Here is a 142,060-nt window from a genome sequence, read left to right on the forward strand (position 1 = left end):
CAGTGCACAGCGACACCTCTGACACGCAATTTGTCTTTCAAGAGGGGGAAACCACTGTCTGCATTGTAAAACTCTTTAAAAGATTATCCAGGATGACATACCTTTGTGTTTTCTCTCTGATCTGAGGTAGCAGACTCGACAGGAATGCTCCTCAGTGTCACAATCAGGCTGCAATCATCAAGCTGCCCACTTCCAGAGAGGCAAAAATTTACCGTGTTGACATATTCTTACTGGCAGTGTAGCTGTTTCATCTCACACAGAAGGAACATACTGTCGTGTTAGGTTTTGACAGGTCTCCAGAAAAGAAAAATGCACTTAGCTGGCAACTTCTATGCAGAGACACTGTGATACCTAACCTACTTAAACAAAGAACAACAGAAACATTTTCATTATTATTGGCAATACAATCAGCATGATGTGGAGTTTTATTATTGAATTTTCTTTTTACTAGGTTGTTAGAGAAGCTTTAAGATAAAAATATTGTTTTACTAGCATGTAATCTCTACCAAGAAATTAAGGCCATCAATTCCAAGCTCTAACGCCTAACGTTTTCTCACGGTCCTTAGTTCCTTCCTCTATTCCAGTAGCTGACTGAAAGAAGTTTGGCATTGTTGCTAACTCTATAGAAGACACTGCCATTTGAAATCTGAAGTCTGTTTGCTGTATATGACCCCTTTTTTACCTGAGAGAGGTTAAATAAATTCAACCTCTTTTGTCTTCATGCTGGCATCTGATCAGGATTGCTGCACTGTTAAAAAACAGTGATCATTTATTCTTAACACAAGCATATTCTCTCTTGGAAAAGAAATGCATTCTAGTTCTGCATGGGTTTTATTGTCACCAAACTAAACAGCATGCTGCTATAATTGGGGGATAAACACTGTGTCCTGCTACATGCCCTTTTCTCACTTTACTGTTTTTCATTATGTTTTTCTCTGGCTCCTGAGCCAATTGTTTGTCCTGAGTTATCTTTACTGTGATCTCTAATGCATTACTTACTTTCTCTAATGCTTTACTTACTGCCTGTGCTCTGCTTTTGTTTACTGAACAAGTCTAACCCTTGGGAGTTGTAGCTGAAAGAACATATTGGTTATAAAGAATAATAACAATAATACATGGACCACATTAAAAACAGTGAACAATATTATTAATTAATTATCTAAAGCAATTCTGGATAGTAACTGGGCATAATTATCATTCACATTACAGTAGAGAAGCAAGAACAGCACTGGGGATAGAGGGATCTGCCCCTGCATATCTAAAAACTTGGTAGTGGTGCCAGGACAGGCACATTTCAACCCCAGCTCCTGCCATGACTTGGACACTTCTGTGCCACAGGGAAGTAAGTGCTTCCCTACCTCTCAGCACAGATCTTCAGTCCTGTCCCTTTTTACGTAAACTGGGTTTAATTTGCTCAACCCAGGTGTAATATATCAGCATGTTCTTGTGTGGGTGCTGGCTTTGGACCCACTTCAGAGCCCATTCTGCCTGCAGACACTGACCAAGAGTGGTAAAGTCAGCCTAGGCATCCCAGAGCAGCACTGCGCCAGGACTACATGGGCAGAAATCAGAGCAGGGTGCAGAGTGGTGTTTGTGTATACACATTTCAGCCTTCCTTTAAAAACTAAATGCAGGAGAAAGAGAGATATGGACAAAAGATAGTTTGAGAAATACTACCTTAATCAAGCTCAAATATAATTCCCTACTGAACTGCACTTCACACCCTAGGACCCTTGTATATGCTTTCAAAAAATAGTCTGTAGCAAATTTAAATTGCAAATGAAGCTACTCTAATCTTAGCTACTTTAAATACCTTACTACATGGATCCTTCAGGGTGACATATGACTAGATCTAAATTTCTTTCAAGTCAGTCTCATGACAACCATTTGTGAGATAATACAATATTTTTATGCAACTCTGAGGTAGGCTTTGGCTGTTCGATACACACTACAAACACCTTTGTTCTAGCTCCTTGATACCCTGTCCAAAAGAAAGCTCAGCTACCCCTTCATTCTTACTCCAGGGTCTGTGCAAACCTCTGTCTGCCAACAAAAAAAAACCCTCCAATCCCCACCATTGCTGAGCATAGAGCAACTACATCATTCCCCTGGACAATTACAGCATTTCTAGCGTCTAAACCTTCCTGGCAGAGCACTTAGAGATTTTTAACAGAGGGGGAAATACTGTCTAAAACTAAAATCTATTGCATGCTATTTATTGGTTAATCACCAAACTGTAAAGTTCTTGGGGCAATTGCTCAGTAAAACTCTATTAAACTCAATTGAAACAATTTAGGAAAAGAGATAATGCTCTGTGCTCTAATAGCTTTTTATTTGAGTGTTTACTATTGCTAAATTTTGTGTGGACATGTAATTTCAAGGGACATATTTCAAGCCCACAAATCTCATGCCAACATTGCTAGGAAGAAATGTCCTCTATCATTCCATATCTCAGCGGCTGCAGTGGGATTAAATTGAGTTCTAAATTGAACCATTACTATTCTCATTATTGTAAATAATACAGTTCTTCAGAACTAAACCCATGCAGAGAAAAGCCAAAACTTGATTGTTTTTAGTTTTGCTAGATGACATCATAAAAAACTCCTATAGCAATGTGAACATCTAGAAATTCAGAGTGAAGACATTTTTTCTTTGAATGGCCTGACAAAAAACCTGATATTCATATTCTTAAAGCAGAATTAATGACCTATGCACAAAACCCAGTATTGTTTCCATACATTAGAAATAGATCTGAACTGATGAGTACCTTTAAATAAAATATCTGCAGCTATGCTGTCACAAGGGACATTTCTAAGAGAACATGAGACTGCTGCCTTAGGATGATTGTCATAAGAATAAATTACTTTTATACCATTTCCTACTCCTTCTACACATTTTCTTGGAAGAATGAATATATCTTACACTGCATTCTGTACTTGCTGTAGTCTGTCACAGGAATGAATTATCACCAAATTTTAATGCTTCAATACTGTGCATTTTTATTCTCATTATATTCTCCCTTTTTTCTCAATCTTGTGAGAAAAATTATAATAATAAAGAGAAAATAGCAGAACATTTATCCATTTATCCATTCCCTTGACACCCTTAAGATTGTAACCAGAACAGAAAATTATATGAAAATGATTTGTTCTTACACTAAATATAGACACAAGGAAAGAAATAAGTTTAAAATTAATCAGCTCCCTGGAGAATATGAATCCTTGGTCCATCCTCAGTGCTCTAAAATGTACTCCTACATGGAGCATTGTCATCAATTAAAGCTATAGACAGTATTAAACATTATCATCTGCCACTGTGATGTGGACCACTGTGAAGTAAGACTGCAATTGGACATGATACCCCAGTTTGGGACAATGAGGCACAGAGTAAAGAAAGACAGAGCACTAGATCTCTAAAATGTTTTATAAAAGCATAGATATTAGGAAATCTGAACTCTTCAAGTCCTTGTCTCTAAACCAGAGAGACATATTTCTGCTAAATATGAAGTATTTGTTATATTTAATGGTTTTTGATAATTTCTTCTTTTAAGACAGAATGAGATACAGGTGCATAAATTGACATTTTATCGGTACACAGTATTGCCATACCAAGGAAGCAAAAAACACCGAAGAGCTGCTTATGAGAGTACTATTTTATAAATATTATGTCTCTTTAAATATGTATCTGTATATATATTTATGTATGTATATACCTATTATTATATTTATATACACACATATATATACAAAGCAATGATATTCTGAGTAAAAAGAGCTGAACAAGTTTTTTACAGGTAAGCTTAGGAGGATCTTGCAGCTAAGTTTAAATTGCATGTTTTCCTGATATGAAGAGTTCACCTAATACTCCCAGTGCCAGCTCTGTCCTGTAAGGCACTCTACCATCATGTAGTGAATGGCAATTCCTGTCCCAAAGAGATTATAAACTCTAGGAGTGAGAAATGGGAAAATAAACTGAGGCACAAAGACTTGTCAAGGGCATGGAAAAAGAATATGATCCGGGTTTACTGACTGTCATGCCAGTATCCTTTCTCTTTTTAGGAGGCATAACATCTATTCACAAACCTGAAAAGCAAGATAATCTAATGATCAGAGCTCATATACAGATTTTTTATTTGTTATTGGTGGAAAACACCCAAATGCACTTGATATTTTAATCACATTTAGAAAACACTTCTTGTATGTCACAAAGTTAACCTAAAAAAGTCTAAACATTTTACAAACTATACATAACTGCATTTATCTGCGAATTTAAGTTCAGATTAGAAGCAGTGTAAATTGAGGGGCTGTGAATCACATAACGTGACAGAGAAGCTCAGATCCCTGGGCCATGATGAGAGAGATGCTACAGCCTGTTTCCCTGTCCTGGTAAATCTGCACATCTGTCCTGCCCCCATACTCTGCTGGCAATATGACACCTTGTTTCCAGGGACTTTTAGTTACTAATAAAGTATATTCATTCTCTTGCCTGCAGATCTTATATTGGATTCTAAGAACATGAAAATATGTTCTCATAAATGAGACAACTAGTACATAATAGTTATTGTGCTAATAAACTCATATTGATGAGTTCACACTAAAACAAATGCATTCCCTGATTTTAAGTCAACGCAATGCAACATAAACATGCTAACTTATTTCATTTTGGTCACATAAAACACCATTCTGGAAGAATCAAAATGGACCATTGGTTTGAATCTTTGTATGCACTAGGATTTATTACATACCATACTTGGCACCCTCAACACCTCCAGTGATTCTTTTTGCCTAAAAAAGGAGTTTCTCTTATTCAATTTAGTTTAAAAAGAGAAGTACCTTCCTGGCACTAAATTATATCATTTAATCCAGAATCTGAGTTTAGAAAGATCATAATAAATTCACTCATTTTTAGTCTAAAATTTACTTTTGTGGATATACACACAAAAGTAAAAAGATGACTTAATGATAGGGGGCCTGAATTAATAACTGAATGTTAAACCTGTTATTCTTCTGATTATCTTCAATCTCTTTAGTTAACAATAAGTATTTGTCTAAAAGTGCAGCTGGTGTTTAATGTAAACTTGTGTAAGAAAGGAAAGAACATCAGATAAGGGGAACTGGTGGTCAAAGTCTGCACTTGCAACACCATACATCTGGTTAAGACCCAGCTGAGACTGGAACTGTGGTTTGAGCCAAAGCCAGGGGACTAGTGACCGTGTGTGCAAGACATGAAGGAGGTGAAAAGTTCAAGAGTGAGGAAGAGTCGTCTACTTCATCTCGAGACCCCTGGCCACGACCACCAGGAGGCACTGCGCAGGCGTGAAGGAAGCTTTTGCTCATTATAACATGAAGCGGGAAAAGGCTATGAATATGTATAGGTGTGTTGTGTAACCTATTGCATATGTAACACTTTAGAGAATAAATGTAAAGGGAAAATGACGCTGGGGTGCACATGCCTTTGGAGGAACTATCCCCCCTGCACCTCAGCTGAACAAAGCATACCTACTTTACAACTTTAACGAGTTGTGGAGGGAATCTGCGCATCAGTAACTCCTCCTTAAGTCTTAGATAATGACAGGGATTTGAAAGAAGTGTCAAGAACAACAAGATTTAAGATCAACATAGATAAAAACAAATTTGTACTTGTAAATTGACAAGAATAACTTGCACAAGTTTATCTAATAGTCAATAACAAGGGATAGCAATGTAAGCATCTTAAATCATAGAATCATAGAATAGTTATGGTTGGAAAGGACCTTAAGATCATCAAGTTCCAACCCCCCTGCCATGGGCAGGGACACCTCACAGTAAACCATGTCACCCAAGGCTCTGTCCAACCTGGCCTTGAAGGCTCTGTCCAACCTGGACTTGAACAACACCAGGGATGAAGCATTCACAGCTTCCTTGGGAAACCCATTCCAGTGCCTCACCACCCTAACAGGAAAGAATTTCCTCCTTAGATCCAATCTAAACTTCCCCTGTTTAAGTTTTAACCCATTACCCCTTGTCCTGTCACTACAGTCCCTAATACCTAGCAACATGAATTATTAGTAGTTATTGGATAAAGAGAAATATTAAGACATAAGAATTTAATTTCTTTCTCAATTCCTGAGGTCAGTAGCTCGAGAGAGGGCGCCGGAGCGGGGGGGAGATCAGCGTCCAGGAGCCTCAACTCAGAGCTTCGAGAGCCACCGAGGGAGCCTCAAGTCCTCGACAGGACCTGCCCAGGAGCCGGCAGCTCAGCTGACGCCAGCAGCTGACTCACACGGGGCGGAGCCAGGAGCAGCGGCACCAGCCCCGAGTGGGTAAAAACCTGCCCCAGGGAGCGCGGCGAGGAGGACAGTTTGTGCGGGCAGGCGGGCGGGATGGTGAGCACTCGTCCTGTGAGCAGGGACCGGTCCGGGAGCTCTGCTCTGGCTGCCCCGGCGGTGGCAGCGTAGGCACCCAGACAGAGCCGGTGAGAGGGGAGGCTGCGGTGCAGAGCTCGGGGTGCAGAGAGGAGAGTGCCTGCACTGGTCTGGTGAGGGGAGGGTGCGCAATGGGCAGGGCTGCACTCGGTGCTCCCTGGTGGAGGTGCTCCTGCAGCAGGGGCTGAGCTGCGGGATGCTGTCAACAGACTGCGAGATGTCAGGGAAGCTGAGAGGAAGCAGGAATGCTTGCTCCTGGCCCAAACTGTGCAGGGGCCTCGAGCTTCACCTCTGCCTCATGAAGGAAAGAAGGAGGGCGTTAAGCGAGGAAGCTGGGAATTAGTGACAAAAAAAAAAAAAAAAAACAAACACCAAAAAATGGAGGAAAAGGACAATTAAAAGCAAGGATCTCTACTGGTGCTGCCAGGAAAAAATGGTGGGTGGTAGTAGTAGGGGACTCTACACTGGGAGGGACAGAAGCACTTGTCTGCCGGCCAGATCCCGTCTCAAGGGAGGTGTGTTGCCTACCAGGGGCACGGATCAGGGATGTGGCAGAGAGGCTGCCTGCTCTAGTAAGTCCCATGGACTATTACCCACTCCTGGTGATACATGTGGGTGCTAGGGATATAGATAGCAGTAGCCTGGGGAACATAAAGAAGGACTACAGAGCCCTGTGAGAGGTGATTAGGGGCTCTGGAGCTCAGGTGGTCTTTTCATCAATTCTCCAGGGTACAGGGGAAGACCTAAAAAAAGCTAGGAGGATTAGCCAGGTTAATAAATGGTTAGAAGGGTGGTGCCATAGTCAGGGGTTTGGGTGTCTTAAACACGGGACCCAAGTTTGTAGGCCAGGTCTGGTGGGGGCTGATGGAGCTGGTCTGATAAAGAAGGGAAAGAGCAGTTTTGGTAGGAGGCTTGCCAGACTGGTCAAGGAGGCTTTAAACTAGATGTGTTGGGGGAGGGGGGCATCATTCCATCCCAACACACCCAGTCAGTTACCAGAACCTATAATAAATGCTTGGAGCAATGTAGAGATATCCCAGCCACTCCAGCCAATGAGCCGGCTTCAGCTGGAGCTCAGCTCAGATGCCTCTGTACAAATGCCTATAGAATGGGGAACAAACAAGAGGAATTAGAGATGTGTACACGTTTAAGGGGGTATGATGTAACAGGCATCGCAGAAACATGGTGGGATGGCTCCTATGACTGGAGTGTTGGAATGGAAGGTTACAGGCTCTTTAGGAAGGACAGGCCCGGCAGGCAGGGAGGGGGGCTTGCCCTTTATGTTAGGGATAGGCTGGAGAGTATGGAACTCTGTCTGGGGACAGGTGAGCAGTCCACAGAGAGTTTGTGGGTCAGGGTTAAAGGGAATATAGCTATGGGAGACATTACTGTGGGGATCTGTTACAGACCGCCTGGTCAAGAGGAACCTGCGGATGAAGCACTTTATAGACAGATAGGAAAAGCCTCACGCTCGCAGGCCCTTGTTCTCATGGGTGACTTCAACCACCCTGACATCTGTTGGAAGGACGGTACGGCCCGGCACAAGCAATCCAGGAGGTTCCTTGATTGTATGGAAGACAACTTCCTTCTGCAAGTAATAGAGGAGCCAACAAGGAGAGGTGCCGTGCTTGACCTCGTGCTCACCAACAGGGAAGGGCTCGTTGGAAATGTGATGCCTCAGGGCCGCCTTGGTTGCATTGTCCATCATATTTGAAAGATCATGGCAGTCAGATGAAGTTCCCTACGACTGGAAAAAGGGAAATATAACCCCCATTTTCAAGAAGGGGAAAATAGATGACCCAGGGAATTACAGACCAGTCTCACTTCTGTGCCTGGCAAAATCTTGGAGCAGATTCTCCTGGAAGGCATGCTAAGGCACATGAAAATCAACAAGGTGCTTGGTGACAGCCAGCATGGCTTCACTAAGGGGAAATCCTGCCTGACCAATTTGGTGGCCTTCTATGATGGGGCTACAGAACTGATGGACGGGGTAGAGAAGTTGACATCATCTACCTGGACTTGGTTAAAGAGTTTGACGCTGTCCCACACAACATCCTTGTCTGTAAATTGGAGAGACATCAATTTGATAGGTGGACCACTCGGTGGATAAAGAACTAGCTGGATGGCTGTACACAAATTGTTGTGGTCAATGGCTCAATGTCCAGCTGGAGACCAGTGACGAGTGGTGTCCCTCAGGGATCTGTGTTGGGACCAGTCTTGTTTAACATCTTTGTCGGTGACATGGACAGTGGGATTGAGTGCGCCCTCAGCAAGTTTGCCGAAGACACCAAGCTGTGTGGTTCGGTTGATATGCTGGAGGGACGGAATGCCATCCAGAGGGATCTTGACATGCTTGTGAGGTGGGCTGATGCCAGCCTCATGAAGTTTAACCATGCCAAGTGCAAGGTCCTGCACCTGGGTCAGAGCAATCCCAGGCACAGCTACAGGTTGGGCAGAGAAGAGGTTCAGAGCAGCCCTGCAGAGAAGGACTTGGGGGTGTTGGTTGATGAGAAAATGAACATGAGCCGGCTTCAGTGTGCGCTTTCAGCCCAGAAAGCCAACCATATCCTGGGCTGCATCAAAATGAGCGTGACCAGCAGGTCGAATGAGGTGATCCTGCCCCTCTACTCTGCTCTCGTGAGACCTCACCTGGAGTATTGTGTGCAGTTCTGGTGTCCTCAGCATAAAAAGGACATGGAACTGTTGGAACAAGTCCAGAGGAGGGCCACGAGGATGATCAGGGACTGGAGCACCTCCTGTATGAAGACAGGCCGAGAAAGTTGAGAGTGTTCAGCCTGGAGAAGAGAAGGCTGCGTGCAGACCTCATAGCAGCCTTCCAGTATCTGAAGGGGGCCTATAAGGATGCTGGGGAGGGACTCTGCATTAGGGACGGTAGTGACAGGACAAGGGGTAACGGGTTAAAACGGGGAAGTTTAGATTGGATATAAGGAGGAAATTCTTTCCTGTTAGGGTGATGAGGCACTGGAATGGGTTGCCCAGGGATGTTTTGAATGCTCCATCCCTGGCGTTGTTCAAGGCCAGGTTGGACAGAGCCTTGGGTGGCACTGTTTAGTGTGAGGTGTCCCTGCCCATGGCAGGGGGTTTGGAACTAGATGATCTTAAGGTTCTTTCCAACCCAAACTAGTCTATGATTCTATGATTCTAATTTGATACTGAGCAATCAGATACTGTTTAATTTTAGCAACCACGAAGAACCAGTTTTAAGTCAGCTATGCAAATCTCCTACAGGAGACTCTCCAGATGTAAGATAATAGCCTTTACAAGAAGTAGCTAAATAAGCACAGGAACTAATTTTGGGGTCAGTAACTAACTAATATCAAGAAAAAAATTTGCCAAGAAAGTGTAGAAAGCCTCAGGGAAACCATCTGTAGGAAATAGAGTGAAATTTTGCCAGCCTTGAATAGGTGGGCAGTACACTCAGTTAAGACATGATGTGTATTCCCTATGAATATGAATTTCCCTTTGTTAGGACTTTGCAAAATGCTTAAGCATGTATCTTTTCTGCACCCTTTAGAGACCCTCTGTGGCTACCACTATGTAGCCTGCGACAGAACTGGTCAGAGTCTCTTGAAAACACCTTCCTCTGGTGATTTTTGCTGTGCAACCAAGAAAAAGTATCTTACTATGGATTATTACACAGTGTCCTAATGCAGAGGGATTTTTGCTATGATTCCTTACTACCTCCCTTCCTGGCTATGGTGGAAAACTGCTGGTGTCTCCCTGCCTTCAGTTCTCCTCCAGGCTAAACCACTCACTAAGTCTATGTTCTTCATAACCTGATGCCTAGAAAATTGACAGCAGTAAGTCACCATTTTTCCCACAATCACTTGACCTCCAGTTTTTGTGCCCTTGGCTGTTATGTTTTGTTCTGGGGGTCAGTTTGTCTGGACACCTGCTGTTGGGCACTGTTTCTGCAAGCAGGATATATAAGGTTAAAAGCAAAAAAGCAGTTATATTATAATGACTATTAGACATTAGTATGCTCACCAGCCCAAAAGGGTTTTTTGCAAGCTGGGAGGGTTCATCTTCTGCAGCTGTCTGGAAGGGATCGTAAGTGTTGCTGAGCTGCCATTCCAGACCAGCTCCATTGACACTGGTAACAGCGATGATTTAACTCAATGTCCCTATGATTACTGGACTAACCCTTCACCAATCTCCTTGGACTTTTCCTGTAAAGTTTTACACCTTTCCATGCTGCACTTTCCTTCAACTGCTTCAACTGTCTCAGCAACGCTGCTTCTATCTATGAGTTTACATTTCTGACCTTTCTGCAGAATTTCTCACAGGTCTTTCTCAGCAGCATGAGCAAAGGATACACAATGGAGATGTCTGAGAACTAAGACCTGCTGCCCAGGACCCCTGGGTTCATCTGGGCACACAGATTGTATAGTCCCTGTTATTCACTGCCAACTTCTGCATCCCCGTTCCCACATTCCTAGGAAAATACTCTCTCCATTTCATCCAGAGCTGACATAATAACCTCATGCAGACTGGAACAAAGTGCAGCTCCCTGCCCATTACTAGGTCCAGCTGAGGGTCAACCATCTGAGACATCAAAGTCCTAACTGACTGGGAATTTTTAGAAAAGGAAAAACTGCTTTTTTCCAAGAACAAAGTGAGATCTACTGCTAGTTCTCTGGCTAGGATTGCGTCTTTTAAGGCCTGGATTCTTAGCAAGGGAGCTTTGATGTGATATTCAAAGCTTTTTTTTTTTTTTTTCTCACAGCCCATTGTACTAAGGGACCAAAGCGCAGCCATAGAGCTAACAGGATACAGGAAACATGGCAAGCTTTTAGCAGTATGATACTTCACAGCTGGCATTCAGTACAGGCGTTTGCTCAATCAGCTGTGGCAGAACACATCACTGGCCAGATGCTGCCTTCTTCTGGAGGCCAGGTAGGATGTGGGTGGTTGGTTTTCTCTGTGTCCTACCAGAGACTTATAAAGTCCATGGGTCTTCACATTCATGAGCAGCTATGCACTCTCTTTAGTAGTCATGGGAGCTGCATTTTTTCATGCCTGATCAGGTAAGGAGAGTCTACAAATACATCAGTGACTTTAGCATTATTTCAGGTACACATGATGGAGACGGAATGTTTGTAGTAAAGCTGCATTTGCCAGGCTTGGGTAGTGTGCTAAAAAAGCAGTTTGAAACGAAGCATTTAAGCACTTCACTCATAACCATATTGAGAGGGAGAGAGGGAGGGCGCAATCACTGACCTCTCCAGTTACTTTTTGCTCACAAAGCACATAGTCAGCATGAGCCTTTTCATTACCAGCTGTGACAAAATCAGGACACAGAATTTGGCATCACCAATACCTACAGGTTACAGTATCAAGGAATAGGGCTCATATTTTTATCAAATTTATCAAATATATTTATCAAATATTTTCTCTAAGGCATTTGCACCTCCAAGAACCTGGCAAATGTCCTTAGAAATATCAAAACTTGTTGCACGAGTGTTAAACATCTTGGGAAGATGTTGGGTTGGAGTTTGGCACCCAAGGCTTTTCATCAGAAAATATAACATTTTTATTATGAGGTCTGTATAAAGGACATTTTCCTGTGAAGGAAAGTACAAAACCTGTTTAACTGCTAAACAAAAGCAACACTTAATTTACATTCTGCGTTTGGGATTGAAAGAATTGAATAATACAGAATGCAACAAAGTTTCATAGTAACCTGAGGCTACCTTTGGTCCTGCTTCAACAGATAAGGAGAATCACAAAGATTTCTTGTAAGAACCATCAGTGGTTTTTTTCTAACCCTCTGTACTGGTAGGCTAAAAGTTCAACTACAGGAAGATACACAGTGGATATGACAGTGGTATTAATGAAAAGCTCAAGAACTTACACAAGTTACCTAAAAGTCATCAGTCCTGAAGTAAAATGAAAATAAATATACAATTAAATACTCCATAAACATATCCAGAGGGAGTACAGAAGACCTGTTACCAGAAAATGATCAAAATAATGGGCCAGTGTTAATGCCATGATATCTTACTAGTTTAGATTTCTAGAATTTTTATACTGATTGGCAAAAGTGAGGTATTTCTACTACATTACCCTGAGACAGCTACAGCTCCAGTTAACTGAGACTTTTTTCCTGCCAAATTTGCTTTTGCCAGATACGTTATATCTGAGAGCAGTACCTGTCAATAGGCTTATAGTTTTGAGGACATGAGTTTAAGCAATTTTAAACTATATATGTGACTTCCTATATGACAGTGAGTCTATGTTAACTCCCAATCTAGAATGAAAAACATTAAATTAATAAGCCAGTAGTGAGGTAGTTGGCCTGTCTGTTTTGGGTGATATAGAAGATGAGGGATGCCAGCTCATGAAACATGTTTTCTGGGCTTTTCTTGGGTTGGTGATGACATGCTGGTTTTAGATGTCCTTTCCTGTACTTCTTAGGAAGCAAATATAATTCCTGTTTCTCCTCCATGAGTTATTAGGGCTTATTCAGTGTCTCTTGACTTCTGAACTGGGTATCCTGAGAATCTGTACATAGATGCATAGAGATCCTGAAGATGTGCTGATACAGGTGTCATCACATGCTATTTTTCTGTTGTTCCTTCTGGTGCTTATGCATTTCCATTTACTCCCCACTCATATCAGCCTTCATGGCTCTTTATAATTCTTTGCACAGGTAAAGTAATCACAAAATGACATCAATGACTCATGTACTGACAGCTCCTGACACTTCACTAAACAAAAACAAAACACCTGCACAGTTAGAAAACAGTGTCAGCCACCAAAGAACCGCAGGAAGAGAAAGATACAAATTTGGTTTTAAAAAAAGCCCATCAGTATTCCAGGAGCTGCCACCACTTCCTGAAAACAACACCGTTCATCTCTGTAATGAGAAACTACAGTCACAATGACTGTTTCTTGGGAGGTTGCCCCAGGACTTATACAACAGTCATTCTCAGCAGACAAATATGAAAGATGGACAAAGGTGCTTAGGAGATCTGGGAGGAGGACGGACTGGGAAACGAGCCAGAGTCCAAGCACAGCAGGGATCAAGCACAGCAAATTGGCCATTGCACTAACAGTTATCTGGACCTGCTGCCCTCAAAACCTGCCATGCTAAGGGACCAGTGAGTCATTCATCCAGTAACATCAAAAATTAAATAAATATGATTAGCACAGTATTTATTTTGGTGTTTCTTAATGTATTTGTAATGGCACAACGTATTACTGCTATCTTTATTATTAATTTGCAGCAGGAAAAGGAAAAAATGACACTGGCCGATAGCGCTTTCAAACACTGAGCTCCCCCTTTAGAAAGTGTGCATGCAGTGCAGCAGAGCCCTTGGAGGTCAATACTGCTGAATGGAGCCAAACACAGACGGAGCCTGACCCCTGGCAGCAGCCCCAGCACTGCACAGCCACAAGTGGAGGATGCTGCATGTTTCTTAGACAGTGCCTAGCTCTCTGACATTCTTGGTCATGCCAGGAAGTTGATTACCATATATCTAAGCCCTCTGCCATTAGTGCCAGGCCAAGTTAGAGCATAATTCCACCCTGAAATAGCACAGTCCTGAGCCTCTCTTTGCCATGCACTGTGCAGGGCAAGAGGAGGTCAGAGATTCTCTGCTCTACAAGATCCTCAGAAGCCACATAAGACCTGATTGCACAAGAAAAAGGTTTGGGATCAAGGAAAACAGCTGACATCTCCAGGGATACCTGCTTACTTCTGCCTGGAACACCAAACTGTATGTCTTACTGTATCTAAGGATGCTTTGACTTCCTAAGAAACAGAGCAGGTTGGACGCTCATGTCTTATCTCAGAAACACAAGTTCAAGTCCCTACCTTAGATCAGGCCTGAGTAAAGATCTGAAGCTGAACTCTTTGTGTACAAGTTGCTGCTCCATGCAGCACACTATTCTGTACGCGCAGTGGCATTTACACACCTCGCTTCTTGGATGTGGTGAAGGCTACATCCAGCTGAAGCACATCTCAAGCACAGCCAAAGTCTGGGGCAACACTGACATAGTGGAGACCCTGCCAGCTGCACTGAGGATCCTATTTCTGGGGCTGTCAGTTAACATCTGTCTTGAATGATTAATGGACAGCTTGTTAACCACGGAGCAGTGTCAGCTCACAGATGGTTCTGTACATGCCTCGTGGCAAGACTATAGACACTTCTGGGTTAAGAGACAGCCAGGTAGAACTGATGAGAGAGGTATTACATGGAAATATATAGGACCTAAATGTTCTTGATGAATATGACCTATATTTGCCAAAGTTATGGCTGCAGTGCTTTTAAGGTTGAGATTTTTAACTGTCTAGTGCCTCTCCATCAACAAGTTGCTATTGTTATTGATAAAATCATCAATACTTTAGTTCAGATTCAGTCACTCATAATCAGATGTCATAACTGACACACTGAAAACACCAGAGTTCAGTTCAGTAATTCACAGAAAGAGTAAACATAAAGAGATAAGACAGGAGCATCCAAGATGCTCTGTTTCTTAGATGATCACAGGGAGGATTAAAGAACATTAATTCTTTCATTACTCATCTCATCATAAGGTCAACTGCATCTAAAGGCTACGGAGTATGCTTTTGTGTAATACTGAAATCATCAGGGAAGTATGATTGCTGCATCTTATCAGCTTGGAAATGTCAACTGGAGGAAGTGAACCAAGCAAGTCAGTAAGGTTTATTCTACTTTCAGAATTATCCTGAATTTAGAATAGATACTTAGAAAACTGTTAGAAAGAAAAACAGTAATAAATGCATTCCAATTCCAGGAATAAGTTAGGGTTCCAATATCAGCTAAGTGGGGGAAAAGACTTTTTATTGAACTTCTTCAACACATTAACTCCAGATGCAGGCCAAAGCATTGATCTCTCTATTAGTCATTCACTAGTGTTTGTAATGCTAACAGGTAGTAACACACTTTTCCTACCTCAAACTGACATCAAGGGCTTATCATTTGTCCTTCATGTAGACAGCAGGACAACTGACACTCTGCAGAGACATTACAAATAAAGCTAAACACCATAGGATTATTAAATACTGCAGATAACTTTCCTCATATTCCTAAAACCAGTTTTTGCACACTGTAACTTTCAACAAATGCATTACCATCACAATGACTTGCTGTTGAGGTTTTTAGTCTAAGCACATAGAAAAAAACAATCCTGTACAAAACGAAAGACTACAGTATGAAGAACTTTCAGTTAACAGTTGCTGACTTTTCACTATAGAAAACCTTTAGAGCAGTGAAACCAGGAATGAGGATTTCTCAGTGGCTGCTAAGGGGTTATGCAGCCTTTTATCTGTGTACTGATTCAAATCTCACCTGGACCAGCATTCATCTTTCAGCCATACTCAGCTGACAATTACCCTGTTAAAGTTAAGTGACTGCCATAGCCTTGAGGGTGGAAAAAAATGTTAACTCTCAGTCTTCTTTTGTGTAGTCCAATATAATCCCAGTTCTGTGGGATTTTCCAAGACAGCCTCAGTACATGATGCAAGGCACCTGGTCCAGTGGTAATGGGAGTTACAGAACTAATCAGAAATTGTTGCTTTACAGCAACAAATTTAGATGGCCTCCACCTGGCTTCACATCTTAACACTCATCAAAACCAGTCTTCTGCTTTCCTTCTCATAGTATGAAGTATAAAACTGCTATCTGTGGCTTGCAGTGTAATCTTCTACCCACACTTTCCAGCAGGCACCTAAACATCAACAGACCCTGACATAGCTTTCTCTCTAAATCAAAACCCAACCTTTTCACTCTACACCTACTGTTAAAATACCGGTCCATGTTCCTGTCATCTCCCTCTTTGACCCATATAACCTTCTCTTTTATGGCCCCACCATCACTTGCATAAATCTTTTCTGATGCATTGAAAATAAATAAAAAGGCATGAAATAGAAGGTCAATGTTTGTAAGGAAAGCAATGTCTAAACCAATCTGCATAGAGCTATTGTGTTCTGAAATAACACAGACTAATGGATATATGCTTTCTAATTGCCTGCAATCATGGATAAATAAGAGGCTACATTACTACAGGCTGGTGAAGAGAAACTGTGACTTATTATCTCTATTTGGGCTGCAAGTCATAAAAGAGTCAGAATAAATTTTGAATCCGTCAGTGCTTGACACTTCCAGAAGATGATGGATACTGGCAAAAGGAGTCCCCAGAGACTATGAATACAAGCAATTAGCACCACCTATTAAATATTTTCAAGATATTCTGCAATGGGAACAGATAGACAATGTGTTTATAATTTAGTCAAAAGCATTAGAATGCAGATGGTCAGACAAAATTGGTTTCAAACTCAGTAATCTGTTACCCCTTTTTAGGAGTTTATTCTCCACATCCGCAAAAGCATTACACATTAAAATCTAATTTCAAACGGTCTTTAATGTAGATGCCTTTTCTACATGTTTGTGTGTTTTCCAAAGTTTGTCTGAACAGACATTGCTGTTTTGTGTGCAGAGGTGTGCAACAGTACATAACATTGAGGCATAAAACCTGGCCTCTATACACTAAAAATCCAACCTTAATACTTGGAAAAGCCTTATCAAAAAGTGGGATGCCAGGTACAGGAACTTACTGCTTTCTTCATTTGCTGGGATACACTTTTAGGGCTTTACCTGGCAAGGCTCTGAAGGTGCTGCTCCTAACACAATTAAGCACAAACTGATTTAAACAGCTGACTTGGCTCATTGACTCTCACAGTACCACCTATATGCATACAGCATAGCACAGGATTAAGAGTTTCACAGAATGTCAGCCAAAATGTGTAGACTGTCACACTGCTCAGACTAAGAGAGAAGAGAAACAGGAGTACGTGTGTTTATATATTTATGTACATATGTTTTCATACGTATCACAGAATCTTAGAATCCTAGGATGGTTTGGACTGGAAAGGACCCTAAGGATCATCCAGTTCCAACCCCCTGTCATGGGCACCTTCCACTGGACAAGGTTGCTGAAAGCCCCATCCAACCTGGCCTTGAACACTTCCAGGGATGGGGCAGCCACAGTGTCTCTTGGCAACCTGTGCCAGTGCATCAGCACCCTCACAGTAAAGAGTTTCTTTCTAATATCTAATTTAAATCTCCCCTCTTTCAGCTTTAAGCCATTCCCACTCGTCCTTTCACTATATGCCTTTATAAAACCAACATAAACATATATTATACATATAATGCATAATATCAATATGATGTAATATAATTACAGTTAATTATGATTACTAATCATATAATTGTAAATACAATTAATACAGAATATATTGGAGAAACAATATAAACACAGTTGAGTATGCATGTTTTGCATGTTTTACATGTTTATATTATCATAAGCACTGGGTATTTCACCAAAGTGACAAAGTTTGAGCTTTGTCCTGATGATACTGATGAGTTCCTAGCCACAGATTAAACAACTGCAACCATATTTACAGACATCTCCCTAATGGATAAAATGGGTAATTTTCCCTACTCCTGTTCTGGAGAAAGGACCGTGATTACACAAAACAGCAAACAGCCCTCAAAGTGAAGCAACCCCTATCCCATTTGAATTTGAGTGTTGTTAAAATGTTTTGTGATATAAGATGCCACCAGTAAATTTTGAAAATAGGGACGTAAGTATCTATCTCTACAGCTTTCATCACGATCATCTTTGTATCTTGGCTAGAACATAAGGCTAGTCAGCATGGAAAAGGCTGAAATTTGTCATTGCAAAAGACATCTCCTAAGGCATTCATGGGTTTTCTGGTTTTGGCAGGAAATTCCACACATCTTGACAGAGATGGCACATTTTCACAAAAGGTTTTTCCTTTCCTGTTTCCACAGAAACCTCCGGAAGTTACCACCATGTACAGTGGGAACAGAAGTGGCAAGAAAAAGGTAGCACAGGATCCTTTCCTAATATGCTGTTGATCTTCTGCAAGCATTTCAGGAACTAGTTTCATCTTTCCATCTTTCATCTTGATTATTCCAGCTGTAAAATAGGGATGACCATCCCCCGCTGTCCTTTCTAACATGCCATGAAATCCATGCACGAAAGCTAATATTTAAACATCACCTAAAATCCACTAAAATCTATGAAAAAAAAAACAAACAAACCAACTTTGGTGGGTGAGTTTGGATTGAGTGCTCTAATTTGGCTATTATTATTTATATTACTACTAGACATACACATAAAATATATACAGATTCCATGTTTCATGTGTCTTAGATTTTTATCACCTTAGTCACTGAAGCCATTAAGGTGAGATATGTCAGTTTTAATTACATGTATTTACAACTATATTTCTCAGCTTACACATCATGAGTGATATTTCTCACTGAATGAATTTTCAGACTGGTAAGAGAAGCTAAATGCATTTTCCTTTAGAAGTTTGTGTAATCTGTGAAACACAAAGGCATTAAGCAGTTACATTTTCCTGAATCACGGTGTCTTTTGTAACAACAGCTGTGTATTCAGTGCAACAGTGAAACTCAAACTGTTTTGCTCATGAAAATGGAGCCAAATAACCAAATGCTGGAATAAGTTGCAGGCTATTGAAAGCGGACAGTTGGCTCATTAAATGTGCCCCCCATGAATGATGTCCCTTCCCTTTATACTGGCATTGAAATAATCCAGATTTACTTTGTATTCTACAAAGTATTTTTAGGGCCTTCTATGATCAAAATAAGATAAGATATAGGAAATACATTCCACAAAGATAATACAATTTGTTAGCAAGTGCAAACCTTCAGCATTTACCAAACAAATGCACTTAGTTTTAGAATAAATGACTTTCAGTGTAATTACTTATAGGATTTCATGTGGGTTTACCACCACCACTGAACTGCTGCATGTGCATCAGAAAATTTATGAAATTTTGGCAATATTGAGAGGAATGACTGTCTCTATTTTTCAGATACAGGTGGGATCACAGCCTCCCTGAAGGCAAAGGGAAAATTCTAGTACATATCAATGAGAAAATACTTTAGATAGGGAATTCAAGCTCAGAAACAGTAAAGACATCCAAGATGAACTGACACATTATAATTAGTTCTCAATACAGTTGTATGCAACTATGACTCTTCTTTTTCCTTTAAAGAGTTTAATTATCTTCTCTGGTTGTCTTCAGCATGTCTCACCCTCAGTTTCACTCCATGTAGCTCAGTTCTTTTTACATTTTCCTGTTTTCCTTCTCCAGGCTTTGGCATTTTTTAATTCTGTGCATTAATTTAACTGCTTCTTGCCTTGCACATACTTCCATAAAAATCTTTAGTTATATAAACCTCTGTTTTGTGGCAGGACTGTTTACGCATAACAACCAAGCAGCCTGGTCTCTGACCAGGCTATTGACACTAGACCATGACAAAAGGGTTTTAAAAGATTTGAGTCAGTCAAAAAAGTTCCTTCAGAGCAAGTTCTGAGCTGATAAGCAAAAATACTGAGCTGCCTTTTGAAGGGCCCATTGCAAGTACTACATGAAAGAGTGATTTAATTACTGCCCCAAAACCACAAAGCATTTAATGAGTGTGATAACTTTAACAGCTCTTGAGGGATGTATAAATTACTCCAAAACCCCTCTGCTCCTCAGATCAGTGTAGAATCTGGAGAGCATAGCAGCAGTGTAGGGACATACTGTGTTCCAACAGCATCCTGGACAGCATTAGGAAAAGCATCACCAGCAGGTTGAGGGAAGTGATCCTTCCCTCTACTCAGCACTGGTGAGTTACATCATACAATCATAGAATGAAAGTGACCCTAAAGATCATCTAGTTCCAAACCCACTGCCATGGGCAGGGACACCTTCCACTAGACTAGGTTGCTCAAAGTGCCATCCATCCACAACTTCTCTGGGCACCCTGTTCCAGTCCCTCACCACTCTCTAATACTCTTATTTAAAAAAAAGGGAGGGGGGGTAATGTTGTGCAACAGCAACAGCAGCTGAAGAAATGAGTGAGAATGTCTGAGAAAAATAATCCTGCAGACACCCAGGTCAGTGCAGATGAAGGTGGAGGAGGTGCTCCAGGCCCCAGAGCAGAGATTCCCCTGCAGCCTGTGGTGCAGCCCATGGTGAGGCAGCTGTGCCCCTGCAGCCCATGGAGGTCCATGGTGGAGCAGATCTCCACCTGCAGCACATGGAGAACCCCAGGCTGGAGCAGGGGATGTCCGGAGGAGGCTGTGACCTTGTGGGAAGCTCGCACTGGAGCAGGCTTCTTGCAGGACCTGTGGCCCTGTGGAGAGAAGAGCCCGTGTTGAACTTGTACAATAACTTACTTTCCTCAAAAAGAAACAGACTAATATACAATATTCAACATACCTGTGGAAAGAAAGACTGAAGAATAATGTGTGAACATCTCAACAGATTACATTAGTACAAAGACTGAAATTAAGACAACTGGATTACGACTTTATTTCTTCAAAGCTGAAAGGAGTTTGGATGTATCATTGCAATAGGTATCTACTTCTACAAAACCCTAGGAGTCTGCTCCTCATAATGCAGAAAAAGCATGACAGCACTCACAGTAATCATAGGGAATTCCCAGATTTGCCATTACTTATGGGGAGCGCTCACATTCTCCTGCAGAGTTCAGCAGAGAAGTCAGTCAATGGGTGTTTAACTCTGGCTGGCATCCTCTGCAGTCACTCCTGCAGTTTCACTGCTCCTGCCTCCTGCCAGCACCAACTCCAGAGCTTTTTTCTGCAGGGCTGGCAGCTGCCTCCATGTCTCTGCTCCAGCCAGTGCTGCACAGAGACATCTCTGAAGTGCTGGCAAGAGAACTCAAAGAGATTCCAGCGGGCAGGGGAGATCTCCTGCCAGGCTAAAGGAGCAAAGGACTGAGGGAAAAGGAATCACTGGGCTATTTAATCCTGTCTTTTCATGTCTGTATAAAGGACAGTGGGAAGCATGTGCTACCAAAGGAAAGAATTTTCTATCATAAAGTGGCACAATTCTTTCTGTAAGCCTTTCCATGCCCTCAGGAAGAAGTAACTTTTTCTTCTCAGAGGGATCAAAAGGAGTCTGCCAGGGGTGACAAAAGAAAGGTAGAAGTTAACCTCCTGACATGGCAATAAGATAAGCTAGTATGAAGGAAGATTATACTGCAAAGACCTTCTAGGACTGAGAAGAAAATTGTCTTGGTTCAATAAAAAAGAGGAGACGCAACACCAGAGGATTAAGAAGTGAGGGAACATGGTAAAAATTACAGACCAGAGAGAGACCCCTTCGCAGCAGCACTTTGAATAAACAAAGCTTCAGGAGTCACAGCAAGAGGCAAGAATAATTGTCAGGACATGACTTTAGATCATAACAGTCAGAAGAGAACTGTTAGGCCTAGGAGCTGCTGTGCTACATGCAGTAAGACCTCAACACCATCACGTGGGTATAAAAATAAAGACAAAAACATGAGTTATGGATGGTATTCAAAGTCATATTTGTTGATAACAGCAGCGAGAAGAAATGTCTATAGAGTCAAGAGAAAAAAACATGGAAGGAAGCCTAGCATACTCTTGGCAGCAGAAAAGGAGGACTCGGCACTAAAGATTCAAGAAACAGAAGTGAAGAATCAGGAAATGGGGGAAAGGGGGGTGTCGTGGTTTAAACCCAGTCAGGTAACTTGTTCACTCACTCCCAGTGAGTGGTGCCGAGCTGACAACAATCAAGGTCCGTGTTCGTCTCCCCCCCCCCCTCCCTGCACCGGGGCTCTCCCCTTCCCCGCTCCCGGAGGAACGGGGAGGAGGATCGAGAGAGTGCAACTCCTACGGGTTGAGACAAGAACAGTCCAGCAACAAATCACCACCGCTACTATCAGCTAAAACAATGATAAGGGAAAATAACAAGGGAAGAGAATACGATACCACCGGCCAAGAAAACGAGTTCCACCCGGAAGCTCCTGTCCTTCCGGGTAACTCCCAGTTACCCCCCACCCCGGGCATGACGTGCTGTGGTATGGAATACCTCCCCGGCTAGCCCGGGTCAGGCGCCCCGCCTCTGCTTCCTCACAGCCTCCCCTCTTCCCTGGCAGAGCATGAGCCTCACAGAGTCCTTGGTCAGGGTAAACATCACTTAGCAACAACCGACAACATCGGCTTCACCAACGCTGTTCTCAAAACTAGAAGTCAAAACACAGCACTGCACCAGTTAAACACAAAGGAAAAAACATGACTGCTACTGCTGAACCCAGGACATTATCCACCCCTTATTCCATACCATTCACGTCGTGCTCAGATCCCACATTTTCAATACACCATCGCTCTCCCACATATATACATCCATATACATACAGACCAAGAGGAAAAAAAATCATTTTCTTAGTGCATGGACCAATCCCTATAATGCTGCCGAGTCCATCCGGTCCATGATGTTCCAAGTTCATTCTCTGTTGGGATGATGGCTGGAGGGAAGTCAGGGCCAGTCGCTGGTGACCTGGAGACATCTAGTTGATGGGCTATAAAAGCATTACACAGCAGGCAACAGCATACAATTGAGTTCACTGGCTGTTTTCCCCTAAAATCAAATCCCCTTGAGGTATACATCGGACTTCCCCATCTTCCCGCATTACCCACCAAGTATATCCAGGTCCCTGAGCAAAAGCAATCCCACGAGTGGGTTTGCCTTTACCTGAAGCAGGAATAACCCAGACTGTCTTCCCCAGCAAATTCTTCATATGCACCACGGGAACTTTGTCCCCCTCTACAATATGTAAAAGTTCTGACTGGGCTGGGCCAGCCCTGTTGGCAGATCCTCTGGTGTTGACCAACCAGGTGGCCTTTGGTAAATGTGTATCCCAATGCTTGAAAGTTCCCCCACCCATCGCTCTCAGTGTAGTTTTTAACAGCCCATTGTACCGTTCGATTTTCCCAGAGGCTGGTGCATGGTAGGGGATGTGATATACCCACTCAATGCCATGCTCTTTGGCCCAAATATCTATTAAGGTTATTCCGGAAATGAGTCCCATTGTCTGACTCAATTCTCTCTGGGGTGCCGTGTCGCCACAAAATCTGTTTCTCAAGGCCCAGGATGGTGTTCCGGGCAGTGGCATGGGGCACAGCGTATGTTTCCAGCCACCCGGTGGTTGCTTCCACCATGGTAAGCACATGGCGCTTGCCTTGGCGGGTTGGTGGGAGTGTGATATAGTCAATCTGCCAGGCCTCCCCATATTTATACTTCAACCATCGTCCTCCATACCAAAGAGGCTTTAACCGCTTGGCTTGTTTAATTGCAGCACATGTTTCACACTCATGAATAACCTGGGCAATAGTGTCCATTGTTAAGTCCACCCCTCGGTCACGGGCCCATCTATATGTTGCATCTCTGCCCTGATGGCCTGAAGTGTCATGGGCCCACCGGGCCAAAAATAATTCACCTTTATGTTGCCAATCTAAGTCCATCTGAGCCACTTCAATCTTAGCCGCTTTATCCACTTGTTGGTTGTTCTGGTGTTCCTCAGTGGCCCGACTCTTGGGTACATGGGCATCTACATGACGTACCTTCACCACCAGGTTCTGCACCCGGGCAGCAATATCTTTCCACAGTGCAGCAGCCCAGATGGGTTTACCTCTGCGTTGCCAGTTGCTCTGCTTCCATTGCTTCAACCACCCCCACAGGGCATTTGCCACCATCCATGAGTCAGTATAGAGATAAAGTACTGGCCACTTTTCTCGTTCAGCAATGTCCAGGGCCAGCTGGATGGCTTTCATCTCGGCAAATTGACTCGATTCACCCTCTCCTTCAGCAGTTTCTGCAACTTGTCGTCCAGGACTCCATACAGCTGCCTTCCATCTCCGATGCTTTCCCACAATACGGCAAGAGCCATCAGTAAACAAGGCATACTGCTTTTCACTTTCTGACAGTTTATTATATGGTGGGGCCTCTTCAGCACGCACCACCTCCTCCTCTGGTGACATTCCGAAATCTTTGCCCTCTGGCCAGTCCATGATGACTTCTAGAATGCCTGGACAACTGGGATTTCCTATTCGAGTTCGTTGTGTAATTAGTGCAGCCCATTTACTCCATGTAGCATCAGTTGCATGATGTGTAGAGGAGACCCTGCCTTTGAACAACCAGCCCAGCACGGGCAGCCGGGGTGCCAGGAGGAGCTGTGCTTCAGTGCCAATCACTTCCGAAGCAGCTCGAACCCCTTCATACGCTGCCAGTATCACTTTCTCAGTTGGGGTATGGCTGGCCTCAGATCCTTTGTATCCCCGACTCCAAAAGCCGAGGGGTCGACCTCGAGTCTCCCCTGGAGCTTTCTGCCAGAGGCTCCAGGTAGGACCGTTCTCCCCAGCTGCAGTGTACAGTACATTTTTTACATCTGGCCCAGTCCGGACAGGTCCAAGGGCTACTGCATGAACTATCTCGCGTTTAATTTGCTCAAAGGCTTGTTGCTGCTCAGGGCCCCATTTAAAATCATTCTTCTTCCGGGTCACATGATAGAGAGGGCTTACAATCGAACTGTAATTTGGGATGTGCATTCTCCAGAACCCCACTGCACCCAAGAAAGCTTGCGTTTCTTTCTTATTAGTTGGTGGAGACATTGCTGTTATCTTGTTGATCACATCTGTGGGGATCTGTCTACGTCCATCTTGCCATTTTATTCCCAAAAATTGAATCTCCTGTGCAGGTCCCTTGACCTTACTCCGTTTTATGGCAAAACCGGCTTTCAGCAGGATTTGGATTATTTTCCTCCCTTTCTCAAAGACTTCTTCCGCTGTATCGCCCCACACAATAATGTCATCAATGTATTGCAGGTGTTCTGGAGCTTGCCCCTGTTCCAGTGCAGTCTGGATCAGTCCATGGCAAATGGTAGGGCTGTGTTTCCACCCCTGGGGCAGTCGGTTCCAAGTGAACTGGACACCCCTCCAAGTAAAAGCAAACTGTGGCCTGCACTCTGCTGCCAAAGGAATGGAGAAAAATGCATTGGCAATATCAATTGTGGCATACCACTTGGCTGCTTTTGACTCTAGTTCATACTGAAGTTCTAGCATGTCCGGTACGGCAGCACTCAATGGTGGTGTGACTTCATTCAGGCCACGATAGTCTACTGTTAGTCTCCATTCTCCATTAGACTTTCGCACTGGCCATATGGGGCTATTGAAGGGTGAGCGGGTCCTGCTGATCACCCCCTGACTCTCCAGTCTACGGATCAGCTGATGGATGGGAATCAGGGAGTCTCGGTTGGTGCGATATTGCCGCCGGTGCACTGTTGTGGTCGCAATTGGCACTTGTTGTTCTTCAACTTTCAGCAACCCCACAGCAGAGGGATCTTCTGAGAGACCAGGCAAGGTGGACAGCTGCTCAATTTCCTCAGTCTCCAAAGCAGCAATACCAAAAGCCCACCGGTACCCTTTTGGGTCTTTGAAGTACCCTCTCTTGAGGTAGTCTATGCCGAGGATGCATGGAGCCTCTGGACCAGTCACAATAGGGTGCTTTTGCCACTCCCTCCCAGTCAGGCTGATTTCAGCCTCCAGCACAGTCAACTCTTGGGATCCTCCTGTTACTCCAGAAATATAGATGGGTTCCACCCCTTGACAGCTTGATGGCATCAGGGTACACTGTGCACCGGTATCTACTAGAGCCTTATACTTCTGTGGGACTGATGTGCCAGGCCATCTGATCCACACAGTCCAGTAAATCCGATTGTCCCCTACCTCCACCTGGCTGGAGGCAGGGCCCCTCTAATGGTCGTCACAGCATTGGACACTTAAGTGGTGTTGAAAGGGATTATTCTTCGTTATCACAGGAGCTGGAGTAAAATCAGCTCTTCCACTCCATCTGGGAAACTGCTCACCAGAGACTGAAGCCGTAGCTCTCATGGGACGATCAGTCTTGGCCCTTGCTCCCCTCTTCAGTTCACTCACCCGTTCCTCCAAAGCTGAAGTAGGTTTTCCATCCCACTTTGTCATGTCTTCTCCGTGATCCAGCAGGTAAAACCATAGGGTACCCCGTGGCGTATACCTTCTGTATCTCCTCTCTTGAACAATAGGACGTCTTTTGTTAATAGCTGAGACGCGTGTTGGTACACGTGAGGAGCTGGATAAATCAGATACATCGTCCCTCAATTTGTCGAGGTCCTGGGACAGTTTTTTCACAGCTGAGATGATGGAAGGAGTGAGATTGTCTTCGAACTCTCGGAGTTTATGAACCATTTCATCCACTGTTAGTGGTACTATGTCATTCCAGGTCACTGTTGCCAATGAATGGGCATATGATGACGGTGCATTCCGTGTAAGTTTTTGCCACATGGGTCGTGTACATTCAACTTCATCTGGATCTATAGGTGTATCCCCGTTATTCGGCTTGATGTGATAGATCATCTCTACGATGGCCGATTCCCTCAGAGACTGGATGCCTTTGTCTATAGTAGTCCACTTGGCCGAACGACTCGTAACATCGTCCTTGTACGGAAACCTTTCTTTCACAGCTGCCAAGAGCCTCCTCCAAAGGCTGAGGGACTTTTTCTCTCTTGCAATTGCTTTGTCAATTCCCCCTTCTCTAGCAAGCGATCCCAGCTGCTTGGCTTCTGTACCTTCTAGTTCGTGACCATCGGCCCCATTGTCCCAGCATCGGAGTAACCAGGTGATGATGTGCTCCCCTGGTTGACGGGTAAAATCTTTTCGCATATTCCGCAGCTCGGTTGAGGTCCGAGGTCGAGAAGTTACCTCTTCTTCTTCTTCTTCGTCATGTGAGGATGACTCCTGATCAGATTCTGGACCGGGTGGTGAATTCATTGGTTCTTCATCTCGCTTCACCCTTTTTGCCTCCTTTTTGCTTGTTCTCTTGCGTACAGGGGCAACTGATATTGGTACGAATTGGTCCTCTGGTTTGGCTGCAGTGATTATCACTGTGGTTTGAGTAGCGACTGTACTTGTTGCTGGGGGTGGTGTAGCTACCGTGCTTGGAGCTGGGGTAACCGCGCTGTCTGTTGCAGTTGAAGTTTGAGCAGCTGCTGTACTTGCCACTGGGGTAGCTGCGCAGTTCATTGCAGCCAAAGTTTGAGTAGCGACTGTCACTTTGCCCTCAAATCCGCCGACATTCTTTTCCTTTTGAAGGTGCTGAATAGTGTTGAACAAGGCCCTGTAAGCATAAGCCAAGCCCCAGCACGTTGCCGTGATTTGTCCATCTCTGGTATGGCCAGAATGACCACACACCTCATTTAAGTGTTTTACTAATTCTTCTGGATTTTGCAGTTGTTCGGTAGTGAAATTCCAAAATACTGGAGGGGCCCACTGACCTAGATACTTGCCCATACTATCCCACACACCCTGCCACTCATGGCTGTCCAGCCTCTGGGAAAATCTCTCGGTCCTCCTACATCGTCGTTTGACCCCAGACAAGACCCAAACCTGAATCTGCTTAACTCTTGAAATCAGTAGTGGGCAAAACACACTCTGTATGCGTGTTAGCATGGTGATTCCCATCACCATCAGCAAACAAGTCAAGAGCATTAAAAGGCCATTTAAAAAATTCAAAACTCTCAAATGTAAATGGTCTGGGGGGACGACTAGGAGGGTAAAAGGATGTCTCCTTCACAGGTTGAGCACCTGAGAAGGAGAAAAAAGATGTGTAATTGCTAAGCACCTCCATCATATACCTCCCAAAGTATAAAGGTGGTGACCACACTGGGAACATAAGCCAGATCAGTTTCATGATCAATGATTCTATTGTATTACAAGTCATTACCATAAAGTACAATGGGATAAAAACCTTAGCCCAAGCACCACACTTGAAAAACACTAATACAGCCAATACCGGATGGACGTAAGATATGGTATACTGAAACTGTGAGATCAAGAGGAAAAACCTTGAGAGCCAATAAATCAGCATTGTGACGAGTGACTATCAATCCAGTCAGATCTGTTCTTATCTCAACCCCTCGTGCCCCACGTTGGGCGCCAAAAAAAGAACTGTCGTGGTTTAAACCCAGTCAGGTAACTTGTTCACTCACTCCCAGTGAGTGGTGCCGAGCTGACAACAATCAAGGTCCGTGTTCGTCTCCCCCCCCCCTCCCTGCACCGGGGCTCTCCCCTTCCCCGCTCCCGGAGGAACGGGGAGGAGGATCGAGAGAGTGCAACTCCTACGGGTTGAGACAAGAACAGTCCAGCAACAAATCACCACCGCTACTATCAGCTAAAACAATGATAAGGGAAAATAACAAGGGAAGAGAATACGATACCACCGGCCAAGAAAACGAGTTCCACCCGGAAGCTCCTGTCCTTCCGGGTAACTCCCAGTTACCCCCCACCCCGGGCATGACGTGCTGTGGTATGGAATACCTCCCCGGCTAGCCCGGGTCAGGCGCCCCGCCTCTGCTTCCTCACAGCCTCCCCTCTTCCCTGGCAGAGCATGAGCCTCACAGAGTCCTTGGTCAGGGTAAACATCACTTAGCAACAACCGACAACATCGGCTTCACCAACGCTGTTCTCAAAACTAGAAGTCAAAACACAGCACTGCACCAGTTAAACACAAAGGAAAAAACATGACTGCTACTGCTGAACCCAGGACAGGGGGCTAAGTGTTTACTGGATTTGGGAAGAGGAATGAGAGTTTCAAAAGCAGTCTATCAGTCAAAGAGACAACAATGAAACACAGGCCTTCATGTCTGTGATGATAACTAGAGACAGTAACATGAGCAACTTTAGCTGATGGAGGAAGGAATGTACCATACTGAAGGAGATGTAGGATGTAATTAGAGCAGTTTTGGATAGCAGGTTTGGAAAGGTTAGAGATGAGAGGAATGAAACAGATGACATGATAGTTACAGGAAGGGAATCCAACTGGTGTTTTCATGACAAGGAAGGTCTGTGACTACCTTCATTTGAGAAGAAACTTACGGACTTTAAGAAATAGAAAAAGAAGACAGGATGAAGTAGACACGTGATAGGAAGGGAGGGGATAATAATGAGAGAGAAAGGAAGAGAAAGGATGAAGTCAACATTTGTGTGACAGCAGAATGAGAAGTCAATGTGGAAAAGGTTAAAGACGGAAGTAATTTGTGCTGTATTTTAACTGGCTTTTCTGCAGAAGCAAATGAGGTGGTTGCAAAGGAGATTGAGACTATTTTCTCAAAGAAACAGAAGCACCCAGCGAAATCCAAATAAAGCAAGTCATGGTTTTTGTATGAGAAAGACTGGATGTAGATCAGTGAGTGAAGACATGAGGACATAGTGACAGACAGCTAAAATGTCAGATTAGGTATCAGCAGGGAAAAGTAGCTCAAGGGTGAGCATGTTGATATAGAAGTGATAATCTCTGCCCCACAGTCAATGCCTTATCAGTAATCAGAGTTAGCATTTCTCATTACAGCAGTGCAACTGAAGTCTAAAGATTGATCAGAAAGCTTCTGAAATCAGTGTGGTCATGCGCTAAACAAATGGCTCTCAAAACCAGATGAAGCAAGGAGGAGGGGAAGAAAAATACTGAATGCCTCCTTCAGGGTGTAGCCTTGCTCTGCTGATTATCTCCTAACATTTTCCTCTCCAGAAAGCGCACTTTATTTTCAGTTTCCATTCTCACGTACACCTCCTTAGCCTTGTGCTCAAAATTTACAAAGCTTCAGCTCCTCAGCTCTGGGAATTCTCTGTCTTTCCTCAGAATATTAGTTACATAATAGCTTGAGCTAAGCAATCAAAGCAGTGATAGGTCAAAAGGAAGATTTGCCTGAGGTGATGAAGGAAGTTGATGGCAGAGCTTGAAGCTGAATACACATTTCTCTGCTATTCAGACAGCACAAAACCCGACAGAGCCTCCTTCACTGTTTAGATTTTGTTGGCTTTTTTTCAAAGCAGCACTGTTTCTGAAGCCAATGCTACAAAATGCAACGGCATTGAAAGAGCTAATAAGCGAAAGAAATATCCCCAGATGGCACTGCTTCCTAGCCCTCAATGGCATTTCCATTATATTACTAATAAATTATATATCTCACAATCAATATTTTTCCACATCCCTACTGTAGTTCTCTTTTTCATTTCAACTGCCTATAAATTTGCATGTTTGTTGAGAAGAGAGAAGAGATAGTATGTGAAGACCAATCTTCCCCTTGGACTTTACGTTCGTCACCTTCAAAACACTCAAGTCCAAAGATGCCAGAGCTTGTTGGTACTGACATTTCTAGTTGTAAAAGATGAACTTGAGAATCACTGTTCAATCCCCTCACATGAGTTTTGTGGGACAACTATTGAATATATTATTTGGTAAGTGGTGGTGACAGCAAATACAGCACCAAAATTTAAAGGGATGATTTAAACATTTTTGGCATTGGAGAACAGTGTAACATTTACCTGTCAGTAGTGCAGGATGCAGTAAATCGGCCAAGCAAGGAACAAAGAAAGCCAGGGCGCCAAGGACTGCTGTCCAAGATGACAACAGTTACTAAGATGACACCTATCTCCAGCACTTCAAATTGCACCCTTCAGGGCCTGTTTGGGTTACAATTTATCTGTGATTCCTTAAGGAAAGGGATTGTATTGGAAAGGTATTGCAGCATTACTTTCCTCCATGATATGACATCTTTCTTAGGAACTTCAGGATTTTTCTCCAGTGAGTTTATCTGGCATCAGTTTCTTGAGAAAATGCCTTCAGAACTGAACATGAAGCATGAAGTACTTCAGATCTGAGAAAATTAAATAGATGTCTCAGGAACAAAAAAGGATGCTTATGAGTTATACTGATATTCATTACTACTTGTATTACACAGAGTTTAGGCACTACTGCTCATAATGAAGATGCTTTTATGCTACTTGGTATTAAAAGGGAGCAAAAAGACTGTACTATCCCTTGACATTTATTGTCTAATAAAATTGACAGCTGATGGATACAGACAGATGGGGAAAGGAAGGGCATTAATGAAAGAATAACAATCAGCACAATGGTAACATCCCCCCTCAAATTTCTGAAGTTCCTATAAGCATGAAGAATGGTTGCTGAAGGGCAATTACAGTGAAATTACATAACACAGAGGCAAGGCTATATGTATGTAGAACAATCTGGGTTTCCACTGCTTTTTAAGAAGGTCATTGGAAACTCTTTCTTTAAGAGAAATGTTTACAAAAGTTGGTTTTCTTGCACAAGTCTTGGTTAACATTGTGAGACCTTGGCTTCTCACTCAGAATTAATGCTTGATGTAATGGATTACACATTCTAGGCCAATTTTGACATCAGATTAGCACCCTTTCCTCTGGTTATTTCTGCGAGCGTTCCAAAGATACACATACTTATGAATTCATAACAGCTTACAGGTCTTATATTCAAACTTAGGCACACGTTTGCCACTTAGATAAAAACTGAGCTCTGCCACTTAGATAAAAACTGTAAATGCTGCAGCATTTACGAGGACATTTTAACCCCACTCCATGTAACAGAACAGTGTAACACAATTATTTCTGCAAGCAGCTTTGCCCAAAGTAGAAATAGGATAAAAATCGAGACAAGCTTGATTTAGGCTTTGGGGCGATCCCAGGTAATACCTGGTGACGTTTCTCTGTGCCCTAGACGCTTGTTTTACAAGGCACCAGACTGCTTTCCATCCACCCCGTAACTGCTTTCCTCAGAGCAGGAACTGGTTATAATGGCCGAGTACTCCTTATCACAGCTGCGGGACAGCCTAGATGTGAAACGAAGCAGGTACTGCCTGTAATCCAGCTAAAGGTAACGTGTGCTATTTGTTTTAGTGAAATCTCTAGGGACAACCAGCCCAAGCCGCCATGGTTTGCCTTCAGCTAAGCCGCAGTACGGGCCCGCTGCCTGCCGACACGCTCCTTAGGCTGCGGTTCACCACGACGCCGCCCGGTGCTCTACCTGCCCGTAGGCGGCACCACGCCACGAGCCCAGGCCGGCCGGGCGGGCAGCGCTCCCGAGCCCACAGCTGGGCGCCCGAACCGCACAGGAGCACTACGACTGCCGCCGGGTGCCGGCCACGGCAGTGCGGCTGAGGCGCCTCGGCGGCAGTGCGTGCCGGGAGCGGGAGGCGGCCCGGCCGGGTCACGCCCGCCCCCGGCCGCACCACCGCCCCTTCCTGTCATGGCCGCTGGCGGGCAGCGGGAGCGCGGTGAGGCGGCGGGGGCCGGCGACTCTCGCAGCTGAGGGTCCGCCCGGGCGGCGCGGAGCGGGAAGGTTCCCCCAGTGCGGAGCCGGCGGCAGGAGGTGACTGAGGGGCGCCGTGCGGGCAGGGGCTGCCCCGAGGAGCGGCCGTCTCGCAGCCAGCCCAGCGCCGCTGGGACGGGACGGGTCGGGTCTGTGCCTCCCTGCTTCGCGGCCCCTCCAGTGTAGGCCGGCCGGATGCGGGCGAGAGCCCCGCTGCTAGCCCCGATGGGGGCTGCTGGAGAAGCCGCTTGTCCCGGGTGGCCCAGGCGGCCTCGGCCACTGTGGAGCATCTCGGCGGGGGGTTCTATCGTGTGTCCCCGCCAGTGAGCCGCTTCTGCGGCAAAAGCGGCTGCGGAGCGGGTGGGTGCCGGCGGCATGCCGAAGTTAGAGGGAACAGGAAGGATAATACTTGTCCCGCAGTAAGGTGTGCTCGGAGACGCGTACCCGGGGAGGGGCTGTCAGTGAAACTCGGATCCCCGCCGGAGTGCAGTGGTGTCCCTGTGCTCACGGGGATGTCCAGCTCTGTAAGGCGTGGGTAAGTGGTGTGCAGCAGCCGCCCAGCCCTGAAGAGCGGGTAGAGAAGACCCACGTAGCACAACATGAAGTTAGCAGGCACAGTGGGCTGCAGGCAGGAGAGCAGGGTATGATTTTAACTCGTGGTAGGGCTCCAAAAGATTAGTTTCCACTAAGCTGTATAACAACATAGCAATCCCACCGTGGCTTTCTCATGATAGTAAGTCATTTACTTTTGTAATTGTGAAGATAAAACCGTAATTTCCTGAGTCCCACAAAGGTATTTGTAATACATCAGTCACATTGGTTGGCTTTCAGCAAGACGTTCCTTTTGCTTTCCTTTGTAGATAACGCTGAAATACCTGCTTCCAAGCTTTCCACCGCTTTTCTCCTTTAACTTCCCCTTGGGGTCAGCTGGCCATCAGTATGCCTTCTACCAAGAACACCTCAAAACTTTTCCTGGTCCTCATTTCACTGCTGCTGCTGCTGCCAGTAGCTGAAGCCCTGGATGCAGGAGATACCATCGCCTTCCTACTAGGCCTTGCCGTCAGTGTCATTGGATTCTGTGCCTGCCTTGGCTTGTACGCAAGGAAAAGGAATGGGCAACAGTGATTTCAAGAAGATGCTCAGATGAATTGCATTTCCAAACATGGCTTGGGGTTGAGATCTCGGGTGTGAGACTAAGCTTGGTTCTGGATGACTTTCAGAAACCATGTAGTAGATATTTTTGCAAACTTCTCTTACTGTGCAAGGCAGCAGAATCAAGACTGTACAAGTAAAAGGGATTTGTAGGATCTGTCCTTGTGACAGTAAAATGATTTTATATTGCTTGTGTTTAATTGTGATTAAGTACTTTCTTAGAGAAGGATAAGAACTTTCTGAACAGGGAAGGAAAACCACAGTGGTTCACAGTAAATGTTTATAAATGGAACATGTGTGGGAGACCATCAGAAAGTTCCTCAATTTTGGTTTCAAGGGTTAATCAGGAGGATGCAGCTGTTAATCTTCCAGCCAGAACGACAGAGCTTTGGAAGTACTCGTAACTAGATAGCTAGTGAGCAGACTGCTTTGACTTGTGTGCATATGCTCACATTCTTCATAATGACAGTTAACACCTAACAGGTCACAGGGATGAGACTTCAGAGAATATTTAAACCTTTTTTTTCACTTATTTTAGAACATGCCTCTCCTGTAGCCTGTATTCTGGTTACCAAGTAGATACACTTAAGAACAGAACCAGTATTTTTCTTTAATGTGTATTTCACAGAAAAGTACATGTAAGGCTACATAAATTGGATTAGGGATATGGGGTTTGTCTCTACTTTTTTGTACTTGGCTTTCTATTAGGCACACCAGGTTTAAGGCTTATTTCATTTGGTGTTTGTAATTTTTTCCCCAAAACAGAAGTTACCTATTTTAATGAGAATTATGTGTAATACTTCTGCATTAGGGGGCTATTAGAATTATAATGAGACAGTTGTGCACGTACTTCTTTTGGAAATGTTGTGTTAAAATCCTGGGTTTAGTTAACAGGTCCATTGTTCTTAAGTGTCTTCCTCATGACAAACTTATGCTGCTAGCTAAGTGTTAAGGCTTCTTATCTGACTGATGCATATATGTTCCACAAAAGATCAGCACCAAAACCAAAGTAAAAAATCCTGATGCAAAATGGTTGATGCAAGTTGTCTTACTCTATTCATGCTCAGTCAGATTGTATGGTGTATGGTTGAAAGACTACTCAGTAGCATATACAGGACCCATTTCTTTCTTTAAGTACCAAAGGTGAGATGGCACAGCTGAGAAATGTCTACCACAAGTCCCTCTGGCTTGTTAGGATGCTCTAGCTTCCGCTTGAGCGCAGTCTGTAGCAGCAGCAGGATAAGGAGCACAGGAAGGTGAGCTTTCCACAGTTCACAGAATTTCCTTCTGATTTTGTGGTGTGAATGCTGCCATTTTTGCTAGAAATCTTGGCTTTTATCTTTAAGAGCTGGGGAAGAAGGTTAAACGTGATGCAGTGCCACATATATTGATACTGTTCTTCTGTGTCTCTGTTCAATAGAGCACAAAGCACAATGGCTAGAGGAGTTGTCAGGCAGGGCTGTAGTGGGTGGGCAGATCATGTAATCCAAATCATAAGATTTCTGTATGTCATTTGTGACTGGTTTGACTTTGCTTTCCAACCTCTGAGGAGACGGAAGCCCTGGTGATTTCAGTCTTGCAATTTATACCCCTCTCATAGTTGATGGAGGGAGGAAGGTAAAACAAAAGCTTCTGAAATTGTGTGGGGTTAAAACTCCAGGACTCTACCCAGCAAGCCACAAGAATGTAGGTTTCTGCTCTGAAGTGACAGGGATAATAATGGTCACAAAGTTACTCTGATGAGATTTAAGTCTTGACAGATAGCTCTTCTTGAACCCTTTTTGTGACTTCCAAAAGGCAGAAAGGGACATAGTGCACAAGTACTATGTACAGGTGAAATTTACAGCCCTAAGAAGAGCTTCAGCCAGTAGTGTCACCTTTGAAAGCTGCCTAGCAGCAGTAGATGATCCTGAATCTGATTTTTCAACTGGGTGGATGCAAGCACACATAACGTGTGATCATCCATGTTCCAGCTTGGCTAAACTATTACCCTGGGAAAAACAAACAACAACCCACAAAACCACCACACCATTAACTTTATATTTTCCAAAGTTAGAGAATTTTGCCAATTTTTCAGAAGAATATTAAATACTGCTCTCTCAATAGAATAAATTTTATCACAAGCAGCTTTTCGCAGACTTTTTTATCTTTACGTTGGAAAAGATCCCTGGCAGTAGTATTGCAGAGCTGTGTAATAGTTTGGTTCCAGGAGAGCTAAGCTTTAGCAGAGTAATTAGCATCAGGCGACAGGGATATGCGGAACTGTGTTCTTTGCCCGAAGCTCTATGTTCTATTGAAAGGTGTTTGCACAGTGTAATGGTGTTGTTTCCTGGGTTCTGACAGCAGCTTTATTGTTAAAGACTCACATTTATTAATGGCTTGAGTGTAAAATCGGATACCCCTGTTTTTCTTTTGTCTTAATAAACTTTCATGTATGATTTGTCATCAGCTTGATAAAGTAATTCTTATGAAAAGGAAAATCGGGATGACAAGAAATTAAACTGCTTAAATTACTGATATTAAGTATTTTTTTCTTATATACTTTTGCCTATGTTAGGTGACTTTACGAACTAATGTGGCCTTTTAGTCCTGTTACTTGTTTATCTCATTTCAATACCAGTTAGTTCAGAGCACTTCAAGGGGGCCGGTCCCCTTACTTTGAAACTGGCAGCTTGCGTTGTGAAGAAGCCTGTTTCTCTGGTACAAGGTAAACTTGAAGTATTTATTTTTCCTTTTGAATGTGATTTTTAAACATTATTATTATGTAGTTGCCTTTACACCACAAGAGCCATTTATGGCAGTTTTCTAGCTGGAAATCCAAGGGTATAAAGGACCATTTTCTTTTTTTCTAAAGAAAAATTATGTTCTAGTGCTTTACAATTATTCAAATTATACATTTATATATTTTGGAGGCTTCAAAAGAGCTTGTTTTATCCCAGCATTTTATGAAAACAGTTCTAGCTCATGTGGGACTTGAGCTAGTACACAAAGCAGTTCACTGCACGCTAAACTAATACCATCAGTGGCTGTCTTTAGAGCAGAAAGCCAAGACAGCCTGACAATGCCTACCTCTTAACAAATACACCCTACCCTCTAATTAGTGCAAGAAAGCTTCAAGTCATGAATGAGTAGATTTTGACTGCTATGATTTCCATCTGCTTTAGTAGTGTAGCTCAAAACCAGCCATCCTACAAACATTTAACAGTCAGTGTACAGTCCCTTTGTAAATGGTCAGAAACCCTTCGCTCTTCATGGTGTACCTTCAGGCACTACACACCAGCTAGGCTTTGCTATTCTGTTGGGTACAACAGTATGTGTGACCAAAACTCTAAACACTTCACCCGGTCCCTAATGCACTTGCTTCCCTGGGTATATGAAAACTGATAAGGAACTGCTGTGAACCCTTTCTCCTGCTGCCAGTGGTGCTGCTTTAACATTATTGTGAGACTTGGCAGTTCTATGGCACCTTCTGTCTTAGAACCCTTATATGCTTACAGGTATTAATGTTTGCAACCCTACTGTATCCTTTGATGAGTGGAACAAGTAGAAGGAGAGTCACTGAGCTGCAGTGGTATCACAGGAAGTAGGTCATATCTCCAGGATGTTCACTATGATTTCTGGAGGGTGTTGTGCTTATGGTTCTTGGCCACCATGTCCCTGCCCATGAGAGCTGCCCCTGGACCAGCTCAGAGACTCCTGTGTATAGACTAGATAAAGCCTGAAGCCTTGATTCCTCTTTCCATGAAGCTGTTTACACAGGCTTTGTGAGAAGGGAGCAGGGAGCTGGGCTTACCATTTGTAATAACATAAAACATGACTAAATGGATGATTTGTAATAGGTCTGTTACCATGGTAGGTGCTTTAATTACTATATCACAGAAGTAACCTTTCCATTCAGTTTTACATCTGATGAAAGGTTTGGCAGATCTCAACTGATAGAGTGACGAGGTTGTTAAGAGTGGTGGAAAGGAGGGCTTGGATCTGTTTGTCCTTGCAGTTTACACTTGAACAAATTGTTCAACAATTTGTATTTCAACAGAAATACAGCTTGTTCACTTGATTAGAAAATTAAGACCACTAATTCAGAAACAAATGCAGAAACATGTTGGGTGAGATTGATGTAACCAATCACAGAATCAGAGAATCATAGAATACCAAGTTGGAAGGGACCTCAAGGATCACCTGGTCCAACCTTTATTGGCAAAAAATGATCTAGACCAGATAACACCCTATCCAGCTGAATTCTGAAAGTGTCCAGCATCAGGGAATCCACCACTTCCCTGGGGAGATTATTCCAATGGCTGATTGTTCTCGTGAAAATTTTTTCTCTTGTGTCCAACTGGAATATCCCTGGAAGTAACTTGTACCCATTATCCCTTGTCTTTTCCATGTGACTCCTTGTAAAAAGGGACTCTGCCTTCTTTGTAGCCACCTTTAAATACTGGAGCACAGTGATAAGGTCTCCCTGAGCCTTCTTTTCCCCAGGCTGAACAGACTCAGCTCTCTTAGCCTTTCCTCACATGGCAGGCTTCGCAGTCCTTGGATCATGTTTGTGGCCCTTCTCTGAAGATGCACAGGACCCAAAACACTTAATTCCTGCTGAAATCAGAACTTGCAAGGGACAAGTTGTTAATACGTTAGATACTGACCACACTACTAAGCTTTACATTGTTAAAGAATGTAAGCAGTTTTGAAACTATGAAGATTTTCAGTTCACATGAATACAGAGTAGCACCTAAATACTACATTTCCAATATTCAGAAAGCAAGCTTTCCAGCAAGCAAGCTGGAATTTACATACCAAGCTATGGTATGGTAAATACCATAAAAGCACATCTACTTTTAAGTAAAAGAACAATAAAATTATATAAATATTCAAAACCTTTCCAGATGTTGTACTGGTCTTGTCAGCTCCATGTTCATTCAAATGAAATTTGAATATACGTGGAAGGCTCTGTCACATTAAGGTGCAGGCACACTAGACAGCATAGCTTTTTGTTTCTGGATTATTCATCTCATTAGAGCAGAACGGAGATTTTCATGAGCCGAGACCTGTATAAGAAGTGAAGGCCTGAAGGTGGTGTGGTATCCAGCAGACCTAGGAGTTGCGACCACTAGAGGCAGGGAAGAATGAATTGTATCCCCAGACATGCTACTGTGTAAAACTAGAGCTTGCTGCTGTCTTGGGTTAAAGTTTTGTGTTCTGTTTGAGCTGTCCTGTTGGTTTTATTGGTTGTATTGGTTGTATTCCTACTCACTAGTCTTTGCTGCTGGAAGCAGCACTACTATCAGCTTTCCCAGCTGCTATTCTTTCAAGGCACTAAAATGTTTGCACACACCTTCGTACTGCTACTCTTCACTTTGCAAGTATAAGAAAAGCATGAAAATCACCTTCTCTTTTTGAATGGAGTCAAAATGCTGCAGCCTGACATAGTTCTATAAAATTTATTAGAGAAAGGTCTGTCTTTTTCTTCTGTTCTGCTCTGTTTGTGCAGCTATTTGCACACATTGTGATGATACTAATAATAAGTAATCCAACTGCACATCCCTTCTCTACCCGCTCACAAAAAAAGCAGCAGTCCTAAAACATTACCAAATTTAATCTTGGCACAATTAAAGTGAAGAAAATTGTCAATTTTATCAAAATATGTTCCCTTCCCATTGCATGAACCACCTGTGAAATAAGAATGTCATTAATTAATTCTAGAACTGTTCAAGGGCATTTTCTGCCAACTTTTTTCTGAGCTTAGATGGCTATGGAAATGACAGTCAATACCTGAACTTGTGTCTCAGACTTTAACCTAACAAACATGATTCCTGATAAGTAACATGGTAGCAGTTTTAAACTTTATTTGTATCTATGCAGATGATCTGGAGGATCAGCAGAAGCCCTGTTGACTCTTTTTTTTTTCTCAATAGTATGTCTTTATTTCTGTGTCTGCATGATTAGCAAGGAATGATTATGCCTCTTAAAGTTGGACCTTTTCAGAAAGGCTATGTGTGGTCAGCTTCCAAAAGTCTATCTATCTGAGATTTGGAGGCAGCATAGCATCTATGGTGTCTAGAGTCTGTATCTACAAAAAAAAACCCAAAAGTCCTTTTTCATCAAAAGTAATATTGCAATGGGCCTTACCTAAGTCTCTTTTCATTTTTCATAAAAATGAAAGACACTGATTGTGTATCCGGAGCACTTGCCAATAAGAAACCGGTATTCAGCAATAAACGCCACATAGTCTTGTTTTTCATTCTCTTGTATTTGCAGACAGAAAACATAAATCCCAGAAAATAAACTATTCTATGTTAAAAATACGTAGGGAGTGCTCTTCCAAAAACAGGTCAGTGTTATCTAGTAATAATTATGGCCTTGGTAAAAATCGCAGTGAAGTCAGCTAAAAAAATTTTATTGTCCTAAAATGAAATCAAGCTCTCATAAAGGGGTGGCCAAACTGTGTCCTTTGAAGCCCATGCAACTTTGCCACAACCATCTCCCACGGCAGGGTTATGGCAGCAGGCTGTCCTGATGCAAAGGGAGCTGGATAACCTCAAATCCTGTCTGGGAAGTGACAGCTGACTCTCACTGGTTACCAAATGCATGCCCAGGCCACTGTTACCCTCTTGCTCCATGGATCCATCATCTCCTGCTGTGACAGAAGTCAGACAGGTGATCAGATACTTGTTTACACATTCAGGAATAGCTCTGTGGCTTATATATCTTCAACCTTTTTCCATGCCACATTTCACATTTCAAAGTTTAGTATTTTATGTTGCACTTTTTTTTTACAAAACTTGCATATAGTCTTTTACAATATGGAATGTGTGTGGGCTGGGGTGAGTCCTTGCATTTGAGAGAAGTAAGAAAGCAGAGGTCACTCTGTCAGCTGAAAGGGCATTTGTAAATTGTCCATCCACAAAAGGGGAAAAAAGAAATCATCTCTGGGAAGAGACCAAGCCAGGAAATGTACAAGGTGACTTCCAGAGGTCCTTTCCAACCTAATTTACTGTATGATTCTATGAAAGCCTAGTTGCAAATGGGATGCATAAACAGCAGCTCAATTCACTCATATCTTTATGGCAAACAAGGATATATTTGTGGTGAACAAATCTAATCACAGTGTGAACCCATAGGGAACCTGACCGCAAAAGCTGTGAGGCTGTTCAGCCATCATGTAAGACCACAGGGAAACCAGATGTACCAGGATTTTCCCACTGCGTCTAATGAAACTCAATCCCTGAGGCATTAAAATGTTATGGAAAAAAGGGAGCAAACGTGGCATATATACAGTAATCCTCTTTTCAGGGTGGGATTTTTAGAGATGGGTTTATGGGGCTGGTACTGTACTCCAAATGGAATTCAAGTGCTTCAGTGCAAAGCCCTAAATGTGAATTATCTCAATGTTTTGAAAATATTAAGGTTTGACAGCCTGAATAAAAGACTGTGTTGCACACATAGTTCCCATTGGTATCAGTGGGAGTTTAGGACAAGATCAAACCCAAAATACGGGTTTGGATGCAATAGTTACATCGATAGGACAGAGGGGTCCCTGTCATTTGACCAGTAGTGCACTTTGCACCAGATGGTGCTCATGGGGAACTGCAGCCACATTAGGCTCCATCCCCATCTCTTTCCTTGGGAAAATATTACCTGAATTACTTACTGTGATAACTGAATGCCAAATTTTCATCTGGTTAAAAAAACAGCCTGAAATTGCTGAAATCAGTGCAGTCATCCTGATTTAAATTCATTTTGAACAGAAATAACAGGAGGCTTCACTCTGACCTTGCACCAGCCCTTATATACTTCTGTGTAATGCAGTAGAATTATTCTTGATTTCCATTTATGTGAAAATCTAAATTGGTTCTTAAAATAGATGCTGTCTTTTTTTTTCTCTCAGCCCGCTACCAGTAAATTATTTGACCTACATCTTAATAAATATTAGAAAAAAATATTCCCCCTACTTTTATTCCACAAATACACTTCAGAACTTGTATATTCAATTTAGACTCCATTGTTTCTCTTATCCCCCAAGATTTATCAACCAAGGCCAAAGGAAATCCACAAAACAGCCTACTCTCAAGGACACCATACTAATACAAAGTGCCTCTTCACGCACTTTAAATATATGCGTGCTGTACACATCTGATGTACATCAGCTTACCTTTCTACCTTGTTATTATCATTTCAGTAATGAGCAATCTACTTTGTGTCTATGTCAAACTCTTCCTCAAGAACTCCCTTCGCCAAGTCTACATGAGGTTCTCTGTACTAAATGACGGACTTTGTGAATTTTCGTTCCCTACCCAGAAGTAAAAATGAAATTCCAGTAAAAAAAAAGGATTACATGCTCTCAATTTCAGAAGGGTTAGCAAGGAAAATATTATAGCTGTATGTAAATCACTCAAAATCTGAACTTTCATAAATTTTGCGTAACTCCCAATAGACTTAATAGGAATTAAGAATTAAAACCCCTTCTAAAAGGAGTACTGACCTTCCAATAGTGAAAGTAGAGCATGTGATCACCTTATGCACACTACCAAAATAATGTGAAATTGGCTGTACACAACAGTTGTCAGACTGCTGCCTTAATATATCATAATGCCAACCATCTTAACTCAGGACAATAAAAATTGCCTGATTTAGTGCAAAATACAGGCCTTGGGAAGCAAATGTCATAGAAACAGAGTGAAGAGGCACTGACAGATATACCTTAAATACACACTCTTTCATGCAGTAGTAGCTGAGCCATTTGCTCGGTAGGAATTTTGTGTCCTCTTATAGGATGGGGCTTTTGGTTTTTCATGATCTGGTGTTGAAAACCCGCTTTCCTTTTGTCCTGTGTTTGCAAAAGCTGCATTTTGTTTTCACAAGAAATAAATGCTAAGGAAGTAAGCTTCATGACTGAAAGACTGGGTTTTTTCACTTCTGAACCAGTTGATCCCTGCCACCTGCTTACAGTAGCTATTTCTGGTCTTATTACAAAGACTGAGAAATATGCACCTTACATGGAACTGAGACATTTAGAAAGAGTTTTGTAAGTACGCACGTTTCTGTAAACTTACAACAGAAATAACAGAAGCCCATAAACTACATTGGTTCAAAAAGTTCCTTCTAGGAAGCTTGCACTGAACAGACCAGAACAAATCTTTCACCATCCCCTGGTAGAGACACTTTGGAAATCCTTTCCTGAAACTGCTATATAATCCACTTTTATTCACATTACAGCATACCTAAGCCTTTAACCATAATGCTGAGTCAAATTCTACTAGACTTGTATCTCTTTCTTCATTTTAGCACTTGTTAACGTCTCAGCATATTCTTAGTACAAGTAATTATTCATCCTCATATTCTTTCTTGTATATCTCAATTTCAGAAACCTCTAGTCATACTTTAACATGTAGGTTTTTCACATTAAAAAAAAAAGCATTTAGCATTATTTTCTGGTTTGAAAAGTATCTTAACTTTATCTGTTTATTAGGAGCTATATTTGAATATCCATATTCCAAACTTAGCAGATTTTTAAGTAAAGGGTTTAAGGACTGAAAACCTACCTCACTTTAAAATTGTTGTGGTTAAGTAGGTTCAAACTTGTATTTCGAGACTGACAAGTGAAGCAGAAGTCTGAAAGTTTCATAATTAAGACTATAACTTTAGCTCTCTCTAACATCTCAGTGTAGCTCCATTCATTATCTAACTAGGTTTGCCTAAACTGGTCAAAAGTGCATTTAAATCTAGCCTTCAGTTTCACTGATTCTATGTTCTCAATTGCCTCTGTCTGCCTCTGACAGTAGAAAATAACTTCTTGCATTCCTGCAACAAGTTTTTTCTTCTGATTTCTTCTTACTCCAGAATGGCCGTTAAGTCACCTTCCTGTTTTTACCTTCTACTTCTCTTTCAGCATCACTAAGTTTTCCCAAGATGTGATCTGTGTTTTGGTTACTAACCCACCTGGGCAAATAAATCATTCTGAGCAATTGCCAGCTCTTTTTGTCTGAAGGTCTTCCATTTGAGTTCAGGTTGTCAGCATTCCATTATGCTCCATGGTTGACCTTGTGGCAGTTCCTTTGAAATTTGAATGCACTGAAAAGGTTAGGGAAAAGAAAAAAAAAAAAAGAAAGAAAGAAAAAACCTTCTCTCTTTTCAATGTAGAGCATGCAGGTTGAAACAGATCTATCTTGAGGACTCGTGATATCAAACAGAATTCATGAGTTTTACATAAATTCCTCAAATCGCCAGCTTTGTTATGCATGCTTATTTATGAGGAGATATTATACATAATAGAGAGATACAGTATATCAACTAAATGTTCTGTTAGATTTTGAAGCATTACATTAATACCAAATTTACAATGCAGCCCAGAATTACACAACAGGTATGTTTTACTTGGCTACTGCTACTATCCTGTACTATGAGGGACTGCTGTGTTCACTCATCAAAAGAGTGCTTTTATGTCCAGGTACGTACCCGATATTATGAAAACCAGATTAATATTATTTAGATCCCTTATTTCCACATTTTATTTTAATAATGTAGAGTGAATAAGTTCACTGCGGCTTAATAATATTCTGCAGTGAGGAACTGCAAGAGCTTAAGAGATGATTTAAGTATCTAAAACATGACTTTGAACAGGATTTAGGACATAAACCCTCCAAAAAAGGGACCCAGAAACCACTCACTGAAGCAACAGCAAGACTTAGCAGTGTTCACTTTTCAGCTGACGTTTCCACTTTGGACCTGAGGTTGCAAGCTTTCCATGTGCAGAACTGCCCAAGAGTGTGCAGTGCAGAATCTCTGTGCTCCAGATGTGAGATAGAGCATAACCTAAATGTCTTGCTCCTAGCAATGTCCCTGGAAGAGTCAGGTCTGAGAGATGTGTCCAGGTTAGGTACATCAGCAGCAGTGCTGAGCCCAGAGAATGCACAAATGCTGCAGTAAGCCTACCTTTTCCATAATCACCTAGTAATTAAGTCACACAGAATAGAAAATCTGGAATTCAAGCCCAGTCTCCCACCTCCAAAAAAGAATTTCCTGGTGTGCCAGGAGGTTCAATCCCAGAAAGGATGCTCTTCTTTTTATCCTGGACACTCTATGTGTAAAAACATAAAAGCAATGGCACAGGAGAGTGGGATGTGGACAAATCATGACTGAGGTCCTGGTCCCAGCTCCATAATCTAACATCATGTAGTCAACCAAAACCCAAAGCAAAACCAGCACTAAACAATCTAGGTAGCTGGGACCAGATAACCATGTGTTTTCTCCTGCCAGCACAGTGTCTTATCTAGTACAGTGCAACATCCTATTCCTGCTCAGTTTTTTTAACCTTTTCTCTAAATACTATTACTCAAACATTGCCTAACTATATACAAATCCTAGTCAAATTAAGAAAAAGATATTGCCATTTGTTAAAATTAGGTTGACTAGTTTTGCAGGTGACATTTCAAGGAAACATTCATTCTTTCATACCACCATGAAATAGGCAGTGCAGTAGTAAATTTACATTTGTGGTTGCATCATAAAGCTGCATTCATGCAGTTCCTCCTACTGTGCCATCATAGTGCTCTTCTGTCAGTATCTGCAGAATTCGACCTGTCATGTTTCTTAACAGATGACCTATCTTTTTCCAGAGATAGACTGATCTCTGCATCCTTGCAAGTATAAATCTTGAAATTACTTCTCTTTGTTCTACATATAAATGAGAACATTTCATAGTTAATATCCAACAAACTGGCAAAATGGGACCATGACACTAGGTTCTAGGTATCAAATTAGTTACATTGAAGTTTACACAGGAATATCCAAGAGTATGTCCACTTTCTAGATCATAAGACCTGAAGCTCACCAGTAGAACATATATTCATACTAGCTGCTTGCAAAGTCAGTGTTCACTCTCCATCTCAGACTTTATAGACTTTAACCCATTGCCTCAATTTTATACAGAGTAATTATCATTCAGCAGTGTATGTTAAACAACTTATATTTTCTTTACAAAGCTTTAAATCAATCCAGAATCATTATACTGTATATGTCAGTATTATTTCATGACTGGAAAAAGGGTAATATAACCCCCATTTTCAAGAAGGGGAAAATGAATGACCCAGGGAATTACAGACCAGTCAGTCTCACCTCTGTGCCTGGCAAAATCTTGGAGCAGATTCTCCTGGAAGGCATGCTAAGGCACATGAAAATCAACAAGGTGCTTGATGACATGCTTAGTGAAGCATGGCTTCACTAAGGGAAAATCCTGCCTGACCAAGTCGGTGGCCTTCTATGATGGGGCTACAGAACTGATGGACGGGGTAGAGCAGTTGACGTCATCTACCTGGACTTGTGCAAAGCGTTCAACACTGTCCCACACGACATCCTTGTCTCTAAATTGGAGAGACATCAATTTGATGGATGGACCACTCAGTGGATATAGAACTGGCTGGATGGCCGCACGCAAAGAGTTGTGGTCAATGGCTCAAGGTCCAGCTGGAGACCAGTAACGAGTGGTGTCCCTCAGGGATCGGTGTTGGGATTGGTCTTGTTCAACATCTTTGTCGCTGACATGGACAGTGGGATTGAGCGAGCCCTCAGCAAGTTTGCCGATGACACCAAGCTGTGTGGTTTGGCTGATATGCTGGAGGGAAGGAATGCCATCCAGAGGGACCTCGACACACTTGTGAGGTGGGCTGATGCCAACCTTATGGAGTTTAACCATGCCAAGTGCAAGGTCCTACACCTGGGTCGGAGCAATCCCAGGCACAGCTACAGGTTGGGCAGAGAAGAGATGCAGAGCAGCCCTGCAGAGAAGGACTTGGGGGTGTTGGTTGATGAGAAAATGAACATGAGCCAGATTCAGTGTGCGCTCGCAGCCCAGAAAGCCAACCATATCCTGGGCTGCATCAAAAGAAGCGTGACCAGCAGGTCCAAGGAGGCGATCCTGCCCCTCTACTCTGCTCTCGTCAGACCTCACTTGGAGTATTGTGTGCAGTTCTGGTGTCCTCAACATCAAAAGGACATGGAACTGTTGGAACAAGTCCAGAGGAGGGCCACGAGGATGATCACGGGACTGGAGCACCTCCTGTATGAAGATAGGCTGAGAAAGTTGGGGCTGTTCAGCCTGGAGAAGAGAAGGCTGCGTGGAAACTTCATAGCAGCCTTCCAGTATCTGAAGGGGGCCTATACAGATGCTGAGGAGGGACTCTGCATTAGGGACGGTAGTGACAGGACAAGGGGTAACGGGTTAAAACTTAAACAGGGGAAGTTTAGATTGGATACAAGGAGGAAATTCTTTCCTGTTCGGGTGGTGAGGCACTGGAATAGGTTGCCCAGGGAGGTTGTGAATGCTCCATCCCTGGCAGTGTTCAAGTCCAGGTTGGGCGAGGCCTTGGGTGCCATGGTTTAGTGTGAGGTGTCCCTGGCCATGGCAGGGGGGTTGGAACTAGATGATCTTAAGGTCCTTTCCAACCCCAACTATTCTATGATTCTATCTCAATTTAAAATTTGAACAATAAATTAGTAGGAAGCCGAACGTCTTCATGTGAACCAGTCCTATCAGCAAAACCAAATATTTCTAACATTAACACTTACTGTTTTTCCTGAGCACAGCCTAAATGTTCTCTGAAATCTGTCAGTGACAGTTATCCTATTTTATCCTATTATTTTTAGATCCCCCTCTCAATATATTGCTAGAAATAGAAAATGCTATTGCCCAAATAATCTCTTTAATCTTACAACATACATTCCATTCATGGTTCATCTCTAACCTAACCTTAAAGGTGGCAGAAAATGGAAATAATTCTTTATCTCAGCTCTACAAAAATGTCTGAGTTAACGTATATCCCTAAACACTATGAATAGTCATGCAAATATTTCTATGAGCACTGCAGCATGGCTGTTGATCCATTTGATATTGAACTGATGAACGGTGTGTGTAGTCTGTCAACAAATCAGCATGATCTTTGGGCCTAACATAGTGCTGTGCTTGCTACTTGCCATTCTTCCCCTAGATAGAAAAAAAACGGTGATGCATCCCATGTACTGTTCAGCGGCACAGCTGAGCGCAGCCATGCCTGGTCACACAGGGTTCAAACTGGGAAGGGATTAAGACTCCAAGCCATAGCCAGCTCTCACCAGCAGCTGAATTGCCATATGCTGAAGCCTAAGGCATGGATCAGCATGGCCAGCATGAAAGAACAGCAAGGGAAAAAGGTAATCTGTTGGGACAAGCAGCCAACGCCTACATTCACAAAATTTATAGGAACCTCACCTGCCTCTGAGACCTCTCTGCTCATGTATCTGACCACTAAAATCAGCCTCCAGCTTTAAAAGACACTGAAGGGGAGGCAATGTGCGTAAATTCACTTAGTCATTATATAGCTTCATGACAGAAAGTATATGAAAAATAATGGACCATAATCACTCCCTTCATTAGGCCCCAGCCATGGCCTAATAATCTCCAGTGAGCGAACAGCACAGAAAGAGATGGGAGCAATACCTGCCAGCCTGACAGTTCCCTCTGTCAGCCAAAGCAGCATTCCACCCATATCCATACACGCTGAAAAACTGTGGAAGAGCTTGGGATAGAGTAGGTTTGCATAACTCATGTAGTCATGTGCATCTCAGACATGAGGCTGTCTAGACTTGATATCAGGTGCATAAAACTGTTGGATGCAGCTCAGCTGGAAGAAATCATCCTTCCCCTGCCTCCTAGTAATTTTCAGGTTCCTCTCTCAAGGCAAGCATTCTGTTCTGTAATGTCACTTACCCCATTCATTTTGCTACACAGTGTTCCACTGGAGTCTGTAATGGTGATCAGAAAAAAGTGTTCTTGAATGCTGTGACTGGCACTGTTAATGATGATGACACTGCAGAGCTGCTGTGTGCTTCAGCACTGGTTAGCTGATTTCAAGTCCTGTACTTCCATGTAGTAAGGCAAACCAGAAGCATTACATAGCCTCTGAGAAAGCGTTTTATTCAAAACTCAAGTGTTAAAATAGCACAGACAAAAGGACTGTCAAACATGATTATCTGAGAAGGGGTGAGTTGTGTAATCAACACAAACTAAACACTTCCTTTCTTTAAAAAAATCCATAAACTTCTGTCCATCATCAGTTTCTAAAGCTAATAGAGGACACTTCTGAAATCACAGTAACAGAGCCCCTGCTGGTGTAAATTAATGTAACTTTCTATACTAGAGATTTGAGGTGCTGACTCGCATTGGCTGGAAATCTCTTGTTTGGGGATGCTTCACTTTTACCCAAACATAGCTGATAGTGTCAGAAGGTAAGATATGAGAACAACAGTCAGCAAAGAGGCTTAGCCGTGCATCAGTCAGGAAGTCACTAGCACAGCCCTGGGGCAGTGCTCCCAATTCAGCTTCATAATGTTGAAAGACTGTCCACCTGTTTCTCACCAGATTGTTTTCATATTATTGGTTAGACGAGACTCATGCAAAAGTCATGCCTTGCACCTATGGTGACTGAGTCACGAATTTCTAACTGTGCTCAGCATTGCTGCTTTCAACCACTTTGGTTGCTGAATTGTACCACAATAATGTGTTCACATTATCATATGTCATGCACAGAAAAACAAATCAATGAATGGAAGGTATTTACAGTAGCTGAAAGACATATTTTAATGTATATGTACAATTAATTGGATTCATTAAACTGCAGATTAAATAAATGAATCACTTCTTCTGTAAGACTATTCCCGGTGTCCGCGCATGCTTCAACAAATCCCATCTACAAGATTTGCAAGTAATGGTATTGTATTTTTTGTAAGGAGAAAGAAGAAAGTCTTTTTCCTCCCATTCCACATGCAGTTACCAAAACACCAACAGATTTTCTGGCACAGAAATTGAGCAGAGAGTCTGGATATAGTGGGAACTCCAGGAAGCTTGGTCCATGTTCTCTTAATGTTCTGATAAGAGGTTCTTTCTCCTCCTCAGGAGTTCAGAGAATAACAGCAAGTGTCCTCAGGTCAGCAGCTCAGGACCCCACTACAGACCCTCTTACTGAGGCATCTCTACAGTGCTGCCCATATTAACTAAAAAAACTGTGGATAAAATAAGAATCTCAATACTTCCCACTAACAAGACTGCAAGCTCAGAATATAAGATAGAGCTTACCTAACAAAAAACCCAAACACCGCAAAACCCACAAAGCTCCAAAATGAGATAAACAAATTACTCACAGATTAAATTCTGAGTATTTTGTTATTTATATATAGAATTTATGAGGGATCCAACATGGTGATATTAGAGAAATATTCTCAAACATCCAGAAATATTCCCTCAACAAGTGTATCTATTGGGAGATTTAGATTAGATTTTAGGAAGAAGTTGGTGGTGAGACACTAGCACGGGTTGCCCAGAGAAGCTGTGGCTGCCCCTTCCCTGACAGTACTCAAAGCCAGGTTGCATGGGGCTTAGAGCAATCTGGTCTAATGGAAGGCCCATGGCAGGGGGGCTGGAACTAGATGAGCTTTAAGGTCGCTTCCAACCCAAACCATTCTGTGATCCTATGACCTTCTTGTTCAGATACTAGAAAGATGCCCCTTTTTTTTTTCCCTTTTTTAATTTCTTTTTTCCTTTTGTGGAGCTCAGCCATTGATCTGTCTCACTGTGGATGTCACTGGCTGTATGTTGTTGAAGTTACATGTTAACACTCCACCTTGGCTGTGAAAACAAGCAATATGGTAATTTTTCAGTACAGGACAACATGCATACAACAACAAAGACTGCATATGAACCTTGATTTGCCCCTCTAATTCTCTTTTATTCTCTCTTTCTCAATCATATATATGTGTGTGTGTATATATATATATAAAGCCATTTGTGGAGTCCAGCAATTGAAAAACGTACCTGATCTTTTTGCAGGCACAAGTAATTAGCAGTGCAATTTAACACTGGTAATTATTCAAAACCATAATGAAGTTCATTTGCATTTCTACCTACCTGATATGCAACTGAAGTCAAGTATTTACATGTCCACCCTATGAAAATTGTACAATAGCTGCACGTAATGCTACAACACTGGTTTAACAGTGTATCTACAAAGTCTAGATGCAAAAGAAGTGTTCAGGTTTACAAATGCTGTCCTAATGAATATCAATTGATAAAAGGTGTTTAGAAGCCTGAGGATACAGGTCTGACAGGAGCATTTTGGTGCCTCACTCTCATTAGAGTCACAAAGAGCAGAGGTCTTCCTCTGGAGGACAAAGCCTTTTTCATATGCTTAGCAGATAAGCTTATGTGTATTTGCCCATAAACCTTCACTTATTCCTATGTAAATGTGCAACATAGATCCACTTTTAAGTACAAAAAAATAGGTTTCAAAGGGTAGTCATGAAACATTTTTTTTTAAATACCTCATTAAGTTTTTTTTAATAATATTTATAAAACATCTGAGGACCTGACTAAAGAGTAATATAAAAAAAAAAATGCAATGATTAGCCATAGAACTTGTTATAGTCACGTGAATGTAATCTTGTTATAGGTGAAACGTACATCACTGGGCCAGAGACTAGCGAGATTTTCAGTGTGGGGTGAAATTTATGTCTGTGTTGAAAGTCAACCCATTGAGCCAGACACTACCAACAAGCATCTTTACTGTGTAAATACTTTACAAAGCACAGTAACCAAATATATTGCAGGTGAAATTCTCCATTGTGCAGGGGTCTCACACAGGTCTCTGCATTACATAAGTCCTACTTAAATACTATTTCAAAGTTGCACAAATCTACTGCACAGGCAAGAAATTTCTCTTGGAAGAATTCCTTGAGTCCTTTGAAAATTATGTACTTTGGTAGTATCTATCACAGTCTCTTAAGCAATACATAAATCTTGTGCTGGCCTCTGCACAGAGGTGGGTACACCTCACAGAGCATCTCTCCTGTTGTGCAGAAATGTTGCAAAATCCTACAGTGCTTCAGAGTCTGCATTATGCAGACTGGGTAGACATGGCATATGTGCAAGTTTCAAGGCAGCCAGTAAATATGTTAATCACTTAAATGATCAGGAGAACAGGGACATGAATATTTTACACTTTAACTTCTGGTCCTATGCTGAAATCCTCATTCCTCTGAAATTGGTGAGAGTTGTTATTGACCTTGGTGAAGCCAGCATCTCACCCCATCTTTTCAGCTGATAGCTACTTGTCATCACTAGCCTGTCTTCTAGACCAATCTCTGTCTCTGACTCAACTGGTGAGATTTCTCAGTTTCAGAATTTTCTCAAAAGCCTTTCCCATTCTGAAGAAAAAGCTCAAAACAATAAATCACCTACCCAACATCCTCACCTGGCTTACAACTGTGGTACAGGATTCCAAGGCACATAAAGAAATTAGGTGCCAAGTACCCAAAATGCTGTTTACACACCAACAAAGTTCCTGTGCAGTAGCATTCAACTGTTCCCCACCCCAGTGCTGGAGTTCCTGGTACCCTGGCCACATGCTTCCAAGCATCACCGTCACCTCAGGGGAATGAGCTGCCCAGATCTACAGATGATACCAAAGACCAAGAATATCAAAACAGGATTCCTCAGTAAGGTGATCCTGTTCTGGGAATGGACTTAGTAGGTCCAATTCACTGAACCCAGTCTCTAGGTTATTCTTAAACAGTACCTAAATTGAAAAAAATTACAACTGGAATACAGGATACTCAGTCACCACCAACAAAGCTGAGTACTTCACCAGTTACTTTCTAGTCCATGCTTATTACATAAATCCAACAGAAGAAAATGAAAGAGCTCTGTATCAGAACTGTCAGTAACTTTGCACTGGAGTTACCCAAATCTGGCGATGGTCCATGTCTGATCTAAACCAGAAAATCAGGGAAATAGTCTTGGCTCTCTCATTTTCTAAGAAAAGCTCTAATGGGGTATAGAAACGTTCTTGTGCCTACACTTCCCTTACACTCCATTGAGCTTTCCTTCTTGGGGAAAAGCACACTTACATACTTAAGTAAAATAGATAAATAAATAAATAAAAACAAGAGGGAAAGGTTGACTTTCTGAGTAATCACTACTTTCATCTAAAATGCTAATAAAGCATACAGGTCTTCTGGGTTTTTTAAACCACCTTAGTGTTGCCCCCCTTACACTGTAGTGTAGTGGGCAATTTATTCAGGGTTCAGGATTCTTTCTTGTGCCAAAGCCCCAAAAAATTCCGTGGGCTACCCTTGATCCTTGCCACAAAGGCTGCTGCACACTTTTTTCTGAACCTTTCATATCTCTAGCCCAGCTATTCTGAAGAACTAGCTAGCACAGATCTCTTCATTGTCCTTCCATAGTTCTCCTCCTCCTCCCCTTCCAATTGCACATTCATTTTCTGATTCATGCTACCAGGAACCACCTTTAACTGACATTTGTCTTCACCTCCCAAAGTCCTGATACCATGACTCCTGGATTTTCTTTCCCTCTGTGGGGATGTGACCTGCTCCCAGTACAACAGCTTAACATAGCATTATGTCACACTCCATCAGAAATATCTCCCTTGGTAACAAGGGTAACAAGTTTGTCTTGACTTAAAATACAGAAGATAGAGTACAATCCATCTGACATATTTTAGACTTGTGATTCAGAATAAGACGATCCACTCCCTAACGCATCTTCTTCTCACCATTGATTATGATGGCAAACTAGCTTAGTTATATGTCGCTTCAGTCTAGATGTCTACATTTTGTTGAGCAAAATTACAGCACCGGTTCTCAGATTACACATACAGTGACAAATGGGTTTATGGTGAACCAGTGGTTGAACATTGAATTCTGAAGACCACAGATTACTTGTAAGCAGTCTATGAGAGGTCTAAAAGAAAGTTCAAGTTCTTGAATGTTATACAGCAATATACCTCTGTGACATCTCTAAAAGGAAGCACAGACAGAAAAGGTTAAAAACTACTGCACTGAATATTTTTACGACAATGATGGTGTAATATTATTTACTCTTCACAAAAAAGTCATACATTAGAGTGTAAGAATAGACACTGACCATGAACATACTTTAGCCATCCTGTACCACATATTATAAATCTGCTTCCTAAACTGGCATTGTGTTTGATCTCCATAGCATTCAGAGAATTCTTTGCTGTATTAGACCATTAAAATGTCTGTTCTTGCTGGCTTAGTAGCCATTTCCTTGTCCTTCACATTTTAACACTGACTTTTAAAGTCACTGTTCTTGTCACTATGAGTACATATATTTAACAATAGAAAAGGGATAGCTGGAGAGGTCTGCTTAGCTTAGGTGACAGTGACATGAAAGCGCACCTTGAGGTAGTAACTTTAATAACAACCTAAAATGCCAGTGATCCCCAACACAGTCATCACAATTACATTTACAGAAGAAAAAAAATGAAAAAAAAAATGAAAAAAATCGTGTAGTCCCTGAGCCCTGAGTTTTCTGCTCAATAATAATTTTCACCTAAGCTAATCACATGCTTGAAACAGTGTAATTTGGGTTTTAAATAACGGTATTTTCCAGTGGCTGAAGACCTTTGGGCTTGATGGGGCGGTTACTGAAGCTAATTTTGTGGTTTGGCCACCACTTCCAACGCCTTTTAGAAAGTGCCAAAGAAAAGAACCCGAACTTTGACAACAGCCTGAAAAAATGCCTGAACTCTACTAAATGTCTGAGAGATGTGACACACATTATGAATCAACTCCATAAATCTATCCCGCAGAAGGATTTATTTTGACTGGAGCGGAAGCTCCCAGTGAAGAAGTTCCCCTGAATCCAAATCTCTCGACCCAAAATAAGCTGTTCGTCAGCTGCCTCGCAGTCAGAGCCAGTTACTTTTGGGGCAATCCTTCCCACTCCTCTCGGATAAACTTCCATGAAAATCAAGGAGGTAGGTGGCCGGAGGGACGTGCTTTTCCCAGCCGTACCCAAGCCCTTCCTGTTCGCTCCCGGTCCCACCGCGGCGGCTCGCTGCCAGGCCCGGGGCCCGCGGAGGCCGGCGGCAGGCCCCTGCGCGGAACAGGCCACGGGCCGCCCCGCGGAGCCGCCGCCCCGGCCCCCGGCCCGTATGACATCATCGGGCCGCTCGGTACCGATCCCCACCGGTGAGCGGCGGGTGCCGCTGTCACCGCGCCCGCCCTGCGCTGAGGGGGAGCGCGGGTCCTGCTACACTGGAACTCATCGCTGTCGCCATGCAGCGCACTGACAGTGCTGCGCCGGCTTTGGGCTGAGCCGGCTGCGAGGGGAACGGCGGCGGACCCCCGGGGGAAGCGCCGTGTCGTCGCGGCAAATCCGCCCTCCACGGACAGCCGTACTTTTGAGGGACACCCCCCCCTCCCCCCGGCTCAGGGGTTAGGAAGAAGGAATTCACCGGGTGGGAATCGGTAGGGAAGAAAACGAGCGACGAGCGGGAGGATCCAAGCGGTGACAGGCGAAGAAACCACCCGATCCCTCTCCAGACAGGCTGCGACGCGCACCACGGCAGGCGCTTCCGAGCCCCCCGCTTTAAGCGAAAGGGGCGGGAGGGGGAGTTCAAAGGCATAAACCAGGAGCGCAGGACATAATGCTTCCCCCTCGCTTTCCTCAAGCTGGCTTGCCCAGGCTCGCCAATAAATCCAGCTGGGCTATGCACCGCGATGGGAACGTGCTGCCGCGGAGGCTGCTCTCCCCTCACTGAGGAGGCTGCTGCTGCCGGCGGTGCCGAGGCTTCCTTCCCCTCACCGAGAAGGCTGCCGCTGCCGCCGCCGCCGCCTGCCCACCCTTGAGGACACTTCTACTGCCGCGAAGCTGCCTTGCCCCCAGCGTTACTGGGAGAGATTGTGCCGCTGCGACAGGGGAGGACGGAGCTGGAGGCGCAGTGAGCATGCGCCGCGCCAGCCGCTGACGGGGCTCTGCTAAGGTACTGGGGGGGGAAAAAAGGGAAAAAAAGAAGAAGAAAAGGAAAAGGATTGCGAGAAAGAAGAATGGCAGGCGGCGGAGGGAAATAAAACAGGCGCTAAAAGAGACCGCTCGGCCGGCGGGAAGGCGCAGCTCTGGCATGTGGGGATCTCCGGCACCAACAGGTAGGAGGAGAGGGGCCGGGGCAGTCTAGGGGTGCCGAGGGCTGCCGCAGCTGCCGGTGCGTGTGGGGAGGGCTCCCCCGGGGAGCGGGTCTGGAGAGGGGGGTGATTTCTAAAGAGGCGGCATGATGGAAGTGTGCTCAGACAATGCCTCTTCCGCTCTCCCGAGCTCCCCGCTGCGGGAGGCTCCCGCATGGCTCCGGCAGATGCGGCTCTGCCAGGCAGCGGCACCCGGGCTGCCTTGCAGCGCGGCGCAGTCCAGCCCTGCATGGCCGTGCGCGGGGGAGCGGGCGGCTTCGTGTGCGTGTGAGCGAGCGTGTGTGTCCGTGTGTCCGTGTCCAGTGTGTGTCCGTGCCGAGGTAGGGCCGGCGCGCCGCGGGGACAGCTCCACAGAGGAGGGGAAGCGGCGGGGCTGGCGGCAGGGGGGAGGGCGAGCCTGATTTCATGGCTTTAAAACGATGCCATGATCTGATCAGCCTCTGTTTACACAGCAGCAATCAGACTCTTTTGTGGACGGTAAGAATGGAAGGGTTTTGCTGGGATTCAGTGGGACTATCCTTTGTACACCCGAGGTAGCATAGGAAACACTTGGTGTGAATAACGAAGGAGCCTGATCATTGCTGCTGTGGCTCCTGTCCCTGGCTCTGGAGGGAGAGGGTAAAAAAACAACAACAAACCCCCCCTCCAGCAGCAGCAGGCAGTTCTTTATGCTATTTTATTGCATGAAATGTGTTCCGGTAGGATTCACTGGGAGGATTAGTGGGAATCACGGAGCCCTAATTAGCTAAAAAAAAAAAAATATCAATTTGTTATATGTTTATTTAAGCATTACCAAAACCAGCCTTCCAAAAGGATGGGCATTACGTCTTGGGTGTATTGCCCATTTTTGCTCAGTATTTACACTGACCGTTGCTTAATATGAATTATGTTGAGGCTTTAAAGATTTGCATTAAAGGGAGGGGGTGGGGGGGAGGGAGCCCCTAAAGCATCGGTGCTATCGACTGTCTGGTATACCTGTTTATTTGAGAGCTTAAATGATAAAATTATGGTTTATAGGAGGAAGGGAAGGGGATCGTGAATACTGTTTCTCTTACAATATGCGTGAACTAACACAGTGTGATTAATGTGCTTTGGTGACTTGGGTTAAAAACATAAATTCTGCAGGGTTTCTTTGGGTGTGATCGCTATCAACACAGTAGCTGCCTCTAAAACATTGACAAATACTGTAGCCATAAAATAAATGTAGGTAATGTCAAAATATCAGCGGTCTTTGTTTTTTGTTTTTTTTTTTTTTTTAAGATGTTAGTGATTAGCTCTTGAGCTTGCAAACTGGGAGTCTTTTGATTCATAAAATCTCTGAGGCTTTAACTGCAAAATTATATATGCTACCAAATATAAGGGGCACCGGTCAGTTCTGAAACTGTAACAAGCCAGATCTGTGAAATGCCAATAATCGATCATGCTAAACAGTAAGTATATATATGTCTATATATATATATATATATATATAAAAAGCCTCATGGTTTTTAAAAACAAACAATAGTACTCAAATTTACAACTTCATTTGGTTCTCCATAAATTAACATCTTTGTTAGCACTTTCTGACATCATTTCTTGTTAACTTAAGAACTGATAGCTCGATTTTTTTTCAGATATTTTGATGGCATGACAAATCAGAAAGAAGAGGATGTACTGTATGACTAGACACAAGATCAGTTCTGTTTGTGGATTACATTTTCAGTAAGATGTATGGATCTATTTTTTCCTTGTTCTTAAATATAGATCATGAGACTTGACTGAGGCAATATACATATCATCCATCCATCTATGGCGAACTACAGCCATGCAGCTGACAACATTTTACAAAATCTCTCTCCTTTAACAGCTTTTCTGAAACTGACTTCACTGGGTTTCATAATAGGAGTCAGTGTGGTGGGTAACCTTCTGATCTCCATTTTGCTAGTCAAAGATAAGACCTTGCATAGAGCTCCTTACTACTTCCTGTTGGATCTTTGCTGCTCAGATATACTCAGATCTGCAATTTGTTTCCCATTTGTTTTCACCTCTGTAAAAAATGGCTCTACTTGGACGTACGGGACTCTTACTTGCAAAGTGATTGCCTTTTTGGGGGTTTTGTCCTGCTTTCACACTGCTTTCATGTTATTCTGCATAAGCGTCACCAGATACTTAGCTATTGCCCACCACCGTTTTTATACAAAAAGACTGACCTTCTGGACCTGTTTGGCTGTTATCTGTATGGTGTGGACCCTCTCTGTAGCCATGGCTTTCCCCCCAGTTTTAGATGTGGGCACCTACTCGTTCATTAGGGAGGAAGACCAATGCACTTTCCAGCATCGTTCCTTCAGGGCTAATGATTCCTTGGGATTTATGCTTCTTCTTGCCCTTATCCTCCTAGCCACACAGCTTGTCTACCTCAAGCTGATATTTTTTGTTCACGATCGCAGGAAAATGAAGCCAGTCCAATTTGTTGCAGCAGTGAGCCAGAACTGGACTTTTCATGGTCCTGGAGCGAGTGGTCAAGCAGCTGCTAATTGGCTGGCTGGATTTGGAAGGGGTCCCACACCTCCAACCTTGCTGGGAATCAGGCAAAACGCGAACACCACAGGCAGGAGAAGGCTACTGGTTTTAGATGAGTTCAAAATGGAGAAGAGAATCAGCAGAATGTTCTACATCATGACATTCCTCTTTCTGACCTTGTGGGGTCCCTATTTGGTAGCCTGTTACTGGAGAGTTTTTGCAAGAGGGCCTGTAGTACCGGGGGGATTTCTAACGGCCGCTGTCTGGATGAGTTTTGCCCAAGCTGGAATCAATCCTTTTGTCTGCATTTTCTCCAACAGGGAGCTGAGGCGCTGTTTCAGCACAACCCTTCTTTACTGCAGAAAATCCAGGTTACCAAGGGAACCTTACTGTGTTATATGAGGGAGCATCTGTAAATCTTTAGCCTTGTGAAACACTACCATTCTCTGCTAAGCAATTGTGGCCTGTAGCCATGTCTTGAGGAGAAAATCAAGAATGGGATGTCAGCAGTTGTAAGGATTTGGGCAACATTCTGCAGTCTTTGCAATAGCTCACCTCTAATCCTATTTTAAACCTAAACATGTTCCTGCTGACCACTGCTGAAGGTTTGTAATTAAGAACAAAGGACTGAACTACTGCCCTGAATTCCTTTATGTGGTTAAAATCTAGATAATGAAAGTAGCAGGTGCTAAGTATCAGTGCTAAATGCTGTGTATATCACTACATAAAATAAGACCATCAAAAAAATTAGCATTGGACATCTTAATAAATTAAGTTGATATGAGGTTAATGTGTTGATAAAACTAATTTTAGACATTTGAAGACCTTTAAAACATTTCATACAATTATTGTTTTGCAAAGACTGAAAACTGGGGACTCAAGTACTGTAACTGATTAAAGATGTGCCATGCATTATTGGATTATCACACTTACAAATCTGTTTGCCTTGTGAGTAAGTTTTGGGGAGCATTCCAAAGCAGTATTTTTGGTCAGATTTAGACTTTTTTCTTTTTCTTCCCCCCCCCCCCCCCCCCCCCCAATATATTACTCTTTCTAAATACCATTTTCCCTAACAGTGAAATTACTAACATTTAACTGTATTCTGTGTTTTTTGCTGATTTGGTATAAAGTTTAGTAGACTCTTATATTTTTTAAAAAGCTAGATATCAGTCTGTTGGGCAACGTTAATGATAATATCCAGTCATAATTGAACAGTTATACAGAATAAACACATGTTGCCTTAAAGGGTTATCTAGTATCTTCCATTTTGTTTAGCATTGAAGCAAATAAGCAAGGAAAACTGAATCAATAACTCTGGTCAGTCATTTGGGAGTGCATGAAAGATCACTTAGTCCTCTTTTTTCCTTTTTACTCCAGTGGTTCCCGAAATCAGTATGCATATCACTGGGATTATATGATTTTTTTTTCTAGGTGTGCCGCCCTTTCTAGTTTGTTCTGAGAAACACAGGCAGTTGATGTATGTTTATATTTTAAGACAGCTGTCATGGGGAGACCGCAGCCTTAGTATGATATCTTGCACAATTTGTGAAGCATTTATTCTACTGAAGGCACAGTCTTGTTTATATTTTCTGCACATTTTGGTGTATTGGTTGTTTTAAATTATTTAAGTTTTAACTTGTGAAAGCATATACTATGATTTCTTAGTATTTTAGAAAAACATTAGAGTCTGTGAGTCTTTCCTTCTTTAAGATACAGATGTGTGGATTTCAATATAAAGTTGCATTTGCCAAAATTTACCTGTGTAGCTTGTTAATTTTCTTGGAATAAAATTTTACATTTTTCCAGTTATACAATTAACCTTTTTTATTTTGTCTAGTGAGGTAGCATGAAGTACTGAGAATGTAGCCATTATGAATTATTATCCTTTGCAGTCACTGTATTCCCAAACTGTAAATGCATGAATGATGGGGACCACAGGATTGATAAATGATATTATCTACAGTAGCACTATTGTGTAGTTTATCATAATTACCCATTTACCTGTTCTAATATGTCAGCTATATTTAAAGTTACAACACAGTATTTGACATTAACTTCACAGTTTAATTTTGGAAAATGTGTATATTTGAAGCGCAACATCATGAGTTGGTCAATCACAAAGAACATGGATTTTTCTTAATTTTTGGAGAGACAAGACTAGAGGTCTTAATTCAGTATTGGTATATCTTGTCCTTTGTTGTATTTTTATGACCAGCAAGTTAATATAGACATACACAAGCAGCAGTCAATAATGGAAACGCTTAAATTTGTATGATAACATTATACAACATATGCAACAATTCAGAGAGTTGTGTCTATATATGATCAGACAACTTGATCAAAGATTTGGTGAGCAATCTGTTTGACCTCACTTACACTTTTATACTGAGGTTGATTGGTTGAGAGGCATGGCTTTATATACTGTGTTGAAACAGAAAAATTGCTAAAATGAGTCCTCATCAGTACAAGAATGTTTCAGAACATAATTTGAAATGGGACCAATAAACTTCTACCAAAAGGACTTTTTTATTACACTGAAAAAGGCTTTGAAATTAAGGTAGTTAAGTAATTGTCAAAGATAGCAAGAGTGAATAAAACCTGGATCGTATGTGGAGAAAAAAATCTGAAAGTTAATCCCACTTAAGTTTATTAAAAGGTTGATTGGCAATAACTTCAGTCTAATTTCTATAAAATAGTAACCTTTACAAGGAACATTGATATTACATATTGTAATAAAGAAGTACATATAAATAAAGTTGTAAATAGTGTTATAATTGTAGAAGTAGTCGGTTTTGAAGATTAGCCAGAAAATTTTCAACTATGAAATTTCAAAAGCTGCATATCTGGGGCCTGACCTAACTCCTAATAGTCAGTTGGTGTTTTCCCATTAACTTCATTTGGAGCAGAAGCAGGCCCTAACATTTCTATAGTACTATACTTCTGAAATACTAAGAAGGCTGTAATTACTATGCAGTGGGAAAAGAAAAAATAAAAGCAATTCAAAATTATTTCCCTGGAAGTTTTGCAAACAGTAACTGATGTAAATTAAAATAATAAACAGTAAACAAGTCTGAAAGCAAATATTTTGCTAAATGTTTTTCTTTTGATATGAATATAATTCCTTCGGCTAGCTGCAAAAATGTTCAACTCTATTACTACATGGTAGAGGGGAAGTACATTTTTTAAGCAAATTTTTATAATTGTTCCAGTAAGCAAACAACTGAAGTCTTTCCTTTTATTTTCGCTGTTGTTAAAAGAACAAGAGGATGTTCAGGGAAATTAAAACGCAACATATGAAGTAATATTTTATGCAAAGTTATTACTCAGTGGAACTCACTGGCACAGGATGTCAAGTAGTTTAGACACATTCCCACAAGAATTGTATGTATACATGAATTAAAGCAGCTTGCAGGTTTTGGCATTTTGATCCCAGTCAGGGTATCAAATCTAACATATTAGGGTATAAATTCAAAGGAGCAAGAAGGTTTATTCCAATTCAGTGCACTGTTGTGTCACAGTATGAAAAGCCTTTTGCTTTCATTTTGATACAGGAGTTAAGCTGTTGCCAAAGTTAAAATACAGGGCTGGTAGGTTACTTTTTTCTTTTAGAACAGCAAAGAATGTCATACTATTTTATATCTGTATGCTCATGGGTAATGTAAAGTTAGTAGCTTTAATTTTCCTGGTGGCAAAAAAAAAAAAGAACAGATTCAGTGGAGAAAAGGCTGTCTGCCCCTGTTGCTTTCCTGCCCTCTGTTGCCCCACTGGCCTTTTGACAGCCTCTCCATCAATCCTTCTTCAAAATTAAATGTTTCATATAGTGAGTCTTATCTTTCTCCTGCTCCTTACAAAATGCCTCAGCCATCCCTCCTCCCCAGCAGATAAGCTCCTGCAGCAGCTTCCCAAGGTTTGTTAATGTCTGCGTTCCCTTCCTGAAGACAGAGAGACCACCAGTTCCTTCTGGCTGCCTTAGTAGTTCATGGAGTCATCATTCCATGACACACTGGGTGTCACTGTCTTTTGGCTTTGCTGTGAAGCTGATGCTGTTTGTGTTCTGCAGATTAAAATGAGAATGGGGAAGGGGGCAACAGGAAACAACTTCTCCTAACTCCTTCATGAAGAAACCCCTATTATTGTTGCATTGCCTAGGAGCAAATGATTTTTGTAAAGCATATTCAGTGCTAATGACCCCCTAAATGAATAAAATGTACAGCTAGTCAATTAATACAAGGGTTTTGGTACAGCTACAAATTCTAATTATAAAATAGTTTTCCATCAGTCTATAGTCTTTGGGGGCAAACGAGTCCATTGACTCTATCTCGTTTTAAGCGCATTGAGTTTGTTCCCCTGTATTGTCTTTGCTTTGCCTTTCAAGCATGTGAACATTTTACTTATATTAATAGAAGTCCAGTATTGCAGCAAGCTGTTATTACTCATGGGTTTAAAAAAATAATATAAAGGGTAACTCTGATGCTTTTTAAGGTGAATTTAGATATTTTGACAAGCAATTGTTTTTTAACAAATGTCCAAACTGTGGGTAGCTGGGCTCTTTCATGGTTGCACAGTCAACTCTTAGTTATTGAAAAGAGAAATGGAGTATCCTAACCCACATAAAGCTGTAACATAGGTAATACAAAGCGTATGCACATTAGGTAAGGACTTCCTGTGTTTGTGACATTTACCAAGGAGTAAAGTTAAGCTGAAGTAGAATGTGAGGTCAGAATGAAAAGAAAAATGGTGTGTGTTTTTCCTTTTTTTTCTTTTTTGTTTTAGCATAGCACTACTAATCTGCAACCTGGGTTACACACCCACAGACTACCAAGAGTTGACTGTACAATTCTGCATACCACAGACAACTTCCTTCTAGTTTATATTCATTGAGAGCTGCATAAATATATACTGCTAATCTGATTGACTTTTCAGGGAAAAGAGAAGGCTCAGTCTGAGGTACGGCTCTTCAGAACTAAAATTCAGTATGTTCTCTGCTTGTGTTTACTGAAGTGATTCTGAGTGTGAAGAAACCAGTGATACAAATCAGTAATGATCATAAGCATTCTCTGGCCATGACCATTAAGAACAGGAGATGACATTTTGCAATGTATATGCCAGCAACAAATCGAAGAGTTTGATATTACACACCGTGGCTTTCCTTGAGTGGTCTGAAAATAGCTCATGCTTTATATTTAGACAAAAAAAAAAAAAAAAAAAAAAAAAAGCTGCCCATTGAAGTGGATAAAGTCTTTTAAGTAGCCAGTGTGGAAAAACAAGGGTGAATTTTAAAGTTTGCTCCTTATAAAGAGTGAAGTGGTTTTCTGGTGTTCTTAGTTTGGCTGAACTGTGTAATTACGTAAGTATACAATGATCAAAGGAGTGCCACAGTAAATAAGTCAGAATTTTTTATAGTCTAAAGAGGAAATAAATAACAACAATCATCAGCCCTTTGAAATAAAATAATTGCAGATGTCCACATGTTTCATAAAATTTAGATAACAAAACAATTATTGACATTTTCAGTACTTAGTGATTTTAGGTACTTGATGCGTTTAAAGAACAATGCCTTTAGACAGTGAGTTGGCTGATGCAGCCCAGTGAGAGACTTACTCTTTGCATCACTGGTTTTGTACTATGCTTTATATTTAATAAGCACAAGAAAGGTAAAACCAGAATTCAGCTGATATAATGTTCAACGAACTCTGCATCAGCTACAACAAAACTTCTCCAAATATTTGGCAAGTTACTGTCTCCAGAGATTATTCAAAATTATCCCTGTGCTAATTCATGAAAAGTCTACTTCACCTTTATTAAAGAGCCATCCAGTTAAAGATGCATATTCTTTTTCATCCTTTCATTGGTTGGCTAAGACAAGTTCTGCTGTAATATGGAGTTAAATATCACAAATATGAAATAATTAATTTGAATTTCAGTTATTACACTACCTATATGTGACATTGTTGTAGCCACATTTTAAATAACCCCACCCAGTTTATGTATGAAGAATGTAAATGACTATGATGCAAAAAAAACCCCAAACAATCACCTGCTTCCAGTTCATTCTTTCTCTTATTTCCATTGAATGTTACAGTTTCAATTTAGGAATGTAAAGGCAAACTCTGAAATACAAGTATGTTGGATGGGAGAGAAAAAATACCAGAAATAGATCTGTTAAGGTTATCTTTGCAATAGATGTATATGGTACATGTCATATATGTATTGCATTTTACCCATGGTTATAATCTGTCAGTTTGCCTACTTTTTCCCAGTACATATATGTTGTATAGATACAGTTTTCAAGCCACCATTAACTGCAGCATTTCCTGAGCCCTTTTATTTTCATTCTGCAACCATCAAGCTCAGGCTGCTAACATCCTTATGCAAATTGAAGAAATTGCTAAAAATATAAAGTTTTGCACTATCTCAGCAGATCAGGTCCTTCACATAGTTTAAGAGGGTAGCACAGATATTCTTATGACTATTCTGGGCTGCAGGTTGGAGGATACAACAAACTTTTCACCCCTGTTTATGAGCCAGTTAAAAAACTGCTGTTATCCCATAAAAAAGCCACCTCCTATCACAGCCCATCACAGCCCTGTGACCCTCTTCATGTTGAGTTTAAGTTGGACTTTGGTTGTGCATACTCCGAGTACTAAGTGGGTGAAATTCAGCAGTGAACAGAGATAAGGAATGCCTTAGACAACATTCATAGGCTACAAACAGGTGATATGTGCTTATCTTCTCAAAACAGCAGAAGAAGCAGAGGCTCAAAGGTAAACGGGTTTTTTTGTGACCTGGTTGATATTTCATGCCTTGTTGGCCCCTCAGAAGTGACTGAGAAGATCTGTTTTATTTTTAATTTGGGGTTTTTGTGGAAAATGCATGCCATCTCAGCTACTCCATTCCATCCCATCCCACCGATTACCAGTTGAGCATTTGATTTTATGCTCAATCAAGTTTGTATACTCTTTAAAATACATATTTAATAGTAAAACATATTTGCAGCTTTGAACTGATTATGGACAGGTATATCAGTGTATGTGCTTCCTCATTTCCATAAGCATTTCCTGTGTGACAGATACACAAATCCTGCTTTTTAAGTCAAGGCACTCAACAGTTACATGTTTTCTGAATTCTGTGTGGAGGCCTTTAAACTTTGGAAAATCCTCCTGTTTGTTGATCCGGAATACTAAATGCAGTTTCTTAGGGCACACCACAGGGAACATTTTATTTCTCTGACTGCAGGACTTTTTGGACATCAGAGACTGGAAATGTGTATTTAGGTCATGTATAATAATTTATTGTAATGACTGGGCAATAGAATCAATAGTGGTGGGACTGCTAGAATAGGATATTTCAGTAACTGCAACTTTAAATTACATAGTAAGACATCTAGCACAAAGCAGAAATGCTCCTTTTGTAAGATGATTATGTACATAGAAAGTAAACACACACAAATGAGTACAGTTCTATAGGATTTTGATTAACATATTCAGTCATAGCTACAGCAAGACGGGCACAAAGCAAAAAAGAAAAAGAGAAAGTAGCGTACCATTTGATATGTAATCCATGTAACTGGCTCAGTTCCTACAATTCCTACTCAAGCAGAATTTTCCCTCTCTTGTGGAAAATTGTCTCAATAAAGACTACAAGATCTTTATAATTTACATAAGTGTTTATGTTTTTTACTTGACCAGTTCTCAGTGAGAGCATGGCATAGGAGGACGTGTAATTTCTGTCATAGTCTGTGGGCAAAAGCAATCTTTTGATTGGTTTCAAGAGGGGAAAATATATATATATATATATATATATATATATATACACACACATATAGAGAGCAACTTTTCTTAGACTCCCCAAAATAATGTAGTGTAGTTGAGACCAAACAGGGACAGCTCAAGCCCTTTGCAGGACATGAAGTATCACACTTAGAATACAGTAAGTGAGTATAAAATCTTGATGCAGTGAAGGAGAGTGACATTTGGTAATAGCTTGCTATGCTATGTACTTGTAAGTAATGTTTTTGGACTCATTTGTAAACCTTCTTATAGGCTCCTAAGTGGTGCTAAGGGCATCCATAGTAAGGTGGGGTGTAGTGCTGCAGCTGAGTCCTTATCCCCACTTCTTCACATAGGGGTGGACTGAAAGCAGTACACATTTCAGGCTGGCTGCTGCACCAAACACCTTGTGTAGCAGTAATACTCACTAAACTCAGCAGCCTCAGGATTTCCTCCAGATGGGTTATTTGGTCACAGTCAAATTTTTGAAACTTGTTTTTCTTTCAGTGTTTTCTGTGAGTAGTTTCTGTTCTTAATAGGTGGAAAGAAATGCATGTAAAGGGAATAAATGGAAAGAAATGCATGTAAAGGGAATAAATGAGTTGAGAAAATCCTTGTCAGCCCCGTCTTGGTGTTAGGAATTTCATCAGGGTGTAAATAGGTGTGGAAGCTCCTCACAATTCTTCCGCATCTCACTCTGGTACTTCAGTGTAGTTAGCATTTACACATACAAGGGGCTCAAATGGTCTGCCCCAGTCAGTATTCAGTCTCTCTTTCCAATGTTCATCTCCAGAAAGACACGCATCATTTTTTGTGGAGACTCTTCTATATAGATGACCATCCTCTAAGAGGTACATTGTCACAGAAGCTGAGATTTGTTGTTTCCTTTGGTACTGCAGAACACATTTCAGTTTTGTACCTTTTGCATTAAAATTTCATGTTAAACTTGCTTTTTAGCATACTAACTTAAATGTGGTATCACAGAAAAGCCCATTACCTCTCCCAGTCGGGAAGACCACCAGTCTAACTGGTAAACACAGTGTTGGTGGGAATATTTTGATCCTTTGGCATCAGTTAAATGCTAATGCAATAACAATTAGTGCAATATTTGATTGTATGAACCCCCTGAAGGGGTTAATTTCCTGCTTTGACATTTTTCTTATGCAAATATCCTCATCCCATTTCATGCAAGACAGGTTTGGCAAATGTGGCTGCTTTGGGTGGTATTGACATCTAAGTTATGCCATCTAAGGACAAGTGCTGGCTGCTAAATAATTTATTCATTTAAATTTCAGAGGAGACTGTGAAACCACCACAAAAAAATGAGCAATGTATGTGATCCATTAAACATTGGCTTTGGTACCTGACTGTCGTCAGACTTAGCATTCAAACCTAATACAGAATTAGAAACCAAGCTGTCAAGATAATTCCTAGTCACTGAATGTAACTATGAAATGGTATTGTTATATATATTCTACGTGACTGCTTCTTTGCAAATATTGAAAAAGTGTGTATGGTAAGACTCAGATGGAAAAGCCTTGACCATACTGAAATAAGTAATAAAATGCCTATTGCTTTCAGTGAAGGGAGGGTTTTATAAACCTGATGTTCTAAAGGCAATGGATGCATGCCATGCAGTTGATGTATATGTTGCACTTGTATGCCCAGCATATCTAAGAAATGAGTTTTTAAGGTCCACTTCTCCTTCTTAAGCTTTTTTGTTCTGATTTCTTCATGACAAGGTCTTCATACTACGCTCTTACAGCAATGAAATCTAAACTCCTGCTGTAATTTGTATTTATATATAACCACATTGCTTAATAGCCTCTTCATAGACAATTACCCCTTTGTATTAGGTTCTGTGAAAAAGCAACCGCTGTCTAAAAGCAAACAATGAAAAGATAACACAAGATGGGTGCAGACAAATGGGATTCCAGGCAAGTGGGATTCCAAGGAATTGATGAGACAGTGCTGATAAGCATAATGGGCAAGGAGATCCCAACATATTCAGGCTTTGTGAGGGGGAGAGCTGGGAGAGAGGAAAGGGAAAAGGAAAGAGAGGGAGAGAGATATATATGAAAAATGAAGTTTTAAAAGAACTGAAAAATAGCAGGGGGATGGATTGTCAGAAGGGAAGAGCAGCTTGGGAGAAAGTACAAAGGCTGTTTCTTGAAAATCTAATTGTCACTGGTAATTGTCAGTGATAGCCTGTCAACATGAGCAGATTGGAAACTCTTGATAAAGAAAGAAACATGATAGGCCAAGAGGAGAATGAAGTCACATCAAAGCTGAGGGAGAAACATAGCTACTGATACACAGCATTAGGTGGAGAGAGGTCATTAGAGGTTAGGCTGAAAGTAAGGTTCAATGAAAATTGGTGAAAGCCGAGGAGGCTGACTCCAGGTAGTGACTGCAGTCAGGGAGCTTAAAGAGAGCGGCAGAGATGGCAGAATAGCTGCCAGAATAAGTGGGATATAGGTTTGTCATTCCCTCACCCCTTTTTTTTATTTTTTTTTCCCCCACCAAATTAAGAAAGAGATTGCATAATGCCTGAATTGTATGGGAAGAGACAGAGGACAGAAGAAGGTGATGAAACCAGCAAAGTATTGGCTGAGGGTCAGGACTAGCTATTGATAAGGGTGGTGGGAGGTGAGGATAGCTGAAGGGAAGGCTGGCAGAAATACCAAATTTGGATGAATGTTCTTGGAGTAAAGTGATGAAATGTGCATCTGAGATTCCAGGAGATGGAGGACGCTGGGAAAGATGGGAAGGATGATAATAACAGGAAAGGGGAATGACATCGGTCAGGGAAGGGGAGGGACAAAGAAGTGATGAGCAGCCATCTTGCAGGAGGATGGCAAAAGCCAACAGTGAGGTCACCCAGACAGGAACGGGTCGCTGTTGTCTGTTATAGGTGCTGCTTATCAATTACACTGTGCTAACTTTTGGCAAAAGGAAGCAGTGTCAAGCGATTCCAACATTAGTGAGTTCTGGGCAACTGTGGTCTCAGTGCTCTTGTAGTGTCTCGTAGCCTGTATTACATCTGAGTTCAGTAGGAGCTTGAAGAAAGACTGGCTAGTATCTATTATTTACTGTTCTTTCCTTCTTAACATCTTAACAGGAGTCTCTGTTCTACATTCATGTTCTTGCTCTTTTTTGTAACTTTACTAAGAAAAACTACATGTTCTTTGTAAGTGACACTATGTATTTAGAGTATGTTGGTCCAGCAATTTTTATAACTTTCAGACTGAATGATAGCTTTTCGGAACAGTGAAAGTGCAGTTTCTGTGCAATTTGAGAGTACTGCAGTGTTTTATTGTCATTATCTCCCATAATGGTGGTATCTTGGTCTGGTGAAGTGACCATTAGGATGAAAGCCAGTAATGTCCAGGTTCTCATTGCAGCTTTGGCACTAACATCACTGAATGAGTGACCTTGGGTGATTCATATAGGCCAACTTTTCAGCTATCTACTAATTTTAAGCAATTCAAGGACAGTTTGGGTTCCCAGTTTAAGATACTAGTGAATGTATTTGTAAGAAAATGCAGCACCCGTAAGTATAGATTGTGTCAATGTGGCAGGTGTATAGGTGGTGAAGCCAATCAAGAATATTCTATTTAACTTGGTTAGCCAAGTCTTGGCCTTCTGTGGGAAATTTTATCTTCCACTTCTCAGACTTTTCCTTCCTGAGAAACTGAAAATATTCCGGGAAGAAAAGTTCTAATTCCTGACCACTGTTTAAGATTAGGGCCAACAGTATCTTGAGATAGTCTTCCGAAAATAAGGTAACCAGATCAATGGTCAGCTTGGAAATGTGGGTTGAAAACTTTTTTTCTGCATTGTTTGCCAGTTGAATGAAATGGCTAATAATATAACTTACTTGAAGGATGAGAGGCTTAATTATGTAATGTTTCTAGATTGCTGAAACTCATTATAAATCAGGATTTACCCCCTGTAATTGTCAGGGCGATGGTAAGATGGCCAGAGCCGCCCTAGGCAAGCAAATAATTGTTAAGAGTTTTTTCAGTTAAAGGTTGATGAGGCAGTGTGGTGGTCAGCTTCCATTGCTGACAGTTGACTTTGCTGACTGCAGCCCCAAAGTTTGCAGACAGCTGTGACAGATGGTTTTGGATGTTCAGATAACCTCATCTTGCCAAGAGATATGTTCATTAAGTTGTCAAGGAACTGAAATGTATGCATTGCCCATCCATCTGGCATATAATTTAAATACAGCTGAATTCCTGACCTCAGATATGATATAAGCATTTCTGAGTAGACATGACTGATGAATTTGCATAAACACAGGCTCTTAGAATAAAAATGCATTTAGAAAGGAAAGTAAAAAAACACTCCTGAGATCTAGACTCTCTTGACAACAGTGATAGATGGTAACATACTCAAATAAAAAAATATTTCACTGAGTACTAATATTTTTAAAATGTTTGCACAGGATTTTTAGTACAATTAATAAAGTCTCTCTGTAGCCTGAAGAAAGGTGTCAGCAGTTGAAGTGCCTGAAACTCAGATACTGAATTAATCACAATGAGTTTTCTGAGGGCTGAATAGATAATCTGCATGATTTTAAATATTAAAATCTTTTGTCAGGGTAGATGTGCCTGCAAAAATGCAAGCTGGCAGTTAACACATGATTAAGTCACAGTTGTCTGGCCAATTCCAAATCTGGGTTACCACAAAATATTATAAATAAAAACAAGTATTGATACCTGATTAAAAAAAACCCAGTACTTCTGTCAGGTAGCAATGTTGTCATCAGTTAGGTGGACTTTGGCAATGTTGCTTTTAACATCTTAGTATTTGAAACCAAATCATACTAATACAATGTTAGAACTCAACCGTGTAAAACCTGAGTGAAGGAGACACTATGGGAACAGTAGCACCATAGAGGCTATGTGTGTCCGTTCGGACAAACCTAGCCTCTCTTGGAACAGCCTAGTTCCCTTGACTGTCAGTGGACTTTTAACAAATAAATTGATGGTTTGATCGATAGGTTTAGAGAGGCATTTTCTGAATTCTGGAGGATTTAAGTCTAGGTGCCTGAATCAGAGCGTGAGGCTTGATGGTGAGCACCCTTTCAGTCTTTCCTCAGGTCTCTCTGTGAGAAAACTACCTCACTCTTAATACTGAATGTAACATAAAGGGAAGACTTTTTTTTTCACTGTGCTATAGAGCTGGTGCATGAATTTAAACTTCTACACAAGCAGGTGGCAACACTTTCTTTTCCACTCCCTTTCTCGGCATGGAGTGCATCACTATCTTCAAGTCACGAATCTAGGGATGTGTTTATCAACAGAGCTGATAGCAAAGCCTCCCTCTGCTGTATGAGGAGTTTAAAGAGTGATGTATTTCTCACAATCTCATGAGCATATTGAAAACCCGTTTCACTTACGGGCACTTCTGAACAGCTTGTCAATAGCTATTCCTGCCAGCTCTTGTGGCTATCCATGGGACGTCCATGTCACTAGTGTCGGAGTGAGTGACCCTGCCATCTAGTAGATCATCAAAATCCACATGGAATTTAGTAGTTCCAAAGGGCAGAGACCTCTGCCAGCACCCACATGAAGAATATAAATGCAAATCTGTAATGTCCAGTCTGCACAAATACTGCCCCACTCTGTCAGTTTTTTCCTTTCTCTTTTTCCAGATGCGACAGCCTTAAGACATTGTGTTCTTGGAGGGCAACAGCTGCAGAACTCAACCATATTTGTCCCTATCCAACAAAAATTCAGCAAATACTAGTTCATGTCTTGAGCTAGTTTCATTTGATACCCCCATGCTTGCTTCCAGGTGTCTCGTTGGAGGAGGGCAGAGTATGACCCAGGTGAAAATCCAGGTTTACCCTGTCAGGACTGCTTAAATCTGTAAACATTTGCATCATCTGGTCTTTAGTCTGTCTCCATTGTTCAGTGGTATGGAGGCTCAAGAGCAACTTAAAGTGCAAAAGGCTCCACGATGGTCTGTCCAACATAGGTTCTTGCTTCAGCTCACAATGACCATCCCATAGTACCTTCCTATACATATCGTCTAGTAAAGGATCCAGACTGGTACTCTGGGATACCTGTGGTGAGTTCAAGCTGTGCTGTGGGTATGCGTGTCCCATTGCTACTGCTTGAAGGGCATGTTTAAAAAAGATGGCATGCCAGCTCTTGAAAGCCTCCTCCTTCTGACTGCAGGCTTGCATCCAAACAGTTCAAGCTACGGCTGTAAGCCACACACAACTCCCAAGGTGATTTCTACATCTGGGGCGTAAGCAAGTGCTTCTGTGCTTGGGATGTGTACAGGCATGTCCTTAGTCAACTGATGGAGTAGTCAGGATACTCATACCTTTCTTGTTGTTGCTCATGCCTCTAACCCAAGCAGCACACTGAGCAGCAAGAGTTGTCTCTGAGGACCAAGGAAAGAATAAACTGTGGGCACTGCAGGGTGGGCAAAGGGAAGAATTGCAGTGGGAGGGAGGAGATGAACATTGGATTTCATTGTGAAAGAGGAGGACAGATGACAAAAATTGCAATGTCAGAGGCAGTATACCTAGGAGTAGCGTGAATGCTCAGAGAGCAGAGGCAATGTGGAGAGACTACGAGAGATAAAAGGGGTCTTGGGACAAGGAGCAAAAGAAATGCATGGGCAGGCAGGCAAGCAGGTCTGGGTGAGAAAGGATGGTGATTTGAAAGGCTGCTGAAATGTAACCATTCATCAGCAGCCATTCTGTGCATTGGGAGGTCATTTTAGACACAGCCAAAGTGGCTTGGTTTAGGGGAAAACATGAATCATGCTTAAAAAACACAATAAATGCAGCCAGAAGGTTCTCAAAGAATACTGGGGTCAGTGGCAATTGGATCCGATGATACTGTTTTTTCCAGGCCAGCTAGCAATTCTGGTGAACACTCTATTGAGGGCAGGACAAGGCAGAGGGAAGGTATGGGAGGCCATACTTGAAAGAGGTGTGTGGTTTGATGCTTCCCCTGCAGCCTGTCTCACAGTGTGCTCCTGTAAGGCCTTAACTGGAACTGAAAACTGCTGCTCTTTTGCAGAACTCCCAAGGGAGAAGGGGAACAGCATTGCCTTAGCTGTTGTGGGGATTATTTCTTTCCTCCTTTTCTCTCCTGTGACACAAGCAGGGAAATTGATATTCCAGCCCATTGATCCTGCTTGATGAATCTGGCACAGCATTATTTAAGATGACTGGAATTTTTGCTTCTAACTGTTGCCATCTGACTTAGCATTTGAAAAGCCTTGAAGATCATGTTATGTGCACAAGCACAGGTAATTTGTTTATTGCAAGGACCCCAGTCGTAAGATGTGGCTATCCAAGGCTATTGTGGAATTAAGACTTAAAGCCGTTTAAGCAAGTCTGCATGTGAGTAAATAACCCTAGGCCTCCTGCTGCCAAGAAGTATCGAGGCAGAGCCCAAAGAACCGGTGCTTTCAGCACAACACTGCCCTCTGGAGCTTTCTGAATCACTCTCCTCACAAACCGAGCAAAGAACGTCGGAGAGAAAACCAGAAAAAGGCCTTGGTCTCCAATGTGAAAATGAATAGCACAGTGCTCACAGTGCAATGAGCGCTGAAAGCATCTGTACTGCAAAAGCAATGGAAATCTAACGACATTCAACCCCACCACAAACAGCAACAAATATTTTCAGCACTGAATGGAAGGCAGAAAGTAATTGAGTATTTTAAACAGACCTGGAAAGAATAACATACAATAAGAAAAATGCTTTTTAATTTTGCTTCAAGGTGTTGGCAGCATTCTAACAAAGAAAATCAACCAGCTATTGGGAAGGAGAAAAATAATTTGCTCTCAAAAATCTATTTTAGATGCAGATCTTTCTCTGCTATGCATCCTTTCACATTTTGATAGTGTTTGTGTCAACGCAAAGATGATATGTTACCTTGTGCTGTCAAGAGCTTACCAAAATAAACCTCATCAACAAGGCATTAAATAATAATATCACCTTTCCCCTGAAGTTTTTATAGTCTCTGTGATGTACTTATGCATATTTTTATAAGAACTTAAATTATTGATTCCCTCCTTCCATCAAACCTGTCTAACCAGTGATGTGTATATAGAATGCAGTCCTGTTCTAAGCTCTGTTAAAGAACAATCCCTTAATTGAAAGCCTGGACTTGTTAGAAGTGAATTTATTGAGTTTACAAAGAGCCTAATCTTGCAAATACAACCTGTAACCAGTAACAATTCATTATTAGTGATAGTTCTGATAGCAGATCTTATTCTCAGTAAAACACATGCACAGAATTGGATTCTAGGACGTAAGAGCCACATTCCAATACCTTCGCTACCCAGTATTTTTCTGTTAAAGATGAAAAAGAGCTGATGTTAAAAAGTACCTCTGGAGATCATCTAGATCAAACACCTGCTCAAAGAAGGGTAAACTAGAGTTGTTCAGAGTGTCAGGTTTTTAGGGCTTCCAAGGGTGTAGGGTCCGCAACCTGTTTAGGTAACCTGTTCCAGTGTTTGACCACCCTCACAATAAAGAGAGGTTGGGTTTTTTCAATAGTTTTATGTGTTATTTCCTGGTTTTCAGTTTGTGGCCATTGCCTGTTATCCTGTCACTGAGCAGAGTCTGACTCTTCTTTTCTCCCCCAGTCAGGCATTTACACATATTGATAAGATCCCTCCTTAAGCAGTTCCAGCTAAGCAGTCCCAGATCTCTCAACATCTCCCCGTATACCCTTAGTTATCTTAGTGGCCCTTGGTTGGACTCCCTCCAGTGCCTCTACATCTCTTTTGTACTGGGGAGTCCAGCACTGAGCCCAGTGCTGAGTAGAAGGGAAGGTTCACTTCCCTTAACCTGCTGGCAATGCTCCTCCTAGAGCAGCCCTGAACACTGTTGGCCTTCTTTGCCACAGTGGTTTATTGCTGGCTCATGTTCAATTTGGGGTCTACCAGGATTCCAGAGGTCCTTTTCTGCAAAGTGGCTTCTAGCCAGTCAGCCTGCAGCCTGTGCAAGTGCCTGAGGCTCTTCCTCCTGAGGGGAGTTCATAGTGCAGTTCAATATTATTAGGATAGTAGCTGCCAGTGTTTGAAAAGAACAGAAATAATAACTTGGGAATAAATGACTCTGTTACTGTAGTCAAAAGAAAGGTTATTTGAATACCAGTAGACTAAGGGGAATGGATCGCAGCAAACAGAAATGGTAAGAAAATGGAAGCAGTGGTTCCCAGGCGAGAGAATGCCTGATCACAGAAACAGAACTCCTGAATGATTCACTCAGGGCTTGATGTAGTACCTATTTAAGCCCACAAGAGCTTCCCCGTGGTTTTGTGGGGCACTGAATAAAGCCAAAATGTATCATGAAGAAAGGAAGAAAAGTTGCATAACATTTTTTTTCCAGCCTGCTAATAATAATCAGACAGCAGAGCAAGCTTCTAGAAATAGTGGGATATTCTGAAGAGATGTCATAAACTGAATTTAGAGTACTACAAATGTAAAAATGTCAGGTAAGAGCATTAGTAGTCTTAGGCTCAGTGAGGTAAACAGTTGCTTAGCTACAATTAATTAATTATGTCCATAAATTTTTGCAGGACTGATACATGTATGGGAAAGGACATCCAGAGTAAACCACAACACAGAAATTCTACATTTCCTCCCTATGTTTCTTAGGGCATAAAAACTAGCTTGGCACTACAAGATTTAAATTTGTGTGTCTTAGGCAGTTAACTCCAGTGCAAGTAGTGAAGAAAAAGAAACGATTATACATTTTACCCTGTGAGACTAGTTAAGAAATACTGATGCCAACACTGCAGTGTATAATAAAGCTAATAATAATTAGCAGGTTTCATCCTTAGTACAGCTGAGTAAGTTTAATAACATGTTTTAATTTCACTTCAGTTCCAAATCGATAGCATGGGTCAGCTGATCTGCATGTGTGTTATCAAGAAGACTCAAAGCTGCTTTTCTCTTAAGAAACTATGAATTTTCCCAAAACCTTATTTTGTAAAATTTATGACACAGAAGGTGGAACTCAAATACCTTTTCCTCTTCACAGAATATAAGTTGAAATAAAGTTGGAATACAAAGTTTATGGAGCCCATGTCCTTGTTAGGTAGGAGATAGGATCTGAATTTAGGACCATGAATAAGGGCTTTTGGAAGATAACTTACAAAGCAAATTGGTCCTTACATTCCTATCCTGAAATAGAAATAGATCAGAGAGATCTGAGGCATTTGTTTTTGCTTCTGTTGTATTAGAAAGTCTAAATTTCCTATACAGCATTCAGAAGTTTACTTATTCAACTCTTTCATTAATAATTAATTTTAGAAATCTAAATGGGAGCTCTTCTCTTTCCAGGGTGAAGAGCTCTTCACCTCCCATGCTCACTGTGTACGGTGTTTTATATTTAGTGTACAGATAGATACACTGAAAAAATTTTAAACTTCTTATTTCTGAGTGTTCTCCCAGATAATATTGCCAAAGCAGAAACCTGTGATCAGAAATCACTGCAGGACTTTTTTTCTTCCTATTGTTTATACAACTATCTCCTATTATCCAGCCACATTCTGGTGGATGCCAGCTTTTTTTACTTGAGGTCTTTAGGATATTATCTGTTTTAAATACCTTCAGATACAAAATCTCTAAAGTGTTCCTTTGTAAGTTTGGATAGTTAAATTTATTTTAAGTGCAGCTTTCTTACTGATATCATTGATATCATTGTCTAATCATTAAAGGAGTGGAAGGGCTTGTCCTCAAGGATATCAGTTTAAGATCAGCTCTGTGTATGTATTTAGCTAACTCAGAGGACATGATGTGGCTCATAGTGATTAATAGCTGTTCTCCAGAAGCTGGCATCTTCACTGAGGTCTACAGTATATCTAATCGAATTGGTCCCAGTGAATTTAATCTTGAGATTCCAAACACACCAAAATTAAGCATAATTTTAACTATAGCTATTAAATTATGCTTTCATTTCACTAGGAAATATGGACATGCAACACTTTAGTGACACATGAGATGAAAGATTAATAATAATTTAGAACAATTTACAACTTTTGTCTAGAAATAGAATAGCATTATTATTAAAAAAATAAATAAATATTTATCCAGTACAGGCTAAAAGTAAGTCCTTACTTGTTATAGGTCCTCTGACATTAATGAAATCAATATACATATGAGGATGTGGACTATCATTTAGGCACACTGCCAGCAAAGTGAATGATGCTTTACCCTTGACTTCAATAATACCAAGTAGAGAACCAAATTGACTATAGGGATGACTGTAATTTAGGCACTGGAATGACTAAAGATAAACAACTGTTTCATACTTGTTGATTCAGAGGAGTGACAACATATCCTTAGAAAGCATATTTAATTAATGGGAAGAAAGTGCTTAACCAGAGGGCAAACAGGAAAGCCTACAAACTGAGCAAAGTAAGAAAGTGCTTGCTGGTAAGTGGCAATGGGCACAAAAGCGCTCTTCTGACGTCCTGTCCTGGAAGGCTTCCCTGTCCTGCCAAGATCCAGACCACAAAATCCTCTCCTGGGGAAGGCTGATTCTTTTAAAACAGGACCCTGGGGTTGATTAGAGATCAGATAGTTCAATCCCTCCTCAGTTTGAGTGAATTCAAACCTTCCATTTCATCCTTCCATGCCCCAGGATGAGACTATGGAACAATCTGTTTAAGTAGAGTAATTGTTTAAACAGCACTGTGTGACTGATGAAACTGAAAGGAAAGCAAGCATGGAGGAATTTGGTGTTACAGCCCAGTGATTATAGATCTTTGCTAAGGTGTGTGTCTGGGGTATAGCCTACCTGATAAATTCCAAAATCATTGCTGATAATTTTGGACCACTGTCTACAAACAGTTTCTTCTGGGTGACTATTTCTAGGGGTTTAGTCAAGTTGCAAACTGAGTAGCCTGGTATCAATATCAGGATAGATAAAGGAACAGCTGGAAAAACTTAGACAATAATTAGTCCAAATCATGAGATTCATGGTAGGATTCATGAATTATTAATCCCAGGGAAGAAAAGGTTTAATTGATTTATACTTGTGACTAAAATACAAATATAATTGTTCAAAGCAATACTGGAGATGTAACATACTTACACTTTGATACATCATTTGACCCAGACTTGTACAACTTTCTGTTTAAGAAACAGGATACAGAAATAACTGTTTAAAGCTACTGAGGTCTAAGTAACTGCCAGCGTGAAACTGTAGGCTCTGAATCCCCATCAAACAGAAAAAAAGTTACTGCAGCCTTCAAGGATTTGCTCTTGGCTACAGATGGTTTCCTTTTTTATCAGTGACCGGGAGGAAAAAAAAATCATTATTGAGAAAGTTTACAGGGATTGAGAGAGCAGTAAACAGTGAGGCTGACAGGTCGCTGATAGAATTTGGATTGTGTTTTTGAGCGGGCACAGGCAAACTATGCATTTCTGATCAGTTTATCGGCTCATACTTCACGATCAGGAGCTTGGTACTAATGAGCAGTCACTCTGACAGTGACTTACTGGCCTGGTAATCTGCCAGACACCAGTTTCCAGTGCACAAGTGTGGCTGAAGGGGCCAAATGAAATCCTTCGGTATTTAAACTGGAAAAGTAAAGAGGTGGTTTCATTTGAATGTTTGGTGTGGACGTGGCTGCTACCAGAACACCGTGACCAATTTCTGGCTGGGTAAGTGGTTAAAGATTTAGAGAAACCCATAGCAACAATAAAAAGAAGTTTGTGAAAAGACTATTAAGCGTGAAAGGCGTGAGGAACTGTTTTATTTGAGGCTATTGTTTCATTCCATCCAGGGAAAAAAAGAGTTGTATTTAACTGGAAGATCAGCCTGGTATAGGTCAGCAGAAGGGCTGATGAAACAGCAACCATACCAGAATTCCTCAGAGGGCTGATATGTTTACAGGAAGGATTGGAAATGTAGTGTCTTAATGCTGGGGCTCTGTTGGGATGAGTGGGTCTGCAGTAGCAAAAGACAGCCTAGATTAAAGAAAGGATCCCGTGACTTGGCCCCTCATTGCCGTCACTGCTGTCACTGCTGTGCAGTGCCAGGTGAACAAAAGAAATAGAGAAGGTCAGATTAGGTAACCATTTTAGAACGTTGGTGCTTATCTGAACTATGTATTTAACATACACTACTTTAGCCATTTCTATCAGCAGAATTATTTTCTAATCTCATTAGAACAAAGTATCTTAAACCATTTAATATTTCGCATGTCTAGTCAAGCCACCATTCCTGGGGAAACTGTATTTTTCTATATTTCAGCACTAAGTCTAGAAGTGCACCGGTTTGTAAAAATGAAGATGGGGAGAAATCTTAATTAACTTTCTCCATTAATATAACTTAATCCCTAGGGAGAACACTGTTGGACAACACACACTATTGTAACTTAAAAGGGCAAAACCACTGATTTTTAGCTTGAAAGTAGCAAAAATGCAAAAGATAACATTTGCAATGCAGTAACCCACTGCAAACAACCCTGCATTTTCCAGGGCATTTCACACACAGGCTGCCTTCCAGTCAGTGCAAGCCAGATGAAGTTTCAAGCACTAAATATTACCTGGTGAAATGATTTTGCACAGTAATTGACCTCCTGCCACATGTCACTTATACAGTGTCCTTTCCCCTAGCTGTGGCCTATAATAGAAGTTTTTGGAAGAATATTAACCTGGTTGTATGTTACTTTCTGGTTCATTAAATATAATAGCAATTCTGGCAAAGCTTTTAGTTGATGAGAAAGGTTTGGTCTCCACAAGAAACATTGTCACAATACTAGCTGCTGTATCCTTATCTAATTTACTTACAGCCAATACATTTTTGAATAGAGACGTTATATGGCGAAAGCACATATTTTACACTATACAAAACACTCGCACTTCTCAGCTTTATCTCTGCTGGCAAATGCTCCCATAATCCCCAAAATCTTTAATGTGTTCTCTTTTGCATAGAGACCTTCAGCTCTTCTTCCCCTGCCATTAGTACAAACTGTTTTGTTGTAAATGTTTGATGTTCTTTTGCTGTGAGAATACTGAGGGAGGAACAAGCTTATCACTCTCTTGGTGGCTTCACTCTTATGTGTAAGAAAGACCCTACAAACCAAAAGGGCTCAGGTGTCTGTTTTCAGTGCTTCATCCAACTTTAAAGCATCTGCTGTTGCTCTTAGACTATCCCTTTTGGGCCATTTGTCACTGTCCTAGTTTGACTGGCAGCGATAGTTAACCTTTGCTTAGCACCCTGCAGATACTTACCTTGTACTTCAATATATTTTCCCTTGCGTACTAATAAAATACCTGCATCTACAGAGGACCTTTTATCCCAAAGGATTTCAACAAGCTCTGCAAGCTATAAATTTACAGCGATACTGTAGAAGTAATGTAGCTTTTTGCTCAGTACAGAAGACAGTAGCCAAAATCTGGGAATCCTGATGTCGCAACAAGCAGCTGCTGAGAACATGTTATTAAGGCAGAGGTATGTTCATTCTAGGGAGTATTAGCCTAGGCCATAGAGCTAGGTTCAACTTCCTTCTGAGCAAAACTTTCACAGGCATCCTGTGTGGCTCAGGAAGGTACTAGTGCACAGACCCACAGAGAACATAGGCACCTGACATGGGACTTGAGTGGAAGTGAAGCGCATATCTCAGTGGTGCAGCCCTCAAAGCTGTGCCTGGCTCCTTAGGCAACAGTACATCTATCCACACCTGCATTTTCATGTTTATGATGATTTAAAAAAAATTCAGTGTTGCTAATAGTGTGCATAGCCATGTGCAATATTCAACTTCATGCTGCCCAGACTGAAAAATTTACTGTTTATCTCATGCCTTTACCCACTCAAGATTTACAGATGAACTGTCCATGTCCTTCTCAGGCCCACTGCATTAGGTAGGTTTAGGTCAAGCTTAACGCAGAGCACTAAACAGTATTACAACTGCGTCGTCAGGAGGAACACTGGTTCTGATTCCTGGTCTTGGCAGTGGCTGTCAGAGGTGGGGACAGTGTGTTGCTTTCCATACAGTCATGGCTATGTGTGAAATCAGTAAAGAGGAAGAAGAATGAGGAGTTTCCTCCATCTTTGCCTTTGGTCAGTGTAGGGGCTAGTATCACTGAGGCTGAGGAGAGCCTGAAATTTAAGTCTCCTTTCTGAGCAGGCATGCTGTTAAACTGGCTTTTCAGAAGACAGAGGCTGGTCTAAAAGGAAACCATGAAACTAACTCCACCTTTAGACGAAAATTGGTGGGTGTTAAGCGTCAGAAAAGGATTCTTGACTATCTGTGCCAAAGGGTTAGAAACCTGGATGCAGATGCTGGAAGGGAGCTGCTGAGCAGCCTAGCATATTCCTTGAGGTGAAGGGCTGAGGGAGAGGGACCTTGAGTTCCATCACAGAGGACATCCACCCTCAGCCCAGACATAGCTTTCATGTCTCACCCATAAAAACACAACAAAACACAACAAAATCATCTTTCCCTCTTCACACTAGGAGGCTGCACTGACTCAATAACAACTGAAGTATAAAAACCTGACATATTCAGGATCTGACTTGGCTCTTATGAAATACATATCTAAAATAAGGAGTAATTTTTTTAAGATTTGGCCTCAGTATCGAAAATAAGCTTAGAATCACACAAAGTTAGAAAATACAAACCTTTACAATGGATTCATATTGTAAACCAAATGCAAATTATTACTTTTCCTCATTTGCGGTTACCTCTGGCTATTTAATCCATCCTTCACTAGTTCTCCTCTGCATTATTGGTCTGGAATTTAGTCTACATAATGAGAATAATTTAGTTGATAGCACTTTAAACTCGTCTATAAACAGCTTTTGATGACTAATACGCATTTTTCTGTTCCTGCAATAAACTTGTTTTAAGCAAAAGGGGACTGTTTGGAAACAACACCTTAAATTTCCTGATAAATCAAGTACTTAATATTTAATTTCAAATCATATGGGAAACAAATCTATTTTTTTTTTCTCAGGCTAATGTCCGAAGGGAAAAAAGTAAGATAGCTGCAGAAATATAGGATTAGCATTACTTTGATATGGAATATGTCTTCTTAAGCCATAAGGAGAATAATTTTATATGTTGTTTACATTTTTCTACCTTAAAAGATGGCCACTTCAGATTAATTTAATTTGAATTCCTACATGGCTTCTGCAAATAAAGAGGATGAATAACCAAATGGAAAACCCCTTTGCTTATTCCCAGCTGTGAAAATGATTCATTATTTAAAACATTACCATTAAAAATGAACCATCTCCACAGATAACGTTAAACAGGTAATTTTTTACAGGCATCCTTATAACTTGCCCAGGGAGGTTGTGAGTGCTCCATCCCTGGCAGTGTTCAAAGCCAGGTTGGACAAAGCATTGGGTGTCATAGTTTAGTGTGAGGTGTCCCTGCCCATGGCAGGGGGGGTGGAACTAGATGATCTTAAGGTCCTTTCCAACCCTAACTATTCTATGATTCTATTCTAACTCTGGAAAACCTGAATATCCATTTACTGGCAAGCTTTTGAGAGCTGTCCTTAGTAATATACACACAAAGAGACATCACAGATGTCTTCTGTCCTACATTTTCTATGCCACTGTCATGCTAAATGACATTAGACCTTATCATACCTTTCTTTAAGATTCTTTTTTTTTTGTGTTATAACCAGTCCCAACTTGCTTCTCTAATTAAAACCGAAGGAGCTTCTGGGTTTCACCATTGCTTCTTCTATTCTGTATTAAAAGACAGCACTACTGTCACTTAATGATACTAGATTCACACTTCTGCTCAATCCTGCCCAAGCACAGGATGTGCCAGTGCCCTGTTCAGCCTTGTATAAAACAATCTATCCCACAAAGGTTGTACCGAGTGTTCTTTGTGTTACTGTCAGTGGCTCGGTCATTGGAGCAGTCTTACATGGCTGCCAGCATTTGAAGTGGGGAAAAGGTTTTCATGGAGTAACAAACACAGTCTGGGTCAGAACTTCAAGGATGAGAAGTCCTGTCCACAAAGGCAAAACCTGTGATTAGACAGGATTCCTGATGCAGGTGCTGTACCGTGGGTACATATACAGCAGGGGTAATGGTGAGATGGTGCATGTGCAACAGGCATCCAAGAGGAGCAGCAGTTCTAAACCCCACCATTCAGGTCATTTGGCTGTTTGCTTACTTCTCTGAGGTTTCTCATCATCTTGGGATCTCTTTTTTTAGCCAAAGCACACAGTGGAGAAGTGCTTTAGCTAAAATAGTTCCTGGAAGACACAAAGTGAACTTAAGACTTGAGTTAGAGCTCAACATTAATATTTTCAAGAGGTAATGACTCAGCTCAGTCTTATCACAATTCTGTTGCAAACTCAGACTTTCATCTTTGTTTCTGCTGACTCTACACAAAGGATTTCGCTCCTAAAATGTAATAATATTTTTGTGATGCAGGTCCTTACCTCATGCAGGTTAAGCTTCTGTGCCAGTGGAATTACAGGTTTGTCTATGCTGTTGTGAGTATATTAGGAAAGTGTAAGAGATATTTATTCCTCAAAAGGTACCAGGTCAATTAAAAGTCTACTAAGTGGGATTCAAGCCTAACATTAGTACTGTATATGGTGGCATGTGCTCTGTGCTGTGTGATGGGGCTGGTTTTATAACGCTTCCCTACCACAGGCAGAGAGCCTCCACCTCTGCCAGCTAACAGCTGATAATCCTTGCAACAACATTTTTTCATTTATATATGCAAGACTATCATACATAAAAGCCTACAACATTATGTTGATAATTGTAAAGAAAATCCCCCTTGCCTTGGAAGTCAGTCAGCACTCTCAGCTTTTTTGGCACTCTATCTAAAGGTTGAGATACAGGTAATATTTTTAGCTTTCAGGCAAACTGAGAGTCATACTCATTCTGTGAGCCTGTTCATGCTCTTCACCATGAAGTACAAGTGATTCATGGCTTTAGTCCACTCAGAATTCTTTACAATAATATCTACTGTACAGGAACATAATTTCTCTGTGTAATTTATTTCTCCCTCTTCAATAGTTTCGTTTGACTGGTATGATTTGACTGGCATAACCTCTGGGCTTTCTGTTTAGCAAAATACAAGTACAGATTATGCATTTTATTCATTCAGACCATTTTAAAATCAGATGTGTACTCTTCTGGAAGCGCTTTAAAAAGTTATTATTGAGGTAAATACTACATGCAACAAAAGTAATTTTTCCAGCTTTCTAGCAGGAACTGATGCAGGGGTGGATTTTTTCAGCTCATTTGCAGAGTTGCAGTGATTAGTTTGTCAGACTTCAATCAGGCAAATCATCCACATTCCTGTAACCATTCCTATTCTCGTTCATAATTTTGCCCAGTTCTCTCTTGATAAACTAAAGGGTGGTGTTAAAGTGCCCTGTTTATCAGGAAGACTAATCAAGGGACACTTTCCTAATTTAAGCAATAATTTTCCCACTTGGAGTCTACAGGTTGTATCCTTCCTTATCATTCGGTAAGAAAAGGAAATGTTATTTCTTTCTGCAAGCTTGAAAAATTTGTTTCACTGTGCAAAACAGCTGGTGCCATCACAGTAGGCAACATTCTGGACCATATCCCAGACATCTGAAAGGCTAGCTTTGGTCAGTAGCCTGCCTTCCCATAGTATTTTCTTTTACCTTTTATGAAGCTACCTCAAGACTATCCCCTTAAGCATTTTCTGCAGTGAATAAAACTGACTGCAGAATAGTCAGGGACTACAGAGTATTTATGTAACATCCCTGAATATTTTTTAATAGTCCTTTACTTCTACAGTAGCTCCTTATTAAGGCAGGAAATCATTTGATACGTTATCTGGTTATCAAACAACAGGAGATAATCCATGAAAGCATTGTTCTTGATTATTGCTACACTTCAGTGATACAGTTGTTAAGATTGCTTCAGAAGTAAAATCTCCTCTAGGGAATTCAGAGTCAACCAGCTGGCAGTCACGTCTTACAGTGACTTAAGGCATAGAGTTAGTTCTTCTTAAAGGCTAGCATTTCATACAGGTGTCTCTTCCAATTAAACATATCCATTCAAAACAAATACTTGTTTTCAACAATTATTCAATTGTTGAAAAGTAAGTGTAGTGCAGATCATATTCCTCTTCAAATTAACACGGTTCAATATTTGCAGTATTTTGTGGTCAGATTGCAGAGGCAGCTGGAGGACCTTATACCAAAAAGCCTTCAGTTAGCTTTAGTTCTCTGGTACAGTTCCTTCAGTGACATAATTTCCATTTATTTTAGCTAGTAATAACACCATATGATACTGTGTTAAATGTTGGGCTTGATCTCCTTTATTTTTACAAATGCATAAGCATAAAGCATATAAAACATAAGAAAAGGGTAAAAGGGGATGACAGTTCACAAATTAGCAAGGTTTTGTAGTTAAGGCTATCTGGTTAGCTGTTTTACTATGCAGCCTACACATCCTCAGTGCGAAGCTCATAAGTAGCATCTGCTTTTTGACACAACTTAAAGACGTTGGCCTAAGTTATGCAAAGACTCCAGCCTATGTGTGGGTACGTAGCAAAGCATGAAATAACATCTGAAAAACTGTTACTATTAAGTTGCACATTTTCTATATTGCGCTTTGTATGTTGATAGTGGAGGCTTTTTGCATCACCACCTCACCTTCACTGCGTAGGTTAGCAGAGCAGCTTCTGAGAAACCAGGCGGTGGTGCATAGCTCTTGTTCCAAGACTTCTCCTGATCATGTATGTTTTCACCAGACCAAATACCCAGAAAGCTCTGTGGAATTGCAGTGTTATCTGGTACTCAGAGGGCAAATCTTGGGTATCATTAATTTAGGCAGTCAGAGCAAAATTTCTGTGTCTCAGCTTCTATTACCCAATCCCATTTTTTGTCCCTGTGGAGAAGGAAATAGCAGCAGCTGGAGGCTGTCACCCTACTCTGCCGCTGGAGCAGGACCATTCATCTCTGCACCCACCATAGATGCTGCACTCCACTCCTCACAAGAAAACACGTTTAGTAGTCTATATTTCTCCTTGGCTTGTCTCAGGCAAAAATTATATGAGGATTTATTTTCACAAACAAAATGCTTGCTTATGTTCAAAAGGACTGAAACAATTCCTCCATGATTCTTCTTGGTAGTGCCATTGAATTTAGCCTTGCTTTGCAGTGGTGCCTGTGCAATACCAACAATACATACAACCCTGTGAACTCATTTAGGGAACGAGCTGGGATGTTTCTTTCCTTCTCTGCTACAAGGCACTAAGAATAAATCCTATTAAAAGTAATGCAAATTGCTGTCATTAAGAAAATAGTCCTGTTTGGACTACATAGAGTTCACATTTTTCTTCAGCAAAACATTACAGATTCTTGGTTTGTTCATCAAAAAGCATACAGACTATGCCACTGTTGCTAATAAATAATGCAATATCTTCTTTTTGTTTTGTACCCACCCTTAAGTTATCATTGTTTTATACAAAACAACTGTAAACCCTGGAGTCAACCCAGCAGAGTTCATAGGCCAGAGTCACCTGAAGCAGGGATCACTAGTATCCTGTGCATGTGGTCTCACACTGACCTAAACAAATTTGCACACATTCATTATACCTCACAGTACCCAACACTAATAATATGTTAATTCTAATAATATGGTTTTCTGCATATTATAGTCATTCATACTGAGATCTTCTTGGTGGGGAAATGACAGCAGATCTTATGATAAAAGAATTTCAGGATTTAAAAGAGTGATTACATGGAAGATAGCTCAGTCTGTCGAAATGAAATCTGAAACTGGCAATCTCAATTCACAGTCCTAAAAATACTGTGCTGTCCTTTGTGAAAGTAACCTAAACCATCACATTAACTCACTCTGAATATTCTAATGGAGGGTTTAGCTTGGGGATGCAATAGATAGAGCAAACAAATTGACTGCAAGTACTTCAAACATCAGTCCAAAATTCACCATTTTTACCAGAACATTCAGTTTTACTTGGAAACGAGGTTTCAGCCAATGCCTAATGCACACTGTTAAATGAAGAGCTCAATGATTACGTTAAATGACCTGCATAATTTTCCACATGTGGTTCAAGATAGCTTTGTACACATTCTTCCTTCAGGGTTCCCAGACTTCTCAGGGTTCCTGGAAATTCAACTTACATAGCATTAGCAAAAAGTTATGTGTAAAAAGAGCATATTGAATTAAACATAATATATAGTATTTCTATATATGGATGGAAATAAAACTCCTTTTTAATTGTTTATTAGTATCTTAAAATATAATTACAGCAATGTTAATAGTACTTATCGAACTTGTTTACTAATTCTTTGATTCTCTCCAGGCTGCATGTCTCTTTTTAGGAAAATGCCTGAGCTACTGGCCATAAACATTTTTAGAATAAATCAATTATTAAAATTTCTTGTCATAATAGTGCAGGAAAAACTGCAAGAGTGTTGGGACCAAAGGGAGAGAGCATAGGCAAAAGCAAGCATGGAGTCACAAAGGGGAGGTCATGCTTGACCAACATAATACCTTTCTATAATGAGTGGCTTGGTAGATGAGGGAAGAGCAGTTGATATTGTCTACCTGGACTGCACTATGGCTGCTCCATAATATTTTCACAGAGAAACTGAAGGGCTGGATGCACAGACAATTAGATGGATTTAAAACTGTCTGTCCAGCTAGGTCCAGAGGGTGGAGATTAGTGCTACAAAGTTTTATTGGAGACCAGTAGCTATCAGTGTACCACGGGGTTAACACTGTGTACAATCCTGTTCAGTATGATTTGGATAATAGGGTAGAGTGTACCATTGGCAGCCTTGCTGGTAATACAAACCTGAGGAGTGACTGATGCACCAGAGGGTTGTGTTGCATCCAGAGAAACCTTGGGAGAATGGAGAAATGGGCTGAAAGGAATCTTCTGAAGTTTATCAAAGGGAAGTGCAAAGTCCAGCACCTGAGGAGGAAAAAGTACATGCTAGGGCCAACAAGCTGGAAGGCAAAAAAGGACCTCGGATTCCTGGTGGACACCAAGCTGACTATGAGCCAGCAATATGCCATTGTGGCAAAGGTTGATCATAGGATCATAAAATCATTTAGGTTGGAAAAGACGTTTAAGGGCATCAAGTCCAACCATAAACCTAACACTGCCAAGTCTACCACTAACCCATGTCCCTAAAATGCACATTAAATATTCAATTCCTGTCTGCAAAAGGAATTTCAATTAAACAAAATTGCTGAATTAAATTGTAAGCTAGCCTCTCTTTTCTGCCCATAACTTTAATAAGTGGTATCCTGGGCTGCATTAGGAGGAGTGTTGCTAGTGGCTTGAGGGAAGTGATCTTTCCCCTCCATTAAGCACTGGTAGTGCCACCCCTGAAGTGCTGTGTCCAGTTCTTGGCTCCTCAGAATAAGAGAGACATGGGCATACTGAAGGGAATCCAGTGAAGAGCTACAAGGATGATTAAGAAACTGCAGTATCTATTTCTGCTATGATGAAAGACTGAGATCACAGAATCATAGAATGGGAGGTTCTATCCCAGTAAGAGAGAGTTTTACCTGAGTAAGGAGGGAATTTTACCCTCCTACCTATAGTTTTGGTCAGTCTGTTAACGGCCCAGGAAAGGTGAGACCCTTGAGTCCTATTAGCCTGTCAGAGAAGGTGCTCTACTGGACAGCAGTAGGTTCACAGTAACAGATTCACCCATCAAGTTAATTGTTTAGGTTTCCAGAAACTCACACAAAATAGATCTCAGCTGAAAATTTTTGTTATATAAATCTGTGACAGATAAAGTTTCAAAGATTGCCTTTGACAGTACACTAACTGGAAGAAACAGTAGAAATAACATACACAAAAGCCAGTGAAAGTTAATTACTAAGCACAAATAGAATATAGTTCTTCCCAAACTGTAGGGTTCCGTATGTGGGAGAAGACAAGTTAGCCCATTGACTGATCCCAGCAGTTCTGATGGAGTTTTCTCTAACTTCTTCCCTCCTAATTTTGCATGTTAATCCAATCTAATTCAGGTTAGTAACTCCCTGTAACCCTCCCACCATTTAATGATTGATCAGTTAATTTGCATAAAGTTACATTATTTATTTTCTTACTACACATGCTCAGGGAAGGGTTCTTTTGACCTACGGGTATGCTTTTTAGTATTATAATGAGAGTATAATAAGGATAGTTCATCTAAAGGACATCCTAATCATGTTTTGCTGACACATGAAGCCATATTTTGATGGATGTCCATGTGTTCTCAGAATGTACCAGACTTCAAGGGTAACCCTTCCAGATTGGAGGTTCATTAGTCCAGTTTTCTTAATCCACCTACACAAGGCCAAAGCCTCCTCTCATGCTATTAATTCTCATCATAAATTATAGAATCATAGAATAGTTAGGGTTGGAAAGGACCTTAACATCATCTAGTTCCAACCCCCCTGCCATGGGCAAGGATGCCTCACACTAGAATACGTCGCACAAGACTCCATTCAACCTGGCCTTGAACACCACCAGGGAAGCAGCATTTACAACTTCCTTTCAACTGGAACAGGCAACGTGTTCCAGTACCTCACCACCCTTACAGTAAAGAACTTCCTCCTTATATTCAATCTATACTTCCCCTGTTTAAGTTTTAACCCATTACCCCTTGTCCTGTCACTATAGTCCCTGATGAAGAGTCCCTCCCCAGCATCCTTATAGGCCCCCTTCAGATACTGGAAGGCTGCTATGAGGTCTCCACACAGCCTTCTCTTCTCCAGGCTGAACAGCCAAAATTTTCTCAGCCTGTCTTCATATGCTGTTTCTCAGGTCTTCTGATCTTTTAGGAGACCCTTGTACCTGTTCAGGCTTTTTCATAGTAACACAAGTTTCAATTTCTTAGCTAAATGCCTATTTAACTAAATGCGTATTTTTTGTTAATTATTGGTGTAAAATGCTCTCACTTTATAATAAAAATACAACTGCCTTGTTTGGCAGCTGCTAGGCAGTTTATCAGTGCACAGCACTTTCAAGTTCCTGCACATGCAGGGAGTATAACAGAGCTTGGCCACAGTCCGCTCGATCCTCTGTTCAGTTTCTCTTAGCATATGTCAAGGCTGCAGGGTTGCCTGGGGAACTATCGTAGGGTAGATTCTCTTCATGCCAACCACATTCTATTCTGGAAGTAGCAGCTGCATTTTACCAAAAAAAAAATCCTTAATGTTTTGGGGATCTAGCAGAAGGTTGTCTCTAATTTCCCCCCTTTTCTCATCGTTTGGGTTGGAAGGGACCTTAAAGATCATCTAATTCAGTCCCCTCTGCTGGGAGTGTTTACCCTAAGGAAGAGATGGCCTGGAGGATCTCATCAATGTATATAAATGTCTGAAGGGAGGATGTAAAGTAGACAGTGTCAGGCTGTTTTGACAGAACCAGAGTCAATGGGCACAAACTGAAACACGGGAACCGCAGGCTGAACATCACCTTATGTAGAGGTACCTGAGGCCCAGCACAGGTTGCTCAGGGAGATTGTGAAATCTCCATTTTCTTTCAAAAGCCATCTGGACATTGTCCTGTGCAACCTGGTCGGGATGGCCCTGCTTGATCCGGGAGGCTGGACAAGATGATCTCCAGAGGTCCCTTCCAATCTCAACCATTCTGTGATTCTGTGAACCAGAACTCTCATATGATGGTCAGAGAAAGTCAAGGAAACAGAGTTGTGATGACTTCTGCAAAGACTAAGTATTTTACCCAGTGACTGTGATGGTGATAGTGTTGCACTTCTTGCTGTCTAGATTGAGGCAGTCCCAGAAGTAATGCAAAGCTCTGACTCGTATGTCCAGCCTCCTAGTAAAGCCTACACTGTACAGACCTCAGCCAAAAGAGTAAGGAAATTTTTTTACTTGAAAGTCATTCATTTCAAGAACTGTGATAAACATCTGAGGATAACAGACTTGGATTCATTAGCTTTCCATGCCATGATTTGTGTTTCTTCAATGATGTCAGTTGCCAGAAATGTCAGTTTTCTTGTTTTCTTCACATTTTGTGTATTTAACAGATAGTCATATCTTAAAGATCTGATCCTAAGTGTTCCCTCCTATAGATGTAACCCTGCATCATCACTGTCATTTTTTTCTCCCCAGTGAGGCTTTTTTTCAGGCTTGAGGTCTCTTCTCATCAAGTATTGCAGATTTTTTGTTATATTTTAAGGACAGAAAGAAAAAAACGTATTTTTTTCACAGTTGGTAATAAAATCTCAGTATAGCAGATTTCAATGTAGCTTGGCAATGTGTCCTACAGATTTTAAGTGTCTGAAGCGATAACTCATCCCTAAACAATTTTTTGACATTATTCCATGTCCACACCATTAAAGTAGTAGTCATTTCCATGAAGGAATATTTCTACTTCCATTTTCCTCTTCAGTTAGTTCAGTGATATAAGAGAAAGTACGAAGTCCCAAGTTCATTCAAGATGAGAGTAATTTCATCCCCTATAGCAAGGTTCCTTTGTCATTTTATGACTTCCAAAAAAGCAACATAAGCCAAATAACAGTAATGAAGAAATATCTATAAAAATTAATAACTCATAACAAATTTATTTCCTGATATAGTACATCAGAATAATAATTTGCATATCTGATGCCAACTGCCATTTGCAAATCCCTGGGATGGTTTTCATCCAACTGTGATCATAACAAACCTTTCCATCTGTGTATTTTTCTGTGAGAAATCTTCATCAGAATTGTTCCCAAAACGCCTTATGGGCTCAAAAATCTCAACATGGTTCCATCGTTCTCATAGGAAAAGTGATATGGAATTTAAGAAGAACTTACAGTTATTCCTTAAGCTTGCTCAGCTATTTCTATGAATAGATCAGCTGTAATTTTGCTCTGAAAACACTACAGAATGCATATTAGCAATACTATTTCATTAAATCCTTCTAAGTTCTAAAAAATATTTTCTAACATGCAATCTATGTGGAACATTTGTCACTTCGTATCTACTAAATTCCATAGAACTTTATAAACAGGGATGATTATTCTAAAAAATAATAGTTCTGCATTTCCACATTTCTGTGACATTTCTATATTTTTTTCTGGAGGCTCCAAAAGTTCTCCCCAGACAGTGGCAAATTAACCACATCTATGTTCCAGAAAATATGTTAGTTTCCTTTTATATGTGGGTAAAATGAGGCCATGAAAGAAAGTCTGCCATTTACTGAGGTATTTCTTACTCCTGGCAGTAGTTGCCTGTGGTGTTGGATATACACATACTTGACAAGTGATTTATAGCAAAGTCCCAGAGAAAATTCTTGTTAGAATGAGAAAAAGATCTAGATATACTGAATCTCAATTCTGTTTTAACCTTAAAATTATCATTTGACTTTTATTGATGGAATGGGAACAGGTACAGTAAATAACAGAAAAAGTCTGTATGTAAAGGAAAGATCTTGTAGTCTCTTTTGAAACAAAATTCTCAGAGAAATTAGATTCAGGAAAATACTCCAATGTATGTCTGGACTCATCCGTGTTTATAGAAGTGATTTGCAAAAGTGAGTCTTTTGGGTTTCCCAGTTCAGTGTGCAATTCTCCTCTGTTCCAGAAACTTGCAAGTAAAGAGGTAAGCAGAACTAAGGGAATGAGAATCTTTCCAAGAAAGAGGAATGTTTGGGAAGGGAGTAAGGATTATCTGAAAAATGCGTCATTTCTTTTAAAATAAGCAATCTTTTAAAGTAGGCCATCTAATAAAAATATACATTTTCCTACTTTCAGACTGAAATAAACACATCAAAAGGAAAACATTCAAGCAAGTTTTAAACTTTAAGTGTGCCTAAGTGAGGTACTGAGTAAAAAGTCTGGCAGAATTAAAGCCCAGCATGGGTAGAGAATTGCTTTTGCAGGCACTAGGACTTTTTTGGAAGAACCCAAGGACAAGCCATGTGCTCTGAACCAGACAGGAATATTAATCTAAATGAAAGATCTGACTTAATACTTTTATTTATTATTTTCTATGAAGTCAGCCAAGTAAACATTTTCATATCAGATTTACCTTGCAAATCTGGTAAGACACATTTCTCATGTGAGGCACCTTGCCAACAGTGGAGCAGTAAGTACCGTGCCCTATATCTAAGAAGTAAAAGAGGTGCCATACCAGCTAACATCAACAGGAACCAGTATCACAGGAGAAGGACATCAAGGCATCAAAGAGTGAAGAAAGAAATAAACTTATCAGATGCTATGGCACACAAGCAACATCTAGCCACATTTGCCAGTGCACTCCATAAACACCTCCCTGATTTAATGGGAGATGTTATCATTTTTGCCACATGATAGAGGCACATCTATCTAGTCATGTGTTGATGAAGGGGCTGTGGAGAAAGGGAACGAGGGAGGCTGGGAACACATCATAGCCTGGAAAAACCGTGAAGTCAACCACCATCCCACTCCTCACTCATGCCTGCGGGTGCTTCGAAAAGAGGCTACAGGAATAGGTTGTGGGCTAGGAAAACTGTTAGGCAGGCTGGAACTCTCTGATGGGTCATATTTTGGGGAAAACTGAGCTAAGCTATCAAAGAGTTTTAAAGAAAACAATTGAGAAGTTTTGTGGTGTTGCTAAGGAGTTACACATTTTTACACTGTAAGCTCATCAGAGAATACAGACAACCTCTTAATTCTAACAAAGTGGACATCATTAAAGTCATGTGTCCAAAACAGTGCTAAAATAAAATAACAAATTAAGGGGATACTAATCGCACAGTCCACAAGGAATTTGCAGTGAAACTCAAAAGGAAGTTAAGGTAGGGACAGTGTCTTATTTCTGCACTGGGACATGGAAATTTGAGTTCTCAGCCCTTGCACTGATCTCCTGGCTGATTTTGAGACTAACTTCACCACCCCATGCTCCTATTTCCCCAGCTTCAAAGTTCTGATAAAAATAATTGTCTCACCTGTTAAGTACTTCTGAGATCTGATTTTATTGATATAAATCAAGGTGAGTGTTTAAAAAGAGGAGGTGCAAGAAGGGGTATACAATCTGTTGCCAAAATCTTTATTGGAGCAGAGCAAGTGTTTTTCTGCTCTTTTAAGAAGACATTCAAAGGGTGAACCTAAGAATTACACATCAATACGACTTAATCCAATTCAAGGTCATTCTAAATGCAAGAAATAATTAAAAAGAAAACAAAAATAACCCCACTATGGTAGTGACAACACAACTCCATCATAAGCTCCAAACACAAATAAACAGGATCTTTCCTCTTAAATATATTAGAATTTATTTTTTTTTATGCATAAAGTAAAGGAGATATTGTTGACATTTATATATTTACTACTTTTGCTGCGATTTTGGACTACTGACTCTGGGAGAAAGAGTTTGGGTTTGAAAGTTCAAGGCACTTGCAGCTGAATACTCTGGAATGCAAAAGCATGGCGATGGATTCTAGATTAGTTGGAACCATACAAGAGAAATGTCTAGGTGTTCTGTTAAAACTACGTATTTTAGAGAGCTGGGGGAAAAAAAAAGACAGCTTTCATTAAAAAAGGCATAGAAAATAATCAACAATATTTCTAATCCACATCCTTGTCTAACCTTCACAAACAGAGTGAAGGAAACAGAGATTAGGAGGATCAGAAACACAGTGACTATTGGGAAAGAGGGGGGTGACTGAAGCCCTGTCAAGGGGGTTTTATTGTATATGTAAAAACATCTTGCATGTTGCCAAGTTATAGTCCTTCACTTCACGCAGCCTGGAGGCCATAGTCATAAACTACGGTCCTGAAAGTTCGACAATGTCATTGCAGGCATTAATGTCTCAATCTCCCGTTGGACATTGTTATAGAGCTCATGAGTAAAGCAGTTAAATTTCCAATAATTTCTGTGATCAGTTCATAGTACCTTTTAACACTCAAACTTTCAGATTGCTGCAATAAGTAGGCTACAACTTTCTTTCAAGAGTTCATTTAGACTTGCATAATTACAAGCAGTGGTATGCTGATGAAATTTGGTAAGATACAGTTTTCTCTCCTAAAAGAAATGTTTTAGGAGACTTTCAAGTACATTTCTGGGAACTGTGATTTAGTTTAAAAGTTATTTTACACAGAGTGGGATGGGGGAGTGTGTTGGATGGGATGAATAATATGGAAAAAGAATCATATGACTGCACCAAAGTGCAGTGGATTTCAAACAGAAAGGTGAACCCCCATAACTTATTTTTAGAAATGTTTTAATTAAACAAAGCCTTTTCTGATGTCTAAGGTGATGCAGCAAATAAACAGTGTAAATTTGCTGTTTACTCAGCATTTATACAAGGGATTGTGCACTGTAATATAAAGCAAGGAGAGATTTGATTTGTGATTTTATAACGGTATATCACAGATTCATGGAGCTCCTATGGGCAAGGAGCTATGATGATTACAGGCTCCTAATAAATGCCTAAACTTTCTTTGATGCACAGAATTTTGTTTCCTTGATAGGAATGTTATCAGACCGAGTTTCATTAGCCATGTTTTCTTACTTGATAACTTTGCTCATTAAAAAATGAGTTAATTAAATCAGTGGAAAAAATAATGAATTAAATTATTAAAATTACATAGTGAAAAAAATTATATAAAACAAGAAAAGATGTCTGGTTGCACGAGTCTTATTTAGATGAGGTACTGTCAATATAAAAAAACCTGTCCCTTTGCAAGCTTTTAAAACCCTTTTTAATGTTGCATTAAATAAAACAAGCAAAGCAGCATGCAAACTAGTTTCTATGATATTTTTTACTCGCAGAACTTACCATAATTTTGAGACAGTCAGGTTTCCCAAATTTCAAACAGCATGTGAATATTTTCAGCCTAATCTTTGTGAGGTTCAACACTCTGCCAAAAATCACAGGTCTGTGTCATTAAGACAGCAGTTCTCAGTAAGTGAGAGAAATATTTCTATAAATACGTTAGTATGCCTTCTCTGCCCCAATCTGTAATAGTAAGGCCAGTTGCTCTCTGGGCGCCGGGTCCCCTGAGCTGTAAGACAGAGAGATTGGAAGCAGAATGAAGCCCCCATAATCCAAGAGGAAATGGTCAGTGACTTGCTGTACCACTTAGACACACACACAAGTCTATGGGGCAGGGTGGGATCCACCGAGGGGTACTGAGGGAATTGGCAGAAGTGCTCACTGAGTCACTCTCAGTGGTCCCAGTTGAGTGGAGGTTACCAAATGTGACACCCATCTATAAGAAGGGCCAGAAGGAGGATCCGACCTGTCAGCCTGACCTTGGTGCTGTGGGAGGTTATGGAGCAGATCCTCTTGAGTGCCATCATGCTGCACATACAGTACAATCTGCTGATCAGGCCCAGTCAGCATAGGTTTATGAAAGACAGGTCCTGCTTGACTAAACTGATCACCTCTATGACAAGGTGACCTGCTTAGTCAATGGGAAATGGCTCTGGATATTGTTTACCTGGACTTCAGTAAACCCTTTGACACTGTCTCCCACAGCATTCTCCTGGAGAAACTGGCTTGGATGGGTGTACTATTTGCTGGGTAAAAAACTGGCTGGATGGCCAAACACGAAGTGTGGTGGTGAATGGAGTTAAATCCACTTGGCAGTGGTCACAAGTGGCATTCCCCAGGGCTCAGTATTGGGGCTACTTCTGTTTAATATCTTTATCAGTGATCTGGACAAGGGAACCCTCAGTAAGTTTGCCTATGACACCAAACTGTCTGGGAGTGCTAATATGCTTGAGGGTAGGAAGGTTCTACAAAGGGATCTGGATGGGCTGTGGCCAGTGGTTTGAGGTTCAACAAAGCAAAGTGCCAAGCCCTGCACTTGGGCAACAACAGCCCCATGCAACACTACAGGCTTGGGGAAGAGTGGCTGGAAAGCTGCTTGGCGGAAACAGAACTGGGGGTGCTGATTGATGGAGCTGAACATGAGCCAGCTTGTGCTCAGGCAGCCAAGAAGGCCAATGGCATCCTGGCTTGTATCAGAAATAGCACAGCCAGGAGGGCCAGGGCAGTGATCATCCCCCTGTACTGGGCACTGGTGAGGCTGCACCTCGAATCCTGTGTTCAGTTCTGGGCCCCTCACTGCAAGAAAGACATTGAGGTGCTGGAGCTGGTCCAGAGAAGGGCAATGAAGCTGATGAAGAGTCTAGAGTACAAATCCTATGAGGAGCAGCTGAGGGAACTGGGGTTGTTTAGTCTGGAGAAAAGGAGGCTCAGGGGGGACCTTATCGCTCTCTACAACTACCTGAAAGGAGGATGAAGAGAGGTGGGTGTTGGTCTCTTATCCCAGGTAACAAGGGACAGGACAAGAGGAAATGGCCTCAAGTTGTGACAGGGGTGGTTTATGTTAGATACTAGGAAAAATTTCTTTACTGAAATGGTTGTCAAGCCTTGGAAGAGGCTGCCCAGGGAAGTGGTTGAGTCACCATCCCTGCAGGTATTTAAAAGATGTGTAAGTGTGGCACCTACACATGGGACATGGTTTAGTGATGGCTAGGTTAATGGCTGGACTTGATGATGTTAATGGTCTTTTCCAAATGATTTTGATTCTATTATTCTATGAAATAACAGCTTGCTTTCTCCTAATAAAAGATGAAGTACAACCAGCATTTTCTAAACTCATTTAAAATGTCTTTAAAATAAATACATGTGCTTATTTGCCTCCAATGCACTATGAAAATCATGGCCATATTCTCATACATTTTTAGAAGTAGTGGCATTCCAGGATGCCATGGCTAAAGCACACTGATGCTGTCAGAAATTATTATATCAATAGCTTAAAGATGTCAAAAAGTATCTCTCAACTGATGGGAAAGGAATTTAATGTCAGACATTTTCAAGACAGAAAATGACCACTTTTTTGTTAAGTAAGAAAATACTGAGAATTGAGGAATCTTCAATTAATTTAGAAGCTCATGGCAATATAGCAAAGAGCTGGGCTACAGACATCCCTTTGTTAAAAAGAGAGGATCTGTTAATACACACTGTGCTATGATGGAGAACACACAAGGGAGACCTTTGTTAAGGTTTATTTTACATAACAGCAATTTACCCTTGGGAGCAGCACTTACATACAAGTTGCGTCCGCATGTTAGTAGTTCTCCTTGGTGGGAGATTGATTCTCCAAGCAATGGCAGGCAGCAGCTGTGTCACTAATCTCTGTAGGCTTCCACTGGGGGACAAAAGCTATGTTTTATCCAGGTTTTGTAGGAGCCCTGCCAATAACACAAAACATCTCCCAACCTCCGTCCCTCCTAAAATGGCCAGTTCCCGGTAGAGAAGAAGATAGGAAATACAGACAATGGTTTCAGAGTCTAAGATTTGTAGTTCTTGCCAGTGCTTTTGTCCACAGCAGACATTTTTTGTCTTTCTGTAGACTATTTCAGTTTCATATTATTGTTTATCATCCTCTTTTGGGAAAAATAATGGAAGTTAATATTTTCCAAAATTCACCTCATTCTCACATCTGGTATGTTACATTTCTCTCACTAAATGTAAAGCCTCTATTATAAGGATGTTGTTATTAAATGATAACAGTGCTCCCACGAAGGTATCTACATTTATCTGAACACTCCAAAACATTATTACTGTGATTGCAACCAGTGATAAGGTATTTTAAAATGATCACTAAAAATATCACTCTCACATATGTTATTTTTAGAGTATCTATAGCAGTAGCAAAAACAGCACAGAGAACTGGGCACAACTTTCACAAACACAGTATAAGATGTGAAATCTAAGAAGAATAAATTAAGTTACTGGCATCTGTTTGTCTGGAAATAGAATCATCTTACAGTATGCTCTGTATAGAGGAGGAAAACACACACTTCTGAAAATGAGTCAACATTTTCAGGAAGAGCCTCTAGTTCTGACTGTCATATTCTGGTTGCACAGCTCGGACACGTGAAATCTAGTTTGTTCCTTGAGCCTCTCTCCACGTTCAAGTCCTCCATCCATGTGTTTTCTCTTGCTTATAAAATGGAAAGCATGGCCTTGTATACTTGGAAGTCCTAGGCAACACACTCCATCTATTTCCCTCACTGTTTAGTATTTTCCCAGTGTTGAAAGAAAGCAACTTTTTCTTAAATGGGTGGATTTTAACTGTTAACTTCTCTTAAATGTTAAGAGGAGGGGAACAACCTTTGTTTCACTCAATGAAACTCCTATTAAGTGTAACTTAAGACTTGTAAAATTGCCTGGGTGGTTGAAAGTCAAGCTAAAAAATTATTAGCATGATCTTCAGAAATTACTATTATAGTAACAAAATAAATACATGTTGGTGTTAATGGTATCATTTTTCTCAATTTTCACTAAGATTTTCAGGTGCAAAACTCCTGTATTGCAGGTTAGGATGGAGGTTTGAAAAACTCAGGAAAATCCAGTTCTCTTTTATCCTTATCCAAAGTGAATTAAATTTCTACAGATGAGTGCTTTGTCAAGATGCTAATGCCAACAATTTACCACACTCCACAAGATGTGACAGTCTGAAAAAATATGTCAAAAAGGCAAAGGCCAAGTTTTGTGATATTTTCAAGGAGCACATTTCTTTTTAGTTTAATTCATGCTCATAAAACTGTTTTGAAGATGAAAAGTTCTGTGTGCATGCATCACCGCTTTTATTAACAATATTAATTAATTTGTCTTTGGGCAGAAAAAGAAAAAATAATGCATGATATTGGTTATGCAGGAAAAGCAATAAGCATTATAGCTGTCTACTTGTTTTATTTGCTTGATAATATTTTGCCATCAAAATAAAACTTAAATTCCAATAGCAGCATATCTTCCCTCACACACGTCTTACAGGTTCCTGCCCAGGAAATCATCAGTGTGGTAAATTCTATTGGACTCAACAGGATTTAAACACAAGCTGAAATTAAAGCATACGTATGAGCATTCACCTACAAAGAGATGGATTTATGCACCTTATAATATTTTTAATATAAATTTAAGAACAACTGTTATTTAAGAGTTTATGGACAATTACATCATTTTGCTAGTTACGTTCTATTGCATTATTTTGTCTTACACCTTGTACTGCTACCTGCTGTAGAAATACCTGTGTAGGGTCATAATACCTGTGCTTGGTGGGACTCTGCAAAAGCCTGGAGATAACTTGGTAAGCTCAAGTTCAATTGTAAGTATATTGTGATGAAAGCTGTAAGTAAAATGACAATTTTGCCAAAGAAAAGATGAATTTTACTGTTTGTCTTGGCACCATATTATGTTTCTTCATTTCACTCTAAATAAAAGTCAGTCATGACTAAGGACAGCATATGAATGCTCTTCTGGAGCAAACATTAATGAAACCATGTTATTTCATAAAGATTGTCCCATTTTCAGTGTCAATAAGGCTGTGTTTTTGTCACTGATAAGGCTGTCAAGTCTTGTAGAACTGTATAATTTTGGACCAAGAGAACCATTTATAATCAACATGGTCCAACTGAAATGATTCTAAAAACTTTTGGAATGCAATGAAATAAATTATTAAAAATTCTATACATGTGGTTAAAAAAAGATCTGTAAATATGCTCCAAATCAAATTCTGTAGAATTTTGTTATTAGGTGACGAGTGGAATGATTTATTTCTTAACATGTAAAATATTGAGAAAAAAAAGCCCTGTTATTTTGATTCAGCAGAGTAGGCATTTCTCCTGTATCTCTTGTCTACATTATTGTATGTAACTGTTAACCTATCTTCTGAACAGAGTTACACCTATGAAACTTACTCTAACAATTTTCTCCAGCTTCAAGTAAGTACCTCATGGTTTTTGATGAGTCAAATTTGTTTAACTAAATCATGTTGTATGGTTTGGTTTGTTTGATTTGGTTTATTTTCCATAAGTGTTGCAGATCATTGTTGACTGGTTCCTAGGACAAAACCAGAAATACTGGAATATAAATATGAAATTTAATTTCCACTCCCCAGTGAGAAATTAACTTGCGAGATGTGGCTCAGAAGGACACCTGTGCAGAATAAGGAATGCAGAATCTTCTCAGACGTAATCTAAACTCCAAAAAAGGATGGAATGGGTTTAATTCCATCCCCCACAAGGTGAGAGAGGTGTTAATGAAGAAATATAACTCAATTTCCTCTTGAGATTGTTCCTTGAAGAGTTACATTGTTGATGATGCAAGGTAAGACAGAAAACTTCAGCCATGCTCAAACTATGGAAATGTCAGACTAGTCCCAGAGTTTGGTCTCTGGCATAATTTATTATTACATAATGCTGTTCCATTGCAGTGTAATTGGACAGATCAAAACTGCAGATTAATTCACAAATTAATTACTTGCCAAACTGCAAACAGTCAAAACTTGTTACAAGTTTGTTATTTTTATTAAATTTGCATAAAAATATATACATTCATGCAAAGTCATTAAAATTATGCAAATGACCAAAGACTATGTCTCAGAGTGCTTTAGACCTCCATTTTCCTGCACAAAAATGTCATCCATAAGATTCATTTGCAGACCATAATTCTCCCATAAGAAATGTCAGCCTTATTTTTAAACTAGGAGATGGATAGAAGGATGAATGGATGGATGCATGGATATACAGATAGATTTCTACAAATCCTTTTCCCCAAAATATCAAAGTTGCATCCTGTAAAATATCTGGCATCAGCTACAAATCTGGGGTCTGATCCTTGAATAGGCCTAATACTTTTGGAAAGCTCTCTTTTAAATGACATGGAGAGAGCACTGACACACATTTTACATCACCGAAAGCTCTCCAAACAAGAGTTTGAACATCTCTACTGGCCAAAGGACAGCTGAGAGAGGAAGGAAGCTGACTTCTGCACCTTCACCTGTTCAGTTGTTACTAACAAGGCAAGGAGACAGTTATTACTATTTGCCCTAGGAAACATTACCTATGTTCCTTCACCTCAAAATTAAGAATAAATTTCCAACTGATAAGTGACAAGCACCTTTATGTTAAGTGTTCTTCCAAAAATAATGTTAGAATGGGATCTACAATCACCATTTTTCAGTTCTAATCCAAACCAATCTATTTATTGTGAATTGCATTGTAATAAACTCGGTTTTGCAGCCCTTTCTCAGACGTTAATAAGATAAATTCTAATTGATATCTTCTTTGAGTAATCATGTTTCAGACATAACTTTTAATAATTTTTAAACACACTGGCAACATTTCTCTGATGTAAGGGAAAATACAGTGGATTGTTAAATTCATTAACCCTGGGAATGTTAGATGTGAAAGGCTTTGAAACATTTTATGCCCTTCCAAAAACCCCAGAACTTTGAACTTCAGTCTACATTTTTATGGTCACTGATACGAGTAAATGAAAACCCTTCCAGTACATTATCCATGTCTGCTACACTTTCATTATCACTAACAACTTAAGAGACCAGAGAATTACAACATTGTGAGTGAAATTCAGGCCCCACTGATCTGGCATTGATTCACTAAGATCACAGAGTCTTTGGATTTTTTTCTGCTTCAGCTTTTCTTAGTTACCTGGTTATGCTGGAAAATTCATGTTAAGTCCATGTAAGTATATTAAAAATGAGAGTTTTCTTGCAATAAAATCTGGACCAAGCTTCTGCAATGGTTCACTATATGTACTTTTACATCATAATGTACTCAAATGTCTTATATACTCTATTGCCATTGACATTGTACTTTCAAAAATTGGACACTTTCTTCTATAGCAAATATAGAAGAATTTAAAGATTTTTTTTTGTTGTGGTTCTATCAGATATTTAACTAAACACTCCAGCCATTGTACTTTAGCGGCCAAGCTACTGATACCTCAGTATGTTTTACAGCTCTGCCTAAGGAAACAGTGTCATCTCTATTTCCCAGAGACACATAATCTTCCCATTCTAGCCTGCCATATTTTTAGGCCATTCAGTCTCATTTAGTGACTCCTATACCAACCTGAACAACTCATGGTCTGAAAAGAAATCTAGAAGGTTATTCAGCTCTGTTTCAAAAGTAATAATAATGATGAACTGAAGCAGAAACAATGAGCTGTCATATGGGAAGATTATGGTGGAGCTGAAAATTGAACTTGGTTCTCCTGGGTCTCAAGCTAACTGTACTAACATCTTATCCTCTGTTCCGTTCTACCCAAGGCAGCTTCCAACAAAATAAAGAAGAAACTTCTCTGAGAGTTTAAAACGTGTTAGAGCTGATGAAATGTTCCTAACTAAATTCCACCTTGTCAAGATCAGAACTTTGCAAAAAATTTATTCAAGCTGGATGCCTGCCAAAACTCACCTAAATGCAAGGGGTCTAATTAAGGCACTGGTGAAGCGCTTTTCCCATGGATTGTTTACTAGATAATACACCAGAGGCAATCAGAAGTGTAGGTTCCTGGTGGTTAGAAAAACTGGGTCATTCACATAATTTTTACTCAGCGATCCTGGGTTTTGATACCTAACTTTTCAAATAGAGCCTTGGGCCCCTCTTCATTCACAAAATGTATATGAAGGGTAGGTTGCCAACTAGCCTTAGGCCAAGACACAGTTCTATTTCTGGAAGAGTTCCCATCTACTCTCCAATGAAGATGCAGGAGCAGTGCGCATGGCAGTGAGACATACATGTCAGATTGCCACAACTACCATGTGCCTTTGCTTGGCGATCCTGGAAGAGCACAGTGTTTGGTGGATATCTGAGAGGGCACTAGAGGCTTTTGTATGCCTTAGCCTCTGTATTTGTAGATTGTCTTGGGTTCAGCAGTAGCTGTCATGTTTCTCCTTTGTGGTAGCTGGTGCAGTGCTGTGTTTTGACTTCCAGCTTGGGAACAGTGCTGGTGATACCGATGTTTTCGGTTGTTGCTAAGTGATGTTTACCCTGACCAAGGACTTTGTGAGGCTCGCACTCTTCCAGGGAGGAGGGGAAGCTGGGAGGAAGCAGAGACAGGACACCTGACCCAAACTGACCAAAGAGGTATTCCATACCACAGCACGTCATGCCCGGGGTGGGGGGTAACTGGGAGTTAGCCGGAAGGGCTGGTAGACTGCGGGGTTGGAGGAGGTATGGGTCAGTGCTTGGTCGGGCTGGGGGAGCGAGTTATCAGTTGGCTGGGGGTGAGGTGTTGTATTCTCTTCCCTTGTTATTTTCTCTTATTGTTGGTGGTGGTGGTAACGGTGGTGATTTGTGTTGTACATTGGTTGCTGGACTGTTCTTGTCTCAACCCGTGGGAGTTGCACTCTTTCTTTCGATCCTCCTCCCCATTCCTCTGGGAGCGGGGAAAGGGAGAGCCCCAGGGGGAGTGGGGCTCGATTGCTCTCAGCCCGGCACCACTCACTGGGAGTGAGTGAACAAGCTGTCTGGCTAGGGTTTAAACCACGACATAGATGAAAAACTTGTTTGGCTTGCCCTGAAGCACACTCAGACTAAAATACAAAGTTTTCGCAGGAAATTCAAACAACTAAGTTTTTGGATTATAAAGCTATTTCTGTCTTAACCTTTATATTCTCTCAGTGTGGTGTCTCCATAATCATGATTCTTTTTTTTTTGTCTTCCTCAGGCTAAATATTTCGTGCATCCAGCTGAGAAATGTGGCTGGGCAATGGGGAGCTCTGGGGGAGGAAAACAGAAGTTTTTCTTCAAATGCCAGTTCGTTTTAACTGCCTCTGTACTTCCTCCATGGAAGCTGCATATTTGGCTGTTCACAGCTGTGCGCAGGGCTTCCCTGTCCTGTTTTCTGCCATCTGTGGTGTTTGATCTGTGTTTGTTTACAGTTCATGGTTCAGTATAGTGTAAATTTTATATAAAATAATCCAGTGGCTGTATGGCAGAGGTTTAACCTCACAGACGGTGAGGTGAAACCAGAGGAAGGGAAGAAAAGATGGAAAGAAACTGTGCTTTGCTTGAGCATAGCTGTGCGTGTTCAGTTGGAGGAAGCTTTGTGTTTGCAGGATGGGGCAGGTAGGAGGGAGTCAGCACAATCCAGGAGATACTTGGAAGGAGCAGAAACCATGTCAAGCTCACGGGTAGTGAGAAGCAGGAAGCTTCCTAGGGAAGTGCATAGAGAGGGAACCCCTGGAAGTTGCTGGGTTGGAAAGAGAGACTGTAAGTAAAGACTTGTCCTACAAAGATGCCGGGAGATTTGTTTTCAAATCCTGGTATTTGGTGTCTCCTCCAGTTAGGTTCTTGGAAAGTTAACTGGCTGTAGTTTATAGTCTGCATTATGCCAATCCTGAAAGGCTTCTGATGCGTTGGTGTGCTCACCTCAATGAAATTTTTACTTTAGAATTTTCTAAATGTAGAAAATTACACAAACTGACCAGTTCTACTCCTAGGCTTTGTTAATGGGGTTCTGTCATATTCTTTTTTCCTAATGTGGTCAGCAAGCTGTTTGTGGATTTCCAGTTGTAGCTATATGACAATATCTGTGGAAAGGGTTTTGTTGATTGCGCTTAGAAGTGCACCACAAAATTTAGGGCCTGTCTATCTTCTCTTGGTTTGTTTGCTTTTTTGAACAAATAAAACTTTACAAATCCCTACTGCCGGCCACACTGGGAATCCAGATATATAGCATTTTCTGTTTATTTTTAACTTGCTTTTGTGATGGTGCCAACCAGAGCTGCTCTATCACTGCCCTCCTCAGCTGGCCAGGGGAGGGAAAGTATAACCAAAGGCTCATGGGTTGAAATAAGGACATGGAGAGATCACTCAGCAATTACTGTCACAGGCAAAACAGACTCGACTTGAGGAAATCAGCTTAATTTATTACCAACTAAATCAGAGTAGGATAATGAGAAAACAAACTCCAAAACTTAAAAACGCCTTCTCCGCACCCCTCTGTTCTGCCTGGGCTTAACATTACTCCCAGTTTCTCTACTTCCTCCCCTCACAGTTGTGCAGGGGGAAGGGCAATGGGGGTTATGGTCAGTTCACCACAGGTTGCCTCTGTAGCTCCTTCCTCCTCAGGGGAGGACTCCTCATACTCTTCCCCCACTACAGTGTGGGTCCCCTGTGGGGTCATCAGTCCTGCTCCAGTGTGAGCTTCTCTCTCCACAGAGCCACAGGCCCTGCCAGGACCCTGCTCCAGCGTAGGATTCCCATGGGGTCACGGCCTCCTTTAGGCATCTCCCTGCTCTGGTGTGGGGTCCTCCATGGGCTGCAGGTGGAGATTTGCCCCACTATGGACCTCCATGTGCTGCAGGGGCAGAGCTGCTTCACCATGGGCTGCACCATGGGCTGCAGGGGAATTTCCTGCCCTCCTTCTGCACTGACCTGGGTGTCTGCAGAGCTGTTTCTCTCACAGATTCTCACTTCTTTCTCTGGCTGTAATTGCTCCTGCACAGTAACTTTTTCCCCTTCTTAACTATGTTATCGCAGAGGCATTACCGCTATTGCTGATGAGCTTAGTGTTGGCCAGTGGTGGGTCTATCTTGGAGCTGGCTGCATTGGCTTTATCAGACACAGGGAAGCTTCTAGCTTCTTCTTGAGAAGCCTCAAGCTTTGCCACAGAAACCACATACAGCTTTGTAACTCTTGGGACAGCGCTTCTTTTGCAGGTAAAGGTAAGTGTCAGAATTTCTGCTGTATTGGAACCAAATCACTTGAGTTTCATTTTGTGAACAAATGCAGCTTCACAGATCATTGCTCAGACAGTGCACAATGGAGAGGACAAAAACAAGCAAACAAAGGGAAGAAATGTAGCTATTAGTAACCCTGGTGGTACCTAACCAGAAAAGGGTTTGCATTCTAAGTAGGGATGGCAGTTTCCCTGATACAGAGCTCTCCAGGTGTGCAGACAAGATGTTGCCACTTCAGTTAAGCAAATAGACCCAGGGACTGTTTTCTTCCTTAAGCCATCAAGAGGCTTAATTTTGTAAAACTTTGTCCTTTAATATCTTTGTGAGTGAACAGATGCAAGGCAAATTAAAACAGCTGAGACTGTATCCAGACTCACTTCAGCAGACTGCGGCTTTCCACAAGGGAGTTATACATCAGCTGAATAATGCAATTTATAAAGAGCATGAGGTGATCTGCATTTATCTACATTCAGGAAATAACTGCATAAAATGAGCCTGATTCTTCTCATATTTACTCACTTTTCAGATGAATTCCAGTGTGATTTCTCCTTACAGCACCCTGAATGAGAATCAAAACCCATGGTTTCACACAGCAGCAATGAATCCAAATAAGCTGGTCTGCTTTTCAACAGTGTCAAAAATGGGCACACATTTTTAGGGCATCCATGCATCTGCCATATGCGCATTATACATCCATGTGAGTTCAATCAGTGTAAGGGATGGTATTATAATGGGTGGTGCTTGTAAGAGACATGAATTGTACCACAAATGCAAGCTCACCTTCCGCTGCTCCACCAGGCTGGGGACTAAGCAGTGATGCAGGCCCAGCCTGCCCTTCTCTTAGAGTCCTTCTTATAGGAGGTGGCCTCCAGCTGAGCCTCTCTCAGTGTGACAGCGGTATTTCAGTGCAGCAGTGCAGGGTCCTAGGAAAGCCACTGGCTCTCCATGGGTGTCTGCCAGAATGGAGAGTGGCTCCTGCGTGTGCTCAGAGCTGCTCAAGAAACAACTCCTGCGGAAAACATCAACAGTGAATGCCTTGAAAATATCTTTATGGAGGTTTTTTTCCAGGGAGCTTTTTGGGTAGAAATACTTCTGAAATACTTTTCCTGCATTAAATGTTTGATGTACTGCTATTCACTTCATGGCCTGTGGGAATTACTTTTTAGTGTCCAAGAGCTGTTCATGAGCAGATCTATGACTGTGTTCCTATCTCCTCCCATGAGCTTTCATATCTTCTCTCATCTGTTAACATCTTGGTTAATTTTCCAAGGAGATAGAAGCAAGGCCTTACAAATGATAAATGCTACTGAAAATAAAGGGGGAGACTTAAGAAGACAGGCCCAGCAGACAATATCTCTTTTGCTGGGATTTGGGTCTACATGGCATGCTTTCCTTGTGGATCTGACTAACAAGTCATCACCTTTTCCAGATGACAGGAAAGAGTAATAGCTGGACTCTTCTTGGTCTTTTCTGCGTATGTGCTCTTTAGTTTTTTCAAAATGAGATCCCTGTAAAAATGTCACATTGCAGCACTGCTCAAAGGCTATTTAATATTCTTCTTTTCTTTAAAGAGCTATGTATTCGCTGACATCTGAGGTTCTTTAACCAGCTCTGGAGATGGCCCATCTTCCTCATCTTTTTCTTGCTGACTTAGAAGGAAACACACACACACAAAAAATCCCTAATCTGTATATTTCCCATTTAACTTATGGAAATAGCTAGCTTTGGGAGCAACATATCAGTTCCTGAGGTTCTTCTGTTGCCTAAAATGTTACTAAAGATAAAGGATTTGGGCTAGTCATGTTTTTAAGAACTACTTGCTAAACTAAGAGTTTTACAGAATTTAATTCACTATCTTCAAGCTAACAAGGCACCAAACATGTCATTATAAACTCCTTGTTCAGGATATGGAACATTTTCAGGCTTAAACTGGTTTTAGTGTGATTTTTCAAACAAGCAAAATACAGCCTCTAAGAAAACAGGATGTTCATTCCTGCGGAAAATCTAATATTTCACACTGTTTCACTCCAAACAGGGATAGAAATGTAAATTGGAATTGTGTTTATACTGAAGTACTATGATTTTTTAATATTGGAACATGTAATCTTTTATGTAAGGATATTATAAAGTATTTGGTATGAAGAAATATATTCAGATACTCTAGCATGAAAGTTGAATGAATGAAAATGATAGTTGAGGTAAGAACTTTATCTCATAAAAATGAGCCCTTTTTCTCCACTTGTACTTAATTATATTTAACCAGTTTAAATAAATTCTCTGTTAAAAATGGAAAACCATGTTTTACTAACACTTAAAAATGAATAAACCTATAGTCTAAAGTTGTTAACCAAAAACCTCTCTGATCAGTTCTAAAGTAAAATAATCATCAAAATACCTGCTCAGTTGCAAGTTTCAACAGGTGTTTTGATCCTGTGAATTAAAACAGGCCACAGTTTTCCATGTGGACAATTTAAAATGGTGCGACTATACCTCTCCATTTCCAGAGGAGCAGGTAAGGACAATAACAGTAGTTAACATTGCTTTATGGACCCATGTAAGCACTGATGAATGTGTTGAATTGATTTTGACTGATATTACATAAAAGCCAAGTTATTTTCCTTACTTCCACAAGTATATCTGCCTTCTAGAGCTCTGGAGGACAAAACAGTACATCTCCATTACATATGTCCTATAAAAGCCCCCACGGATGCTAAGCACAGTAGCTGTGATGTATATAAATGCATCCCATAGCAGTTTATTGGAGTGAAGTTTAGTGAATGTGCAGCAGGATCAATGCATCTTTGCAGATTCTGCTATTCTCCAGTACAATATGCAAGAAAAGCAACACCTACAAAAGTTGCTTGAGTTATAGTATATGATCACCAGCAAAATAGTTTCACTACTACTTCTGCAAACGGCAATGAAATTCCCTCTGTGGATCCTTATAAGAAAGTCCATGCTCACTCCCCAGAAAAATGAATGAGGATAATACCAATATAGTCTCAAATAGTCTCAAATATTATCAATAGCCTAACTGAGCCAAATTATACATTCCATTTTAATTTTTCCTTTCAAAATTTTCTAATTATTTTTAAATCTTCTTGCAAGTATAAAGGTTGTAAAAGTAAAGATGTTATAAATACTTTTTACTTGTTATATTTGTGTTTATGAATAGGTGGTATTCTATATGTGCCATATTTAACAAGTTATTAGGTTGCTACCAGATCAGCTCCATTCTGCTAGGTATGAAAAGGAAAACAGAAACCAAGATCCTCATTGTTTGGTTTGTGCTTTGCAAGTTCTAAACATCACATTTATTGTAAGTTTAAGAGAAAAGGAGGATGGCAATTGCAAAGATCATAAGGATGTTTGGTCTGTTGAATGAAAAAGGTCACAGTTCCTGGAACGCAGAAAATCTGTAAGCTTATTCATTCACTCATACTGAAAAAGAAGAACACAGAAAGACTCATCAGTACCTCTTCTGTGACATACTCTAGCCTTAAACGGAACTTGGTTTAGCAGAGAGTTGCAGAAAAAAATTGTAAGTCCTACAGAGAAGCAGCAGTGAGTGGGTTAATAGGAAAGGGGAATGGGCAGCAGGCAGGAAAAAAACAGGCAAATAGGTTTATTATATTTAGATAATAAAAATAACAATGAATATATATATAACATATATAAATGATATATAATGTATGCAAAATCACCTAATGCCGCTCCTTACCTGCCAGATAGCAATGCAGGAAATCTGTGGGCACCCTCGGGGATTGAAATTGCTATTTCTCAGCTATTTGATGCTTTTCTCAGTATGCTGATTCTTCATATTCCTGACATAGAGTTTAACCCTGTGCAGCTATGGGAACCTGGGTTTTAATGAGCATGAACAGATTCCTAAAATTGTAATAGGTTTGTTACTTCAGGGACGGATGTGTATGCATTTCCATAATGAAGGACATACCAGAAGTACTGGGACTTAAAGTTAGCATGGGAGACCAAAGAAGGCACTAAGTGGACAGACTTCTCTAAAGGACTTCTTTTGCTTGCTGAAGCATCAGATCCTACCAGCTTCTGTTCTTACTTCTTGTAGGGCCCTTTAAACCATATTTGCAGTATAAAGCACTTCGGTATTATTTGGAATAGATCCCATACCTCTTTAAAAGTTGGATCTAGTCAAAGAATAATTCTGTAACAACAACACTGTATTTCTTCCACCCTCTACTGATCTCTAGAGCCAAAGTATTTGTTGCACGATGCTCTTTAGCTCATTCTGCTGTCAGCAGCGTAGAGGCATTACAGCAATCTGATGTAATATGCTTTATCACCAGCAAAGCAGTTGCCAGGATTACCACATTTTTTATACTAATTCAGTGAAAGTGTACGTGGTGTTTAAAGCACATCTTGATTTTGAGTTCTGGAGTTGTATTTTAGGGACTGTAGAGATAGGACAAGGAGTAACGGGTTAAAACTTAAACAAGGGAAGTTTAGATTGGATATAAGGAAGAAATTCTTTCCTGTTAGGGGGGTGAGGCACTGGAATGGGTTGCCCAGGGATGTTGTGAATGCTCCATCCCTGGTGGTGCTCAAGGCCAGGTTGGACAAAGCCTTGGGTGGCATGGTCTAGTGTGGGGTGTCCCTGCTCATGGCAGGGGGGTTAGAACTAGAGGATCTTTAGGTCCTTTCCAACACTAACTATTTTGTGATTCTATGATTTTCAAGCCTAAAATTTGGGTAGCTTAGCAAATTTGTTTTATTGAGCAAGTGCGTACTTTGCACAAATTAAGAAGGTTGAGTATGAAACATCAAGGTAGCATTTTTAGGAACCAAATTTTGCAGCCAGGCATGTAGCCAAAAGCCAAACTATTAAGCTGATTTTGATTACATCTTGAATTGGTAGAAAAGTATCTGTGGGCAAAGAGAAAACTTTGCTTGCTGAGCCTTATCGCTGAAATATCATATGACCTTTCCTGTGCCAATACAACCACTTGTACTGTATTCCCACGACTCCCTCTGGTGGCAAACTTGTCCATCCCAGGTGCTGGGTAACATCCCTCTGTTTTTGATTGATGCTACACGTGGGCTACAGGCATTTTGATCGATTCTCAGTTCATTCCAGCAGTGGAAATGCTGTTAAAATTTCTGTTCAAGTTATGTCTTTTTCTTACTTTTAGTTATATATCTAACAGTTTGAGTTACCAAACTACTGTTAAATCTGCGTAATATTGAAAACACTGCAGAAAATGTTTGTTTAATAATATTTTGTAAAACAAATAATATCTCTGGTTTACATTCTTCCCTTTCATGTAGCCCATCACTATACAAACACCTCACAAATGGTCCTGATTTGTCTTAGGCCAGGCTGATGAGGCAAAGAGCAGCATCACAACAGGGAGCTGCAGCCTGGAGGAGGCAAGTGATTTTCCCAGTTTCACATGCAGAGCCAGTGCCATGCTGGGAAAACCTGGAGTTTCGTCTTACCTGGGGCAGCATACCCCACCCAGTTATATAAAGGGACTGTAACATCTACTAATTCACTTTTATGTTCAAGGTTTTTCTTTCCCCACCATTGGAGACAGCACTGCCTACCAGCTGCCGTCCTTGCCAGACCATCCCTCACTACCTGCCTGCTGCCTAGACATGGAGCAGCAGACCCTGACAGTCTCTGTGTGTCCAGAATCCTGGCAAATGTGGTAGGAATTTGATGAGAGAAGACCCATCATGGCCTGCTCATCCAACTTTATGAAACTGATTGGTACCAAAATTACGTTACATAATTAGGTCACTTTAATGAGAGCTAAACTCCTTTATAAACATTGCTTTGCAACTTATTTTTTGCTTCAGACTTGTCCTTTCTTGTGCACATCTGACCTCACTTTCATCAAGCAATGCCATTGGCACTGAAATATCAAGAGAAATTACAGATTTTAGAGAAAAAAGGAATCATCCTCTAACTCAGTAGCTGAAAGGAGGATGAAAATATTTCTGTTTATCCTGCTGTCAAATCAACTGTGTTTTATTTGTTACGTTATTCAGATTAGTAACACTGGTTTCCACAAAGGCGCTATGTTGGTAAGTCATACCCCATGCCCACACCGAGCATGTAATTCCTCCTCTTGTCATGAATAAACCTTCTTAGCTGAGTACATAAGGATGATGTGCAAAAGCATCACAACTAGCCCAAAAGGTAGAATGATACAGGGATATGTCTGCGGAACAAAATAGGAAACACTTTAATGCGTGATGATGTCCGGGTGATCAAAACAGAGCATGCATTACAGGGAGACTGGGAAATTAAGGAGGTCTCTTTTGTCACCTCTGCTAAGCAGGATCCTACTATTTTTAGCATTTGAATTCAGGTTAGAATTCAGGTCTCTCTTCCAGACACACACGTGTCACTGCCTATATATACGTACACAATATATGTGACATAATTTTCTATTGCCTCAAATGGAAATTTTTTACTCAGTAATTTCTTATTCCGAGGCTGTTCTGAAGAAGGGTAGGTCCAGTTATGTGATCCTAGTAAATTTATTATGACTAAGGCTCTGGTCTTTGTCCTGTAAGTATCTAAGTATAGTCTTTTTATGCTTGAATTTTATTTCTCTATATAAATCATACCTATTGCAGCTGCCATGAAGTTGAGGCATACCTGGCACTGTTGATGTGGGATCAGAATGATGGAACCTGAACACATCGGTCCTGCCCCTGTCTGAGAGAGAAGAGTAAACCCTTGCAACATTTTTTTCCCTGTTCAGGTTTGCCCTGTCTTATAACTTATAAGAGTAGATTGACAATGATAATACAGGAGTATGAGGACTGCCACCTATACAAATTCATCAACACCAGAGGCCATTCTCATCCCAGTATCATAACCATTTTGTTGTGTTTCTCCTTCCTGAGTTTTTTCCTCTGCCCAGTGAATCTTTGTTTTCTAGCTGCAGAGCGGATCAACTACAGCTGAAAGCAGAGCTGCCTAAACCAGCTAAAAGCCAAAGCATTCTCCTGGTACAGGAACAGAATTGATCCAAACACCTACATGCTCAGGAATGGGTAGAAATTGGAGTTTCCTATTCCTGGGTAAGTGCTCCCAAAAGTCAGGCATAAGTACAGTCATTCAAGTGATGAATGAAACAACAATACTGCCTGCAAAGCCTCTGGATTTTGTCTCCACCATTCAATACTGGGGAGCCCTAAGCTGAAGTGCTCTGTGTAGCGTTGAGTTTTGGGCACCATGCTCTGTGAATGACATGAACTAAACAGAAAACATGACAGCAATGAGAATGACACAAGGGCTAAAATCCAGAACTTGCAAGGGAGGTTAAGGAAGACTTAGGGTTGTTGGAGGTCATGATCAGAAACTTGGGTAGCCCAGAGACTGCGGCTAAGTAAGAAGGATCTGTTACCCACATCTCTGGTGACAAGACAAGAAATAGTAGCCTTTGATCAAAGAAAGGGTAGATAGACTACGTATTAATGCGCATTTTCTTGCAGCAAAGTAATTATGCACTAGAACAGCTCAGCAGGGGAAACAATAGATTCTCCATCACCAGAAGCCTTAAGCAACAGGCTAGACGCAGATACAAACTCATCCAGCCTTGGGCTAGCAGAGGGTTAGATGACCTCCAGCTCCAATTTTCAGTGCTATTTTTCTAGGTGTTAGGATTCTCAGAGCACATGTAAGGGGTGAACTTCTGGAGTGGAAAGGCATCCAAACTCTGGATTGCAATAGGTTTTTGTCAGGAAGTAGGTTCTGCATGTTCCTGAATGAAGTAGGTGCTTGTATTTAGGTGCCTGGAGAGCTTTCAGACTGACCTTGTAAACATCTCTAGGATAAGGCAAGGACAAAGATGCTCTCTGCAAAGATGCATTTGACACCAAGTTTACAGCCGAGCATGGTAATACCCATTCACAGCATATTGGCATGTGACAAGCAGGGAGTTTTAGACTTTGGTGAAGCATGACTAGCTAATAATAACAACTGCATAGTTTATTTATGGATGTAAATTTGCATAGGTTCCTCAGGACTAGTGAGGTCAAGAACCCAACAAATTTTCCCAGATCTGTGACAAAATCATGCAGTTACGTACACAAGATATGCAGTTAACTTTAGACATATAATGTCTTACCCAAGCAGTAAATGTGTACAACTCAGGTTTAAATATGGTATAATTTAGGTACAAACTTTTCCATACCTGTGTAAGACAAAGTATCCACAGCCTATCTGTTCCACCATTTCTTCATGCTCCTCTTCCTTAGTAGCCACTCCAGCATTCACCCTGTGTGTTGTAGAGGCAGCTCTTATAAATTCTCCCTGAGTTCAACCATCTGAACGAACAGAAACCATCATTTTTTATTGTTCATACCATGACTTCCTTGAATATCCCTGGTTTTAAGTACTGTATATGTTAGTGGTGCATCTTTAGGTAAAACTACAGTATCCAGAATTACATACATTTAAGCAGTTATCAAAGGGTAGGGTAAGCATAGATTCATGGTCGGATTCATCTGGGGTTTTATGTACACAATTCCCTGAGCCATTAGCTGTCGACACACTCTTGGGTAAAAGTACTGATTAGTGAAACTAATTTTTTGTACAGAAACACTTATATCAGCAGCACCATATCACCAACTGTAATGAAGACACGCAGAATGTTGCTTGCATGATACCCTTGTCTTTCTGTGAGTTCATCTAAAAGTCGTGGAATATATAAAATTAACATTGTTCATGTAGTTTATTTCTCCCTGGGATTAAAGCACTAACCTTGCCATGTTACACCACAGCCACTATTCCTAGCCCCAGGTCTGCGTCTTCTCACCCTCACACCACTCCTCTTTCCCTTTCCTTACTGCTCCTTCAGCCCCAACCTGCAGCCTGGCCACAGAGGCATGACTGCAGCCATCCAAGGTGAAGGGTCTTGCAGAGGGTTTGCAGGCAGTGGATAGAGAGGTACTTACCAAGGCTCTGGCTTTGTTCAGTTCCTTTTGCTGAGAGCCTGGTCTCTGGTCCCACTGCCAGCTGGCACCAGGATGCTGCTCCACCTCCCGGGTTCTCTTCACTGCTGGGGTTTTAACCCCATGAGCTGTGGCCCATCCTGCACATGTGGCTATAGGTTACAGTCGCACATGGGTGAGTGCTGAAGTGCCAGAACTTCTCATGGAGTTCCATGGATATTCCTGCCAATGTAGCAACATTTCTGAGACACCTGGAGAAAGGGCTCTTGTTGACATTCTGCAAAAGCATGTACTGCTGCTAACAGGTAGTTAAATGATTAAAAGGCAGTTGTTTCATTCCTCTAAACTTGCTCACTGGCTCAGTCTCGCAAAAACAAAGCGTACAAAGAGAAGACTTTAACCATGTTTTTTCCATAAAAGCTCCCATATTAGTTTGCCAGGGTTGAAGGATCGTATTTATGCCCAGGTTGGTGGTTCTGGGAATACTCTTTGCTTGGTTTTGCAGTCAGATAGGAACAAAATCTGCTTCCCATATGTATGCTTTTCCATCTACCGATGTAACCTCTTTATCTGAGGTACTCATGAATTATCCTTTATTCACCATCTTCATTTCTCTGTTTTTCTTCAGTCACTGGGTATTTTATTTTTTCTCTTACTGCAATATTTTTCATGTACATTCTCAATCTATTTCTTCTTAAACTCCTTGGTGATTTAATGAAATTCATATGACTTTAATTTCTTTCCAGAATCATAGCCTAAAACGTATTTCCTATCCTCTCTTTGATGTTTTGCTTTAGGGGAAGGTTCTTTAGATGGACTGTTCTTAAATGGCACCCTCTGTGAAGACTCTATTCTTTTCCGTAAGTACGTTTTAAACTCCATCTTAATAACACACTCCTGTATTCGCCTTCAGTGTCACCCTGCTTGTCACCTCAAAGCAACGTTTGTCCATAGTGCTTCACTGAGGTGTAATGAGCAGTATATCTGACAAATACCCAATGATTTCCATGTGAGTGTGCTTCAGTGTGGTTTCTCCTGAAATCACACACTGTCCAAAACAGATTGTACCTTTGCTTTTTTACAAATAAGCAAACTTGGTTCCAAGCTGAAATAACAGGGTCTCTTACCACATTTCTAGCAGGAGGACTAAAACTCTTCAGATATGTGAAGCCTGGAGAGAGCTGAGCTCCTCCGAAGCCTTCTAGCCTGTCTCCTGGGTAGGAATGGCTCTCTGAAGCAGCCGTGTTATTTGGCACTACTTCTCCAAGAATAGGTCATATGGGCCCCTGCACTACTGTTTGTGTGGTCACTGTCCTCTCTGCTGGTGTCTCACTACTTGTGAATCATCAGCAGGTCAGATATTTCGGATTAGAACCTCACCAGAGATGACTGAGTGTTCCCATGACACATCATCCCTCAGCAGGCAGCTACTGCTGTAACTCGGGCTGTTCCAGCCCTAAAGACTAGCTCTGAAATAGTCTCTTCCCCAGGCAAGCACCTCCCCAGTTGAAGAGTTCAGAGCACCCGGGCAAGGGCAGACCACGGAGAGCTGCTCCAAAGGCACCTTCAGGGCTAATGTGTTTGACATTGTTTTGCTTATGCTTCCTGCTGCAAATCAAGATGACACTTAGGAAATTAATATATAAAGCTTCTTTATTGCACCACCACATCCCGTTAGCAGTTCAGAGACCAGCTGTGAGCACTTGCTTGCCAAAGCTTCTTACTGACTTCATGAAAGCATGGAGCGCTTTATCAGACTCTACAGAGACAGGTTTTTAACCTTTTTTTTCCCCATTCCTTCTCACTTTTCCCTCCCCAGTGCTGCTGGCCTTGGCTTTTCATAACCCAGCAAACATGCACTCTCCTTAGAAGGATGAGACAAACCCATGAAAATCTAGTGCTCTGACCCATTTGAAGCCATTCAAGAAAGAGCAATTATGAAATGAGGCTTTGTATTGTGATTTTCAGTGAATAAATATGCATCAGAAGGGTGCCACAGGGGCACTGCACTAAAAATGTAATGTTTTGGGGAGGCAATATATACATATTTTCTTTAACAGAACATTTTCTGTGCACTTTCATCAGAATAAACTCATTGGTAGAGATCATTTTTCAAAAATAATTACTATTGGAGCTGTTCACAATATTAGTTTTCATAAATTCATCCGGTTATAATTAATATGTGCCTTTCAAGGGCCTAAAAGCGAAGGCATTCAATATTTCTTGTCTCTAATTTTAGTATGATCTGATTTTCCTCTGGTTGCCTTTCCAAACACCTGGGGCCAGCCATATGAGTAAATTAGATTGTGCTAAAATGCATATTAATGAAGCTCAAGCAATGGTTCCCTAAAGGGACAGTAAAACTATATATAGCTCCTTTTTTCCCCCTCTCTTGGTTAATGTGCCTTTCAACATATTTAGATCCTAGTAAAATAACGCCATTTTGGAATAGCCAAAAAATACAAAGAAACCATTAAAACAAAACCTCAGAAGCACATTTATTTCAAGTGTATAAATGATCTCTCATTTTAGTACTTGTGCTTTAAAATTATTTCCTATCAAAAATGAATTTAGTTTTAACTGCCTTATGAGAAAAAACCTAATATTGAGACCTTTGGGGTAGGAAGAAGTGGCATATTTGTTAACTGCCTACAGTGATTGGTGCATTTTCCTCTCTATAAAAACCCATAGAGCTCATTATAACAGATAGCAGTGGAGGGTGACAACCAATTATCACATGTGACCATCAGAGTACAGAATGGAAGCAGTTTTGGAAAAGGGCACTGGAATAAATCCCTATTCCTCAAGGAAGTCCTGTGGTGTTATTGGGGATTGTCCACAGCAGCATTTAAGTCTTTTTTTTAAGAGAATCAGTGCTGATAGTGCCTTGGTTCACATCACAGAGCAGATATACAGCACATGAACGAGATTCATTCAGGAGAAACTAAGCTGGAAGATAGACTCCAGAGGCACATTTAAAGTGCACCGACTGCTAATGGGAATTCAGCTCATCGAAAGAGACTAAATGAAATCCAAAATGGAAACCTCCTTACATGTGTGCACTGTGCCCTCAGCACCACCACTTTTGAACCAGGTGGATGCAGAGGAAATGGCTTGCATGACTAGGGAAGCCCAGGTTATCATACCAGAAAAAAAAATGGTTGAGTAATTACACCAAAGGCTTAGAGAGGATGTGACTCAGTGATAAACAACAGGAAGGGTGAAGAACTACCGAGTCACAAAACAAACTGACACAAAAACAAGTGATTATTAATTGCTCACTTCCTAGAAATTAGGAGGAGGATCTAAACACAGGACTAGAAAGAAGATCTGAACAAAACTGAACTTTTGGAACAAGCTGTGGAATATCATGGCTTAAGGGAGCTCCAAGTGCTTTTAAAATGTAGTTTATGGAAGGAAGTGTACCATACGGCTTCTTTTAAGTGTAGGGGGCAGAATCTGACAGTTTAATCCATTAGAAAACAATCTTTCATCCCTAAGCATTTTCAAAGCACTGATGCAAGTTCTTCCTATCTTTATACTCAAGCCACATTTTAAACAGGTTCAGATATTTAAGAGCCTTCAAGTGTAAAAAGAGAGGGGAAAATATACAGATGACTTCTCACTGTAAAACAAACAAAAAGATAAAGGAGCAAATCTTTAGGATGAGGAATAATGTCTGCTAATTTTGGACAGAAATACTGAAAGTGTCATATCTCTTAATTGCCTACAGGAATCTCTGCAGTTTCCTCTTCATAAATACTGCAGTGCCCACTGTAATAGATAACAATTGCAAATAGTGTCTTTACAAACCATGCAATAGTCATGCAATCGCAGCCTGCGGATCTACAGGCCAGTTAGCAGTCCTGCCTATTTATGTGTTTAATTTTATTGCACAGTGTAAGGCATATCAGAAGAGGCAATCAAGAGCAGAGACAGTCAGAATCAGTGGCTACTTCTCCAAGCATTGCCTGTCAGCCAAGGCTTTGCCATGCACGATTTTCAATTAGAAAGAGGAGATGTGGATTCAGGAAGTGTCCACATAGTTACTCAGGTTTTCATTTTCTTCCAAGCACCCCTTCAGAGTCAGCAATTGAAAACACAGGGTAAGAGCTCTCTGTGTATTTAATGAGAATTTACTTTCTCCATTCTACTCTTCTTTCCTGGAGAAATAAAATTGTAAGCATTCCAAAGCCTTACTTGTTACTTTAAAAACAGCATTCAATTTTACAGCTATTGAAGTTTCATTCTAATAGTTCCATTATTCCTATTATTAGCTTTCTTCCTCAAATATCTGTGCTGTTTCCTTCTCTACCCTCAAATATCCACCCTCTTGCTCGTCTCTTTGAAGACAATCCCACCCTCTCTGACAGAATCCCCCCTATGCCACCATGGGCAACATTTGGAGTCTGTTGGTTTACAGCACCAGGAACTGCAGGAATAAGTATTCCTGTTACCTGCCTTTCCACTACTACTCATCTCTAGGAGCAAGCAAACATATCTGTTTTGGCTGAGCAACACTGTTGAGGAAGAATATCCTGGCAGGACGTGATTATTTATTTCCACTGATTGCTTTGGACACCCAAGACATTCACAAAGCTTGACTCACTTAGGTGCTCTCCACCCTTGGTGTGGATAGAACTGGAACAACACTGGCCACTCCAAGAAGTAAAGGTTTTCTGAAGGTTTTGGGGTCACTCATGACAAAATGGACAGCCAGTTGGTAGAAAGAAGGTCACCCAGATGCAGGTGCAAGGCAAAGGATGCTCTCATTCAGAAGAGGTCCATGGGGGCTACAAAGGAAAATCTGTAATTTCAGTATGTTCAGTATGTAAGAAAGGAACATTAGTTCAGGGCTCCCACAGAGTTTCCTGCTTTTATTCTGTAACCATCGGATTCAACTGGGCTCTGAAAAATTAAAATGCCAAATATTAAGCTAGTGCATATATTAATAAATGTAGAATTAAAAACTAGAGAGAATGGTAAGAAAGCACGATTTTGGCTAAAACATTCCAACTACATCAGGCAGTGTCTTTCTATAAAAGCAATTCCGGGTCACTTAAATTGCTCTTACAAAATTTAAATTTTATGCATAAAATATGCAGGACCTTTAACTTTTCATCTTTTATGTTTTAATTGTGTGGTAAAACATGATCTTGTTAAAGTCATTTTGTTCATTTAACTTTGAAGCACTTTTAAAAAGGCAATGACATGGTTTTAAAATCCAGCACATCAAACGATATTTCCATCAACATACAGCAGTTGCCATAAACAGCCTTAATTTCCAGTCTAAATTACTGATCTAAACATATGCAGACAAATTAATGCAATGGAAAATTATAGAACCCAAACTGCATATTTATTTATTGCGACACGTTTCACTTGCATCTCATCTGCCATTCATACAAGGTTACTTCAATTTTTCCCCTTTTCATGCTCAAATTGAGAGGAAAGCTTGTCTCCAAATGTTCATAACTGAGTTGGACTAATCTGCTCACTGGGCTGTTATTTTCTATATGTCATACATTACAGCTTCATTGTTACAACTGTGTTCAGCTGTTTGAGACGTCAAATAACTGAACAATAAGTAAAATTGGCCTTTCAGGTTACGTGTCAGGTGGCTTTGGAGCAGCCAGCCGTGCAAAGGGCACTGAGGTGCAGAGAGTAACCAGCGTATGTGTGGTTTTGTTTCACAGCCTGTCTCCTGATGACAGCTTCATAATTGGTTTTGGAATGACACACGGCACAGGCAGCCTGAACCAGGGCACTACTGAGACCAGCTTCATTGAGAAAGGGTTGTATTCATTGAGGACAGGATTTCTAATAGCAAAAAAAAATGTCTTAGCTAATGATATTCCACTAATCATCTGAGGCTGGGACAATAGAAAGTAGATTAACTCCCCCAGCAAGTGTTAATGCTGGAAATCAAAAGCGGTGACTGGTAAAATTTATTTCATAGTCTTCAAGAAGAAAAGGCTTCTACTTTACTACAAATTAAAACCTGGTTTCCATGAGACAGCAGACTGTCCTCTCATTCTCCAGACTATTTTAAAGTTGAGCCTTTTTCTCTTCTTTTAGACATTGCAGCGTATTATGAACAAAAAACTTTAATTGTTCAGGATGTCACCTTCTGTTTGACAGGAGGAAACAAGGAGCGATTACTGCGTCTGTGGATTTCACATGGAGCCAGGGAAGACAATAAAAAAATGAAGCAAGATTTCCTCTTATAAAGGAAAAGGAAAAGAAACCGTTTATGAGCAGCAGAATAAATGGCTGTGTTTGATATTACTTTTCTTCTTTCTTTCTCACAATTGAATTGCATTAGCCTCACCTTCTTTCTGTTACTTCTCAAATCTCTCACTTGTCACACACTGATACAGGGGGCTGGGAATTGGAATGGGACCAACACACTGAGGACCTTCTGCCCCTGCATGACTGTGTGAGCCAGGGAGAACTGCTCTGCTCATCTCAGGGAGGAGGCAGCTTTGTGAGCACCACATGCTGTGTGCTGGCCCCTTGTAGAAACTCAACATCCTTGAAGATCATTAAACTGACTGCCTTGCCAGGTGTGTCTAATGGTGGTCAAACAGATCAAAAGCTGTTCAAGGGGAGATGAGGTAAACAGAAAGCATCATATGAAACTGGGATGAAAATACAGAAAGAGAACAGAATTACATGCAGTAATGAGGAATTGATTACAAATACAGCTGAGTCAGTGCAAAATCAGCTGGCTCTTCCACATCTCCTATCCCTTCCACATCACCTCTGTCCCAGCTTCCATTCACCTCCTGGTCCCTTTAGCTGACAAAAATACTCACTTTGTGTCACGTCTGAAGCAAATAGGGAATAATTCAGAAAATTCCCCCTGGTACTTGTCAGGAGCAGCTGCCTCCAAAATCCCGCTTTGCCCTGGGCACAAACTGGAATCTGATGTTCTCAAAAACACAGAAAGCTTGTGGTGAATCACTTCAAGTTGTGCAGCCAAAGGCTGGCTGTCTGCAGTCCGTCAGAGCAAACTGGAAGCCGCTGTCTTGGGACACAGGTAATATTCATTCAGTCTGGAACAGTCCCGAGCAGATGTGTGATTTTTTGTAAACAGTTGGAAGAGGCACTGCTGCTGGCTCATGGGTCAGCCATGGACACACACAAAACTGATTTGTATGAGCAGCGTAGGGTTGCTCAGCCCCAAGTGTACAAAAGCTCCCTTTTCAGAAGTCTTGCAACTGCAAACACACATGGAAAGCCATGTGCTCTTCCTGCAGTGCATGGCATTCAAATGTAGCAAAGGAAATTGTACTTTGTCTTTGACATTTGGCAACCCTAGCAGCAGCTGTTCTGCCTTAGAGGCCCTTTCAAACCAGCGCCCAGAGCCTGCACCTTGCAGATGTGGGTCTTGAGGTGGCACTGAAAGATGCACTGGTGCAGCCACAGCATTGAGAAGGTCAAACTTCCAGCATCTGATAAGGCCTAAGGAGGAATGATTTTGGGATCAGAGACTGAGGAATGAAGCCAGAGATGTCTGCTGGCAGTGCGGGAGGGAAGCAGGGGCTCACGTGGGAGCAGAAACCCCACAGAAGTCATGCCGGGTGGGAACAGAGGCAGCACAGAGCCAGAGCTGGGGTCCTGCACCGGCTGAGAGGGCCGGCACGCCCCCAGGCCCTATGTGCATCATGGCTGTAACAGGGACAGTTTTGGTGCCTGGGGCACCAGTGCGTGAGATGCACTGAACCACCCCGCATACCTCTCCTTGTGGAATGCTTGGTTTGACTAGCAGCAGCATCAGGAATACACAGGACAGCGCTTTGTGCCCAAGGAGACACCCAACACTAGCCAAACTCAGAGAACTAGAGCGAGTCGCCTCAGCTGTACTTGTCCTATGCTTCACATGTGCTTTTGGATATTGCAGCCTTCTAAAACAGGCTCTGGGAAATGAACATTCAGTGGACATTTTAACCACCAATGACAATGAATATGCTTCAGTTGTAATTTCCTTCAGCAGAAAAGATGGACACAAAGAAAAATTGGGTTTAGGCCTGAAGAAACAGCTTAAAAGTACTGCTCTATTCAGAGTTGGCAAAACATCATAAAAGTGAGTACAGAAGCAATGCACAGCAGCAGCCACTGCCAGCAGCATGCCATCCCAGATGAAGTGATCCAGCATGGATCTTCCTCTTACAAAGGTGAAACAGATGTAACAGCAGCTCTCCAACAGAAAACAGATTTGCCCCAAAGCTTCGTAACAAGCTTGAAAATGGTTCTCAGACAGAACTCTGCTCGAGCATATTATCTTCCCTGACTCCCTACCATACCCAAAAATAACAGCCTGGAAAAATGAGCAGCTCCTGTAGTTACTCTTGAAGACAGTTGTATTCAGGTTTTGGTGAAGTAAGGCAGAAGACATTAAAGCCACTGAGTATTTGAATTAGTCTCAGCAGGTCAATTACTACAAAGATTTTCTGCTCTAGTTGGTTGCAGAGAGATGTGCACTTCTTAAAATCCCAGCCATTTTCTGTTTAATTTGTTTGCAGAGCAAGACATAACAGTGTAAAAAAATCAATTGAACAAAACAATTTTATTGGTGTTCACATGCTTCAACAAGGTGTACAAGCCCTAGACCTCAAGCAAGACAAGCAAGCCGTCCTGTAGCTGCTTTCAAAGACCTCTGCTGCTTGCAGCAGCATAGGCTGAGCACACCAGCAGTTTAACAGGTTTCCTTCTTGATCAGTTATTTAGCTTTTCATTCTATTTTGCTGAAAGTGCTTCTTTTTTTTTTCTCTTTTTTTATTTAGTACAATCACTACCTTTAATAAAAGGTGCATCCCTGTACTTCAGTACATTTGCATTTAGAGCACTATAAATCCCTGCTTTCATACCTCTGTTTCAGTGGTTCCTCTCTACCCCCAGTAGTTTGTCAGGCAGGGGCAGCATGAGAAGCCCATAGAAGTTCCAGCAGATCAAAGAACAGGATCTGTCAGGCCTCTGCTGCCTCCACATCCAATATTGTGTTGCAATCCTCAGGGGCCAAAGCAGAACCTTTCATTTGAGAGCTTGCACTGAAGAAGTTCCAGAATACCAAAAAATGGATGAAAGCCAACGAAAGTCTGTAGGCTTGAGATGCGCAGGAATAAAGGGAGAATTAACACCATCACACACAACCGCGCTTGCTGTCATTAAACAGAGGAGATAATAAAGAAGATGTCTGAGGATAATTAGCTAAAACTGTACTGTAATCTTCAATAGAAAAATAGATCCTTTACAAAAACTCCCTCCAGAAATCCTGGAGCTTGTATTGATTTCAACACATTAATAATCCTTTTTTGCTTTTATTCTATGTACACATTAGATGCAATTGATATTTAAATTTTGTTCAATCCTTATGAGGCTCAGCAGACAGAAGCAATTCAATCAGAAATAAAGAATGATGTGAAAAGCAGCAAGGGACTGCCTCTTCATTTTCATACAGAAAAATTAATATCCACAGAAGAAGGGCTATTAAATAGGGCAGATTTTTTTCCTTGCTTGAGTAGTAAAGCCACACCAATTTCATATCAAGCATGATCATATCATGCTCAAGAAAGATGGGCAACAGAGATGAAATTTGCTAAGATGGGGCAGGGGAGTAAGTGTTCAACTGGCCTGTAATGATAAATCCCCCAGTAAACCACTAATAGTTGTTACCTTACATTAATGATTTCTGCTTTGTTTTTTTTAAAAAAGCTGGTTTTGTCAATACAATGCTATACAAAACGCACTTGAAAAGTAGAGAACATTGAGTAAGAGATAATAATTAGTCAAATTTCTCTTTATATCCCTGTTATAAGGAAATTACCTTACCGTTAATGATTAACAATTAAGGAAATAGCCCATAAATAGTCTTCCTCAAAGAGTACAGGGCCAACAGCCTCAGAGGGAAACTGGACAAGCAAAGGAGCAGAAGAGACACAGGTGCCTGCAAAAGCTGCAGATCAACAGCAGCCCTCAAACCCCAGTGTCATGGTTTAAACCAGGGCACCCAACCACAGTGTAGGCCCAGTCCCGATGGCTCCTGGAAGCTCAGCGCAGCAAAATCAGGGATTAAAACACCAGATAGTTACATACCACCCTGTTTCATGTCTGAGGTATGAAACAAGGCATTATAACTGCATGAGCTAAAGCTGGAAAGGAGAAACAGGAGAAGCCCCAGTCTGGGGAGGACCTTTCCAACATGCTGAGCAGAAATACAGATCTGATCAAAGAAACTGGCTTCTTTGCAAACTCTGAATGTCGAGAAATAGATGAAACCCAAGCTACTGAAATAGTTTCATCTTCTGATGTGTTCCCTTTACATATCTTATTCTCAGCAGGAAGGTTCCATATAACAACACCAGCTTTAACTCCTGAATACAACTGTCTCAAAGGGTATTTAGAAGTACAGGCTAGGAAAATATCCCTCCACAGCTATAACGCAGACTGGGGTAAAACCACCTTTCCTCAGGGATCCTGAAGCTTCTGGTAACATTGAGGTCACATAACAACCTATTCATCACCACATCTAATTTCTCCTCCCTCAAAGGGAGGACTACATTTTCAGTATGTTATAACATGAAGTTTTATAATTGGCTTGAACTAGGAGGAGAAAATGGCCTGTTGTTTCTCATCATCTAATCAATGCTTCTGCCAGTTCCAGGCATTAAAATTATAATGCATTTTCCTAGTCCTTGCATAAAAGGGTAAGGAAGACACCAACAAAATAAATTTAAACTCTTCAAAATTCCCCATGCCACATTAGTGCAAATTTTCTACTGTGTGGAAGACGAATCCATATTGCACAAAATCCACAATAATGCAAGAATTAAATTCCGGAATAGCTGTTCCACCCAGGCCTAGAATGAAAAATGGAAAATGAGCAGGGGGGGGAATTGGAAAGGAAAATGTACACGAAATGTATTCTCCTAAAACAGTGACAGAACTTTGAAATAATATTTGAAATTCTACTTTTACAGTTGCACTTCAGTTTCTCACACATTTTGACATAATAATTATAGGAAGACAAGTTATTTTAATTTAAGGTTGCATATGAAAACTCCTATAGAGTATACAGATGTAACACCCCAGTGTGTTACACTGATTTATGTGACGGCTGGCTTTGTGTACAGTGATGACATCCTATATGATATTTATATTCTATTAAAGTGGCTGGTAATAATACAGCTTAGATAGCTCCTCAGTTCTCAAGTTGTTGGATAACACAGTTATTGTTTTAATAACTGCATAATGAATCTACATAGGGATGGTGTGCTGCCAAAGAAAAATGGAAATGAGTTTCTTCTGTATCAGCCCTATAAAATTTGGTCTCCTATTTAATCCTGTGTCTGGGCCACACAAATGTAACCTTTATACTTGCTTATAGGTCATTGATAATGACACTTCCTGCTTTTCATTTTGTTACTGTAAGGCTATAGAAACAGGAAAAAAAGGTATCTAAGTATATTTAAAGATGCAGATGTTCTTAGTTATGAATATACAGTGCCAATAATGCTTCTAAGTAAAATATATATATATTTCTTACTCTTCTTTTAGAGCTTAGTTTTCATGAACAAGTAATTACTGTAAAATTTTCCTTTTGTCATGTTTTCTATCAAGGTTGTGGAAGAATGCAGCCATGCAATCACCTATTAATTTGTAGTAAAAGACACTGCAAGGGAAATCAGAAGATATCTGCTCTTGTGAGATCTCACTTGGAGTATTGTGTGCAGTTCTGGTGTCCTCAGCATAAAAAGGACATGGAACTGTTGGAACAAGTCCAGAGGAGGGCCACAAGGATGATCAGGGGACTTGAGCAGCTCCTGTATGAAGACAGGCTGAGGAAGTTGGGGCTGTTCAGCCTGGAGAAGAGAAGGCTGCGTGGAGACCTCATGGCAGTCTTCCAGTATCTGAAGGGGGCCTACAAGGATGCTGGAGAGGGACTCTTCATTAGGGACTGTAGTGATAGGACAAGGGGTAACGGGCTAAAACTTAAACAGGGGAAGTTTAGATTGGATCTAAGGAGGAAATTCTTTACTGTTAGGGTGGTGAGGCACTGGAATGGGTTGCCCAGGGAGGTTGTGAATGCTTCATCCCTGGTAGTGCTCAGGACCAGGTTGGATGAGGCCTTGGGTGATATGATTTAGCATAAGGTGTCCCTGCCCACGGCAGGGGGGTTGGAACTAGATGATCTTAAGGTCCTTTCCAACCCTAACTATTCTATGATTCTGTGATTCTATATATGTTGCAATTCTAACAGTTAAAACCCAAACAAAAAACTCATGCAAAACCACATTCACACAACCCCCCAAAATGCAGGTTCAACATTGTAAGAAAACACTGGATTTTGCTGACAGTTTAATAGCTGGGACAAAAGTGAGAAATAACTCGACAACTACAAGTAAGCTTGGGAAGGTAATGTAAGGAATGACATCTTATCACTGATATGTAATCAGAGCTGGCAAAAAAAATATACATTTCACATGCTGATTTCCATTGAACTGAAAGACGCACTGAGGGCTCAGCTCGGTCCCAGCTAATGGGATCTGTCAGGTGGTAGAAACCACATGGACATTGATTATCTTCCCTGTTAGAGTCACTGCTAATCAGGAAACAACAGAAAATGCCAGTATGGTCCCCAAAAGCCCGTATGCCTTACACATGTGCAGAGCACTGGCTCTAAAGAGTCCATTGCTGTACTGTGCAGCACAGCTGTATGTGGCGGACAGCAAGACCCTGCTGAACATGGATCTTCATCCACAAAAGAACTGGAGTGGGTCTGAGTAGCAGGTTTTTCCCCTTGTCAAGGAGGTATCAGCATGGCTTAAACTGGTCTGTACTTCAGCTGGCTGACAAGAGCGCTCTGAAACCTATTTTCTATCAAAAGCTGGCCCCTCACACTCATAATGCTTATGAGGATAAATCTGCAGCACTAGAGAACAGCTAAGCCACCTCTCCAGAGCCAACAAGATGTAACCCAGCTTACACTCCCTCTCTTCTCATAAATATATAATTTTTAACTTTCATTTGCAAAATCCCCCAAACAACCCTTTCACAAGATTTCTGGGATGACTATTTGAGAGCAAATAAATAATAATTTTACTGTTCTAATCCCTTATGTGTGACAAACATGGGTTCTTTCTGGATAATTTTTATGGACACTAAATGGAACCAGCAACATCCTACACCAAAACTTTGGTGTAATCTTTTCAAGTTTCACATTACTGTGTCTTATGAACTGGCAGAAGTAGGAAATGAGGTTATGTCATCTTTAGAACATGGACCAGCAGATTTATTATCATTGAAAAGGACTGTCCAAAGTGCCTATTGCCCATGGAGTGACATTAAATTTTAATAAAATATATAATGTTACTTAACTGCATTAAAACCCAGAAACACAGACTCAGGAGTGGGAGAGACCTGAGCTGAAGATGTATTCGAACACTTGTTTATGAATTACTGCAAAAACAGAACCATTAAACTCCAGCAACTTCTGATTTCTGTCCAACAAAACCCTCCCAATCTGTAAATCAAACAATTTCAGTCCAAGCTTGAGAAAAGTATTAAAATTCCAAAACCTGAATTCGGAAGACTTTACTATAAGATGGGTGATGGCTGAAAAAATTAATGATTGAAAGATGAGTCTGGCCCAAGTGTCTTCTCCTGGTTACTTTTAGCTGGTGAGATGCTCTAGAAAACCGGTGGCCCCTAGAATCAACTGCAGAATACGTTGATTCTAAAATGATTTTCCTACACAAGCTGAGGGGAATATAATGTGTAAAATAAATGATATACTACCTTGTATCATCTAGTCAATCTTATTAGGGCACAAAGCAATTTAGATGATAGGCTGAAAATTGGCCAGGGCAGAATGCAAACAAGACCCAATTAAGACAAAAAGCAATTTGAGTTTACTGAATAATCTGTATGAGCCAATAACAAATTACGAAAGACAGAGAAAACTACAAGTAGGTTTCGTTTTCAGCGCACAATTAGAAGTATTGAAAGAAAAAAAATAGCATTACATTACCAAATAATGAGAGTGGCATTACTTCACATTCAGTCACCAGTGATGAAGGACGGAAATGTATTAGCAATCTGAATTGGTTTCTTAACCAACTGCTTTTCTGTTTAAAAAAGGAAAACTGGGGCTGTAGGGTGCTGATTCCACAGAAAGACAGAAAACATAGCCACTTCATTTTGGATGTTGGGTCTTAAGCTGTGATTCTTGCCCTGTTAATGACCCTGCAGCTGGTAGCCAGGCTCTCTGCAGGCGGACAAAGCCAGTTCACTGATCAAGCTGGCTTAAAGGTTTCTAATGCCAAATCAAACTGCATCAAGTGACCCCAAAAAAATACATCAGCCAAAAGATCTTGTAGGGTTTGTGCCAGCAGTTCTCCTGCTTGAGTGAATGTGTGCACATCCTGGTGTGCTTGCGTATGCCCCATTCCCACTCAGGGCGTGGGGATGTTGGGTTTTGTCACCTTCACCTTCTCTTAACTGTTAATTTAACCAAGCAGATCAAAGCTTCCTTTCCCCCACCACATAGCTTGGAGATACAGGACCTCTTGCCGTAGAGGAATAACCAATATGAATTCTTACAAGCCAAAGATGAAACCAAAAAACCTGAATTTTTAACTGGAAGATTCAGGCACTGGCTCTTGTGCATCTTTCCCAAGGCAATTCATCTGTGTGCAAGAAACACGGGTACTTAAATGAAGGTGACTTCTACAAAGCAACTGACTCCAAGGCACTTACCTGCCACTGCTATCACCATAAGAGCACTTAAGTGTTTCATTTATGTGCTCCATCACTATTAACATCAGCAGCCACAGCCTGAAATACAGTGTCCTGGTTCATCAGACTCCTCCTGTACAAAGCTACAAAAAGCCCAGTAACATTATACATTTTTGTTGGCATTTGCATTTCACAATATTCAAAGTAAACTTTGAGTGCTCAGTGGTGCCAGTGGCCTGCTACTGGAATTCCCGAAGGCACTTTAGTGCCTTGGCTGTTAATTGGAAGGACAACTTCACAAGCTTGGTTGCAAGTCAAGCTAGGAGCTATTCTTCAAACCTTTAAACAACTTGCATCACCGTAGCACAAGCAAACATTATCTCATCCAGCATAAAGTCTGCAGGCATAAATATAACCCAAAGGATTCTTTTAAACTTGCAAAGTATTTTTTAAATCAGGAAGTTGTAGCAAGCTGAAACATGACCGGAGAGAAAAATGAATGGTCCTTTTTTCCTTCCCAGTTCTGAAAACAAGTTCTGAGAATTTAACTACTCGGTAATAAATTGCTACAAGTGAGTAAAGATGGTACTGAAAATACACAGAAAATAATGATTTGTGACAGGATTATTAGTGGCTGATTTATATGCGAGTACGCATTACAGCAGGCCTATTCCAAAGAGCATAAGTACTTAATGTTTTAGTATACCTATTTCTTGAGGGAAAGAAGACATATTATTGTTGCAGTACTTAATAGAATATTCACTGCAGTTGCTTATTCCATTTCTATTTTAGGTATGTCTTCCCTTATCAGGTAAAAGAAAAGAAAGGCCTGTAGGAAAAGCTTACTAGGGCCAAGAGCTTTCTTATACAGAATATAACATGTGACATTAATTTAATCTCCTTCTACTTCAAAATATGTTGCAAACAGATTATGATTTTTTCAACACACTATACGAAACTATTCAAGAACTCATTTCAACAATAAGTCCCTCCCTGAACCTCATTAGCCAGTAGTTTGCTGCCAGTAGTCAGCATTAAAACCGAACTGTTTCAATAAATAAGTCATGGTGCATTGTTGGGCTTTTTTTTTTCTTTATTTTTTAACTGGATTGCACAGATGTAAATCAGACAATTAATTTACCCATGTGAAACAAGAATTCAGCACTATGGGTCACCAATATTTTGCAATACTCAGTTAATCTCTATTTTGGCAATCACTCCTACTAAGCTAACTTACTTGCTCTCCTTGCAGAATGTGACCACCAGTATGAAAATAGGCTAAATATGCTTCTTAACAAACAGGGCAGCTAAAGCCTCATCCAATCTTTATTCACTGTAGAGCCAAATTAGTCTTTGGGGTTTTTTGGTTTGTTTGTTGAGTTTTTTTTACTTTGTGTATACAATTATGTGAATGTCACAAAGCCACCCATGGAGGTATCACTTTCTGTGTGTTCAAGTTACTACGCGGAGACTGCCACGGTAGAGAAGGAGGCACAAGGTTTCTCCATTTGCAGATCAAGCGTTATCAAAAGCAGAGTGCAGCTTTGCAGTTAAAGCTTCAGTGATAAATAAGGTGACTCGACAGAAACAGGAACTCCCCGAGAGCAGCATATTCCACAAAATCATATTTAGTTTCTCCACCTTTATACATGTAACTTCTAGAGAGCCGTGCTGTGCTGGCTTTTCTTCAGAAGCAGGGAGGGAACTGCAGGACTTCACCTTCTCTGCTACTGCAGCTTCAAAGAGCCCATTAAGGACACAGAGCCCCACTTTGATACCTTTGCCTCATTCTTGAAGACAGGTAGATGACAGTTTGTCCTCCAGGTCATAGGAGCAGTGTCCCTGTGGGTCAGACAGGCCTGCCCTATGCCAAATTCTGGGAAATTGAACTCTGCAGCTTCTCTTATGAATTGTCATTTTGTTCCTTAGAAAGTTCCTACCTTACCAGAACAAGCCTCAGCATCTGAAAATCCACCTCAGATAGCAAAAGACTTACTTGGGTAAGTGAACGCACTGACCATTCAGGAGCTGTTTAAGGGAGTGGCAGACGCAAACCCAAAATATACTGCAGGGTTAATTTTTGGCTGCATTTGATATAAGTTAAGAGACAACAGTTTACATGCTCGAGCAGTCATTCAAAACACAGTGCTTCCCCTCTCTTTTTTAGAAGTTTAGTAGAAAAAAAAAAAGAAGTAATATATATGTAATGACTGTTTTTTTCATTATCACACATACCTAGAGCAACCAGTCAGTTCTGAAGACTTGACAATCTTCATCTGCCAAACAAGGGTTGCCAGATTCCAGCAGCAATCCTTGTAACTATGTAGTATGCCATACTTCAGGTCAGTTGTGAGCTGAAGTTCACAAAGATGGAACTTGTAGCAAGACTTTTGTGCAACACTTCTCATGTGATTGCTAGAAGAGGGTTCATCTCTGCTTCGTAAAGAGATATGAAGCAAAAAGAAATCTTTCAGTCCTTACTGCTCCTTTCTGGTAAGACATCTTCTTCATCTGCTACAATCCGTGCTAGAAGACAGCAACTAGACTTCGGAAGACCCAAAAACTGATGTCAGGCCAGGCTGAAACAAAAGTTACAGCTGTTCTTCTGCAGAAGAGGGTGTCTTCCCATTCATCACTCGGCCCCTCGTTGTAGGGAGGCAGAGCTGAAGCTTGGATTTCAGCCTCTCATGACATGGCTATGCCAGCCCTCGCGCAGGCTGCAGGGACATGGCCTTTCAGATGTAAAAATAGAAAGCTGAATTCCCTGGACAGAGAACACAGCTTGAATTTGAGGCAGGAGGCCATTTAACTTGTTTTCCTATAAAGCAGATAGATGCCTTAGACTACATATGCCCTTCAAGCTCTCTTAAATTACTAACATTAAAATCCTAATTGGTAACCAGCTCTTTCTGCTTCCCCCAGGAAATTACAACAACAGAATTAGACTCAGGTAGCTTAGACATCAGCCTAACCCAGCACTCTCCAAGCAGGTCTCAAAGCAAAACCGTCCATGAGCTTGATGAAAACAGCACTAGGATTGCTCTGTGGAGGTCAAACAGCGTATGCCTACAATAATCAACAGTTACACTTTCACCTTGAAGGCCAACTGCTGCCTCATTGTTTATGCTACAACTCTCTCCACTCAGCACTTGAACGCCTCATCCATTCTGACCCAGAAATTCTGCTGATCTGCTTGGTGTAGCATGAGGTTGACCTCGTTCTTGTCTTGTTTCACTTCAGTCCTGCTTTTTTCCCAAACACTGTGTTTCAGACACATACCTGAAGCACAAGAGATCAGGTAGCAGCAATTCTGAGCTGTGTTCCAGCAATCTTCCCTGTATTTCCTCTTTGGCATGGACATGATGTCTGAGGACATGGTCTCAGGCATCAGTCCTAACAAACTTGGGGCTATGTTATTAAAATACATCCTTAGCCTCCTGACTCTTAAAGGAAGCCTGGGATAAAGCTCAGAGGCATCACTGGGGAGAGGGAGGTGTCTCCAAAGCACCACCCAGCCATCCTGTGCACTGAAAACGTGGTGTGTTGCATAGTGGTTACATTCACTGGCTAAACCCCTGTGACTTTGTTGTGGAACAAGAATTTCCTTGTTCTGGGGAAGGAGCCGACTCCTAACCTATCCCCCTAGACTCTAACCTATCTGCTCCACAGCTGCAGAAGGGATGGGAGGTGCCTCCCCTGGTGAAACAGGCAGTTACCAGTGGATGTTTCCCAGGCTGAGGACAGCTGATGGCCTGGGCTTGCTCCCCTGCCCTGGGCTCCATCTGCTTGGCTGTTGTGGAGAAGCTGGGAGGCACAACCATACCAAAGGCAAGTCTTCTAAAGCTATGTGTTTGTAGACATCCAAAAAAAGGTTGGAGCTCTTGAGACAGGTTCACAGCCCCTTTCTTAAGGCTAGGCTTTAAGACTCAAAAAAAGGTTTCAGATAAACACCTGTGCTCAACATCCCCATCACTAACTTGGAGAAGATGCCTGTTGCACAAAGGCTGGGCTGATCCCCCTCTCAGGCACTTAATTCTTCCAATTTTCTGTACAGGGAGGCTGTATGCTCTACTCTATGATTGCGCTTTACTCCAAGCACTTAGAATTTGGGCACTGGAGCACTTAATTCATGGGTACTAAGCCCTTTATTATATCTGCTCTCCATTGGTAACTTTCTGACACAAGCAAATTGATATACACGAGGGTTAAAAGGATTAACAGAAATCTCCATTAGAGATTTGCACCAGATGAACCAGACTGATTTTTAAACCCACTTGATTAAATGGGAGTACTTTTTCAAGACTGATGATTCATTTAGCAATTTCTCCCTCAAAGGCTTCACTGATATTTCACATACAGCAACTAATTACTTTTCAGAACACTGTGTACTTGTTCTCTGCTTCTGTGGACTTCAGTGACTTCTGCACAGTCACTACATCTGGGTAAAGTGAGTATAAAGTGCTATTCTGCTTGACAGTATTTCACACCACTCTGCAGGGATGTACACGGGATCACAAAAGGGGCAAGAGAGTGTCTGATGACTGCTGTCAGAGGCAGAGATGCAACCAGTGGAAAAAACCACGTTGCCAAGGCCTTCCCAGGTGGTGGGACCATCATACTAGCTTTGTAGGGTGAATAAAGCAAAGTGAAGGCAGGAGAAGAGTCTAGAGGTGGTTGAGCCCTTGCTGTGAAGATCACAAAGGGGGAGGAGAGGGAAAAACACAGCCCTCCACCACCTGCCCACTGCCCCATCACCATGCCATAGGGCACAAAGCAGTCCTCAGGATACCTGCAGGACAGCTCTGGGAGGGCTGGCATCCTGCTGCCCTCCTTCTGACAGAGGCCAATGACAAGTGATGATTTAATACCTGCTCTTGCCCTGTTTAACATTAATGTTATGCTAAATTCTTGAACCCATCTGCCCTACCATTGCACCTGGGGGGTGCCTGCCTGCCCTTTCTTAACTTTGTAAGTGGGTTTTGTGCAGCTCTGACTCAGGTTTTCATAGCTGCTTAGTTTTTTTTCCTTGCCTCCTTCATGTAAGAGTGGATTTCAGTATAAAAGTCTGCCAAGTCCTCAAAACTCCTCTGAAAATTCTCCTCAGTGACGTGCATGTCAGTATGAAAGTCTGCAAAGACTTGTAAAGCCTACTAAAACTTCTCTACAGTGACGCTCACAGAACCCAGACAAGGCTGCAGGTTTGGTTGGTGGTCACACCACTGCCCATCACACTGCTGAACCCAGGACATAGCATTTTCTCATTGCCAGCTTGTGCTCCCTGCTCCTTTTTAATTTATGTCATTGCTGAGCCTCATCTTACACAGGAACTGTTTACTTCATGGCACAGGGGCTGAATTCATGTTGTTTGAACCACATAGATTTAAAGGATCTATAGCTATGAAATACCTGGGTTTTACCATCTACAATTTCCTTATGCAAAAGGGGATGTACTCAAAATACTCCGCTTTGGGTTCTCCTCCCCATGGATTTGAGGAGAACAGGGCTTGTGGACCAGTCACAAGATATGTTTGAATAGGACAGTTAGACCAGCTGAGATTTGCACCTGCTTTGACAGGGAGATCTGCATTCATTCTTCTCGTGCTTGCCCCAGTGGCAAAAGCACATGCGATACGGTGCTGGAAGAGCCGACATAGCTGGATGTGAGACAGCACAGCTTTGTTGACTAACATGAGCACAGTGTAAGCCTCAGAAGGGGCTCCAACAAAGAGGTTCAGATCTCCAAATTCATCCAAATTACGGTAGTCATATGCTGCCCTAAATTCACCATCTTATTGAAATTAATGCACCATACTAATGTATTTATCTAACACCAGTAGTCTCACGCTGCCAGTGCTGTCATGAGCAGGAGGAAGAAAGCCTGTGGTGAAAAGAAGCCCTTTAGAAAAGTGTATAATGGAGATCTTATTTCTTAAACGTCATCACCTTGCTCAATGTAGTGGTTTCACTCACATGCCCCGTAATGCCAAGAGAAGCAAAACTGGGACAGAACTTCCCCAGAGATATGTCTGCAAAGAACTGAGATAATCTTTTGCACTCCATTGCAGTGTAGGAAACCTGGCTGGTGTCTGTGGCGCTAGAGCTGGTTCACCCGAGTGTACACAAGAGGAGGTTGGTGTCCCAAAGCCTCCCCAAGCCAGACTTCTCATTTCAGAGCTGACCTTCAGGATCCAGTTGCTCTCCTGCTTTGGAGCTGCTAGAAATGTGAAAATTCACTCTGAGCATGTTCACAGATCTTATAATGTTCTGTACTTAAGAAACAAGATGATTTCTGGAAAATCCATTGCCAGGCAGCGCTGGAAGGGTAGTTTATGGCCACCACTCCTCTGCATCTTGGAGGCAGCTTGAAACCAATTCTGATATTTCCAGGGTTGTTAATGCCACCACGTGCTCCCTGCTAAAGCTGCCAGAAGCCACTTGTGTCTGGACATGACCTCTGTTGTGACCAGTAGAGTGTAATACACATCTTGGTCTAAATGAACTCTTTCAGTGAGGGAGAGCTGTGTGCCAAGCCCAGTTCCAACTGGACCAGAGCAATTGGAGCAATCCCAGGCACAGCTACAGGTTGGGCAAAGAAGAGATTCAGAGCAGCCCTGTGGAGGACTTCGGGGTGTTGGTTGATGAGAAAATGTACATGGGCCGGCTTCAGTGTATGCTTGCAGCCCAGAAAGCCAACCGTATCCTGGGCTGCATCAAAAGGAGCATGACCAGCAGGTCCAAGGAGGTGATCCTGCCCCTCTACTCTGCTCTTGTGAGACCTCACCTGAAGTATTGTGTGCAGTTCTGGTGTCCTCAACATGAAAAGGACATGGAACTGTTGGAACAAGTCCAGAGAAGGGCCATGAGGATGATCAGGGGACTGGAGCACCTCCCGTATGAAGACAGGCTGAGAAAGTTGGGGCTGTTCAGCCTGGAGAAGAGAAGGCTGCGTGGAGACCTCATAGCAGCCTTCCAGTATCTGAAGGGGGCCTATAGGGATGCTGGGGAGGGACTCTTCATTAGGGACTGTAGTGATAGGACAAGGGGTAACGGGTTAAAAATTAAACGGGAAATTTAGATTGGATCTAAGGAGGAAATTCTTTCCTGTTAGGGTGGTGAGGCACTGGAATGGGTTGCCCAGGGAAGGTGTGAATGCTCCACCCCTGGTAGTGCTCAAGGCCACGTTGGACAGACTTGGTTGACATGGTTTAGTGTGAGGTGTCCCTGCCCATGGCAGGGGGGTTGGAACTAGATGATCTTAAGGTCCTTTCCAACCCTAACTATTCTATGATTCTATGGACTCTGCTGATGACTGAAGGAATGACATTCCTGTCCCAGGGTCCCCAGCTACAGAACAGGTATCTGCCTGCACTGGGCTGCTGTGATACAGCACAGCGAAAACAGTGTAAGCCCCTGTTGTACATTAATCACTGACTTTAGCATTGATGGTTAAGGTGTAAATCATCGTGAAAATCCGTTACGTATTTCTAAGTCATTACAAATACTAAGCAGTGGAAAGAAAGGTCATGCGTAACCTCGAAAAGGCAGTGCTACAGAGGCAAGGGCCTTTCAGGGTGATGTAGCTACAGTGGAAAGGAAAGACAAAATAAGAGAAGGGACAAGGAAGAAAAAAAAAAGTATGAAAAATTAACTAAGAAAGGAAAAATGAAAGAACAAGAAAAGGAAAATTTCCCTTTTCAGAGGGAAATTACACATAAAAAAAAAAAAGGTTGAGGAAAGTCAACACTTAAATAAATTAAGCAAACAAAGAAACCACAAAGGAAAAATAAATACAGAAATAAAACCTACTCATACATTTACAAGAGGCTTTTCCCACAGCACTATTCTTGATTCTTCCTATTAACACTTTGCGGACATTCCTAATTTACTCTTAAAATCATAAGACCTGATTAAACAAATATGGGAAAAATATGGACTCCCTCCTTACTAAAAAGCCCAGGAAAAATACCATATAAGGTTTAGGATAGGACTGGTATCTGCTCTTCCCATTAGCCCCATGGATTTGAAGGCTAAATTAATATGATTTCAATACATAATGATTTTATTACTTCTTATTCCCAACCAATCATCCATTAGACTCCCTAAATACATTTTGCAAGGCACCACTCTTCAGAGTTGACAACAGTTGATAAAATCAGTTATTCATAACATTTCAGTAACTGCTATGAGATTAATCTCAATTTTGAGGTTGTTCTCTTTTATGACTGACAAGGTTAGCACTTCCATGGTCCCTCCTCTTTGCTCATATTCTGATTGAACTAATGGCAGTGATATGACAGATTTTTTTTGCCCTCCTTTATACTTTGGATAGTAATTCACCTCTTCCTCTGACAATTAAGATGTACCTCGGAAAATTACTATTCTACACACTAAACTGAACATAAGTCAAAACAGTTTTCAGTTCAGTTTGCAGGCCCCAGAGGAAACTGCTAGCACATGCATATTGCACCCTCTATAAATGAATGCATGAATTATACATCAACATTGTACGTCTCAATTCTTTTTAGATGGAGCTGTTTATAGAGCACATTAAGATTATACCGAATTTAACATGCAACATAACCCAAAGCTTGTCTTGCAAGTCAGTCAGCTTGCAGTGCATAATAAGGGTACCAGGACCCATCTTCAGAGAATATAGCTGTACTATTTACAAAAAGAGAAACAATGTAAAGCTTCAAAAAGCAAAATACAAGGAGTTCACCTGCATATCAGAAAGGCTGCATGGCTCCATTAAGAGACCATCAAAAGAAACCAGTAAACATAACTATCACTACAGGCCTTAAGCCTATGAGTCAGCACTATCTAGTCTTGTCTATTAAAACATCTAAAAATTAAATATTTCTCTGGAAATATGTGAAAGTTACCATTAGATGCGGGTTTTCCAACTGTATATTTTTTTCTGGTCAGGAGCCAAAGCTAGCATAAACCTGTGAGAGACTAAATTACACTGACTAAAATTTTATGATCCTGAAATCAAAGATTTCAAGCATGAGAGAATCCACCTTCCTGAAAACCTAATCCCAGTGATCACAGTTTTTCTGGCACAACATGAAAAGATCTTTTTCAGAATGTAAAAAGCTATATTCCAAGAGACAAATTTCAAGGACTTCAGAAAGAGCAAGAACATCAAAAAAAAAAATGAGTCCATGTTAGTAATGCTGGGCGAATGGGTAAGAGGATTATGAAGAGCTTCACCAAGTACATACGTGAAGAAGTACTGGGTATAGGACAGGGCAGAAATTAACAACGATTCAGAAATGACTACAATATTGAACACAGTCTAAGCATGTGGTAAGGGAAGATGAGCCACGAATATAAGTAGATAAATGGAAGTAAAGGAAAACATGAGGAATGCCACATTCAGCTGAAGGGCTGGGAAAAGAGGATCAGACAGCTTTCTGCACTGCTCAGTATCTGGGGAGAGCAAGCAGTGAAAGGAGGAACCAGAAAATAAACATAAAAACCAAATTGGTTCTGAAAATTTGCATCAGATGGAAAAAGGCACTTTCAAGCTATGATCCCTAAAAGTCTATTTTAGTAGTCATAAAAAAGGCTGTCACTAATTTACCAGCACAGTGAAAGGAAATGGATGTACTGAACACTAGAGGTAGAAGACATTTTCAGAGACCAGAGATTATACTGAGGAAAGGCAAATCTATGAAATCTGGAAGGAATTACAGCTGGATTGAATTAAGTGAATAATTTTAATGCCTGTTCAATTAAAACAAGTTTAATCCCAAAATTACATTTTCTTTTCCAGTCAGAAATATATATTTAATATTGAGTAAGTCCAAACAATTTTACACCTGAGTTTTATCCTTGCCCCACACCAGAATCCATTACTCACACAGGTCTGGTAAGTACCTTTCATTCAGACTAAAGGAAGGAGTAATTAAATTTCCCCATGTGTGATGACACCTGAAACAGAAACTCCTGCCCAGGGTTAAAGCCGGTATGGTAAGCAGTTAAGCCAGTTCAGTAAATAGGCTTCTCTGATTTCTCACTTGATTGCAAGGCAATGGGTTGAAGAAGCATAAATGTTTTCTGCTTTGCATTATTAGAAGCTGAGGGGAATCAAAACACTAAAAGCAACCCAGCAGAAGGCACAAATTGTCTTCTTCAGGAGCAAGTGTAGGGCTCAGTGTTGTACAGGACCAGTTGGAAAGTCACACTTGGCTACTGTAAGTTTAAAAGTTGGTCATGGAAGTCTATTTGGGTACTGTGTCAGAGCAATTAAGCACACAAAGTTGCAACAAATAAATACCAAGGATGATTAAATTCTGTTATTGATAGAGAGAAGCCAGAAGAGACTCCAAATATTGGCAAACCATTTGTGCCAAAGGCCAAGAAATTACTATGAGGCCGATGTTCAGGAAAAAAAAAGAATGTGAAAAGGCACAAACCCAAAGAAACAAAACCTTGCAGTACTCATCTCAATTGGCCTCCTCAGGGACAGATGGGGGGAAAGATTCATAGAAGATATTTATACTTATATGTATGTGTAAAACCCTTCCTTCTGTCTCAGACCAGGCTTTTGGAAAGACAATTTGCATTAACAGTAGCCCTGGCTACTGAATGCAGCATTCAGGTTTCTATGACATTTTTCATGCCATGCTTTTAAATCACAACACAGCAAGAAAAAAAACCAAAACAACCCAACCAACAACAAACCAACCCACAGCATCTGTCATGTCCAGAGCCCATCCTATTTCTCCTGATAAAGCTGCCTGTGTGCCCATTCATCATCAAACCCGTGGCCTCTTATACGTGAAGGCAGGCCTCGAGCTCCTCTGCTGTCCGGCACAGAGTAATGAGAGCAGAAGTGGTCCTGAATCAAGGGGCTGCCTCATCCCTTGACTTCTGTTGTGAGTCAGATCCATTGTACCTGAGCTGACAGCTGCTGTCTTAACCCAGATACATACTATAAAATGTCTTCCGTATAGAAGAGGAAAGTGATCCTCAACATAACATATTTATTTTGCGGAGAGAAGTAAGACTGTGACGGCAGGACAGGGCATGTGCTCATGGGAATTTTTGCACTTGATGAGATATATTTGTGATGGCACTGAAGAAGCCAGGAAAACAACTCAATCTGTGTTACAAAAAGCCCCTTGGGATTCAGCCATCAGCAAGGATCCTCAAGGGCACAAAACAGTGAAGCGCAGCAACACTTCCTGCAAGCTCCCACTCACATCACTAGAAACAGATCTTTCACAATGTTATCCCTGGCTTTGCTGTAGCTTAGGTCCAATATAGAATGCTGGAAAACAGACAGCAGTACAGCTTGAATGCATCTGACCTAATTTACAAATAACATAAAAGAAAGCTAACGATTGATTATGTTCATAAGTATTTGTCTTTTAGGGAAAAAAAATCCTTCTCCAAAGCAGTTAGTAATTGAAACGTTGTTCAGCTTTTCAGCCTCGTTTCAACTTTGTTTAAACGTGCTGCTTTTCTCACGTAGAGAAGGCCCATAAAAACAGTGTCTTAATTCTCTCATTGGATATTTAATAAGAGATAATTATTTACTAACTACTTACACCTAGAAGCAAAGAGTTTTACTTCCAGTTATCAACTCTTTCAGATATTTAGCCTCCTCGTGCTGTGGAGCGAAACTGGCTTATAATGTCATGCAGTTTAAAGGCTGTATACTTTTACTGGCATTAGCCACACAGCCTCTACTTGGACATTAAAGCAGGATCAAAATGTGCTTGACATCCCATTGGTATTTGACATCCATGATATTTCTATCTATACAAGATGAGTTAAAGATGTAACATCCAGGGACAAAGATCAGACTAGCTAAGGGTCTGCTTTTTCCAAACTATTTGTAAAACAATTGGACAAACACAGAGATTAGAAAATTCATAGATATGCTTACAGAAAATAATTACGCTTTTTTTTTTGGGGGGGGGGGGGGGGGGGGGCGGGGCTCACTGTTACAGAGTCCAGCATTTTAATGTGCTACATACTGGAAACACTGCAACCAGTGT

The 142,060-nt window shown here is 41.2% G+C and overlaps 2 protein-coding genes across 9 annotated transcripts; both read left to right on the top strand.

The window, feature by feature from the left end:
* Positions 1–32,382: 32,382 nt before the first annotated feature.
* SMIM30 (small integral membrane protein 30) lies at positions 32,383–36,074 on the top strand. The gene is made up of 2 exons (XM_061467695.1): positions 32,383–32,537; positions 33,338–36,074. The coding sequence occupies exon 2, from the start codon at positions 33,417–33,419 to the stop codon at positions 33,600–33,602; it is 186 nt and encodes a 61-aa protein (XP_061323679.1). The 5' UTR covers positions 32,383–32,537; positions 33,338–33,416; the 3' UTR covers positions 33,603–36,074.
* A 17,933-nt stretch (positions 36,075–54,007) lies between these two features.
* Positions 54,008–121,598, top strand: GPR85 (G protein-coupled receptor 85). 8 transcript variants are annotated; one of them, XR_009745943.1, is made up of 4 exons: positions 54,008–55,628; positions 113,294–113,435; positions 116,108–116,170; positions 121,007–121,598. XR_009745943.1 is itself a non-coding variant. In XM_061467714.1 (3 exons), exon 3 carries the CDS (start codon positions 57,453–57,455, stop codon positions 58,563–58,565), a length of 1,113 nt encoding a protein of 370 aa, XP_061323698.1. In that variant the 5' UTR covers positions 54,549–55,628; positions 56,925–57,094; positions 57,278–57,452; the 3' UTR covers positions 58,566–59,920. The 8 variants fall into 8 exon arrangements, 5 of the variants coding, with proteins under 5 accessions (XP_061323698.1, XP_061323695.1, XP_061323699.1 ...); XM_061467714.1 differs by lacking the exons at positions 113,294–113,435; positions 116,108–116,170; positions 121,007–121,598 and adding exons at positions 56,925–57,094; positions 57,278–59,920 and having other exon boundaries at positions 54,549–55,628; XR_009745941.1 differs by lacking the exon at positions 54,008–55,628 and having other exon boundaries at positions 111,075–113,435; positions 121,452–121,598.
* The last annotated feature ends 20,462 nt before the right edge of the window (positions 121,599–142,060 follow it).

Source organism: Pezoporus flaviventris, unplaced genomic scaffold (genome assembly GCF_033815535.1).
Source record: "Pezoporus flaviventris isolate CSIRO_AGI_PZ_B2104156 unplaced genomic scaffold, CSIRO_AGI_Pfla_v1 ptg000045l, whole genome shotgun sequence".
Classification (NCBI taxonomy): Eukaryota; Metazoa; Chordata; class Aves; order Psittaciformes; family Psittacidae; genus Pezoporus; species Pezoporus flaviventris.

Excerpts from the sequence above, each read along its gene's own strand:
- SMIM30 (XM_061467695.1), top strand. The coding sequence starts at position 33,417 with ATGCCTTCTACCAAGAACACCTCAAAACTTTTCCTGGTCCTCATTTCA.
- GPR85 (XM_061467714.1), top strand. The coding sequence starts at position 57,453 with ATGGCGAACTACAGCCATGCAGCTGACAACATTTTACAAAATCTCTCT.